At 51.4% G+C, this 142763-nt stretch overlaps 1 protein-coding gene across 1 annotated transcript; it reads right to left on the bottom strand.

The window, feature by feature from the left end:
• Positions 1 to 65747: 65747 nt before the first annotated feature.
• HS3ST4 (heparan sulfate-glucosamine 3-sulfotransferase 4) lies at positions 65748 to 122778 on the bottom strand. The gene is made up of 2 exons (XM_048321148.1): positions 122081 to 122778; positions 65748 to 69283 (listed from the first exon to the last, which is right to left on the bottom strand). Exons 1-2 carry the CDS (start codon positions 122719 to 122721, stop codon positions 68647 to 68649), a joined length of 1278 nt encoding a protein of 425 aa, XP_048177105.1. The 5' UTR covers positions 122722 to 122778; the 3' UTR covers positions 65748 to 68646.
• Positions 122779 to 142763: the final 19985 nt, after the last annotated feature.

The following is a 142763-nucleotide window of genomic DNA, read 5'->3' as shown; positions in this document are numbered from 1 at the left end:
AGGATGTGACCCTCCCTGATCCAGCGTGTGCATGCAGGGAAGCCAATCCTATGGGACGCTCCAGAAAGTGTCTGCAAATGTGATTGTCAAATGTGCTCACTGTGTTAAACCCTTATGTACCTTGGTTATGTGGACTTCAGTAATGTCAGGGAAAAACCGAGGAATTATACCGCAAAGTTGTTTGCAGGATAAATGCATCTAATAGGATAGGATTTATAAAATGCAGTGATGGAATTTGGTGTGGTGACACCTCTCCAAGAGCATTTTGACTAGTGGAGGTAATACCTCCCCAGGGACCACTGCATGCTCTACTTGTGCTCCAAAGGGATATGTTCTGGGAGTTAATCCTCTGACGAGAAGGCTGTCAATTATTGATACTACATGTATAGCTTTCCTACAAAGCTAGAAGTCCTCTGGAAGCCTTTAGATTAGCAGAATGATTGAATAATTGATATTACATGATTTATATGATTTTGAAAAATTCACAGTGCAGGTCGTCTGGGGAGGAGCCCAATTAAGGTGCAATTCAGCCAACCCACTTCCCTCCTTGTTCTCCACCCCCTCAATCTGGGAAGCAGCAGGTACAGAGGGAACACACAGCATTTGCATTGCAGAGAGAGTGAACAGAGTGACAACAATTCATTTGCATTTTTACTGAGAAGAATAGAGGTAGGGAGAAAAATAAGGCAAATATCCCAGACAGCCCAGACCACAGCATGAGGTGTCCCTACATATGGGGTAGGTGTCCCAGAGCCCACTTGCAGACTGACAAGGAGATGCCGTCCTGCTGCAGGTGGCAGGATGCTGCACTCTGGACCAGGCTGTGTGCATGCAGCGAGGTGAGGATGGGATCCCCCCTGAACTGCACTGATTCTGGACAAGAGTGCACCCTGAGAGCTGTGTCTCTGCACCCACTCTGGCAAGAGGTCTGTGGCACTGGTGCTGGACATGGCTACACTCTGCATGCTGAGGGAGCCCAGAGGTCAGCTGGCAGCCACTGGGCTGTCCGATAGTGGTGCACATCACTGTTCTGCCTTTTCCTACTTCTGAGCCTGGTATTTATTGCTTGATCCTTAAATTCAGCTCAGCAAACAAGCTAAGTCTGGTTTCCTCTTCATTATTCCTCATGGCATGCATGGTCTCCCTATGAGCACAGGTGCTGAAGGCAGTACTGTTTTGGGTGGGGGGCACTCATATAGCACCTGCCTGTCAGCACTGCTCTGAGGCAGGACTGAGGCACAAGGGCTCTGTAAAGGTGTCAGGGCTCTTCCAGTTGTTACCAAAAGCCACATGTGCCAGAGGAAATCTGCTTTGCAGGACCATGCTGGATCCCCCTGAAAGAGCCCTGCAAAAGCCTTGTGGGTGGGCAGTGTGGCCCCATCCAGTGGATTCCTGTTCCCAAGGTGCTGACAGGAATGCTTCCTCCGTGGTCAGAGAGGCTGGAGCTGCCTGGTGTCTGCAGAGCCCTTTGCCAGTGCCTGGAAAGGAGCTGCCAGGACAGGACAGACAGGATGCTCCAGAGTGACCCACAGAGCATCCTGGGACACAGCCCAGGAGGCATCGGCCTTCCCAGCCCCCGGAGCCCCCCTAGCCCCAGGCACAGCTGTGGCGCCTTTGAAGAGGGGAGCCCGGAGCATGTTACTATAGTTACTGCAGGCTCAGGGCAACAAGCAGAGAGATATTTAGAAATTGATTGTTCTAGCAACAGCTCATCCATGTTTGGCAACATCGGCACATGATGTCAGCTTGCTGCACAGGGCCGCAGCCTCTGATATCCCTGTCTGGGAATTGCTGATGTACAGGGAATGGCTGCTCCTTGGAGACCTGCACAGTGCTCTGTCAGCGGCTGTGAGCAGGGGGAGGCTGGAGGTGGTGGTGGGGCTGCACTGCTGGGAGAGCTGTGCCGCGGCACTGAGCCTGGTGCAGGCACTGTGACTGCTGCCAGTGCGTGCGTGAGGAAAAAGCTTTTTATCCTCTCTTAATATATAACCAGTACTGACTACGAATGGATACTCCAGCAGCTCTTAGGGCTTTACAAGGCAGCTGCGTCCTGCAGATGTGGCCTTGTGTCCACCTGCTCTTAGAGCCAGCAGCGCGCTCTGCCCGCCTGGCTGCCCCGTGTCCGTGTGGCCAAGGACCCAGCAGTGCCCTGTACTTGCCTGGCTGTGGCCCTTCCTGGACACTGCATTGATGTGCCGGGGCTCTGCTGACGGGGCTTGTCTGGGCCAGGAGCAGCTGTCGAGGCTGAGGAGACGAACATGTGCTGCACGGCCCCGTGGGGATGGCACCTCAGCACAGCCTGGCCAGGGCCCAGCAGGGCCCTCCGCTGAAGTGTCCCTGTGGAGGGGATGCTCCAGCAGTCAGCAGTAGTTTAGCAGCGCTGTGGATGCTGAAGAGCACTTCAGAGCTCTTTCTAGGGCAGGGAAAGACTGGCTGGAAGAACAACCAAGACTGCATTTGTTTTGTGTGTAGCAAATGACTGCCACAGTATCAGGAGTTCAATGTATAAAGTGTTTTCATTCCATGTAAATTAGCCCCAGGGCTTGTCCCTCCCAGCGCTTCCTGCAGAGCTGGGGGCTGGTTCCCTCGGCACTGGGCACTGTTGCTAGGTGCAGGGAAAAGCTCCAGTATTTGCTGTGTCTTCTTTTCCAGATGCCAGCACCGACCGCTGACAATGTGGCTGACCTCCGGGCAGGTGTCACCTGGAGACAAACAGCTCTCACCGGGCAGATCTGATTTTCTTCACATTGTGGCAGCAGTGGCACCAAGTGTGTGGGACATGCCCTTCTTACAGGAGCAGGGGACCAGCTGTTTATGATGTCTTGTGGGCTTCAGGGTTTTTTTTCCTTTTCTTCCTTCCATAAAAAGAGACAAGAGGAGTGCAGAGAGATGGGGTTGGTGCTGGTGCTTAGTGCACACTGAGAGGAGATGAATGCAGGAGGACTATGCTGCTGGAGCCAGGAGAAGCCACAGAAGCTCCCAGCAGCAGGAGTGGACCAGCACCACTCCTCTCTGATTCGTGAGTCACACAGAGCCTGGAGAAGAGAAATGTTTCAATTATTTGTGTTTTATGCGTGAGGGGGTTAATTGCTCTGATGGTAAAGACAGGCATTGGCATGACAATTTGATGAGAAAGGAGCTTTGGTTCTCAAAGAGATGTAGCCAGGGGCAGAGGTTCTCTCTGAAGCAGTAGTTTTTACCCCAAAGGCTGCATTGCCTGTTGTGAGAGGACTGGGGAGAGCTTTGGTATGATTTCATGCACCAGTTGGTCTATCTTCATCTGAGTTGCTGCCTGTGCTTATAAATCCCTGGCTCTGAGCAGGGGTGATAAGATCTCAAGTCCTTCCTGTCTGTGCAGTAAGAAGTTTGAGAAGATACATTAACAAAGCTATTTAATTGCTGTGTGTCAATGCAGGAGCTTGGCTAATACACAAGACGATTTAGAATCTCCTTTATGAGAGTCCATTTCAGCTATTGATTGTGGCTGAGACCTGCTGGGAAAGTTAACTGAAAAGTAACATTGGAAAACCTCTAGCCAGGAAGCTGTTGGAAGGGATTGGGAGGCAAAGATGGTGGAAGGTTCATCTCAGCAGAAGTGCTCTTGGCTCAGTGGTGCTGGGTGTCCTGGTGTGCGGGGTATGAGGTGGGGTGGTGGCTGATGTTTGCTATGGAAAACAATATGTGATGGAGGAGGAGGATCAGCTCCGTGTGAATCTGTCTCTGCCTAGGTTTGTGAGTGGTGACTCCTATGATGCGTTAAATGTTTGAACCCTGAAAGCACAGTTGCTCCAGAGGATAAATCAACCCCATAGCAAAGTCAAGGGACAGGATGGTTCTTCTCTGACTGACTCTCCTGCTGTGCTAGAGCAGTGACTTGTGTTGGCTGTGTCTGGGTGCCATGGTTCTGGCCTCGCTCTGCGGAGCGGGAACACAGCTCAAGCCCCAGAGTGCTGATGGGGCACATTCCTTCTCCGCATGAGCTGCTGACTTTTGACATGGGCCTGTCTAGAGACAGATCAGGAAGGATTGCTCTACATTGACAAAGTATGGTGCCCCGTGTAAATGGCTTTTTTCCAGATCAAATAAATCCTTTTGTCAGATTTTCCTGCTGTATAATCCCCCAATCTGTTCTTTGTTTGACCTGTATTATTCAAGCTCCAATTCAGTTCTACCTTTGTGTAAATCAAATCACCAGACACTCTCCTGTGCTGATTCATGGCTGGTACCACAGCACCCTCTGACAGATGTAAAATGTTCCTCTGTGCAGAAGCCCAGCTCTCGCTGACCTTCCAAGCAGCACATGTGGATCAGGATACAGACAGATGTGTCGAGTCAGACCCGTACAGTGACTCCTGTGCCATGCTGCCTTTTGCAGTGGCATTTAAGCAGCTTGTAGTATCAATTTTTATTCCCTGTACCACCATTTTCAACTTCTTATTGATGATAAATTGTGGTGCATTCACAGCTCTTTGCCTTTTCCTGGAGCTGGACAAGTGGATCTAGACAGAGTTTTCATCTGGAAAGGACAGTTACTGGACCCCTGTGGTGGTGCCTCCACTCTGGCTGCTTCACAGCCCTGCACAGGTGTCTCCTCCCAACCTGGGCTGGCAGTTCCAGTTCCCTCCTGCTTCCCTGAAAAGGAGCTGTCACTGCCTGCACTGAGCACCACCCCCCAAATGCTGAAGATGCTTTGAACGTGAATCAGCCATTTGAAATTCTTTTGGGGGAGGGAGTGGCTCTGGGTACTACAGACTGAGGAGCTGGATGGAGATCTGGGACACAGAGGGCACTGCCTATAGCAGCTTGTGTAGCCAGTTGTCCAGAGAACGTCATAGTGCCAGGCACGCCATAGTGCCAGGACCTCCCGCATTTGGAGACAGACAAGGACAACACCCCAGATGGTGTAATTGGTCTATAACTTCTACTGTGCACTGAGAAAGATGCTCGGTGCCAAGGCCCCCAGCCTAGTGGGAGAAGGACCCTCTAACAGGGAGGTGGGTGGGAGCCCACTCTGCTGGGCAAGGGGCTGGCTGCCAACCCTGTGGAGTTTGGCACTTGTGGGTGGATTGGTGGGCATCAGACAAGTGTAGCCTGACAGGTGGGAGGAAAAAGGATGTCTCATGTGCTGTGGGGGAAGGCTGCATTTCCATCACCCATGGAGACCACTGCCCATTGCCAGAGCCCTGGCAGGGGTCTGAGTAGAGCCCAGGCTTCACAGGATGGTGACATGACCCCTGGGAATGACATGGGGAGCTAACAGCAGAAATGGGGTCTGTGACCAGCCAATGGGCCACAGGTACTTCTGCAGATGGGCTCCTTGCAAGAGCTTGGGCCTGATCCTTCAGAAAGACTTTGTTTCCTCAAGGGCTGCTCTTGGACAGCTCCCTGCTGCTTAGCTGGGCAGAGGGAAGAGGAGTTTATGGAGCAGTGGATTTATTTCTTCAGCCTGTGTGAAGTGATGTTTGGATGGTTTCAGTTTGTGTTGTCATTAGGACTTATATGGAAGAAAAAACCCCCTTGTGCCTGTAACTGGGAGGTGAAAGCTAACAGCTGGTCTCAGCTATTATTATACACGCCAGAAGCAGTAATGATTAAAGGGACTGCACTGTGATGTAAAGAGATGCCATCCTGGAACCAGATGACTGGGTGATACAATTAAGATAAAGAAATCACATATTGTTGGCAATAGGGAAGCAGGAGTGATGAAATGTGTGATTGGGAAGTGTGGGAACAAGATGAAATTAAAGAAAAATCACAATACAGCGCAGAAAATGAGCAGGACTTGGAACAAGAGATGCAGTTGTTGAGAAGATAAGAGCGGAAATAAATTGAGAGCAAACATGCTAGGAGTAGAAGTGAGGACACACAAAAAATCTTTCCAAACTCTATTAAAAATAAGTTGCTTTGCTAAAATGAGAGCATTGCACTTTAAAGGAAATGACAACATTAAACTGTTGGCTTCTACAGTCAGTGCTTGGGGAAGGATAGAGGAAACCCCTCACAGGCTGAGCTGTGCTGTGGGAGACTTTCTGAAAAGACCCAAACTGTGCAGTTGTTGCACCTCTCACGAATGGAGCATGAGGGATTTGTCAGCAGGGATAATGCAGTGATGCACCCTCCAGTAAGATCTCAGTGGCTGAAAGCCTCTGCAGAAGGGCATGAAGAGGTGCCGGTGGGGTGATGGACCACTGGCACAGGGTGGCAGTGGGCTGTGCGTGGGTGGGGGCACACAGCTGCAGCTCACACGCTCACATGAGGATGGGGCCACGGAGGTTTGAGGAGGAGCTTTCAACCAGGTGGGATGGGGTGCTCCTGAACTGTCCTGGAGGGGCTGGTGAAGCAGTGCCTGGGGTGTGTGGCTGTGGCCACATGCTGTGTTACAGCCCTGAAAAAGCTGTGGAGGCCTGACCTGTCCCTGCAGCCAAATGCGTTCCTGCCTTAGCTAAAACATGCAATGGTAAGTGGTGCAGCTATGCAGTTATGTGCCATCAGGAAAGGACTTGCAGTGCTATGGAGGTCTAAGAGCAGACTGAAAACATCAGAGGGTGTGATGGCACATGGGGTGGCTGGGAGGGAAGTGTGTCCCCTCTGGTAGGGCCATTTGTCTGTGCAGCTCCTCCCTTCAGTGCTCCCAGACGCAGTGACCCCAACTTGGTGACAGCTCAGCAGGAGCAGCAGCACGACTGCAGCCTGTGGGACTCTGCTTCACACAGAGCTGGGAGAGAGGGGTCGGAGCTGTGCTTAGAAGTAGATGCAAAACATCCTCGGCACAACATTGCCCCAGCAAGCTGTACCTGTATATGTATGCACAGTCTGGAGAAGCTGTTTACAAAAGGAAGAGAAAGGACAAGGCCTTGTGATGGCTCCTTCTAAATCCTGGGGAGGCTCTGGGACATGTGGGTGATGGGGCTGAGCAAGCAGGTCGGCAGCACTGAGAGGTATGAAAGGAATTCTGTCCTACACCAAGTACAAGATACGTGTGCTGAGCTGTAGCTCTGGAACCCATCAGAGCTTGTGGGAATTTTGGCTTCTGCAGCAAGTGAAGGGAGCTGCTGCTGGAAACAGCTTCCAGGGCAACTGAGTGCAAACGCACGCCTGCTTCCCTGAGCCAGACCGGCACTCCTCACAGCTCTCTGACTTGGAGATCGTGGTTACAGAGCATGACATGATGTTTGCATAGGTAAATCCCAAGTCGTGTTGGTGTAGGGAAGTTATTGGTTGCTGCTGTTCTCCTTTTCTGATGCTTCTAGTGACTCCTCATTTGTTTTGATGAAGTTCTCTATTAATATACAGGGCCCTGTGTAGGGAGGAAATATATCTAAGTACTAAACTTTTGAGTTTGTTAATTCTCTGGGATGCATGACAAGTGAATTAAGTTCATTTACAGTTCCCAGAAACTTGAACTGCAAAATGGTGCTCTGTTCACACAGAAAACAACTGTCAGCTGGGTGCCTGGCAATACTGGGAATGCTCCTGGAGCAGCTCCCCAGCACCTCTGCCCAGGTGCTATGGAGCAGGTCCCAGTGTGGCTCCACATGGACTGTTTGTAGGGGCAGGGGATGAGCCCTGGGCTGCTGCAGGGCTGAGATTTGCCTTGGACACTACTCACTGGGATGGTCTGTTTAGCTGACAAGATGGAGCTTTCTCCATAACGTTAAAATCAGGTTTGGAAGGGAATGTTTCTACACTGGTGGCAGGATTATGCCCCTGCACCGTCCTGGTCCTGCCAGACTGGGCTCACTGCTCACCTCCTACACTGCCACTTCAGTCACCAAGCCCTGCTCCTCTCCTCTTGCCATCTGCAGAGACACACTGAAGAATGAGTCTTAAACTCCAGTTGGTGATTCCAAGAAACATTTTTCCACATGTCATTTTCTCCTTGACCTCTGTAAAAAGTTACGGGGTAGAAGTAAAATTCAAATCAGGCAACTCCTGTATCTGCTCACCCTACACTTTCTTCCTCTCCATGAGGAATGAGGAAATACAATGAGACCTGAACAGATGGATTGAGTCAAGGTGAGGATTTTAAACTTTATTCAATAAAGTGTTCGAGCTAACCAGGAAAATATTTTTTCATCTCTTTAATGCATGTGATCTGAGCTGCTCAGGGCCTCTGAGCCACAGATCTTCCCCAAGGCTTGCAGGTGTTTGCCATTGCTGTTGTGAAGGGGCAGTGCAACATCCCCGGCTCTGGTGGTAGCCATGCTGGCACAGCAACGCTGTAGCACTGGCTGAAGGACCTGGGCATCAGCCTGGCTTCAGGGCCTTTGGATTCCAATCAGCAGAGCTCTGTAAAGATGGAAGTGTCCCAGGTAGGATAGGAGTTCTTTTAAAGAGCTCCATCAGCTCCAACAGTTCCTCTCAGTGAATGGTGTTTTGTGTAGTGCACAGAAACCAAAACTGTAGGTTCGTGTAACTGAACTTCAGATTCATCAACAAGAATCATCTCTTGCATGTCTGAATCTGAGCCTACAGCTTGGCTCTGGTCAGGAAGCTGCTTTTCCTGTGATGGGCTGGGGTGAGGGCAGGGCTGTTGGAATCCAACATCGCTATCCTGTGTGTTTTAACCCCACAGAAGCTCACAGGGAGGTGACTGTGCTGTTAATTGCACAACTGCAAACACACAGGGCTTATCTAATTAATATTTTCTTAATTAGTTATGTATTACCACATTTTCTGGCACTGATTTTTGGGAATCCCCCTTGTCTCCTAGGTGACCACAATGTGATTAGTACTCATTATCAGGCACTCTGAAGCTGTTTTTAAGGACAACAGTAAATAGACTCCCATTCAAGGATGATGCATTTAAACAGGAAACTCATAGCAGTGCTGAATGAGGAAATGTAAACAGAGCAAGCACTTCCACTGCTTTGAGGAGTTTGTGGGGGGAAGAAGTTCTGAGTACAGCATGAGTCCAGCAAAGCTGTGTGTCCCAAAAAATGCTGTGGCACTACCAGTGAGGTATTGGTAGCAGGAATGATGCAGCCCTACAGAGAGCTGCTCTCCTGGGCAGAGGTGTCGGGGTGGTGGGGTGGCTTGTCACCTTCTTCTTGCCTTCCTCCCACCCTTCCCCTGCAGCGTTTCCTTTTCTAGCCTTTCTGAGCCTTTCTGCAGATTTTGTTCTGTGAAATCAGCATTGAGTTTCCCCTCCCAGAATAATGGAATTTAATGGAATTGAATTCCTGCTGGGCTAATTTCTGGGCAATAAAAATAGCTGCATTTATGATGTATGTCATCTTTGTCCACTGCCACCATTGCAAGGGGAAATATGACCTCGTGGTGGTGAAAACAACATGGTGACAATTTTTGGGTCATCTTCGTGCTTCAGCTCTGCAGAAGTCCTCAGGAGTCTGGTTTCTCCTGGGGAAAAAGTGGTGGTGTGATTGCCCAGAGTGGGGGTATTATCCCAGGCTGGAGCCTCCTCTGGGTAGGTGCGGGGCCTTCCCAGCACCATGTGGTCCCACTGCAGCCAGAGCGTGGCTGCGTTTCGGGGGTGCTGAACCCCAGAAGTGACTGGGTGGGGAGTTGCATGAGGAGGCTGATGAGTGCTGTTAACCAAGTGTGGCTGCATGGGGTATCCTCCACAACTCCCTCCCACCCTGGGATCTTCCACAGCACTCAGCCATGTGGCAGCCCAGGTAGAGCTGCGCTCCCGCAGGGAGCTGCTTCTGCTCTGCACAGAAGTAACAAGAATCAAGCACATTATTGGCAAATTGTTTTGTTTAATACAGGAAACTGGGAGGTCTACTAAACCCTGGCTGGGGATGAGGGCAGAGTCTACATGCTTATAAACCTTGTAACTCTGGCCTGAGTCATGTAATGAGAGTCTAAGCAGTCCCGGGGGCACAATTAGGATCGGAAAGTAGCCTACACTGATACAGAAAGTCCACATTCTGCACAGAAGGGAGAACTAAAAAGCAGGAATACATACTTATGTATTTATATATTCTGCTTTTGATATATGAAATAGCTGGCAAGGCAACATTTTTGCAGGAAAGGATGTGGGTGTGACAATGCCAAAAAGCATAGCGTTATTTTAGGATACATTAACATGAGTGTCGCCTGTATGGGCCCAGGTATAAACATTCCCCCTGCATGTAATGTCAGGGAATAAAAATATTTTATCTCTTAAAAATAATGAAATGTATTTTTCTTCTAAGAAAAAATACTGAGAAGTTGGTGAAGTACTGGAAAATTTTGAGAGAGATGCTGAGATCCAAAATACATGACTCATGAGGAAAGGCTGAAAGGATTGAGTGTTGTTGACCTGAAATGGGTAAATAAGAAGGGGAGAAGTGACAGTCTCCAAACAGAGGAAAGGTTATTGCACAAAGGACAGCATTCAGTTGTGTTCTGTCCTTTATAGGCTTAAATTTCCATGATTTTGAAAACCTGTGGTACTGGTTTTTTGCAAATGAGGTTATAGATGAGGACAAACAATAATCAGTTTCTCTGAGTCAGCCATGGGAAATGCCTGCTCCTTCCAAAGGCATTTGTTAAACATGAGGAAACCCAAATGCAGGGACACTGTGGCTGACCTGGCTGTGGCTGCTTGGGGCTGGGGTCCAGAGCTGGACACCATGCCAGGGATGGCACACACATGCACGGGGGCCTTGGTAGCCAAAGCTAGAATGAAGGCCTCCTGGAGAAGTTTTTGCTTCAGATGACTTTAAAGCTCTTTATGCAATATCCTCATGCTTTTTGTGGGTACAGGTATCATTATTTCATTACGCTTTCATGTGAAGTGTGAAAACTATCTTTACCAATCCTCTTAAATTAGTTAAATATAATATTCAGTGAGACAGGAGATAGTGAAATGTTAATTGAAACTGGAGAGGTGTTTATAGGGTGATAGAGTGTGGCCAGCTGTGACTGAAATTAATGTTCAGGGTCCTTGATAGTGATTCATATTCCAGAGTTTATTAAATATTTTCAACAGCAGTCAAAGCCACGTGGTGTAGTCTACTACACTTGTGAGAATCCTTGGTGCAGGTACATGGCACTGTCAGAGCAGGTCATCCAGGATTGTTTTTAACTCGACTGGTTCCCCACGGGCTGCTGTGAGGGTGCCTGTGAGTGGCTCCAGGCCTGTTGCACCCTGTGTGCCTCCTTGGGCCAGACCATGTCCTTCACATCCCATACCCTCCATGTGTGGGCTCTCCATGGGCTCTCTACATACAACTGGAGGCAGAGCTTCCCAGAAAAAGGGTCAGTGCTGCTGGGGATGCTGCACTGGACAGAGGATGCTCTCCAGCCCAGTGCCCCAAAACCTCAGTGTGGCCCCGTTGCCCCTGGCTGGGCATCCCTGAACTTGCTCAGAAGCTGCTGAGTTGGGCAAGTCACGTCATAAGAATGGGATCTGTGACTTGTTATCAGCTGCTCATTAGTAAAGAAGACCTGAGCATTCACCTCTGCTTTCCCATGCAGTCACAGAACAAGGAGCTCTGTCCTTGGCTGCAGGGCACGTCATTTCTTGGGGACATGTGAGTCTTCATGGGGAGCAGTGTCCTTCTTGTCCCCAGGCAGGCCAGGGAGGTCTGTGTGTGGGCAGGCAGCTCCCCTCACCTAGGAAGATGCCCAGCTCTTTCAGGGTAATTGGTGACTGTAGTTGAAGTACGTCTTTTACCTTGCACTCACTCAGCTCTGTTGCTTTCTGGGACTGTCCTTCTGTTACCAAGAAGCCCTGTTAGCTTAGAGCCACCATCACCTGTTCACTGCTGCAGCCATTCGGAGTCATGGGCACTCCCTGCGAAGGGAGAGAAAATGCAACTTAGCAGGGATAAGTGATGATGACATGTTACAAGTGACAGGCTCAGCACTTTTGCAAACCTTCTGCTTGCCAAAGGCACCAGAAAACATTTGAAATTATTGAATACTGCAGCCAATAAGAAGATGCAGTAATTTATTGATGTTTCTAGCTTGCCTTTATTCCTTTCATCTATCTTTGTGCGTGCCCTGGAAGGCTGAAATAATGAATGTTGCTGTTTTTTTAATGAAGTTAGGTCATCTGTTCACCTTTTGCTAGGAGGGCCTGAGCTCTTTTTATAGGGTCCTGACAGTAGTGGAGATCACAAAGAGACCATCCTTTGCTTTTCTTGGGTATGTCCATCCTCTAGGAGGGAGTGGTGCTGGACATGAGTGGGCTGGTCAGCCTTCCAGAGCTCTTGCTGCAGGAGATGTTCATTGCTGTGGTGCTCTCAGTTTCTGTTATACATGCTGTAGAAATCCCTGCCTGTCCTAGAAAACCCAGCAGCTCCCAGATGCCCACCATCTACAGGAATTGGACTTTTTGTCTCTGAAATATTGAAGATGTTCAGGCTGTGCATGTCTTTTCTTCTTTATCACAAGGCTTTGGGCTCAGATCTCATTGTCTTTGCAGTTAGGGCCGTGCAGTCTTGTGCTTCCAGCATATGCCATTTCACACAGCTCCTGAACCAGATAAAATGATTCTGCATAATCCCATTGGCAGCTTGTTAAGCCATCAACACATCCCATCACTATGGAGAGAGCCAGCGTCCACTGGAGGAGAGAGTGCTAAAGGAGAAAATCAATTTCCTATATAGCGCCTTCCCTAATGATGCTGAGTGGTCTCCTGCCTGATTGATTCCCACTGTGAACTCATCCCTGGCAGGAGCTGCCAGGGCATGGCAACTTGCTGCTTTGTGCTGGTTTTCCTCCTTTGGAGCAGATGCTGCTGTGCCACTTGCCGCGTGTGCGCCATCTGGTCTCTGTTAACACTCTGGTGTTTGCTTCCCAGGCTGTGGACTGTCCTGCTTGGGCTATGCCTGGTTCATTTTCTTAAAAACATTGAAATGAATTATCCTTGTCATACCAGTGAATCAGGAGGTCCTCAGTGGAAAGAGGGAGCATGAGCTTGGTGTGCCAGGGATTCCTGTCCTTCCAAATTTCCAGGTACAGGTTGAGTGTCTGCCTCCCTGGGCAATGTCCATAACCCTGGATCTTTGACTGGCATTGTTTTTTCTTTCATGAAGCATTTACATTATCTGAATTTGAATTATTTTGCCACTAATATTACAACAGTAAGCACAGACAAAAGGAGTCATCAGCGATCCTCAAATTCCAAAGCACTTGTCACTCACTAGAATATTTGCAGATTAGCTAACAATAGTCCTCAGAAATCAGTAACTATATTCATTGTTTCTTGTGAACTTGCAAACACTAATGCCAGCTGTGGCCTGGTCCCAAGAGTGCCAGGAACAACAGGAATGTCTCCACTACTGTCCTAGACAGAGTGAATGGGGAGTCTCCTCCAAGTTTATTGTGAAGACAACTGTCTGCAAGAAGCAGACAAGGCAGACTTCTGAAAATGTAACTTTTCAAATGTGTGCAAATGAGATCGACTGATTATTTCATTGCAGAGAATGGGAGACATTTAAACTACTTCCAGGAGAAGTCTTAGTCTGGATCTGAGTGCTGCCTCATGAATCAAGGTCAGCTGGCATTAGCTGTGCAAATGTTCCCAGCCTCTTGAGCTTAGGAAGGAATTTAGAAGGCTTTGAAGTGCTCTTGATCTTCAGAAGGACATCTGCAGCTAATGGTCTGTGCAAGCACGCCAAGAACTGCAAAGTTATACTGCTGCTGTCTTGAGCCTGCTCAGTCCCACTAGGTTTCCAGGACCCTTTAATACAAGTTCAGAGACAAGCAAGTTGTAAAAAATGCACTCTCATACCAACAGCCGATAATCTAGTGCTGGTTAAGTCAGGTGTAAAATGTCATACTGGGTCTTTAACTATGGTGTTTGACTCCCTGATGAAGTATGGCACACAGTGTTAGAAGGATTTCAATGAAAAGGTGAGTGGGCAGAAACTCCAAGCTCTTCACTGTACAACTCAAGGTTTATTTTGTAATTGTATCTAAATAGAAAAATATCTGCTTATTAGATATGCAAAGTAGCAGAATAGTTGGCCAAACTATTTTAATTCCAAACCTAATAAGCAGAAAAAAAAAAGCTTTGCTGTGAATTCAGGATTGATATTGGTTTTTAGGAACAGCTTTTTCATCTGTCTCCCTTCTCTCATTAGCTGATGGTGCTGGGAAGTTCTGTGCTAATGAATGGCTACAAAGTTCTCTGCAAGTCCTTCAGATGAAATACCCACAGGAGCACAGTGGAGGGTGCAGTCACCTCTCAAAGGATGCTGTGTGCTGCCAGCCAGGACCTGAAGGCTTTGCTGTGCTGGATTCAGCTCAGATGTGGAGCTGTGATCATCTGCTGGGGATGGGAGAAGGTTTTGCCTTCAGCCCTGGAAATTGTGGGTCTAGCACCTAATGGAGCCACACCACTGTTCTGGACACAGTATCAGGGACACAGATGCATCTACACAAACTCCATCACAGCATCAGTACAGGAGGAGAAGTCTCTGATCTGACACAATTCACCCTCCAAGTCCCTGTCTGCAGTATGCATCTGCTGCTGAATCTGTCGCTGGAGCTGATCAGTATCCCCCTGGCCTCCCTCCATCCACACAGCCCGCAGCTGCCTGTTCCTCAGGCAGGACTCAGCTGCAATCCCCTCTGTCTCTGAAGCCCAGAAGTAAAGCAGAAGGTATGAAAGCCAAGCTGGGGTCTGTCTCACTCTGGACCTTTTGCTCTGCCCTGGAGGCGGTGGAATCCATGCCCAGCTCTGTCTGATGCAAGAGCAGATGTCTTTGTGACAGCCTCAGCAGGTCTCCTGAGCAGGCTGGGAGGTGTTTTTGTGTGGCAGCCCTGTCAAGGCTGTGGCAGTTGTGTTCCTGTCTCATTGGGTTGCTCTGGTGAGATGCCACAGCATGGTGAGACATGCTGGGTGCCAAGGACAGGGATATGGTGTGACAGAGATATCTTCTCAATTCCCCCAAATTCCAAAGTGGTGCTTCATTAACTAACGAGAGCAAAAAAAATGCACAGAGTCACTGTGCTGAGCATCACATGGTCCATGACAGAAAGACAAATTGGACAACTAATAGGTTATGTGAAGGTTAGGTGCCGAGCTGACAGTGTGACACAGCAGAGTTGGAGCAAACAGATTACTGGTGGTTCCTGAAAGGCCACATTGTCAGTGTATCTGACAGTGGGACAGCAGTCATTTGCCCCTGCTGAATGGGAATGATGGGGGTTTCACTGCCTCAGGTGGTGATGATGGGCTCTCACCTGGTCCAATCACTCCTGGAAATGGCAAAGCTTCTTAGTAGCATTTCCAAAGAGCTGCTTCTGGGTCAGAGCTGTGGCAGATTCCCTGTGCTGAGTATCAGGGGGCTTCTGCTGCATCCCAGGCATGGGCTTGCCATCAGAACTGGTGGGCAAGCCCAGGCAGCTCTAGCTGTGCCGTGGTTCTCTGCATCCAGGACAGGAGAAGCCAGTTGGGTGTGCTCACAGCAGAGGTCCCATGGCAGTGGCAGAGCCCAGAGGTGGATCCTGCTCTGTGCCAGCGAGGCCCCATGGCCTGTCTTTGACTCATCACTGCTTGAGCACCATGGGAATGCTCTTGTAGGGGACTAGCACCAGGGCTCAGAGAGCCAGGTCCTCCCAGAGCCAAAACGAACCTTTGAACCATCTTTGTTCTCCCATGCAGAGCTCCCTGACTTCCTTGGGTATCACTCAACACATGTGAGTGAACACGATCTCTGTTCACAGCGCCATCAGAATGGAAGTGGTGTGTGCAGAGTGTGTGACCAAGAGTGATCTGGCTCAGTGGGACAGCTCAGAGAAATCTCTAGACTCTTAAATTTTTGTCAAATGGTCACTGGAGGGTTAAAGTAATTTTGATTTTAATTACATTGCTGGAGGGCACACTTACGCAAGGGAAAAGACATAATTACCAAGACATTTTATTAAGATATTATTTAATTTTATTGATGTGTCACAAGCAAAAGCACAGGAATGTTCAAATCAATATATACTTACATCAATGTTTAATCTACTTTCAGCATTTTTGCCTGTTCTATTTATGCAGTTACTAGTTGATAAATTAAATTCCCAGAAATATGTGGAACATTAATGAATTTCCAGCAAATTCATGCCTTGTGTATTTGCTTCAGTGGGAAGCCAGAACACGAACAGGCTTTCATCTTCTTTCAGCAAAATTTTATGACCCCTCTGCCTTGCCACTCACCATTACCAGGTCACATGTGGTCCTTTTTTCCCCTCGAGCACCTTTTGCAGTGCAGGATTCAGACATCACAGGTCAGGATCTCCTGCCTGGAGGGCAGACTCAAGTGAGGCAGGGCGTCAGCCCTGGAGCAGAGCGGGGTTATGCTGTGCAGTACAGGTGCTCTGGGCCTTCTCCCAGCAGTGCTTTGTAGTAACAGCTCTGGGGTTTCTGTGGAGCACCTGGGGCTGCTCACTGCTAATGGCAGAGAGGTATTTATGGGATGCAAGTGTGCAACTGCATTTGTCACTCTTTCCAGGAGGCAAAATCTGCTTAGATCTGATAGGAAAACCCCAGCCAGTCTAGGGGGCTGTTGCACAGGACCAGCTCCTGAGCGTCCCAAGGTGTTGTCCCCACAACAAGAGTGAGAGCAACACGAAGCCAGGCAGCCTGGCAGTGACAGAGGAGCAGGACGGGGTTCAGAAGAAAAACAGAGCTCCTGGAGAGCTCATGGACCAGGCTCCAAGATGGAATCCTGCTTGCTGTGCTCTGATGCTGAGGCTGATGCAGCACAAAGTTACTTTCAGATACAGACACAAGCAAGTTCCAGATAGATTGCAGAGCAGTGAACCATATTTTCACCCACATTTGCAGCTGGGAGAAGAGTAAATGTAACCTGAATGGTCAGAGATACATAGTCAGAGAGAAATGGATGTCTTCATCCACATGAGGTTTCTGATCTTTTTCTCTAGCTCCTTTCTTTTTCCTTTTTCTGTTTGGGAAGTCTACCTTGCCTTCTCCAGGCCTAAGGAGCAGGTTATGGATGGCCAGCCCAAAGATGGGACTCGCCATGTGCTGGTTTTGCCTTTCCTCTCCTTGCGTGGGCAATTGCCTTTTCATCTTTCCACTCTTCAGGCTCCTGGTTTTCCCAGGGCTGCACTGCTCCTGTGCATGGCACCTTACATAGTGCGCCCTTTGCACATCTCCACTCGCTGCCATTTGTATCCAGCTGCCTGTGACTGAGAAATCTGTGATGGAATCTCTGATCCAGACAGCTGCTGAACTCCCCTGACTTCAGACAATTTGTCACTGGTGGAAGGATTGATGTTGGGAAGCACTTTTTGAGATGCCTTTTATCTTCCCACATTCATGGTGCTGCAGCACAGTCCCTCAGTTGTCTTCATCTATCAGCTGCCCCAAGTTCATATATTTTCTCCTGGTTCAGCTTCTTCCAAGTCATGCAGGTGCCACTTTCAGTGACTGGTTTTGCCTTCCCCCTGTACAGGTAGGTGGGTGTGTGCTCCTGGGGCTGATTTTCATTAATGCCTCCCAGATACTGCCTCAGCTGGTCAGTTTTGCAGGAATTCTGCCATGGCCCTTCCCTGCTTCCCTGCAGAATTGAGCCATCTTTTTTCCCAGGCAGTAGCTGCCATCTGCACCAGAAGGTTAATTTGTTCCTCTTCGCTATAACTGCATTTATCACATGGAAGTGGTTGTTGTGGAAAATATTGATCAAACACTGGCTTTTCCCTGGCTGGACTGAAACAGAGCATTTCAACTACTCAATTGCTCAGGATTTTGTGTTGTGTGCAGAAGCTCTGGAGAGTGTTTGCATGGGGGTGTGTGTGCACATATGTTTTGTGGTGGGGCAGTGCACAGTGGCTGCTGCTGGTCTCTGTTTCACCCTCCAGCATTTCCAGCAGTGGCTTTTCTGGAGCTGGATGTGTGTGGCTGATGCCTTGCACAGTGCAGGTTTTCTCCTCCATGCAGCCCCCTCTGAAGGCCAAGGGGCAGCAGTAGTGGACCCCACTGCGTGGCCAGGAGGAGGGAGGGAGAGAGGGAGGGAGGCATGGCTGGGCAGACAGATGTGTGTGGAGAGGAAGGGCTGTCCCTGCCTGGGAGCAGAGAGCTGGGGTTCTGTGACTTGGCAGTCCATACCCACAGAGAGTATGTGCTGCCACTCAGAGCTGGGCATTCACACAGATGTTTGGATGTGACCTGGTCAGCGGGAATGCTCTGCCTTAATCTGCTTGAGAGCTAAACTCAACCCTTGGCACCTGCCTGGTGCCTGTGGCAGCCCTGGGCAGTTGGAGACTCTCCCAGCTCCCTCACACTGCCGCAGCACTTCCACAAACGGCTGTCCCAGTCTGAGCTCCAGTGCTTGTCTCTCTGTTAAAGAACAATACAATAGCAACAGCTCCTGGCAGCAGCTGCACAAATCTGGGCTGCTTTGACAGCACCTTATTTCAGCCCTGTGCTCTGAAAGTGTAGTGGGAATGTTTCCTGCAGCAGCTCATGGTGGCAGAGCTGTGGCACAGGGGAATGTACGAGTCACCCTGTGAACATAACGATGGGTTTAGTGCTAAGACCTGTCCCTGGTCCCCACTGGGTGCCTTTCAGGCACTTATTTGCCAAGGAAATAAGGGCTGGAGACCACAGCCCTTGGGCACCTTCAGCAGCGCGGCAGTGGTCCCAGCCCTGTGCTGGCCATGGCGTGTCGGTGTGGTGGGTTGTATCCTGGTGGGGATGGCACTGGGCTCCTTGTCCCCATCCTGTCACAAGGAATCAAGAGCATTCAGCAAGGGCTGGGGCCGTGGCAGAGGTAACAAGGGACATCCAGGAGCACTAAGCTTATCTGCTGGGCTCTCAGTCTGTGTCCTGGTGTGCACAGCAGCTGAGCAGACATCAGGAGAGTCAGGAGCAGGTTTTTTAAGAAGGGTGAGCCCAGTGTGGAGCTCTGACCCGGCATAGTGAGGACAGGCAAGGAACCATCCTGGCTCTGAGAGTCGCAGGTGCAGGGAGCCCATGTGCTGTATGGTGGGTGCTGCTGGGGCCAAAGTGGGAGCACAAGGAGTGCCTAGATCCTGGCACATGCCCGGGACGCTGCCAGCTGGTGCACGGTGTTCACCTCTGCCTGGAAGGGGGTCAGCCCTTTTGTGTGCTATCTGCCCCTTAAAAACGAGCAGAGAAGCCACCAGAGGAGTCCTGCTAGGAAGAGAAAGCCACTTGGCTTCAGACGCGGCCGCTAGCAGGCAGCGGGGAACGTCCGTGTGCGGGAGCGAGCGGCGGCTCGGAGGAGGCGGTGCCGTGACCGCTGTGCTCGGGGCTCCCGCTCCAGCCGGGAGCTGACGTCGGCAGCCCCAGGCAACTCGAGCCTGCTCTTTTTCCGCAAAATCTGGCACACTGTCCAATACAGATTCACTAGAAGAGCTGTACTCTGCCAGTATATGAAAATTTAATTAGGCAGTAAATGCTTCCTGCTTCCAAGCCCTGAGGCTGAAGAAATCCAGAATGTCTTTGGATTTCTTAATGGGACAATTGTCCCCTCCAATAGGCTGTAAATGGTGTTAGTGACATTGGACAAAGCCTGCCTTCTGCATTACATTTGTGCACTCCCTGACCCTCCGGTGCATCCCTGCATCCCCCCGAATGCTCCCGGGGGTGTGGGAGGGACTGACTGGGTGAGGCGGAGGGAGGCTGCTGAGCCTGTCCCCTCTCATGGGTCACTGGGAGACTCTGCTGGTGATGCGGAGGAGCTCACAGCAGTACCAGGTCTAGGGGCTTTTATCCCAGCTCCTCTTTGGAGGGTCTGTGAAGGCTCAGAGTCAGGATGAGGGCAGCAAACCCGTTCTCCCCATGGTGGCACCTCTCCTTGCTGGCACTATGCCACCCTGACCTGAGCTCTTGCTGCGACACCCCTGGATGAATGTTAATATTAATGTTTGCCATTACTTCACTCTCTGCACTGTGCAGGAGGTCATGGCTCCAGCAGACACAGATTTTCTGTCCTGGCCAGTGTTTACTCTCTCCACACTAAATTAGATACAGTCCCTTCCTCAAAAAGCTCAAACTCTAAAATAAATTACAATGCAAAATAAGGGGCTCCTGTGCTGTGGAGAACTGAGTTCTGATGGAGTCATGACCTCTGCCAGTGTCACAGCCTGGCTCTGCTGGAGTCAGGGCTGTGGCTGCCCTTTTCCACAGCTTGGACAGAAAGCTTCACCACTGAGCAACCTCTGAGAGCCCAGCTCTGCTGTTGAGCCTCCTCACCTGGAGAGCTGTTTGTACATTCTGAGTATTGATTCTGAAAATTCAGCTTGTCCTTGTAATTTAAAGAAAGCAAGAGATTTTTAAGCACTGAGAAAGCTCCCAGTTCTTTAAAACCTGTTCAGCTTAAACAGTATGAAAAAATGAAGCATTTTTTACATGTCCTGATGTCCCTTTGGGTGAGGAAAAGGGGGAATTGCTTAATACCTTTTCACAGCAACCCGAATGATGCATATATTGTAGGAAACTCATTAAAACACATTTCCAATATCAAAGGACCATCCTAATCCATGGTGACCTGCTGCTTCAAACTGCAGCTCCACCCTCCCAGCTGATGTGTTCACCCCTGGGATAGCTGCTGCCCACTTCCATGTTTGCTCTCCTGCCCCTCCCTAGGGCGGCATGTCATCCACATCACTCACATCTCCCTATGGAATGCAGGATATACCTCAGGAACAGACACTGAGCAAAAGGCAAATCATGAGCAACGAGGAAGCTGCTGCCGTGAGCTGCGCAGGCTCCACGGCCTGCACGTGTGTCACTGGTGTCACAGCACCTCTGTACGGCTGCCACCCCTCTGCGTGGGACACGCCTGCTGCTGCTGAGACCTGTCTGTCTGTCCGCCCACACCACTGGCACAAGTCCGAGATGGGAGCCAGCACATGCCAGATTGAGAGCTGGTAAATTGGCAGTATTTTTTTCTTTCATTGAAATGGAGAAAATAATTTCACCTTGGGGTCTGTGGCAGCTCAGGAAGTTCTGCAGCAAGCAGACGTTGGAGGCAAATACTGCTCTTCACTCTGGCACAGGCAGGAGTGGTGTGAAGCAGCTGCACTCCCTGGACAATGGCATCTGCTCAGAAACCTTCGTCCTTCTTCAAATCCGGTGCCCATGAAAAGCATCTGGAAAAGCCTATGATTGATCTCCTTGGCTCTGACTAGTCCCAGGCTCTTGAGGACGTGCAAGTTGCTGCTGGGGTCTCACTCCTCCCATCTGTTCCCAAAACTTCAAAAAGAGCCTGTCTGAGCTTTTACTCTCAATGTTTGAGACACTTGTCACTTTATGAAATGTCTTCATTATTTTAAAATGAGGGGTTTGAGAGAAACTGTTGTTATTTATAGATTTCTGTCTGCTATCAAAGCACTTATCACTGTCATACCCCAGAGCTGCCAGTAAATGCCTGTTGATGGTCACTCTGGAGATGCAGCTGGACAGGGCGGGCCATCACCTGTGCCCCCCACCATGCGGCTGCAGCCCCCACCAGGGTGGGTATGTATCACCCTTGGTTTGGAGCTGCTCACTGGGAGACAGTGACACAGCCAGCAGTGCCTCCACAGGCGCAAATTCTCCCAGACATCCCTGTCACAGTGGTGGTGGTGGTCACCTTTGGGACCACTACAGTGACATGGCCCAGGACACCCAAGCAGAGCATTGCAGTGGGTGCAGTGCAGGTGCCACAGCTGGGGTGCTGCCTACTGGGTGGGTGACTGCTGGTTGTGCTGGTGGGGACCCGTGTGCCTCTGTCCTCATCTGGTGCCCAGAGCTGAGTCCAATCACTGGCAGGATGCCAGGGCCACTGTGGGTGTAGCCTGGAGCTGAGCTGGAGCCAGGAGGGGTGCAAGGTGCTGTGCATGGGCAGTTGTTTTTCATTCAGGTAGAATCAATTCTCCTCATGAAACAGCCTGTTAGTCACTTGCAGCTCTCTGAAATCCACTGCAGGGAGGGTGGCTCAGAGGGTCTTCACAGCTGCTGGGCTTCTTTGGAGCAGCAGCCTTAGCCTGCATCTCACAACCACATCTCCCTGGGGAATCCATCTACCCATCTCAGCCCCATAAGAGGTGTTAACATATAAGGAGCAATAAATATCCACTGGCTATTATTTTTCATTTGCATGGTCAGCTCAAACAGACAGCAGTTTGCAGCAGGGTTTGATATGCTTATATTGATTTTCTTTATAGATTAGAGTGATTCAAGCAGTTATAAGGTTAATTTCAGATGATTAACTTCACCATATTGTAATATTTGATTTAGATTGGCTTTCAAACACTTTCCACCTATTGATTTTCAATATCACACTTCTAGCACTGCAGCCAAATGTCATTTAAATAAAAGGTTGACAGAGTAGAAAATACCCACATTAGTCCTGAAAATTCTGCCACATTCAGCCTGCATCAACCCTGGCCTTCCAGGGAGAGGAGTGGGGTGCAGGGTAGCACATGTGCCTCCAAACCAGGCCTTGGCCACATTAATGCTGAGCTGATGCAGCCCCTGGGTGAGGGTGGCTCTGGCCCAGCAGGGTCTCGACAGCCATGGTCCCCCCCTTCATTGCTATGGGGCCTGTCCAGCATGAGCCACTGCTGCCCAGCACAGTCACTGCTGTGTCCCCATCCCACGGGCCATGGGCACTGTGGTGTCACTGCTATTGGCAGGGTTGCTGCTGTTTTGTTTGTGACATTAAAATTCCTTAATAAAAATCAACCATGAAATTGTTGGATATCAGGAGAAGTTTGACCTGCCAATTCCTCCTCGTGGCTTCAGATAATCCCCCCATCCTGGAGGAAGTGCAAGAGTTTTAAGATGGATAACAGGTTTTATTTACATCAGCTGAAAGCAGCTGGGGATTTGGAGACTGTAGGAAAATTACATGTATGTGATTTCATAGGAAGCTTCCTCCTAAAATACGCGGATGGGATGTGAAATCCTTCCTTTTCAAGGGATCCTCACTCCTCAGAATGTGCCAGCCCAAGGGAAGGTCAGTGTTTATGATTCTGATAAAGGCATTAGAGATGTGGAATGTGAGCAGGAAGGACTTGTGTCCAGCACCCCCTTTGGCAGAGCACATGCAGGGAGCTGTTTGCTTTTTTAATGGCTTGTGTCTCCTTCTCTCTCTCACACTTTTATTTTCAGGGGCTATTTTCTTCCTCTCATTTTGATGATGTGCTGAATACAGATGAGACTTAGAATACACGGAGCTATTAGACTGACATGCACTCATTTCGTAGGTTTGGAAAAAAAGTAAACCCCTGCTCAGGTTAGCTTGGCACAGTTAGAAAATGATGTGAGCACCTGGCTGGCAACAGTCCTCTCACTGCCCAAAACCTCAGGGCCACTTGTGAGTGCCCTGTGCATGGACATATCCATGCAGGGGTCACTGTCCCCACCAGCCTGGTGGGTGCTGGAGTCCAGGGCTGTGCTCTGAGGCTGCTCTCGCCCCTGCCCCTGGGAACCTTCTGGAACCTGCCTTGTCTGGAGCACCCAAGTCCCACAATTTATGTTCAGGCCATTGCTCTCTGTGCCTGCGCCTCCTGAGGTGAAGGGATATTGCTTCCTATAAATTTCAGGGATTCTTTACAGAGCGCCTGGCTGGCCACAGTGGTTCAGACAGAGCTGATCAAATACTTACTTGTCAGATGAATTGTCTGATTAATTTTGTAATTTCAAATGATTTATTTATAAGTCATCTGCAATAACTAATATTTATATTGCTTCCTGACCAGCAATGATTTGCCTTTTCTGATGATAAATCCCCATATACCTGCAGCAGCTAATGCTCTGAACTTGGGAACAGTAATCCAAGTAAGTAAGGAGTGCTCTGTAATCCCCACGCAGGCTGCAGAACATGTGTATTATCTTCAGCTCTTTCCCACAATTCTTCCACATACACTTTTTGACAAAAGGAGACTGTACAGACCCTACAAAGGTCAAAGCTATTAAAAATCTTTTCAGCGAGCAGTGTTGCAGATCTCCAAACACTCACAGCTCTCCAGGGAAAGTCTGAACTCGCATTTTTCACCTCTAGCTTTTCTAGTCCTGTCCAGCACCCACTGAAATAAACCTGTGTGGAAAATCACCTCCTGAAGCCCCTGGGTTTGTCAAACCAGGCAGATGAAGCAGCCATTGGCTTGTCCCTGTTGAACCCAGGGAGATAAATGCATCTGTTCAAGTAATTCATGTGACTGGAAAAATACAAGACGTGAGATGCAAGGCATTTTAAAATACAAAGAAACATTTGTTCAATAGTTTTTCAGGTGTCTGTTGACTCTGTATCGCTTAAAAAAAACGTGGCTTAAACAGACCTTGCAGTGTCTGCTCCAAGACCACAAGTCTTGGCAGGATTTTGTTGCTCACTGTCTTTACCTGCTTTCACCTCATTGCGAGATGCCTCAGAAGCTCCCTCCAGGAACTTCTGGATTTGAATGATGTAAATAGTTGTGTCATCTGTGTTCCAGGCTGCACTGTCTGCCTGCTGTCCCGCTTGTATGTTAAAGGAAAGCAGTTCCTATACAGCCCAGGACAGCTCCCTGCTAATTGCCTTTGTCCTGCAGACATCCATGATTTAAATCTGCTCCCTGTCCCTGCTCCTCGGCCCCAGCTGGGAGAGTCTGTAGGTTCTGCACAACCTGCTGTGTATGGCCAATGATGTCACCCCACACTGGCAAGGTTTCTGAGAGATGATGTGAAGATGACATTGCCTGCAGCCTCTCAGTCCGCACCAATTAAACAGAGAAATTAAAAAATGTCTGAGTCATTTAAAAAGAGAAATTAAACAATGTGATAAACAGGGGACAATGGAGACAAAGCTGGCACATGTCAGGAAGGACACCCAGTACAACAGCCACGTGTACAGCAGCCTGTGTCAGTGCCCAGTGCCTTCCCCAGGTCTCTGCAATCACTGCACTGGGGAGGAGGAACTGTCTCATGGGGGGCTGGCACCTGAGACTGCTCAGAGCCCACTTCTTAGGAGATATCTCCTCCTTGGTCTGGCCTCTCCTCCTGGCACCTTCTCTCCTGTGCCAGCCACAGAGTCCCGCAAATCCCTTTCCTCTGGGCACTTGGGCAGATGTTTTCTGGCCTCAGGGGCTGGGTGCTTGGTGAGGAGTGTGGGGACTTCGAAGGACTCACAGAGCCAGCTCTGGATGGGCAGCATCCCTCCAACTCAGCCTAGTGCATCAACTCAGCCTGGAGCTCAGAGATGAGACAGACCAGCCCTGCAGTCAGAGCTGCTCTGTGCGGTCACAAACACGGCATCCAGCTTAACTTGTGCCAGGAATGAATTCTTAATTCTTCCAAGGAGCTCGTATGTTTGGGTGAGCTACAGTGTTGCTCTCTGAAAGATAACAATCTGCAGGATTCCTCACTGCTGCCCTCAGTGTGCTGGCAGAGGGGAGAGGGTGTCTATAGGCAGGACAAGTCCCTCCTGGAGGCTAGGAAGGTGCAGCTGGAATGTGTTTTCCCAGTAACTTTACAGAAAATTATAAAGCAACACCATAACTACAGCCATGCTTGGCTCAGCCAGTGTGGAGCAGCTCGCAGAGCTGGCAGGAGAGAATGGTGCTGTGGTTTAGCCCTTGTCACCTTAGGAAATGTCACTGGCACACTGAGACCTTGGGCATTGTCACCAGAGTCACTTCCACAACCTGCCTGCATGGCTCAGCCCCACAATGCTGCGGCTCCTGGTGGGCAGGTGATGGGTCACAGGCAACCCCCCTAGGGTCCTCAGCAGAGGATGTGCCAGCAGCTGGGCTCCTGTTCCTGGCTCTCCTGGGGCTCCTGGACCTGCTGGAAGGGCCTTTGGGTCCCAGAGCCACGCAGTCAGTGGGACTCCCCAGCCCAGTGCAGCACAGCCCAAGGTGTGGATGGTGTAGAGTGTAACAGGCACAGAGGGATATCCTATACCTTTGGAGAGGAGAAGCCAAAGGACAGTCCCATCACAGCTCCCCTCTGCCCAGGCTGGAAGCAATCCAATTTTCATAGGGTTTTTCCTACAGTCAATTGAGTGACTTTACTTTTCCAGAGCTGTTAAGCAACTAAGCCAGACTCTGTCTTTTCTGTATCTAATTGGCACTTCCAGCTGTAAGTAAGGTGATCTACAAATCATTTTGATCTCTGTTCAGTTCTTTGATCTCACTATTGTTCTCTGGTGCATATAGTGACAGCACAATTAATTAATTGCAGGCTGATAATTGTGCAGCTGCAGCATGCTCTAGTTCATGCTTAGAGTTTTACTAGTTGAGTTGCCAGGGTTTGTCATCAAGTCTGGCAAACAAGAGTGATCTGAAATAGCATTCGTTGACCTTTTCAACGTCGATAAGTCCACGGGCAGAGTGCACATGCTGGGGAGGAGCCCCATCCTCCTACATTGGAGGCACTTAGCACCCGGAGCTGACAGGCGTGAGGTGCCCAGCTGCAGATTGGCAGCTCCTCAGGCTGTTGGATTATTTATTGGTGAATGCTGTATGATGCTCACTATATCCAGCCTGCAGAGAGAGGAGGGAGCTGGAAAGCACTTCAGGGAAGAATCCAGAGACCTTTGCTAGTATTAACTCTTCTGTATCTTTCAGTCTGAAAAGGAATTAATTAAACCTTGTGCTATAGGGGTTTTGATCCATCCCTGCTGCAGGAAAAGGTGAGTCCTAGCAACAGAGCAGGATGTTCTGTACTGGATGCTCTGCTCTGAAATGTCTGGCAGGAAAGTAAAGCGGATGCATCAAGTCAAATGTGGTTTGTTTGTGCTGCTCCCTTGGCTTATGCTTTCCATTCCAAGGATCACACATCACTATCCTAATTCAGTGCCACAAGGCTGGCGACCTGACACTCTGGGCAGGGATCAATGCAGTACCTGTGGGTGAGATGGGTTGCCTTGTGGGAAAAGGCAGGAGAAGCCATTTGCCAATGTTGGTGATTGAAGGACCTGTGAGGGGAAGCCCCAGTCCTCTGGGCTGGGCACATGCCTTTTGGAGCCAGCTTTGCTGCCATCCATGCTCTGGCAGGGCTCGTTCAGCTTTTACAAGCTTGTGCTCCACAGGCCATCAAACCTCTGCCAGAGCAGCCAGTGGACAAAAGAGCCTCGACTCTGTATTCTGCTCCTTTAGAACAAGGCAAATATTTCAGTATCTGTTGAAGAATATTTGCATTTTTATGGATAAATTCAAGAAAAAAGGCAACACACAATCCCAATTTGCATCCCTTATTTCCATAGAAACTAAAGGAGCCTTGATTGCTTTCATGTGCTTTTGATGAAAATTGAGTGGGGTATCTTTATCCTGCCATAAGGTGGGAAGAAAAATTGGCATTCAAAATAATGTCTAATGGTTCAAAGGATACTTTCGCAAAACAACTTTCTGTGATTTATTAAATAACTTGGTGCTTTTCAAATAATTGGAAAAAAACTTCCTAGAAAACTTGTTGCAAGCGTTCACTAAACTGCTGCAGATTGACATCTGCAGTGTGGGATGAGGGCTGTGTACTGGGCTGTGGCTGGTGAAATCGAGGGCATTCAGCTCCTAATCAAAGTTCAGACCCTAGCAGGGAGCAATAAAGAACCTGGATATTGTAATTTATGCAAACTTTTTTAAACTTCAGGGGGGAAAAAATGTTAGTAAGCAGCATGCCAGCAGGAGAGACTGGGGATCAGGACCAGCCCTGGCGTGGGCTCCCGGCACAGGGCTCTGTGGGCAGGATGTGGCCCACTCTGCCTGCCCAGCCAGGACCAAGGGCTGGCAGGAGCAGGGGCTCAGTAGGGTGACTGTGTCCTGCCAGGGAGCCCCTGGGTTCGCTTCAGTGCCAACGGTGCCCATCTCAGTAAGGTGAGCAGCTGCCTGGCAGTGGCTCTCTCCGGGAGCAGCGGGATGTGCTGTGCCTGCACTGCTCAGCCTGACACGAGGCCATTTATATTTGATGGTGTTTGGATGAATTATGCACATAGCCACTAAGAGAAATTTAATGATGGGTTTCGTATTATTTTTTATAGATTTCAGCCTTTGAATTAAGCACCAGTTCACTCTCAGTGCTACAGGTGATAAAAGGGAATATTCCAGTCCCTGTGTCCATCACAGCTGCTCTGCCAAGCAGAGTTAACAAGTAAACAGTAATCACCCGCAATTATTGCCCATTACGTGCTCTCTTCACCTGAGATCACACTACAAAGCCCGAGTGTGGCGTCGCAGAAGGAGTCGGGTGGCAAAGAGCTGTCAGGATGAAATAACAGCAGAGACCTGTCAAAAGCTGGCTCCGTGAAAGACCTAAATCCTCTCTCGATGGCCCCTCCGTGCAGCGTAGAAGAGCTATTGCTGTGTAATTATAAATTGTCTGTAGGGCTTATCTCAGGTTCAGGGTTGACATTACAATAATAGGGTGGGTGAGCTTTATTTAAGGGATAATGTGTGGTTTACACACGGCAGTAAAGGCGTGTGGTGGGTGATTAACACCGGCACAGAGCCTGCGTGGTCCATGGTCAGAGGAAAAGGACCTTGTGCAGCCATGGGCTCTGCTGGGAGGGCCGGGGAGCTGCCTGCCGGTGAGCAGGGTCCCATCAGGAGAGGGGAGAGGAAGGCCTTGTATCACCCAGCTCTGGAGGTACCAGTGCCACGTCTCCAGGAGTAGTCTGCCTGGACACTTTATCACCAGCAGAGAGGGAAGGGCAGGTATGATGATGTACTTGAGATGCTTGCTTCAGGATTAATTGAATTATTCCCACAATTGCCTTTTCTCTCCTTTTGTTATAAAGGTGTGGGGAGGATCCATGCAGCAGCTCAGCCGCTTGCAAATGCAGGAGCAGCAGCAGCACAGTGGGGCTGTCTGGCTGCAGCACTGTGTGCGGAGCAACCCCCCAGAGCGGGTTGGCTTTGGAGTCAATACCTGAATCTGGCTTTTTGTATTGTGGTAAAAATAAAGAAAAAAACCCCATGTGGATCCAGAGCCTCTCTTAAGTTCAAATATGCCCACAGTTTCCGTGGGAGCTCAGCACCTGAGGCAGCCCTGATTGTTGTTAGAGCTGACCATGCTGGGAGGGCAGCTTGTCCCTGGGGCTGGTTTGGGCAGCAGCCTCTTCAATCTCCACATGAACTGTTGGGCTGCAGTAAATTACAGGGATCCATTGCTATTTAGAGGAAGGGCAGCATCCCTGCGCTCAAGTGCCTTGGCCCTGAGGGTGCGGGCAGGTACCGCAGGGTGAGATTCCTCAGGAGGAGCGAGCCTGGGAACTGCCCCACAAGCTGGGCTGGTGTAAGAATGCACTGTGCCCATTTCTGCAAGCCTTGACCCCATCTCAGTCGGTGAGATTGGTGGAGCTGGTGCCACTCGGGGGAGTTAGTAGTGGTATTAACTGGAGGAAATACTGTAGAGTAAGTATTAGCCTTGTATTATGTAGAATTTTAAAGCACTTCATTAATTTACAATTCCACTTTTTATTAAATTAATTTGCATTTTAATGAAAAAAATAAGTGGAGCCAGTTCTCTTCTTGAAGTGGCAATAACATGCCACCTGTATGTGAATGAGTGTGCCTGAGTGAGCTGAGGTGGCTTGGCATTTGCCAGCTTCCAGCCCTGTGAGGGACTGTCCCCATACAGCGTCCCCTCCCTTCCCTGTGTCCTTGAGCAGCCTTCATGCTCCAGCTGGCTCTGTGTGTGGGGGCTGCAGCTCAGGCTGGGGTTTCCATGAAGCATGGGGAAAAGGCTCCAGGAAAAGGCAGGAGCAGGATGCAATGATCCCACCTCACAACAGGAAATGCCCCTTGCTGTGGCCAACGTGCCACCTTGCCCTTCTCGACAGGGCCATCGTGTGTCCCTGCTGCCAGGCTCTTTCTTCCCCAAGAAACAGGGGCTGTGACAACAAAATGCACCAGGACAGAAGAGCCCCAGCAGCCTCCCCTCTCAGTGTGAAGGGCAAATGGAAGAGTTCAGCTAAAGGTTAAAAAAAGTAAAGATTCCCATTGCTGGGCACCCTTTGGGATGTGCAGCTTGTGTTCCCTGCTGACCCCAATGGCCCTGACAGAGGCCCACGATGCTCAGCGGCTGTTCCTGATCCGGGATTGTTGCTCTTCAGGGAGATCAACCTCATGGCCCTCCTTTGGCTGGCAGGTATCTGTTCTGGAGTGAAGCAAGGCACACTTGTATAAAGTAAATAGCAGAAATCATTCTGAAATCACTGGTGTCAAGCAGCTGTATTTAGAGTGGGGCAAAGATGGGATGTTTCTCTGCAAGTTTGTTTTGTTGTGGTTTTTTGTTGGTTGGTTGGGTTTTTGTTGCTATTTGGTTTGTTGGGGGTTTTTTTGTAGTTTGGGATCTTTTTGTTACTGTTCTTTGTTTAGAAGTTTTTTGTGTTTGGGAGGGTTTTATATTTCTTCTGGGTTTTTTGTTTCTTGTTTCAGGCTTTATTTGGAGAGGATTTCAGGTGTGGTTACAGCTAGCCAAAGTAAAAAAAAAAATTAAAAATCCACTAGCCTCTTTGCCCTCTGGCTCTGGGATCAATAGCTAACATCTCTGGTGCCTCCACAGCCTCCTAAACTCTTTACTGGGAAACAAGCATTTCTCTTCAGGGCTTTATAATATTATTATTATTATTATTATTTCATAATTGTTTTAAAAATATTATTATTATTACTGTTGTTATAATAATATTACCATTTCAGTTGACTGCAAATGAGATTCTCTCCACTAAACTTTTACTTCCAGCCTCTCTTACCGTCAGCTCTGCTGTTGACTTTGTGGCAGCAATCCCACAAAGTCCTTTGGCTTTTGAGACAGGTTAATCTAATAAGTCTTTTCATTTTTAATTTTTTTTTTCCAGTAGCATCACATGTCTGCTAAGGAAACTTTGGCTGTATTCCCTCACAGCTTAGTGTCACAATGGTGCCAGTAGCTGTGAACCTCCAGAGTGGATCTCCTGGCCTGTGCAGCCAGAGATGATGGGAGTTTCTGGACTCCAGGAGCATAACCCTGTAGTTGCTTGCCCCTTAGAAGAGAAGCGCCAGGGCATTGTGTGAGTGTAGGCTTTTCTTAGAAAGGAAAATTAAGCAATAAACATCCACAGAAATAAGACATTTAAACATTCCGAGTAATTGATACCAGGAAAAAAGATGATAGGATGAAATCTATTCCTGCAATAAACTGTCCATTAGCTGGGCCATCAGCATAACCCTAATCTAAAGTTATGAGGATCCATTACAGATATAATCAAATACAATTTTCTATATTCCATGAATCAAAAGCACCATATGTATTAAGAGCCTAGTTTGTCTTTTTGTTCCTGCCTTCTCCTAGAACTGTGTATATCTGATTTCTTGTGTTATATTGCTCTGATGTCTGCTAAGGGCACCATGCCCTAGAAATTCACATTAAATAACTGAGAGCGAGTACTAGAAATGAAAAAAGTGAAATACTATCTAGACAGCTGGAAGTAAAAATATGAAAAGTGTTGCACTTACAGAAGGAAAAAAAGCCTATTTTTATGAGTTGAATAGACAGCCTGGTATAAAGAGAAATTTCTCACCCAAGATCAGACATACAGCTGGGATGTTGGAACCGCAGCGTGCTGGGCACCGTACAGACACCAGCCCCAGAGAGCATCGGGATGTGGCTGCAGGTGCCAGGTGTGCGAAGGCACGCGTGCTCCCAGACCTGCTGGGTGAAGGGTCACTTCGGCCCAGGACATTTTTGGTTCATAAGCACATTTGCATTGGGCTTTTAATGGAGACCCTGCAGACAGGGTGATCCTGTGGCTGGATATGTCTGCAGCTGTGAACTCTCCCACTATGAGGGCTATTCCTTTCATCCTCAGTGGCCTGACTTCCAACTTGTCCTTTTTTCCTTTGTTTTGTGCATTTTTCCATTTCTCACCGTTGACTAGCATACCCCTCTCCAACAGCCCCTGCCCAGGTCCCTGCTGGCCTGTCCTTGCTCTGCTCAGCTGGGGATATCCAAGCAGGTCTGCTCCCGTCCAGCTCATGGACATACCCTAGGCCTGACAGATGTTTCTGGGAACTTGTGGCCAGGAGACACTTTAGCAGGAGAGCCTGAAGGGAGCTGTCGTGGTTTGTAAGGGTTGATGCTTCCTGCCAAGAGTTCCCCCCCTCTCTGAGCACAGTTTTCTAGAAAGGTATGTGTGACCTGCCTGTGGCCCAGCACAGGGGCTCTAATGTGTCGGTGGGAGCCTGGAGCCATCTCCTGTCCTTGCCACCTCATCAATTCTCCAGCTGTTTTCTAGTCCCATCTTAAAAAAAAAATAAACCTTTTCTGTCTCTCCAGACAAGCCCCCTGGTTTATCTGTGTTCTTTTCCATAGGTGTCTCTCCAGAAAAAGGGATGCTTTAATTTATTCATGACACATGATTTTCTTGTTGCTTTCTCCAGTATTACATGCATACCTCCATGGCTGACCTGCACTGTTTGGCTTTGCAACTTCCTGCTGGGAAGGCCCTCCTCTAAAAGAGAACTTGGACACTGTGTCACTGCTGGTGCTCTGGACCCACTGTGTATCTTGGCTCCATCGGCTGGACAGGCTCTAGGGGTACTGGTTGGTCTCTTGGTTCTTGCCCTCTGTAATGTTTCACCTTGTGCCATGGGCGGCTGTGAATTCCCAAGGGCGAGTGTCCCTGCATGGCCTTGCCCTGCTCAGGGAACCTGTCTGAGGCTGGGGAGAGGGTTTGCTGAGTGAAGCTGAAGCAGTGGTGGGTCTTCTGTGCCAGCATGGGGACCAGCTGTCAGGGCATGTTGCAGGCTTGCTGCTAAATTCTAGGGTAAGGAGCAAAAGATTGTAAAAGGATAATATTCTGTTGATAATTTGGACGAATTAGTGGCTGTGTTATCATCCTAAGTTAATCAGTGGATGTGAGATGAGAGTCCTGCCACAGGGGCTAGGAAGTGCAAGCCTGCTGAGAACACCAAGTGGGAGAGGGGTAACAGCTGAGTGGGATGCTGCCACAGTGAAGATGAGAGAAGGAGTGAAACCTGATATTGGATTTCTTTGCTAAGAGCTGGGGATCAGCCAGCTAACGAGGCAGTGAGTTCTGAGGGCAGAGGAAGAGTTTGGGACATGGTTAGTGCTCATTAGCAGCCAGAGACATGAGAGCTCTCAGCACCCTGGTGCTTTGGGCTGGCCAAGCCTTTGACTGTCCCTGGAAGGAGGGCTCGCACGCTGCTCCAGGCAGCACAGCTCCCAGCAGCCGTGACCGCTCCTCAGCCAGAACAGCTGCTCTTGAAGCTGCGAATGCTAAAGGCTTGAGAAATTAATTTTGCCTGTCAGAGATTCAAATGTACATGTGTGAACTGTGGTTCATATGAACCCACCTGGCTGCGCTCCAGCTCCAGGAGCGCCGCTCACCGCAGGGGACGGGAGGCCAGCAAGTACCTGCCAGTGTAAGCTGGTATTGTCTTCCACATAAAACATGCCCTTAATTAATAGCTAGCATGAACCTAAGCCACTATCTCTGTTATCAATTTGTGGATGTGGTTGGATTGTCTGTCTCCCAGGACAGTAATATCCCTTCATCTTACTGCAAATTGCTCACAGCATCCTTCTATTACACAGGCTTAATGCTTGAAAAATAGAGATTTAATACTCTACCGTATCCGACTAAGTGAGGTCAAAGCAATTCATATTCACGATCCCACAAAGCTCCCTGATGGTGTTCCTGTGAGGAATATGATGTGGAGGATGCAAACCAGTGAGGTCCTGCCCAGCTCACAGCTGGCCCGCACCAACAGGGACCAGGACAGCCACCCACGGTGGAAGTGTTGGCTCCTCCTTGGGAGGAGAGCAGGTGCACTGTGTGCCTGGGTGTGGTGGGTGGGGGCCTGAGGGGTCCCTGCCAGGCTGTGCCAGCCTCCTGCCCCATGTTGCTGCCACCCATTCCTGCATTCCTTCTTTTGAGGGGTTTTGCTAGAGCAGAATGGCAGCAGCCCATGTGTTTTGTGTGTGTGATATGATCAGAAACTGCTTCAGTGGTTCTTAGGGTACTGGAGGTTCCCTGATGTGTTTTTAATGAGCTGGCTGAGCATAACTTGTGTGCAAGTTTCTTCCAAACTGCTGGTTGTCATCTTGGCTCTGGGCAGAAAGCCTGGGAACAGCACATCCTGTGTTCACATGTTTATTTTTGTCCTGAAAGGTATATATTTTGAGAAACAGGGAGGAGGAGACCTGTGTATTTGCCAGCAAGACACTGAATGGGGAGCTCAACTACCCCAGCACCAGAGCAACATGTCCTGTTGGGAAGCATCAGTGCTGCCGTGCTGGAGCAGGCTGCCTTCCACACGCACAGCGCTGGGCAGCAGCACTGCCACGGAAAACACTGCTTCTCACAAGAAAGGGTTGTTCCCAAGTCTGAGGAATTCAGAGAATGAAACTGCTGGACTAAAATTAGTTGGTGCAGCTCACAGTGATGGCTTTACAAACATGCTAATTACAGCAGGAGAGGTGGCTGTGGAGCCGCTGTGGTTCCCTGCTGGGACCACCTCCTGGTGACTAGCGGGCACGCAGCGGTGACTGGAACCTCCGCCGAGAATGATTCGGGGAAGGGGACTGCCGGGCCCGCTCTCCTCTGAGGCACGGTGACACGCTGATGAGTGCTGACGGGTGGCTAATTGCCCAGGGCAGGCTGACATAATGGAGCAGTTCTGAGAGCACCTCAGCTGCGGAGGTCAGCAGTGACGCAGAAGGCTTAATTTTTCATAGCGTGCTCCTTGTATCCTACAACTCCTCCTGTAATGGACTAGCAAATTACCACACTATTTAAAAGGCAGCAATTTATAACATTTTGATAACTGCACGCTCCTGAGGGTATGTCATCCGTGCCTGCAGAGAGAACAAGTGAGAACGCTGCCATCCCTGTGGCACGGGCACACGGGAGCACACGCACACACGGACCTCTGCCATCCCAACACCTCCCCTCCAGCGCAGGTCAGAGACTCATCAGGCCTCCTGGAAAAGACCTCTGCCTCTCAGACATGGGCTGTCTCTGTCCCATTCCTGCTCATTTCAACATGTTTCTGGTTTAGGGACCCTGGTGATGTTCCAGTGCCCACCCAATGTCACTGTTCCCCAGTGTGAGTACCTGGGGTCCGTGTGTGCATTGCTCTGGGCGCACCTGGCTGTTTCCATGTTTGCACTGCCTCCTATCACAGGGAAATTACTTCAATCCCCAAGGGATGTCCAAGTGGTTGTTCCCACAGAGGAACTGCCAGTATGAGAAAGGGGCAGGTTTCATGGAACTGTACTGACCTGATTTACAAAGCCCCACAGTCAGCAGACAATTCTTTCAATGATCTCTTCTCACCTCTTTGGTGGGAATGCACCTTGGGGCTCCAGCCCAGGTGCAGCTGCCCTCGTGTCTGTGCGCTCTCTGCAGAAACACTCAGGCCACCACACACGTCTGGGTGTCCCATTCACTATATTTCAGATACATGCTGCCCTGCTGTTGCTGCTATGTTGCACAAACATCACTTTTGCAGCATGCAAGGGGTCTGCCTTCATTTCTCACCAAGGAGTTTGAAGAGCTGAGTGCCCAAAGAATTTGCAGGGAAGCATACATCCCTCCCTCTCAAGTAACTAAGCTCTCACCCCTGGGTCATGGCAGCAGGTCAGCTCTTCCTGCACAAATTGGGCCCTCTGCAATTTCCTCACAGAAGCCACTACTTTCCACAGAACTGCCACGTGCCATGTCCTGGGAGGAAGGGAACACAAGATCCAAGTGCTGGTGTGGAGACCCGGCACAGATGCATTCCCTTGTCACACCGCAGGAGTGAGCAGAGCACAGGACAATGCAGGGGCAGGGAGCCACAGAGCTGTGTTTGTGCGGACAGTTTGCAGTGAATGTGCCCGTGGGTTTGACAGCAGAGTGTTCCTGCATTAGCACCACAGCAGCGGGTGTTATTAACTGTCTGCTTTCCCTCTGGAGTGGTGTAACCGCTCCATGCAGCAGAGATGCGTCCAATTAATCGGATGGATAAAAGTGGTTAATGCACCTTGGAGAAGCGTAATTTAATTGGAAATGATTATTATGTGCTGCTCTTATGTAAAGAGTGTGAGAATCAGCACTAATGGCTCTGTATGAACATGACTTTTAATTGCTCTGTGGTTCTGTGATTTAAGCTTTTCTCTGGTTATGCTTTTGTTTCCCAGAGATCTTCGCTGGGATGCAATGACACACTGGAGTCCAATGAGGTACACTGCCATGAGTCAAGGCTGTCGCTCCTCTTTGTGGTGATTCTAGGGTGGAGCGTGAGTCCATGTTTTGCCTTTGAAACCCACAGGGATCGGCTCCTGGGAGCAGCATTCCTGGCTGGTGCTGTCAGCCCCCAGCTGCCCTGGCAAAGGCTGTTCCGTGCTGTGCTGTCCCACTCAGCATTGCCTCCTGCACCATGTCTCTGCCATTCCAGCAGGGTCTGCAGGACGCTCCTTCCCTCGCGGCGCACAGGCCGGGATGGGCAGCAGGAAGGGCACATGCAGCTGTGGCGGATCCTCGCTGCTCCCACACGGGATGTGGGTGCTGTAGGGTTACAGCTGCCCGTATCGGCAGCAGGAATGGAGTTCCAGTAAGTCCCCCTCCACAGGATGCTCACCCGTGGAGCTGATCAGCAGTGACTGTAAGAGAGATGGAGAATGGGGACTGTATAGCTGCAAAGAAGACAGCAAACCAAGGAAGGGAAACGTTCTCCCACACAAAGCTGTGAAACACCCCCGGTTCACAGACCACTTGTGGTATCTTTTACAGCCCCTCCAATTTACCAGAGTGGTGCTTATACAGGTGGGGAAAATGTGATTTTGCAACAGCATGGAAAATGTCTGTGAGGAGACAAGACATCAAGCTGCCATCAGCACAAATATATCTGTGCCTTGTTTTCCTGCTTTCCTGGCTTTGGACAAGTGCCACCACAACCAGCAATTTTCCTGTTCTTTTTTAGCTTTGCTTTCACAACTATCTTAAACCAACTCACTCCATCCCAGCAGAAACAGAATACACTGACGAGTATAGAATAAAAAAAAAAAAATCAGGATTTTTAATCTGTCACAGAGAAACAGGGAGAGCCTTCATTGGGCTTGTGGTCACAGACTTGGACACCACTGGCCTGGCTGTGCTCAACGGGCCTTGCCCATGCCCATTCTCCTGGCCCCTCCAGAGGGGGTAGCTGTGGAGAGTGGTCTGGGCATTGCGGTTCCAGTTGTTTCCCACAGCAGATCACGGTGAGTGAGAGTCTCCCGGCTACAGGCACATCGATCCACCTCCCTGGGAACCACCTGTGAACATGGACGGGAGGGAAGGAGGTGGCTGTGGAGCACACATCCATCCTGTCCTTGCGGCTGCTGTGGGAGAGGCCGGCGGGCTGGCCGGGTGCAGCCATGGGGGCTCAGGGCTGGTGGTGCCTGGAGCTTTCCCAACACAATCTCATCAACAGAGATTCCTTTTAAAACCCATCATAGGAGCGCAGGCAGTAAAGTTGTAACCCTGGGCACTGCCAGCCCAAGGGGGTGGGAGGAGTCTGGCTCAGACCCGGGGCAGGACGGGGGACAGTGGTCCAGGGGGGCCCAGCACACGGGCAGGGCAGCAGTGCTGTGCCTCGGAGTGCACTCGTAAGTGGAGCTGATTTAATAAACAGCAGGAGTGTTTTCCCAGGCCACATGCTGAGCTGTATTCAAAATACATTTGTACGAACATCAATTTTTAATGCAATTTATGCCAAATGTTGTTGCAAAAAGCAGCCGTTAACATGACATTAATTCAATCACTGGAAATACAGTACGTGCTGCTAAATGAAAACATGTTATTAGTCAATTAGATTAACTGGATGTAACACTTCCAAACACAACGTAATATGGTTTCTACATGGTTAATTACGTTGTACAAATTACATGGCAATAAGGCTTAGCACTGGACACACACATGCAATTAATGCATAAGCAGAAAAACCAGCTTTTGATTCACATTTGAACTCTGTAAAAATTATTCGAAATACAAATATCTTGCAAGCTTGAAATAAAAAGGCAGAATTATGCTGATACTATAATGGGCACAGGGTAATTCCTAAAAGAGCCAGGAAGGCTTTTGTGAGGAGATCACAGATGTTCATGGTTGCTTTCACAACGAGTTTTAATTTGCTTTGAAAAGACCATTTTAATTTTAAACAGAAACACTCCTGGCCCTGGTGGAGTCCCTCTATGTGCAGGAATCTGTCAGTGCCCACGCAAGTCTCCTCCTTTGTTTTTGTTTTAGGAAGAATTTGCGCCCACTCACGGGGAATGGTGCCAGCCCCTGGCGCCAGGAGTGGGCTCTATGCCTGGCAGCCCCCGGCGTGCCACAGGCTCCACCAACCCTCTCCACAGCGTGTGTCCCACCACATACACCACTGGGGTGGCCAGCTGAGGAGCCCCGCAGCTCTGCCACCTCTGGGACCCCCCCACGGGGGGGGTCATGAATGGCCAACCGCAGAGGGTTCTGGAAAGAAGAGGCTGCCCCTGGGAAGGACTCGGTTCTGTGCCAGAGGGCAGCTGTAGCCCAAGATGGACATCCAAGGCAGCAGCCCCACACTGTTCCCGCTCTGCAGGGACTGAACTGCATACCCAGACGTGGCTGTCTGCAGGCTCCCAGCCCCGAGGGCAGCTCTCCACTGCTGGTGTAGGGTGGCTGGCACCTTTGGGAGAGCAGAGCTCCAGGTCCTTGCTCCCTGGGGCTCAGGGAATGGGGCAGTGCTCCTCCTCCCTGGGGACTCTCGGGACCCTGTGCTGCAGAAGCACGGGACAGCTCATCACTCTGCACACGAGGCAGAAACAGGCGGTGGTAGAGCTCTGGAAGTGCAGGGGTTTTATACTTATTGCTGCAATAATTATCACAGTTCATGGAAATGTGACTTTTCCCTTCAGTTACTCCACCAGTAATCCTAACAGCATTCCAGCAGGGCTTGGAGGGTGGGGGAGCACAGAATGCCCCGCACTGGTGCCTCCATGGCACCAAAACAGTTCGGAGGGTGCAATCAGGGGTATGAATGAGGGGGAAAGGGAGATGTGCCAGTGGTTGACACCCCGGTGTCCTGTGACTCCACCAGTAGGGGTGGGTGCTGCACTGGCAGCTGCAGCCTCAACTCCTGGGTGCCCACCCCTGCCCAGGGACAGGGGCTGATGTGGGCAGTCTGCCAGTGCTGGGTTGAGGTTTAATTTTACATACCCAGGGGCATGGTCTGGCAGCCACTGGTGCAGTGGAGTATGGCTGATTGGTTTCACAGGGAGCAGGGAGCGATCTGAGCAGCCACTGTACGGCTGGCACAGACACACACCAGCGCACTGCTGCAGCCACTGACAAAGCAGTGAAAAAGCTCTTGGAGATACTCCTGTCTCATCTGTCTCAAGTAAATCAGAGCAAAGCTGGAAATATCAGAGGAGGCAAAATGCAAAAGCAAATAAAAAACTCCTGACTCCCACTGAAGGTAGAATGTGGTCCAACATGACCACTGGCAGCAGAAGGATTTCACATGATCGGGGACTGCTTACATGAGGAATTGTTCATTATTTAGTGGCTGCTTAAGGGGCTGGGGAAACAAAAATCAAAGCTCCTGCTGTTCTGTGGCTGATGAAAGTGCTCCAGCTGCCCCACTGCAGTCACATTTACCTCCAGCCTCACCTGCATCGGGAGCTGGAGAGGTGTCTGGCTGCTTGCTCAGAAATGAAAGCGCTGAGGATCAATCATTTGTTTACATTGTAGGACTTGTTGAAAATCAATTGGCTCCACATGCTGCAGATCTGATTGCATTTTGTTAGCGGTCACAGGGAATGGTTTTCCCTTGACATGTCTGTGCTCGTGCTTTCTCCAATGCATCAGTTGTACCAAGCTTTTAGGATAATTGAGACTGAGCAACAATCCCCTTTATAAATATTAACTCTGATATGCTTGGGAAACTCTGCCTCTCCTGGATGAATTTTTAACTAGCTTTTTAATCTATTCTTCCTTGTTAGAACAGCAGGAGCACTCCTTGGTGCCTGTTCCTGCCTCCCCAGCTCCAAGACAGTGGCATCCCTGCTGAACCTCGCTCCCAGGGCAGGGACCCAAAGCCCCTGGTCCTGGACAGGGGCCCAGAGTGCTTGGTCCCAGGGCAGGGCCTGCTCCTGCCCTGCCTGTGGGGGCAACCCCACAGAGTAGGGACACAGGGCTGAGAGCAGCCATACAGGGGCTGAGGAGAAGTTTGGTTTCTCCCAAAGGGACTGGTACACAGGGATGAGTTTCCATGTGGATCCTTGGAAGTTTCCCTAGGTGATGGCTGGGACAAGCGGAGCCCAGCAAAAGGGCAATCCTTGGAATGGACGCCTGTCCCTGTGCCCACCCATCACAAACAGCCCAAGTGATGCAGCCTCAGCACCCAGGGACAGGCACCCTCAGAACAGCTGGGGAGACAGCTCTGTTTGAGCCATGAGAACTACAGAGGTGGGGGAACCCCAGCCAGACCCAGGCCCCTGTAACTGAGGGGCCCAGGACACACTGATGGAGGGGTGTCCCCTGGGAGGACATGCTGGGCTCAAGGAGCTGGGAAGGCTGTGAAATGGGCTCCTCTCTCTAGCAGGGGCTGCCAGGCTCCTCTGAGCCCTCCTTTCTACTGATGTTTGGTTCAGCAGAACAGCCGGTCACAGTCCGACAGCTCTGGCCTGGCTCATCTGAGCTGTTTCTTTTCCCCCACAATCAGATGTTGCCTTCTTTAATATTATCTGAACATCTGTCAAACTGTGGATCTTTTTGTGAAACCTCTGTACAGGAAGAGACAAAAGGCAGCAGGGATGCTATTGAAATGAAAGTCCTACTTTACATTTCAAATGCTTTAACAGATTTTTCTTTTCTTTCTTTTTTTCTTGGATTTTTAATAAAAGCTTTTAAAAGACCTTTTTTTTCTCTATAGTGATTGCTTGCCAAAGGACATGTCAGTGGGGATGCGAGGAAGGTGTTGCACTCAGAGGTTGCACAAGTCACTGCCCCAACTAGGCTTGGTGTTCCAGGCTGGTGCATGCCTGTTCCAGTGGAGCAGCTGCTGATCTTCCACGGGGGCAGGATGGATGGATTGCCTGGAGAACCCAGGCATGTGCTGCCAGCATTTGCCTAATAGGCACCTCAGAAATGTGTCCTGGGAACTGAGCTTTCCTCTTGAGCAGCTGCTATTTCTCTCCAGTAAGTATGTAAAACCTAGCGCAATCCCAAGTGCAGGACGTTTCTGTTGGGGTCCAGAGGCTGCATGCTGCCACTGTGGCTGGAAGACCTCAGGGGAAACTCCAGTGCTTCATGGTAGGAGCAGTATCAGGTGAAACAACTATTCTTGGGCACCCACTCAGGCAGTACTTTCGGGTTTCTAAGCAGTCTGTATCATGCTGTGGCTATATTAAAATGCCTCTGTGGTCAGTAGCAGTGCAGCTTGCTCTGAAGAGTGCACAGAGATTTAAGTCCAAGAAATCCACTTAGTGTTCTTGCAGGCCAGGCTGGGGACAGTAGCATTTAGCCCATGTGGAGCCAGACCCTGACACAGCTCTGCCTCAGTCTGTGCTGTCTGCCCCTGACCAGGGCCACAAGAGATGGCCAAAGTGGCCAGATGGCAAAGGGCACTGGCACTGCGTCCCATTGCTGCCTTCTGCCCTCCAGTGTCGTGGTGCCTTGCCCCTGTGGCTGCTGCACAGCCACCCCTGGCATTCTGCAGGCTGGAAACAGTTCTGGCTGCCTGGGATGCTCGTGGCCCCTCTGCCCTCACTCTGGCTGGTGGCAATGCAAGGCACCTCCTTTGCAAGGAGGAAAACGAAATTCCTGATACCCGGATGACTGCTAGCTGTTGGGAGCCATTCCTCAGCCGACACTGGCCCGGCAGCTGGGGGAGCCACCGGCGGGCTGTTGTGCCAGCCAGCTGTACCCATATTTCAGTGCTTGGGGAGGGCGGGTTATTTCCTGGTTGCTTGGCATGGTTGCAAATTTTAATGGAAAAGCTAAACCAAACAGACTGTGGAGTGTCACACTGTGTTAGTTCTGTGCAGAGAAGAGTTGTCAAACCCACAAACAAGACACGGGAGAAGCCTGGAATTGACACTGGTGGTGGTGTCTGTGCAAGCGGCCGCTGAGGCAGGGGCTGGGACACCTTCCTCACTGCCAAACTCAGTGTCAAAGTCTGGAGCTCGAACCAAGGCTGATGGAAGTGGATTTATTTAAATTGCCAGGATAAATTAACTTTTAAAGTCACTGTGAAAAAATCTGTGCTGTGAATAAGGGCCATGAATATTCAGGCACATGCACTCATTGAATTAGTTTGTTGCAAACATATTTGGAGGCAGCTGTTCATTTAATAATCAGGGATAATCACAGAAATAGGCAACCGGTTACTCCATCTAAATTGCATGGTTAAAATTATAATTTTATAACTCTATCTCAGCAATTAGATTTAATAGCTATGGAAATCCAGCAAAACCCAGTTGAAGGAAAGCTGTTACTCCTTTAGTGCAGAAAAGCCAAGGTCAGGCCAGGGTCCCCCTCTGCCCACACGGCAGAGTCACTGGGGCTGGGGCTGTTTCCAATGCTGCCCAAAGCGCAGAGCCGGGACTTCTGGGCTAAACACTCTGATGCCAACACTGAACCAGGCGGGGGTTAATTTTTTTGGCATTTCCTGTCTTCATTACAATATTTGTCCCAAGAACAGATTAATTCCTCTCATTCTTTCTGCCTTTCCAGCCTTTTGTCACAGGAATGCATTTCACAGGACTGTAATGTGTGATACTTGCTCTGAGTTATGGCTCTGCCACACGCTGTAAAAGTTTGACTCTCTCAGTATTGTACATTTTGATTCTACCCCTGCAGGCTATAAACAACCCAAATTACCTCTTTCTTTAGCTTCCAAGAGGACTAATCCCCTGTCTAGTGCTTTATCAGTCAGTTGAGAAAGAGTGAGACCAACTTGCCAATCCAAACAGAATATATTTGAAAAACCGTATCTTCAGAACATGGCCCCTTGCCATAACTCACCAACCAGCTCAGCCAGTGAAACCTGGCGCTGCAGTCACCTCCGGTTCTGTCATGGACCAGCTGCAGATGCACCACCCACCCACCCATCATCTGCCCTGCCCCATCAGCCTCTCCTGCAGCCCCGTAGGAGCAGGAAGGGCTGGAATGGCGAGGGGTGGTAGGCTGCTGGCTGGGACCCTTTTTATCAGCCTAAACCCTGTGCTGATGATGAGCTCAGCAGCTCTTGCAGTCCCTCCACTGCTGGCTGGGGTCCAGCCTGCTGTGTGCTGAAGGAGCAGGGGGCTGTGGGCTGGAGTGGGCAGGGGGCTGCACTGGGGACACACCGTCTGTGGGGCAGGGGATCTCCCTGAGCTGCTCCCTTTTGCCACTGTCCTGGTCAGGCCTCGCTGGGGGTTTGTCCTGCACGCCCTCCCTTGATGCCTTCAGGGACTCTTCTCCGCTGGGTCTGGCTGCTAGGGACAGGCAGGACACGGCCTCTGCCTGGGGAGGTGCAGGGTGGCCTCTGCCTGGGGAGGCGACTCTCCCTGGAAAAGGAAGCCAGAATTCACGACAGCCACTGCGGGAAGAGATGTCCTGGCCCCTAAGGGTGCCCTCCTGCCCGCAACAGGCAGCTCATTGGCTTAGCTGGAATTCCGCTCCTCTCCGGCACCAGGCCAGTGTGAGTGCTCCAAGGTTTAACACTTTATTAGAAAATGAGAGGTTAGAGCATGTTCCAGAGGAGAAGGAAATTTATTGTTGCCCTGGCCCTGCAGCAAAGCAAAACTCAAATAACCCACGTGTGGGGAGGACGATAAATCCCTGCTGGCAATCACACTGCTAAAAGGATGGTGACAGCCACAGCAGAGTTTGGCCAGTTAATATTTCTCATATCTGAGTGAGAAAAATAGCAATATTTAAAATTATATCTCTGCTGAATTACACAAGGAAAAAAGCCCAGAAAGCTGTAAGGCCGTCTAAACACCTTGCTGCAGGAAGTGCTGGTTTGCAGAGGGCTCCTGGGAGCAGCAGAGGGTCCCAGGGGTCTCCTCCCCACTGTCTTTCTCTGCTGAAGGATCCCTCTGAGTAGGGGACTCTCTGCCCAGCCAGCCCTGGCGCCGCATCCTGCCCTGAGCCAGGCAAGGGTGTCTCATTTTGTGAAGGGGAGAGCAAGACGAGGAGAGGGAAAGGGTAAGGAGTGAGGCTCCAACAGGCATCAGGTGGTTAAAGCACTCGAGGGGTGCGAGAAGCGGGGTCCCACCAGTGTGACTGGGACGGTGACTGCTTGGGTCAGTGATCTCTGGCAGCCACTGCAGCCAGCTCAGTGTGGGACAGGCATGGAGCAAGGTGCGTGTCCCTGCTGGTGCTTCTGCAGAGGGATGGGGAGGGTACTCATCACCCTAAGAGCTCTAACTCCTTTCCCCATTTAAAGACTTAATTATGAGAAACTTCCGCTTCTCAATTTTTATTCCCAGGTGGTCACTGTTGTGAAGCCAGACTTGTCCACTGAGTAAAGGTACTTGGCTGGGGGTCCTGGGAACAGCAGGGAACATGAAGGAAAGGAAGCATTTCAGCTCAATGGGTGCTATAAATTTTCAATGTGTTTTTGTTTTATGCTTCAAGTGAAGGCTACAGAAGCCATCAATCCTCTTCCTGGCTGATCCTGAGCTTCTGGTGCACAGGCAGGCTGTGCAGCATCTGCCTGGGACAGCCCTGATAGGGTGAAGGCGAGCGAGTGTCTTGGACCGTTTTGGTTTGCCTTTAAAAAATTATTTTCCATGAACAGAAAATACAAGCCACCAGGGATATTTGGATCTTCCTGATCTGACGCCTGAAATACCTTGCTCCGGCACAGGAGCCTGCATGATGCCAGCGTGGCTTCCCCCAGCACAGCTGCCCTGCCCTCCCGCTGCCACATGATTCATGAGCTTTCACATCTCTGCCATTAGCCTGTTAATCCAGCACCTTGCTCCAGCCACACCACAGGGGAGGATTTATGGTTCTTACAGATCAATTTCATTATCCCAGGAGGAAAATCAGCATCTTGTTATGGATAAAATGACAATAAATGAAACGACCATTAATTTACGATCTTGCCACACAGTGGCACTCAAACAGATTCCCATTAATGGCTTGTTATTATCACCTCCCATACTGAGCTAATAACAGTTCCTGGGAGAAACTGTACTGAGCACTGGGAAGGGGCTGCTGCTGGATATGAGGGATCCCAGCCCTGTCCCACAGTGGTAGGGCAGCCCCAGTCCTGCTGCCCTGTCCTGCCAGGCCAAAGAGGGAGGCAGCAGCCAACCCTGGCATTCTGAAGGGAGAGGGTAGTACTGTCCCTCACCATGGGATTTGGGATTCAGAGCCTTTTGCAAAGGCACAAAGCAAGGCTGGGCTGGCTGCATCCTCTGGGGACACGGGACTGGGGTACGTCTCTACAGAGATGTGCTGGGTGTTGGGCACCCTCATCCCATGCTCCTCTTCATCCCCTTGCACTGAGGATGGCCCCAGGAGCATCACCTGCTGACAGTGGAGCTCCACTAGGCATAGTTCAATTTTTGATGCAGGTTGATCCTGTTGATGACAAATGAGTTTGTGGACTGTTGCAGACCAAGGCCAGTGGGATCCTTGCCTGGCTGAAGGTCATGGGGTCCCCACTATCCCCCAGGGCCATGGCCCTGTGTCAGGTAGCAGGGGCAAGCTGCAGTGCAGCTGTGCTGGTGGAGGTTGATAGGTGGGAGAGATGGAGGGTGCCAAGCAGAGAGGGGAGAAGGAGCTGCCAGCCGGGAGAGAACTGCCTGGGGAGTGGGGTAAAAACTTGATTTTTCTATTTGCCTTCAGCTCAAAAAGCCCAGAAACATTGGCTTGACATTAAATGACTTTTCAAAATCTTCTACAAAGCAGAGAGTACCATAAAACACAGAACAAAGGGCAGCCTTTCTGTGTGGGGAAGTGCTTAATTTGGTCCAAAATGAAGAACTTAACATTCTTACTGAACTTGTTCTTTTTAGGAACATTAAAGGCCTCAGGTGGAAAAGCACAGAAACTTCTCCTTAAAACACTGTCCTTTTGAAAGCCAAATAAATTTACAAGGCAAACTCACTGTCAGCAAATTTGCTTCTTTGCCACAAAATGTTTCATTTTAGTGACTGTTCCTGGCAGCTCTCCCATACCTGCATGGTGCCTGTCCTGAGCGCTTGCTGGGACTGCACTGTCCTGAGCCTGGATGCAATGCCGTGCCCACCTGGGCAGGGTGAGCATCCCCGGGTGCTGCCCAGCACCCTCCGAGCTGCCCCAGCTCCCAGGGACACAGCAGCCCTGTGTTGGCAGAGCTCAGTGGCCGCAGCGAGGGCAGCCGGCAGCAGGGCTCGGCACCACCGCACACGAACAGCCACATCTGCTGGGCAGGAACCTGTGTCCTGTGCATTTCACTAAACACATGTTTTACATGACAAGTAAACATGTGAGGAGCTGCTCTCCATAAACACAGTTTTACAGTAATACAACAGTACAAATAAATACTCCTGCATATCTCCCGGTGTCACTTTTATTCACAGTTAAGTGACCTGTTATTACTGACCCCTCTGCCACAAAGGCCTAATTGAGAGGAGGCCACAGAGCAAGCAGGGCTGGTGTGAGAGTGCATCATGCTAAATAATTCATAACGAGCACTGTGGTTGTTTCAGTGATATATGTAAATAGGAGCTCCACAGTTTGTAACTTACAGTCTGGGCTGTTTTATGAATTTTAAAAGGAGAATGTCTTCACTCTCTGGTGCAGAACTGAGTGGAGTTTCTGTTCCCTGAAGTCCCGTCCCCGAGAGCCAGCTTCACAGGGCTGGCTGAGGCAGGAACAGTCTGCTCATGGCCTCTTCCTGCATTAGCACTTCTTAAATCTGTTTGCTCCCGTGTTTTACCTGTGGCTTTATGGCAGTCCCTGCAGGAGCAGCTGCAGATCCAGAGGATGGAAGCTGGCACCCCGGGGTGGGAACGCAGCATCAGCATGTAACAGCATTGGCAGAGCATCCTTCCCACACATCATCCAGCTGCAGGGTCCTCAGCCCCAAAACCCCAACTCTGAGTTTCTCATCAGCTCAGGGAGATGCTTCTGCTGCAGGAGGGAGCCAGTTTGCCACCTGGACCAAAGCCACCAGCAGATCCCAGGCTCTTGCTCTGCAGCCCAGGGCCAAAGTTTGTGAGGCAGAGCTGAGCTCCCTGGGGAGTGTCTGTGCTCATGTCATGCTGAGCCCCATGCATTTTTTACAGCTCACATGAGGAAAGTGTTTACCTTTTATTCCACCTTTTAATTCAACATCATATTTCCTCTGTTTTATGAGAGTGGGATAAGAGGAGTTCCCAGACTGTCTCTTGAAGACCATTTATTATTTATTCATTCTGTTTCTACCTTGTTTTTCTGTCTCTCCTTATTTGAGAATTGTTTTAGTCCTTGATATTATTCCTGTCCCTCTCTAGTTCTTACCTATTCCTACAATACCCTCCAGAGATAGGGTAATGACTCCAAGAAAATTGACTTACATTCAGTGGCAAAAAGCTTCATTAAAACCCAGGTAAGGCTCCCAAAGGTACCTCAGAAATATTCAGCAAAGCTCATCCTTCCAACCACACATGCTGAGGAGTTTCAGTGCTGCCCAGGCAGGGCTGTTTGTGGGCTCCTCTCTGCTCTCACACAGCACACGGGTGAAGGGGAGCTTGGCAGTCCAGCGCTGCTTGGGGAGCTCTCCCTCCCTCACACGGGTTTTGCTTCCCCAGAGTTCAGGGTGCTGGCACCTTTCCTCTCGGCACCTTTCCTCTGGGCACCCCCTGGGATCACTTGGGACCTTCCAGCTGCCTTCCAGACCATCCAGAGGGGCACGTAGCAATCCCACCTTCTCCCAGAAAAGCTTTGCTGACTTGGGCACACCTGCTGAGGCACACCTTGTAGTCCTGCAGGCGGGGCTCACCCAGCCCTGTCCTGTCACCTGCTCCTGTCCCAGCGGGACACACAGCCCTGAACCAACCCACCCCCAGGAGCCAGGGCAGCTTCTCCAGAGGATGTGAGGGGCGGTCAGGCCACCCTCCCCTCTTTGTGGCTTTGCATTTGTGGTGCCCATGTGTGTCCTGCTCAGTGGCTGCTGCCCCGTGGCTCTTCCTGAGGCGCTGCTCTGCTCCTGCATGCCTAAACTGGTGTCAGTGGCATGTTTTGTAAATCACTGCTTACCCTCCCTGCCCTCCCTAGCCCATCATGTGCTTGTGAGAGAGACATGGATGCTGCCCCTGCCACAGCCTGGTCTGTTGCCTTCCCTGGGAGCTCCTGCGTGCACAGGATCTGTCCCAGCCCAGGGGCAATTTGTTGCTGCTGGTGGGGGGAGGGAGGGGGAGGAAGGGAAAACGGGGGACAAAGAACTTCCCTTCTGCTTTAGCTTTTCTTAATGGCACATGAAGGTTTTCCTGGACTTCAAGTAATACCAAATCAGGTCTCTGTGTCCTCTGCAAGCACAGCATGGAGCTGTGGTGACAGTCAGGGCATGCATCACTTAGACACAGCAGAAGGCTTAGAACTGTCATTACCGGGATGACAAAGGAGCAGGGGCAGCCCCAGCCAGGGGCTGCAGCTTTGGCCCATCGCATCTGATGGGAGCAGCTCGGGGCTGCGAGGGGTGCTGGGCTCAGCTGATGAAGGGGGAGGTAAAGGGAGAGCCCCTGTCCACGTGCTGCTGGGCTGCTCCTGGCCCGTGCTGGGCACCCACTCACCAGGGAGAGTGCTGCTGGGGGGTGGGGGGTGCTCAGAGGGAGCAGCGGGGCTGCTGGCTGCTCCTGGTGTCACAAAACAAAGCCAAAGCTGGTGGCGTGGGCTTTGCAGCTAAGGAATGCCACACCTTGACAGGGGATCCTTCAGGAAGAATAAATGATGCCTGTGTAGTATTGTCTGGGAACGGTGAGGCTGGAAAACTTGCCTAAAAATAACTTAGAAAGTCAATCTCTCCTCCTCCTGCAGCAGAGGAGTAATTACCGCTTTGTAAAGCTTTTAATTTTTTTAATGTTGCATATAAATACTGCTGCTTCAGAGTTCAGAGGCACGGATTTTAAATCTAATCCACATTTAACAAGGCTATTAAAGAAAATGTTTAAGCTGCCAGAATTTAACTGATTAAAATATTTAATAAATCTTACCCAAAAAAGGGGGGGAAAAAAAGGAAAAAAAGCAGCAAGGAGCCAAGATCACATGGCTTTTATATGTGCACAACTGAGAGTGCTTTAATGGGAAATGGAAACCCAAAAGATTGCAATAATCCTGCCAAAAAGGCCCAAATGTATTATAAAAATGTTTAAAGCTCCATTTGAGTTTTTCTAATTAACTTGGTAATGACACTGGCATTCTCTCACTCACTCCTGGAAAATCAGCTGCCTCTCAATTGCTGGAGCAACCTGAGAGTGGTGGGAAAAGCAAGGAGCTTCTCTCCTCCCCAGGGAACCAGGGCATTGAGTGTAAGGCTCCCCTGCCTGGGTGGGGGGCTCAGGGGTCTGTCTTGGCTCTTCTCTCCCCCTGGGTGGTGGGAGGATGACAGTTTGCTGGCACAGAGGAGCATCCCGGTGGGATGCAGTTTGCTTTCCAGCTGAAAGTGCCCTGGGAGCTTTGTGCCAGCCCTCCTGAGCCCAGTCCTTGCACACGACTGTGGGTCCTCTCTGCCTCCTGCTCTGTGGCACACCAAGTTAGGGATTTTTTTTAGTTTTGAGATGAATCTCTCTTAAACCCTCTGGAAGAAGGTGGGGAAATAGAAGTGTTTGGATCCTTGTAGGTGGTGCCTGTTTCTGCAGGCGCAGTGAGAGAAAGAGACACATATATAGCTGGAGGGATACTGGTGTGAACTGGGAGCAAGTGCAGTGGAGCTTTGGGATCAGCCTTTACTGGAGCCATCTGGGGCCTAGTGCATGGTCAGCATGATGTCTGCAGCATTCCCTGTGGCCTGAGGTGCTGAGGGCAGGACAGGGCCCTTGCTGGAGCCCTTGCTGCAGTAAACCAGCTCCTTGCCTTGCACTGAGGCTGCTCTGGAAAGGGGGGAGGCATCCTAGCAAATTAGCAGAGATCCACATTTTGAGCCTGTATTTTTTGTTGGCTGACTCAGAGAAATGCTCCCAAGCTGAGGTGTGTATTCTGCAGGAGATGGTCACTGTGGAAATCCTAAGGTCAAGGTAGAGCCATATAATTTCACGGTTGAAGGCTCTGGCAGACACCTGGTGATGAGGTGTTCAGTGTTGCAGGGGAAATGACGCAGGAGTGCAGAATGCATTTGAGCAGAGGCTCAGCCCCAAACACCAAGCATGTGTCCTGAGCTCTGGTAATGAGCTGGTGCATGTGGGGTGCCCGCCTCTGACACTGACACCCACGGGTTCTGCTCTTGCTCCCAGCCTGGGCACAAAAGAACAGACCTGAAGCAGCACTGAGTCTCCAAATGCCCACCAGAACCGACCCGAGATCATGATTTTGTCTGAGAGTTCCTGGCTCAGCACAGACAGCTATTGCTTTCCTCCCATCTGCACAGGCACCTGCATTTCCAGTTGCTTCCTCTGCTTCGCCTGGAGACAGCAGAAACCTTGCATCCAAAGCTGTGGTCTTCTTCCTTGCCAGCAGGCAGAGCATAGCTGGAGCAGGGCTGTGGAGGTGCAGGGCTGCACACAGGGCGCTGAGACCAGGTGTCCTCGCTGTGGAGGTGGCAGCAGCGTGTCGCTTGGGTCCTCAGTGAATTCCATACGGTGCCTGTGGAAGGTGATGGATGCACCTGTAACAGATGCAGGGCATGCCCAGTGTGTAGCCACAGCTCCTGGTACAAGTCTGCAGCGACAAGTGTTCAGACACATTCTTGTGCTGTACAAATTGTCTAATACTTGAAGCTGTCAGACATGAATCCTTTAGCCAGGTATATTTTGAAGATATAATCTCCACAACCCAGCAGTGCTGCCTGCAGTCTGACAGTGGTGACAGCAGCTCCCTGGGACTCCACTGTGCCATCACCCTATACCTGCTCCCTCTCCTCGGGGCTCCCTGCAGCCACAGCTGGGCGCTGTGCCTAGTGATGGGGTTTGATTTCTTTATGTTCTCCTCCAGCCCAGTGAAATTTTATTTTCTTAGCCACATATCTTGGCAGTGTTAATCTGCATTATTAAAAATAAGGTTTAGAACTACTTAAAGTTTTCATTTGGAAGCTTTTTCTCAGGCTGTAGGTCTGTTTCCTTGCCGTGTTTCAGCGTTTCAGCTCTACAGCATGGTGTGCCTGGCTCAGGTCTGCTGGCAGGAGACTGCAGGGCCATGCACTCACATCTGAGGCAGACTTGGTCCTAATCCAACTCTCCTTGCTCAGCTCTTGCTTCCCTGAAGAGCAGCTGTGGTGCTCATGCTGGCTCAGCTGGTGCAGTCAGGGGCTGGCGGCTGGGCGCTGGGTGTTCAGATTAGGAGGTTCCTTTGCAGCATGTCTGCACATGTTTGAAAGGTGCCCTGGAAGAGAGTCCAGGAAAGGGGCTCTGGGCCTGCAGGACGTGCTGCTGTGGGCTCTGGGGCAGATGTACAGGGCTAGTACTAAAATCTGTGGAGGATGTGCAGTCTACTGATGAGCACCTGCTGTCCCTGGCCTGGGCAATGTAGAGCAGCTCTGACAGCGAGGGGCTGACTTGACAATCATCAAGGTGTTTGCCTAATGCAGCAGTTCCACAGCTTCAGTGGAATTCATAAAATCTGCCTCAGCAGATTCCCTGAATCATCATAGCAGGCAGCTGAACCCCCTTGGAGACCAGGAGCACAGCCCTTCCCCTCACAATAATAATTGTGTTTCCAGAGCATCTCTCCTGCCACACTGCACGAGGCCTGGCTGAGGTGGTGGTGAAGGTAAAAGTGTTGGGGAGCATCTGCACTCCTGCCATGCCCCCAGCACTGCCGAGCCCAGCACGTCATGGCAGGAAGAGTCCAGGGTTTTTTGCTGGGGGTCAGCATGTGATAGTGTTCCCTTCCCAGGGATATGCTGTCACTGGCTCTGCTGTCACTGCTGGGGTTAAACACTCAGCAGAAGCACCATGTGGCTCCCAGACAAGGATTTGACTTGTGCTGAAACACATGGAAAGCCCAAAGGAGGAAAGCTTGGTGGGAAAACTGGGTAAAGAGGGATGTGGGTGATTTTGCATTTTAAAACACAAACTCTTTGAAACTGAATTCTGGTACCTCTCTGTGGAAATGGCTGTGGGAGCTGTTTTCTTGGTCTGAATTTTGCCTTGAATAATATCAAACAAATAGTGCAAGAAGTTTGAAAAAAACGTCTTCCAAAAAGCAGCGTTTTTTCAACCATGCTGTTCCCTCCCGTGCCGCCTCCTGTGCAGGGTGGCCATGGCCCATGACTGGCAGGAGCTCTGCTCCCTGTGCAGGGAGTGGGTGGCTGGATTCAGGTCCCAGTCTCTGCTCCAACACACCCGCACCAGGGGCACAGCCGTGTCTCGGTGGGGTGGCTGCTCCCCTGGGCTGAGCCCCAGTGCCTGTGGCTGGGGAGTGGGAGCTCCCCTCGGTGTGAGCAGCACCCAGGCCTGGCAGTGATCTGCTGCCACCTGCACCTCATCCTTGGCATTCCCTGCCTCAGCATTACCTCTCTAGGGGTTTCACACCTCCCTTGCGTGTGTTAAAGAGGTTTCACTATCAAACAGGGGTAGATACTCTGAAAAACAAGACACTGATGCAAGTGTTGAGCCACTTTATTGGCTTGTTCACATATTAGCAGCTGTGGCTCCCTTCCTGCTGCTTGTACTCTGAATGGATTTTTATTGCTTAATTCTCTGTAAGTGAAGTGCTAGCAAATTGTAAAATCCTATTGCTTAACATGTAGCATTAAGTATTGAACTAGCAAAAGAATCAATTACAGGTTTGGTCACTGATTAGCTTGACTTTTTATGGAATTTAACGTCAACTCTCATTATAATTCTGCTCTTTAATTCAGGAAATAAAGCACATGTGGGGAGCTAATAGATTAGACCAGCTCTGTTCCAGCTCTCCTGCTGGGGGGATGCTCAGTGCTGTGCTGCAGGGAGGTTTCATCTGCTCCCCACCTCTCCATCAGGGCAGGGCCAGTCCTGAGGTTCCATCAGGGCCCCCAAGTCCTGCAGCAGATACAGCTGAGCCAGAGTCTGTTTCTCTGCCCTCCTTTCCTCACCCATGGGAGTTCCAGGGGCTAGCTGGTGGGCTGGGGACAGGTGGCCCTGATGCATCTTCACACATCTCCTTTCCACTCGCTTCCCCTGCGATTCCCGGCAGGCTGGTGGGCTGCTGAGCTAACAGTGTCCTTGATGAGGGGCCTCATGGCCCACTCCCCACTATGGGCAGCACCCCAGCACAGGGAGCAGCTGCTTGCTGGGCTTTGCAATCAGACTTGGACTATGTCCTTACTGCCAAGCCCTGTGTGCACAGTAATGGACATTTGGCATCTGAAATGCTGACAAGCCCTCTGAGCCTCCTGTCTAGGGGGGAAGCAGGATGGGCAGCTGGGAGCTGCAGGTGGTTTGTAGGAGCCTTTAGCCAAGGGCCATATGGCAGAGCACTCTGGCCTCATTTGGGTCACTGGGTCCATACAGGAGCTTAAAAAACTGTCTGGCTTCTGGTAAAATATCAGTGTAATGACCACCCAGGGCAAATGAACTATGAGGAGGTATCTGAGCCCAAGTTAAACTCTAGCAGAAGGTGTTAAATCAATTGTAATCGGTGTCTGGTCTCTCCTGAAACACCTCCAGGGAAGGGAGGTGCAGGGGAAGCCATGCTGTTCCTGGGGGATGAGATGTCAGTGTGGTATGGGATGAGCCATGCTGGGTGTGGGGGCAGCCAGCGTTCCCCTTCCTCCATCTCCCACGGCAGAGAGTGAAGGTGGGGAGAGCTTGTGCGGAGCTGCTTCCCCCCCACTTCTCCTTTCCAACTCACAGCCGTGTGTCCTGGCTCCCATGGCACTGCCAGGCTGTGTAAAAGCCCCTGTAAAGGGCTGTGGGCTGTGACAGGTGGCAGAAGCTTTGTACTATCCTGGGGCTCTCCAGGGGCTCCTGGTGGTCCTGTGGGGCTAAGCCCTCCCTGCTCTGGTGCTGGGGGCTCTGGTCCTCCACAGCCTACTGGCTCCCCTCACCAGTGGCTGCCTTTGCTGATGGACAACTGCAATTGGATTTCCAAATTACACCGTCTCAGATTAGATTCAATATCCCTCTTCTCAGGCCAGACAACCCTTAATTCCTTTTCTTTCGATTGCGTGGGGACCCTCTGTGCAGCTCAGACCCTTCGGCAGAAAATCTTTGCTGCACCGAGGCCGTCATGTGCTGTTGCAATAAACTGGAGACACAGAGCTCCAGCACGAACAGCAGGAGAGCAGCAAGTTTTCCCTTCCAGCACTGAGATTTCTGGAGGCTCCTTCTTGTCTGGCTGAGCTTATCCTCCTTCCAGGAGCAGCTCTGCTGGCATACTAATTTATAGCGTGCTTGAGCAGTCCCCCTGCATCCTGAGCGAGGAGGGTTTGGGAAATTAAAGTTTGTAGAAAATGCATCAAAAATCTGATGTCCTCAAGCAAGACAGCTGTTTTTCCAGCCACCAAAAAAGAGGCTGTGCCTTACTGCAGCAGATGGGGGCCAGTGGGGGGAGAGGAGGACAGGCTGGGGCAGGGGACGTGGCGCTGGTGTCCTGGCGAGGAACAGGAGGCTGGGTGGGTGCCCGGGGTGTGCGGGCACTGGGAGCACAGTGCTGCCCAGCAGCCGTGTTCCATCTGGCCAGTGCTGGGCTGGGCACATTCCTGGTGCTGGCAAATAATAAATAACAATAATGATTATGGAAGCGCTATGCATGTGCCCCATGGGCTCTGCAAAACAACCTTCTACATCAAAATCCAACTGCAACGTTTTCCCCCTCGTCTAATTCACAATATATGCCCATAAAAACAATAATTTATTTGTACAAGGGCAATTCCCAAGGTATTTAACAAAGACTGGTAGCTGCTGACTGTATCCTATCCTAGCAGAGTAGACCCAGTGGGATTCCTGGGATTTTGTGCAAGTGAAGAAGTGTCTTGGGGGTGTATATTAAAAAATCATTAAATGACATTATATTGTCTACTTGGGATTAAGCTCTGGGCTAGGTCTGGTCCCACCCCCAGTCATGTCTCCTAACTTGCTCTTGATGTCCCCAGGCTCTGAGCCTGGCTCAGCTCCTGTTGTTCAGGACAGAAGCTGAAAGCAAATGCTGCTCTCCATCTCCAGTTTTGACTTTCATATCATGGCTCTTCAGTGCACTGAAATCTGTGTGGTGTTTAAAATTCAGCTATGTTTGTCAGAATTCAATTACCCCTGAAGATTACACAAAGATTATCAAAGTTGTAAACAGCAGAATATGCTCAGAGATCAATGAAGCGCAACAAAGACCATATTTAACAGGAGAAATAAAAGTAGGAGCATGCTGGCAAACCCTGACAGTAGAGCATAATGTCGCATCATCACACTGAAGGTTGGGAAGTAATTGAAATCTATGTTAAAGCACAATATATCCCTGTGCAGATTTGCAGGCACAGCACCCAGTTCCAGCTCTAATGTCTGAGCAATTCATCTGGTTTAAGCAGACCCAGGCACAGGGGGTTCTCAATAGGTGCCAGTGCAGAGCACTCTGCCCACGGCGTCCCTGCTGCCCCGCCTGCTGTGCCCCCTCTCTGGGCAGCCTGTAGGCAGCAGAAGCCCTTCACTGAGGGAATGGGAGGATTAGGGGTCAGGATGACTGTCCTTAATACAAATGAACGGCCTTGTTAATTTTTGTTTGGGTGAGTTTGGCAGGAAGCTGTTCTCAGCTCTGTAGCTGTGCCCATGGGCAGCACTGTGCTCAGTGCTCAGTGCTCAGGGACTGCCTCTGCTTGCGGGCACAGCTGCTCCTGGTGCCAGTGGAGTGCCCTGCTCAGGGTAGTGCCCCGTCCTGGGGGTCATGCCCCGCCCTGGGATGGTACTCTGCCCTGGCAGAGGAGCTGTTGCCTGAAGAGCCTGAGATGGCTGAGAAGCAGCAGGAGTGACTAAGGGTGCAGTCCCTGCCTGCCCCGTCCCAGAGCGTGGCTGTCCCTGCTGTACAGGAGGTGTCCGTTTGGGGACTCCTTCCCCATAAGCACCCCCATAAGCACCCTTCCTGGTGCCCCAGTGCCCGCAGAGCCCTGGCAGATCCCCTCTGGGCAGCTGCAGCTCCATCGTGTTTGTGGTTTCCATTGTCATTCTGGAGGCAGCAGCCAGCTGATTTTTCTTCTCTGTAATACATTGCCACTATAATACCAAGTCTAGCAGAACAATGAACTCTAGAGGATGGAGATACCTTCCTCCTGTTTTGCAAACTAAACATAATTTTTATTTGTGCTCAGCTTTCTGGATGGTGCAGGGAGAGAGAGGAGGGGGAGACGGTGCTGGGCAGGAAGAACTCCATCCCCGGTCCTGCCCTGGCGCTCAGTGCTCCCACGGTCCCTGTGGCCCCCGCAGCATTGGGATGCAAGGGAGGAAATCTCCTTTTGTCAAGTACTGTGAGGTTTCAGAAGAAACCCTTAAACCCAGATTAATTACTGCTATCTGGCCCCACCGGGGCTGATCCACCTGCTGCAGCCAAAATGGGCTGAAATTCTCATTCCCTTTCTGCCTTGCTTTCTCTCTCTCTCTCTTTTTTTTCCCTATTTACTTCGGGTTTAATCTGCATATTATCATCAGTGCAAAGACCTCTGAAATAACATCTGACAAATGATGCCTATTAAAAAAACCCTCTGCACTGTCCTCTTTCACCGCCTTCCAATTTGGGCTAGCACTATAACTATGCATCAATAGACAAGCAATATTATGTTAAGAACATGATAAAATACCAGCAGCTTCATAATGGCAGCAGCCAAATGGTAATTTCTGCTTCAGAAATTGGTCATTTATTTTGCTGGTCTGTTCTTACGTTCAAATTAGATGAAGTTTAATATACTGTAAAATTGAATGTATTCTATCCTTTTCAACAAATATGGCATGTATGAAATGATTTATGGGTCTTACAAACCTTAAAATGTTAAATAATCTCCTTTTTCCTGTGCCTTAACTCAGTGGTGCCAAATAGTTTAAGTATAGAGAAGCAAAACTTTATTAGCTCCTATCCTGATCATCACTTTATTTTGCTGCATTTACAGAGATAGGAACAGTATTTAACATATTAGACCAAGTTTAGAAGCAGCCCTATTAATTGGTACATTAATTTTACCCTATTAACTGTAATTGGTAGGAAAGCGATTCTTCGCAATAAATGTTGTACTCTGTGTTTTAAATGTTTAATAAAGTCACGCTGCCTAAATGAGGGTGCTCCTCTCGGCTTGAGGGTCAGCCCCGCTGGGCTCCCTCCCCCAGCCTGGTGCCTTGTGGGACTGCCCCACAGCATCCAGGGGCACCAGCCCACGGCTTCGCCTTTGCCAGTTCCCTCCCTGCCTCTGTCTCTGCCCCCGATGCCCCTGGCACAGCCTTCGTATCAGCTCAGCCGTGTCCGAATCCAGCCGTGTCCGAATCCAAACGTGTCCCTGTGTGCTTCCCCCCGGGAGTGCCAGCGCCGGGCGGGCGCCGGGATGCCGCGGGTGCGCGGCCCTTGCGCTGCTGCTCGGGGCTGCTCCGAGGCGCACACCGCCGCGACGCTGAGGGTGCTGAGGCTGTGGCGGTCCCGGGCAAAGCCAGCTGGAAGGGCAGGTGTCTGCTCTGTCTCTGCTCCGTCTCGGAGCCGGCAGCACACTGTCCCTCCATCCCCGTGGGGCCAAACCTCACCGGGCTGTGACCCTTACACCAGTGCGTGCGCTGCTCTTCTTGGGAGATGCAGAGCCAGGATCAGCATTCTGGATGGTTTTGCTGAAGATTACTAACAACGAGCAAGCCCCACCTTGATTTGAAAATAGGTATTTAATCTGTTCAATTAAAGATCTTTTGTGTCTGGCAGCAGTAGCTTGGGGTATATTCAGCTCCCCACAAGGCTGCAGGGGCAGCTCCTCTAAGCAGGGGGAGGTAGGTTCGGTAGGAGCTGCCCTGCCTCCCAGGGTGTCTCCCTTCCCCACGCCGATCACACATCAAACCCTCTCCGAAGGTCTGGCCCTAGGTCCTGGGAAATCCCTGGGGGGACTGCCTTGGCTGTGAGGCGAGGTGATGGGTGACAGAGAACCAGCCAAGAAGCAGAACAGGGGTGACTTCCTCCTGGCTTGCAGTTATTTAAAACAAATTGACTCCTTGCCCTTCGCCTTTCCTCTGTCTCCCCATCAGCAACTTGTCCCTGAGGATAAGCCTCAGAGCAGCACAATCTCCTGCAGTCCCCTGGAGCTGCAACCCTCTGCACCAGGATAAGTGAGAAGCCTTTTATTCTGTTTATTTGCTCTATATAATTTTTTCTGCTCTTGCTGACCCTTCTGGGAAGCGTTCCACCCTTCAGGCTCTCTGCTGGGTGCCAGAATTACTAAGCTTAGGCTGTATTTGCATTTCATATCCTAGTTAAACCAACATCATCAAGGTCAGGACACTCCGCTGAGCCGGAGTAGGAGACAAGGCAGCAGCCCCTGCTCAGCAGAGGAGCAGTGCGGAGCCCAGCCCCTGCTCCGGGGAGCGCCCGTGCTCCTCCCAGCTCCCTCCTGGCCGAGGGAAGGGGCTTCTGCTGCGGGCTCTGCCCGGCGGTCCCGCACGGGAGGGGCCGAGCAGGGGCTGCTCCCTGGGGAGATTATTCCGTGTCTGTGTCCTCACTGTGAAAAATTTTCCTGTTGTGTCCAGACGGACCCACCCCGGGAGAAACTGGTGCCTATTTCCCCTCGGTTTTCCGTGTGACTCCTTGTACAAAGGTGTCCTTTTGGTTACACCCCACTTGAGGGGTACAGCCTTGCTACCCCCAGTGCAGGGATACTGATGTGCATCTCCGTGTACCCCTGTGTCCTACAAACAGGCTGGAACAGGCAGCAGCTGCAGAGAGCACATAGCTGTGCTATAATGATTTTTACATCCGTGAACACTGTCTGGTTTTCCTTTCGTTAAGGAACATTTCTTATGAAAAAGTAGCTGGATTTCTGATGTGAAAAAAACAATTCTGTTCAAGACTGAGAGCTGTTTAGAATAAACGCCAGACACTGTGTGATGGAGACATTGCATGGAGACTTAATGCTGGTCACATCCTTTCTCTGCCAGTAAGTCAAGGATGTGTCTTTGCTATTGTATTTGGTGACTCATCTTTCAAATAATCATCTCTGGAGGAATTCTGTGCCAAGATGAAAAAATGCCTGGGTGCCAGAAGCATGTGTGTGTCTTTCCATGAGCACAGCCCAGGAGGGAGCTGTGGGGCAACTCTGCTCATCCTCCTCACGGGGGCCAGGGTGGTGACATGGGCTGGCATGGTCTCCTTGCTGAGGCAGCAGGTGCCCTGGGCAGAGGACAGGAGGTGAAGGTGAGAGTTTTGGCAGGAGGTAGCACTACCTCATGCAGGTCCCATTTACTGTGGTTTGGCTGGAGAACACGGTCAGTCAGGCACCCCGTGGTGACTGTCAGACCCACAGCATGGCGCAGCCACAGCACTCTGCCCCACACCTGCCCATGCCCACCTGCCTCAGGGCCTGAGCCACAGGCACCTGAGCTTCTTACCAGCACCTGGAGGTTTTCCTCATCCTTGGAGAAAAATATGCAGATTAGGTGAGTAAGTGAAGTGCTGTATGCTAATACATTCAACAGAGCCACTGTTCCATAACATCCAACCTACACACAGAGGATGTGCTGGAAGTGGCTTCCCTGGAAAACATTTCCTCGCTGCTTAACAAAAAGTTACATGAACTCATTAAACATAAAACAAGATGGTGAATAGCAGAGAAACTGTAGGTGCTGTGTGGACTGAGTCCCAGCAGCTGTGCCCACGGAGAGAGCCAGATTCCTTGGTGGCAGCGGGAAGGCTCCAGCAGCAGGTGGGCGCCTGGTGATGGTGAAGTGTGGCAACAATTTTATTGGTAGTGATGCCATGAAGATTTTTGCCTTTTCTTTGATACCCCTGTTATACCCCTGTTATACCTTTTTACAGCTTCTGTATTCCTAGTGCTTTTTGCCTACATTCTTGGACTTGTTTGTTAAGCTAAGAGACTAAACATTTTAGAAGCTTCGTAGCTAGGGATCACTGTGCCCCAGACCCCAAGGTCCTCTCCAGAACATATTCTGTAAACCAAGATAGAACCATCCAGGGGGAGGTTCCTTGGGGAGGGGGGGCTCACTTGAACCTCTCACTGGGGAATCTTTGATAGATATGCTAATTAGTAAAGCCTATAATGTTATACCCAATGTTGGGGGGATTAGGATAGACACGGGAGGAGAGAGACACAGAGACACAGGGAAAGACTCGGTGGGGTACACCTTGATGCATATGACCTGGACGTGTACACCTAAGGATCCTTAAGAATAAATACCAAGGTAAAATCCCTTTTCCCCTTCTAACCGTGTATGCCTCTTGATTTTAAGACCAAGAAAAGGCATCAGTAGCCCATGGTGTCAGTGGCCCCAAGCCTGGCCTAACCAGGCCATCAAGTCAGGAGCACCGTCTCCAATCAGGCTGCACTGCATTGGACCAGCAGCCACATGGCCAGTGCTGTCAGTGATCTGTCTCCACAGGTGACCTCCCACAAGAAGGTGCAGGTCAGCTTGTTCGCTCCATGCTGCAGGTGCAAGAGTCTCCTCTGGCGCAGGGTTTGGGGCACAATGGTCGCCTGCCTGTTGCAGAGCGCTGGTGTATGCATCCCTCAGGAATTCCTAACTGGGGTGTGCATGGTCAGGGCTGCATCTGACGTTCCTGTGAGCTCTTGTTTTCTGTGTTTAAAATAATAAGTGGATGCTGCAGTTTTGACAGGACCAAGAGCTGACTGGCTGGTCTGAGAGCTCTGCTACTGCAAAGAGAGCAAAACAGATGGACAAGCCAATGGCACATGCCATTCCCTCTGAGTTACATGGAAAGACATTTTCCATATTAGAATGGGTTTAAAACTCGCAGTTCTCAGGGCATTACAAGATTTTTAACATACATCTCTGGGACCACTGCCTTGGGTTTGTTTGTTTTTTTCCTTTCTGAGAGTAATTCTTAAACAGTAAATCTTACAAATCAACTTTTCCACAAGTTGTCATATCTGGAAGGAAAACACCAGACTTATGATTTTATTATTAAATCTTGCTGGAAGAAAATGTGAGTTGAACTGTTTTTCTGTATTACAGAGATGCAGGGATGGCCCTGGACCAAATGGATGAGCCAAGTGCTTGCTCTGTGCCTGCTCTCCAGCTTGGGAGCTGCAGCTGTGAAGCCCCTCTCAGCAGGACTCTCCTCTGCTGTCAACTCTGGCAGATTGTGTGAACTGGAAAATGGTCCAATGTCAGCCTCTTTGCACAGTCACTAACGAAGAGTCTGGGCAGCCTGGTCTCATGTAAGGCGGGGCCATGCTGGTGTCAGTGCTTAGGACTAAGAAATGGCACAATTGGTTCAGGGTCTTTTAAGACAAAGCAAACTTCTGAGCAGTAAACCTTTGCTAGGCAGTAATTATCTGCTGGACAAACAGGTCAGTCCACAGGGCAGTCAAAACCATCACTGCTTGGGCAAAGCACCGTAAATCTCTTGCCCTGCTCCAGGGAGATCTTCTGCTGTGAGCAGCTCGTGTCATCGGCCAGGCCCGGAGTCTTGTTGCTCCAGCAGCACCCACTGTGCCTCCAAAACCATGGGACAGGGGGGAGCAGCCAGTCATAGTGTTGAGAAATTAGATTAAATTAGCATGAATTAACCATGATGAGACACTTCTTCACAGGTAAATTTGGAACATTGAGGAAATGAAGCACTTCTCCATCCTCTACCACAGCACTGGACAGGGAGAGGTTTCTGATGCATGCACAGCATCCAGTCCTCCAGCTTCACATGTCATGTGAATATAAAGATTCCCTGGAAAAAGCTGAATTTGTCAAAGGACTTGCTCTCGGCTGCTTATTCTGCTCAGAAAAAAATCCTTCAAGAGGTGAGTGAGGTAACCCCGATGACCTGCCTATTCCTCACTCTTTTCATTAACTGCAATTTATCCTGCAGCAGCTTTCTTAGATCAAGGCAAAACCCTGCCATTAGCTTTCCCTTGTTGAACTAGGGCTGAAACCCAGCCAGGTCTACCTGCTCATCACTGCTGCGTGCTGCAGAGGGTCCCCTGGGAGAGGGATGGGTGTCAGTCCCTGGGATGGGACACTTGGGCACCTGCTGACCTGCCAGGGCTGAGCTGGCAGTGACCACAGTGGCTGGGAGAGCACAGCTCAGCTGGCATCCAACAGGATGATGCTGCTGCCCTGGCCGTGCTGCCAGGCGCCCTTACGGTTTCCCAGCTTCTTCTGTTCCTGGGAAGTGTCTCCCTTTGCCACTGCCAGCCTTCGTTTTGTCTCTGCTTGTGAGGGGCTTCAGGCATGATGGCTCTGCCACACCTGCTGCTCAGGTCCCTAGCTGCAGCACCAGCCCTTGCCACACGCTGGCCCCACAGCCTCTCCACAAAAGCTTTGAAGGATGCTTACACTATTAATGGGGTATATTTACAACTGTTTATCTCTGTCAGTTGGGTGGAAAATTGCCAGATGTAGCGTTTGCCTTCTTTACACAGACATCTCCTGCATCATCTGGATGAGTGCGCTAAGCGGTGTCACTGCCAGGGAAAACCTCATTGCTCCTTCGTGGTGTGGGTGTTCGTGGGATCTGCCTGGGTGACTACAGAGAGCAACACCCTGGAGGCAGATCTCTGTACGAGACAGATCTCTGTCCCGCGCTGCTCTGGATTTAGCCTTGTGGGAGGTAAAAAGAGCAGTGGAGCTCCTCACTGAGGTCTAAACACGGTCAGGCACTGCGGTCGTGGAGAGCAGTGTCCTGCCCCTCCGACGGCTCTCACTCCTGGAGCTGACACCACGTGCCAGCCCCGCTGCTTTGGAGGCATCAGGAAAATCCCCAGATGGCCGCTTGCCTGCTGCAAGGGGTGCTCAAGAGCAGCGAGGGCATCCCTGCTGGGGGATGCCCTGCAAACAGGAGAGGCAGCTCAGAGCCAGCAAATATCCTTTCCAACAGAGAACAAGGCAGAAAGATAAGAATGGCTTAAAAAGAAAGAAATTGCCTCCAAATAAAATGTTTTTCCTCATTTCCCATGATACAGTGAAATTTCTTCATGGGCAGATAGTCAGAGTAGAGTCCATTACACTCCACACTTTTTGCCTTAAAACATAAATAGCTGCATCTCCTGTAAGTGTTTGTTATGAGGAAAAGCATGTGCCTAGAAAAGTTAGACATTAAACCATTATTTCATGCAGAAAGATATGCTAAAGGGAGAGGATTACCTACTATATTAATTCTGTCTTTCAGCTACCCATACGTCTCTCTGCACATAATGACTTCAGTCACAAATGAGGTGCTGTAAAACCCAGTTCCCTCCATTCCCATTTCCTGGGAGACTGTGCACACAGTCACCCTTCCTATGGGCCCTGTGGGGGCAATAGGACAGCAGAGGGGACAGCAGAAATCTGTAAATCTGTAGGTACATCTGTCAGCTTCTATTCTTGCACAGGGTACATACGGGCAAGTGCTGATATCTGGTATTAGTCCTTATATTGCAACTAAAAATTTCAAAATATCCCTGTTGGTGGCATAAAGTAATACTGATGTGACCCTCAAACATTTCTTCCTGTACCAGAAGTTAGAAGAGCATCTTAAAAGGCACCAAAATTTTTCTAATCATGTATTTTTCTCAGCAAGTGACTGAGAGATGGAGTTTCTGAGGTTAGCAAAACCAAAAAACTCCAAGCACAGGGCCTCAGGAAATCTGGGATGTGAAAGATTGTTTATCTGTTTCTGCCTAGGATGTCACAGGCTGTTGGCACAGGGTGCCAATGCCACGGCACTGCAGGGTGCAGGGTCATGGGCACTGGCATTGTGCCAGGGAGGCAGTGGCCGAGGTCAGGGTTATTCCTGCTGACCAAGCTGTGACAGTTCACTGCAGGGTTGCAACCTGCCCAGGTAAATAATCCCCACACTGCCATCCTCCTGGGCTTGGGTGTAAAGACAAACCCCTGGTCCCACAGTATGAAAGCTGGTGGTGGAGCTCTCACCTGACATCCTAGGTCCTGTGTTTGCTGACGCTGGTGCAGAATGCTCCGAGCTGCGTGCAGGAATGGAAACAGCAGCGAGCAGCAGGGCCTGATATCACCATCTGGAGACATTGCTTAGTGGTGGCCTCGGCAGTGCTGGGGGAATGGTTGGACTTAGTGGTCCTGGAGACCTTTTCCAATCTAAACAATTCCATGATTCTACAACGCTATGTAGTAAGTCATCCTTATTCAAAGGGCTCTGTTTGAAATCTGGCATCAGCAATACAGAACATGTTGCATCTTTGCTGGTACCTCTTCAATCTGGTTTGCAAGACATCCTGGAGGACATGACCTTGGAGGCAGGCAGCATATCGAACCTGCATAATCTGAGCATGTCTGCACCAGTGGCAGCCTGTTGGGTACCGGGCAGTTAATAAATAATGACGATGTCAAAGATGACAGCAGGAAAGTGGGAGCAGGTAGCAGCTTTGCAGCCAGCTCTCTGACAGCCGCTTGGCAACCTCCAATTACGAGGTGTGTGCCGGAGTTCATCCCGGCACGGTGTCCGGCACCGGGGAGTCGCGATGCGGCACCAGAGCAGCCTGTGGCACCGCACTGGCTGGGCAGCCCGAGGGCACGGGCAACAGGCTCTTTGAAGAGCAATGTGTATCTGCGGGAGCAAATCCCAAAACGCAGTGGGAGGCACCCGGCTACAGCAGCGCAGAGACACAGGGCAGCAGCTGCCGCAGGAGCCGCGCTCGCTGGTCTGTGGCGGGGTGTGCCAAGGGGGTTAACCCTGCTCGGAGCAGCGATGGACGCGTTTCAAGAGGCAGCTGGATCAGCTGAATACGAGAGTGGTTTCCTCGGGGTTTGCGGAACAGGAGCACACCGGCCCCGGTCCTGTACCGAGGCACGGGCGCTGCCGGGGCAGCTCCTCAGGGTATCAGCTGCTGTTCACAGGTGTGTCCTTCAAGGGTTGAATTACATCACACCACAACTCAAAGATTAAGAACCTGAGGTGTAATTGATCTTCTGATGGCTTTTTAAATATCTGGTGAGAGGGGGCTGCTTTCCAAACAGCAGAATCTACACCAAAATGATCTTGATTTGAATAAGTATTCCATCCTTGTTTGGTAAATACACCCAGTGTTAATGGTGCTTAATGGTGCCTGTAATTTGGTGTCTAAAGTTATTTCAAAGTAAATTTACTAGAAAATAATTAGCAATTTTATAGTTCAGTACTTCCTAATTTTGTCGATAAAAGTTTTTCTGTGGTTTTTATCAGATGACACAATAGGACCATGCTGTGAAATAACCTTTTTTCAAACAAGCAGGAAATTGTGCACACAAAATAAGATAAAAGAATTTTCCTCCTAATTTTTTTGCCTGGCAGCCAGCCCTCTCTCAGCCCTCTCTTTTTATTAGCCACTGATTTATCCTTAATCAGCAGCAAGTGAAATCTCCCAGGCATTGCTTGGGGATTTGTTCTTTGTGACCTTGGGAGGTGCACCCCAAACTGAGAGGTCAGTGAGGAAAGCTCTCCCCCACACCAGGACCTGCAGGCTGGCCCAGGTGGTCCTGGTCCTGGTCTTCATTCTGGTCCTGGCCTGCAGCATGTGCCTTCCCCAGCCCTTTTGGCTGTGGGGGCCACGGCCTGTGGGGCAAGTCACAGCAGCCAGCAGGGCTGGCAGGAGGCAGGTCACGGCCAGCGTTGTCCTGTTTTGGCTCCCACTCATGGGGTGTTGGTGCTGCTGGGGGGGGCAAGAGAAATGGAGCCAAGAAGTGCAGCTGCTACAATGATTTATTGTTTAGTGCTGTGGGTTGCAGGGTTCAGCTCAGGACAGTCACATCGTTCAGGTACAGAGACACTGATGGACAGAGACGCATTTGGGAGGCAGTGACAGCACAGCAAATAAGGTTCAGAACAGACCAACTCTCCATTACCAGTCTCTGAACCAGAAAGTACCAGCTTTTCCAGAATAATGAATCACTCAGTCTGTGTAAAAAATTAAATATAATTTATGCTTTGCTAATTGAAACCAAATACAAAATTCAATTTCCTGTGTATTCTAATGCTGACATTTGAATAGTTTTTAAAAAAAGTGTTATTAACCTGACTCTCATTTGGCAGGCCACTTTCTGGCCAGATAGAAAATAATCCCCCCCATCCAGCCCCAGCTGCAGTGGGGCATCCACAGGGCGCATTTCCAAAGAACAAAACAAAATAACACCACCCATGTCCCCAGCCCATCCCAGGGTGACTGGCATGTCCCTGCTCCCTTCCAGCACTGCAGTGCTGGTAGCTGCACCTGGGAGAGAAGGGTTGGGGGGCTGGAGGGTCCTGTCCCACCATGCTGAAGTGGATGGTGTCCATGGAGCAGGCACTCAGGGCAGAGGAGCAGGGTCTCACCTCCCAGTGGGCACCCATCAGCTCCTGCCGAGCTGGAGATGGCATCTGGTATAAAAAATAAACCTCTGAATATATGGCAGAAGTAACAGAAGTGAGCGTGGGGGGCAGGCGGGAAAGGCACAGCGAGCGCGCCCAGGAACCATCATCCCCCAGAGCTGAGCCCCTCCCAGAGCCACCAGCCCCAGCACCTCTGCTCAGCACCAGCAGGGCCAGCCCGACACCACACTGGGCATGCGCCACTCTGGAGACAGGCAGAGATTCCTAGATATCCCTCTGGTGAGGAGGACACTGGGCCTAGAGCCCCCTGTACTCCATTGAGCATCTTGCACCAAATCCAAATTATGCAACAGGTTTCATTTAGGACCTGTTCTGGTATTTTAATAATGTGTGAAACACGGTAAGATTATTCCTATTATATACTTCCAATTTTCCTGTGGTAATTTGGGAGTTTGTGGGTTTGTGAAAACTGTGAAATGGCAGGAGCTGTTTTTAAATCTGACCAGGCTGATGGGAACTGATGTGACATCAGCACGGATCTCGCAGCGCCCCTCCAGCATGGGCCACGCAGTAAATGGTCCAAATGGCTTCAGCTCTTCTCATCCAATCCAAGGCACTGGCACCATTTCACGGCGTAATGAGCCGCACAACAGGCCCTGGAACCCCGAGCAGGGTCAGCGTGTCACCCAGTGAATGCAACGGTGATTTCATCTGGTTAGCTGGAGCTGCAGGGAGTTCTTTCACCTTAATCAGAACCAAGTCCTGGTCCTTCCGCAGCAATCCCATTCTGCACCTCTGCTGGGGACCTGCCCAATGGGAGGGACCCTCATGTGGCTTCACCCCAAGCTGGAGGTAATGTCAGCCCTCATCAGAGCAAATAGAGCTGCCAGCAGTATCCGAGTGCCCTCAGGAATCCCCGTGCGAGGGACCATTTCAGCAGCTCTGCGTTTCACCTTTGCTCCCTCTTCTGCCTGGTTTCCCCCAGCAGTGGTGGTGGAACTGTGCAGTTGTGTGAAAGCGCTGCTCCTGTTCTCTGCTGGGCCCAGCAAACAGCTCTCATGACACTGGGGGATCGAGTGGGGATACAGGTTTATTCTACAGTTTCTACCAGGATTTGCAAATTTGGGTGACTGGGCCGTTTCCACTAGAAAGCACAGGTTTTGTGTGCTGAGCAGTGCTCGCCCTGGGAGTTGCTTTTTTGTAATTCTGAAGTAAGATGAAGGGGGCTTCCCTGTTCTGCGACCCCAGCTGTCCACAGCAAGCAGCAGGGATTGCGTTTTCAAGGTGCAAATGAATGGCAGTGCCAGGGGTCCTGACTGTCAGACCCTGTGCTGGGGCTGTCTGCAGGCCTCCACCCTGCAGCCACCCCTTCCGTCCCCACTGGCAACACCTGGCTCCAAACCATGGAGCAGGGCATGGCACAGCCTGGCCAGGAGATGCTGTGTGGACGTGTGGTACCAGACTGTGCCTTGGCAGCCTGGCAGGGTAGTGGGAGCCTGGCTCACTCCTGGGGAGCCTGGGAATGTTCTTTCAGCTTCCAGGAGGGTGGGGACCTGGGGACCCAGTTCTGATCTCACTGAGCATCTCAGCAAAGAAGGAACAACTCTCTTCCAACAGGTGAGGTGCACCCATCAGTTGGAGGAGAATTCAGGCCAGGTGTCTGTGGCACTTGGTAAATTCTAGTTTTAGTGCAACAAGTAATTGAAACGTCTGGTGCAAATGAAGTTCCTGTACATAGATCCTTTGCAGCATTAACTGGCTTTATTCCTTCCACACACAAAGTCCAGTGTGCACGTGACTGCACATGGCCTGAATTTACCAGACCTGATGCTGCTGTTTGGGCAAAACTAAAGTGCAGGGCAGGAGAAATCAAATCTATGGGTTTGTCCCAGTGCTGGGTTTTGGGAACCACCCTCTCGCCCAGCTTGCCATGGCAGGAGGTCTGGTCCTGCCTGCCTGGCTTCAAGGGGGACACCAGCAGCAAAACGTTGACACAAAGCGCTCCATCACCCTGAGGAGCCCTGCTCCCTCTGCCTCCCCCTCCTCCCACCTGCCCCTGACCCCCAGCGTCGTGGCAGGGAGAACCAAGTGCAGCCCGAGGTGACAGGCCACTACAGTTCCAGAACTGGACATGTGGGGTGACTTCTGCTGCAGCCCTGACAAGACAAGAGCCTGTTACACACAGGGCTGAGCCTCTGGCCCCAAAAGAGTTTTGGGTCTCAAATGATGATTCACATCCCAAAAACAAAAAAGATTTTTTCCTGATTTTGTGGTTCTACTTATCACTTTCTTCCTGCTCCCACTGGAAATCTTGGCCTGTCATTTGGTAAAACATGACATTGAAGGGTTTGTAGAACTTCCGCAGTCTGTGGATGACGTCTGGGTCTATTTTGGGGTGAGTTCGACCTTTGGACTTGCCCAAACACCGGGGAGCACTGCTGTCCTCTGGCTTCTTTAGACAGGGAAACCCCTTTGTTTTATTAAAATAAAAATGCTTCTCTGTCACAATCCTCTTGAGGCCTAAGAAGTCCTGGACCTTGGCCATTTCCCCAGCTGGGTCAGTGATGAGCCTCTCACCACTGACAAACAGGATCTGGGAGAGGGGGAAGTACTGGAGCCAGTTTTCCAAGTGCAGGGCATAAATCCCAATGCGGATTGCACTCCAGGAGGCATCAATCAGCCCCAGAGTCCGGTTCTTGAAGGCCAGCACCTCAAAGGTGGGGATCTCTGGCTTCTTGGACAGAGTCTGTGTGTAGTCCGAGATGGCGCGGGTGACGGGGTTGCGCACCACCACGATCAGCTTCGTGTCCTTGGCCATGGAGTGAATGCGCCTGGGGGCCTCATTGGTCACAAAGTAGCTGGGGGTCTTCTCCATGGTGATCTGGCCATCCAGCGTCTTGGGCATCACATTCCTGCGCAGAAGCAGAGGAGGTGGTTAGCGAGGGGCCAGGCAGGGGTGGGCACCTTGTGCAGGTGTTGGTGGGACATGCAGGAGGAGGGACGCTGTCACTCCTGTGTGACCCCCAGACCCAAGTCTTTCTGGCTTTGTTTCTTCTCAGCCCCTGGCCATGGTGGGCACCTAAAATGTAAAGTCAGCCTTGGTGACACATTATGCAGACAGTTTGCCATAGGCATATGTAGACCAAAGCTAATTGACACTAAACCTGCACAATACCTGCCTGTTCAGAAGCCATCTGCTCCCATTTGCTCAATTAAGCCTATTCACTCCAGAGCCGTGTACGGAGCAGTGCAGTTCGGATTACACAGGACCTTTTTGTTATGATGACATGCTTTTAAATGTCTCAGCTAATAAAACTTAATACAGAATAAGATCCCTTGCTTCTAGTACAATAATTAAATTTATTTACTATCTTGTGTGTGAGAAAGAATGACTTTTCTTTTATCTCTAATTCACATGCTCTGTCAATAATTAATTGCTGCTGGGTTTTGAGCTTCCTGTGCAAGCACTTTATTAGCCAAAAGGAATTTGCCTGCTGGATAAATTAGCATGTAGCAAGATTTTCCTGGATAGCACATTACCATACTATAAAATGAAACTGCAGTGAGATAGCAGTTATGTCTAAGAAAATGAAGAGGTAAATTCTTGTCCCAGTGCCACCAGTTAAGGATTATCATAGCCAGCCAGAGGGTTTTAAGTGACCACAGAATCACAGAATAAGCTGAGTTGGAAGGGACCCACAAGACGTCCCCTGCAAAAGCATCACAGCCTCACTCACACCTGTTGTGCTGCCAGGTGGCACTGGGGCTGGAGGCTGTGCCACAGCCAGGGACCTGCCTGCTGCCCGCACCCACCCGCACCACGGCCCTGCCTGTGGGCAGCCCCAGCCCTGCCACAGTGCCAAGGAGGAGGAAACGGGGTCGCTGCTCCGGGGAAGCACTCACGGCACTGGGCAGGTCTCCTGTGTCAGACATAGAGCACGGTGATGCCCATGGTCTTGCAGGATTATCCCTTTGTATTGCAAATATTTTTAGTACAAACATATGGCGAGGAAATAACGTGAATAGGCTGGAAATGGCTCTGTGAAAGCACCTTGGGCAGCGACAGCCACAGTAACACTGACGTCAAACTGCTGGGCCCCAGGAAGGCCCATTTCAGGAATCACACAGCTGAAGCCTGGAGCAGAATCAGCTGATAGGCATAGCCCACTAGATGTGCCTGTCAATGTCACCTCCTATTTGTGACTGCTAAAGGCATCAACTGGCTTTAATGCCCCTGTAATTTGTGTATTCACTGCTGGTGCCACCAAGCCCACCAGGCTTGTTCTGCTGAGGTGCTTTTTGGGGTGGTGAGGGGCCTCCTGCCAAGGCAAGAGTGAGGGTGGGTTGGTGCTGCCACAGGGCTGCCAGTGTCCTCAGCATTTTAGGTGAAGAGGCTGGTGGTTCCTGTGGCTGCCCCTCTCCTGCTGCAGAACCTTTCCTGTTGAACAGTCTGTCTGAGTACCAGCAATGCAGCCTGCAGGGCTGCAGGACTCCAGCTCCCTGTCCATGCTGGTGGCCAGGCTCTATAGGGAAGCCCATCCCTCTGACATCAGGTCCCACTGGAGCTGCCTTCCCATAAGCAAGGCACCTGCAATCCCATCTTCTGCCCAGAGCACTCTGGCGCTTTATCCATGCCCTGCATCAGCCACTTGAGTAGCAGTGACATGAAGGGAGCAAGGATTAGTCAGAATGATGCATCTCGAGCTATTTTTTCCTTTAAGAAAACCCTGAACAAATTAAGAGGGATAGGAACACTTGGGGGCTTCAGATGCTGCAGAATTACAGACCAGCTTCCCTGGGGAATCCAGCACCCAGATTTAACAGCCCTGTGGGAAGGAAGCAGCTTTTATGGCTATGTACATCACAGCAAGCCCCACAGTATGATCAGAGATGAACCCCTGGGTGCCCACTGCTGTATTATGGGGGGGGGTGGGCTGCCACCAGCAGCGCTGCTCCGTGCCCACTCTCACAGCCCATGGCCATCAGCTGGTAGTGGAGGATGGGGAGCAACCCACCTGCAGCAAGGACAAGAGCCATGATGGTGTCTGTTCCCCACAGCAGCACCAGATGCCCCAGGGCATTTGGTTTATATAAAACAAACACACTGGGGGTTTATAAAAGAAGCATGAACATGTTAATTACAACTGCCCCTTCAGATGATGTTACCACAATAAACAGGAGCCAAGAAATTGCAGAGCTAATAATCTGGATGTGTTGCCACATTTAAGGACTGTGTTTTTAACTCCGTGCACATTAAAGACAAAGAGATGGATGGGCTGGCCCTGAGGAGAGAAAATGGGGAAGCAGTGATCAAGGAAAAGAGGAGGAGAAGCAGATTCAGCTTTTTCTGTACAGTTTTAGGGATAAAGCTGGAAGCCACAGTGTGTCCTCAAGACACCCTGGCCCTGCAGAGCCCCGAACAACTGTGGCTCTGGGACGTACATACAGAAAGGCTTTACCCCAAACTCTGCTGTGTTTCAGAGTCTCTCCCCATGTGCTGCCCTACCAGGGCAGGAGCCAAGCTACGTTGTGCAGGTGAAGGAGGCTCGAGCCTGCAGCCCTAGGGCCAGGTGCCCTGCATGCAGCCAGTGGCACGCGATAACTGCTGCCAAACAGAGAGTGGCACACGGCACTGCTGGCTCCTGCTGCTGGGAATAACAAGGGTGTTAAAGCTGGAGCAACTGAGCCTCTGGCACGGCAGGAATGCTCCTCAGAGCAGTTAACCTTCACAGAGCTGCTGCCATGTGCTCTGCCCTAATTGTGCGTGTGCCGACGGAATTCTAACCAGCTCTGTGTGTGCAGGCAGAGCGACGCTCCGCATCGCTCTCCTGCAGTGGCTGATGCAGAGCAGTTTGCAGCATGGGGCTTTGCTCCTGGAGGGAGCACACAGGCTTTGCAACACATTTTGGCTTTCCTTGCAGTGTTTGTGTCCCTTTTGAGGGCAGGCTGGCTGCTGAAGAGGCATGGCCACACAGTGACTGCACCTGATGTGGCTCCACAGGGCAGTGCAGGAGGTGAAGTGTTGGAACGGGATGTGTCTACTCCTGTCTCTGCCACTGGTGTCTCCCCACCTGCATCTCTTCTCTCTCCATCACTGCTCACCCGAAAAAGAGGAGCAATGACAACAAGCCACTGGCAGGAGCTCCACTGACACAGGCATGAACAAAGCTTCTGCTCCCTTACGGGACGGGCATCATCCCCTTGTGCTTGTGGGTGCAGCATCACTACCCTGTGCAATGCCAAAACTAAACTGTCATGCTGGGCTTGGACCCAGGAATTACCTCGTCCTCCAAGCAGATGATCCAATATATATTACTGAGTACTTGCTTTGGCTTTTGATATTTCTCTCCTTTCCTGTTCATTCTCCAGTGCTGTGCCCAGAGGCTGGGGAGAGCCAGACTGCTCCGTGCACCCCCAGCACCCCCGAGCTGCACAGGGGCTTGGTGCTGTCACTCCTTCAGGTTTCTGTTCTGCGCATGGAAGGCCCCCAGCCACTGTGAGCGGCAGGCAGGACAGCTGGCTCCTGCCTGCCCTGGCTTGGAGCAGAGGCCAGCTCTAAGCCCTCATTGGGAAAATGTGCTGTAGTAATTGTTCTTAACTGCTGGCTTCAAACAAGCTCTTTATTTTCAAAGGATACATTTTATAAATTTGTGAATTTGCATGTTGCCAAAATCCCCTTGTGGTTTATTTAAATCCAGATTATCTTGTTTATTCCTTCAGTCACAGCTGTCATTTATCTCTGTGTAGGCAGCTTTTTCACGATGTTGCAGGTTTCCTGCAATCCTACTCAAAAGGAGTCTTTGTTAACTGTATTTTCATGTTCTCAACAAGAGAAAAAAGTTCATAGCAACTCCCAGGGCTTGGGGAATGGCAGAGGAAGACACGGATTTGCACGGCTGCCATGGAAAGAGGAAATGGCCAGGTGCTGCAAGTGTCACCTGCCCACAGAGCTCCTCTCTCCTGCTCCTCGGGGCGGAGCAAACAGCTGCTTTTGTCTTCTGGAAAGACAAACATGAATCCTTTTTCTTTTTATTATTAACACATTCTGGTATAATTGCTTGAGCTGTCAGCTGTGACCTGCCAGTAATTCAGCAGGCGTGGGACTTTCAAGGGGAGAGCGGCATTGCAACTGAGCCCACAGTACGAATTAAAAGCAGAACCCATTTGCTGTAAGCCCCCGAGTCAAATCTCTTGTTGAATTTGTTCAAACATAAATTTACAGCTGAATTTACATAGGTTTAATGTTTTATAATCTTTTCAGTCTGTGAATCTATATTCAAGAGTGAGTGCATTAGCTCAGAAATATTGTGCTTAACGCTGAAAATAATTTTAATCTCTCCAAAGTCCAATCCTTTGCACATCACTAAACCTCAGAAGCCAATCCCTTCTAATAAGAGACACAAAACTTGCATCTGTCGCTGCCTAATAGATTCACATTGCTCTAATTCAAGCGGCTCACATATGTCTGTTAAAAAACACTAAACGCAAATTATAAAGCCCTTTCAGAAAAGTGGGTGCCAGTTCAGACTGGAGGCCAAAGGAACAAAAACCATCCCCAGGAGACTCACTGGAAGAGTTTAATGGTTAAGAATCTGGTGGCTGGGAGAAGGGGGTGAACCACCCCTCTCTGTGACTTGTCTTCTGCTTTTGCAGGGCTTTTAACTCTGAATTAGTGGCTGTCTGTACCGCTGGTCTCCCTCTCCAAGACAAGGAGCTTTCCCTCTTCCCAGAGTTTCCAAAGCCATTCACTGTCCATACAGAACACTCTCGTGAGGGGCAGTCTGGGATTGCAAGGAGACCTCCTTGCTCTGTGCCAGCCATGTCCCTGCTGAGTTTCTCCCCAGTGTCCCCCAGGCCGTGCAGGCTGTGGGAGCCCAGGACGCTATAGCTGGAGTGGAGGCAGCCCCGGACCGCAGTGCAGCCGGGGAATAAGAAGCAGCTGGGGCTTGGGATTGTCTCAGTGCCCCTCAGCAGGGCCAGCCATTCTCCCAGTGCTGCCAGGGTTGCCTGGAGCTGTCCATCCAGCTGTCCGCAACATTGGCCGGATGGAGCGCGGTCCTGGGTTGCCATACCAACGCAGGTGCTAACGCGTGTTGACTAACTGAGAGCTGATCTGATCAAAGAATGGCAGCTTGGAGTTGCCATGGCAACCGAGATGCCAAATTGGAAATGGCGTCAATAGCAAAGGTATCCGAGAGGTGGCAAGTGCGTGCAGATGCAGTGCCTGGCAGGGGCTGCGGGCACCCCAGTGGGTACCTACCTACACAGGCTGCCCGTGGCTCCTGCTCCTGGGCTGGTGGGACTACTCAGGGCACCCCACGGGACTCGGCTGCATCTCAGGTGCCACCCCCAGGACCTCCATTTCAAGGGGCACAGCTCCGCTGCTCCCTCCTTCCCTGTCCCCATCTGCTGTCACGGCAGCCGTGCCGAGGGGTCGGTGCTGCTCACTGCAGCAATCCTCAAAGGACTTGGCTCTGCAGCCCAGGGGCTCAGGGCACATGCCTGGAGGGAGGATGCCACTCAGGAGCACCATTTGAGCCACGCTTCCAGACTCTGAGGAAAATGCCTCTGGAGCACAATCTATTTCTAATGTGATTTTTCATATTATCGCCTAGTCTAGAGTCCAACAATCACAATGAAAGAGCTTCTGTGTCTCCACAAAATGCAAAATCTTTATCGGCTCATTGGCATGTGCTTAAGTTGGCCTGGATAAGAAGTTACTCCTGAGAACCTGCTATTGATTCTGTCAAGGATTCAAAGGTTTTATAGGCATCGCTCAAGATCTCTTTAGTACTTGTACCTTCTTAATGGCTCTCATCACCGATAGAACTGGAAACAACCCCCAGCACCCCGGGAAGCAGCTGTCTCTGTGCCAGGAGTCAGAGCCACGCTGCTGTCCAGGAGTGTGGCTGCCCTCCAGACGGCCGGGCAAGCCTCCTGGGCACCCTGAGGGGACAGCCCTTCCGTGGCTCCCTCGGTGTCTTTTAGGAGGTGGGGCACATACCGGGGCTAGAGAAAGGTGTGGGGGGGGGGGGGACTGCACCCAGGAAGTCTCCTCTCCTCCTACCACTATGCAACAAAATCAGTGGGCAGGTGGCTGAGTAGCAGACAAAAATACAAATATGCTCTGATTTCACTGGGACCATCTGGCTCAGGCATGATAGGTGGGTAGGAATGCTATAATCATGGAGCAGAGTACTAAGCTGATCCATTAAAGTCTTTTAGCAGAAGCAACCATGGAACCTGTATTAATTCAGCAATGCTTTGTGAACAGACATCACAAGGTTAGATCCATTCAGCTGCAATTAAAACCAGCCCTCACTGATCAGGCTAGCTGGGAGAGCTGCTGCAGCATCGTGCTCCCCAAGGCTCTCATGAGTATAGACTGTTGATACTGGCACAATGTAATCTGAAATTACGATCCTAATGCTAAATCTTGCTTTCTTCTGTTCTTTCCTCAAGTGGATCTCCTCTGGGACATGGCTGCTGCCTTGTGCCAAAATCCCTTGCCTGTCTGAGCACACAGCTCTCACAGAAATTGGACAGGCTCAGGTTAGCGCTGTGGGGTTCCTAATGGGGAAGTGCATGATGCACTTCCTGATGGGGACTGCCCTTCCCCACCACCCTCCTTGCCAGCAGCTGCAGGATGTACAGGGGTATGCTGGCTCCTGCACTTGGGGAGCTCCTGGCAAGGCTGCGAGCACTCGGCACATCTGTGTCAGCACACAGCACCTCAGGTGTCACAAACAGCCCCAGCACCATTTGGCTTTGGCTGTGCAAAGGAACCTCAGCTCTGTGGATGGAGATGTGTATTCAGTGTGACATTGTTTGACCAGGGATAAATATGGTGCGATCTCTCCAATTTTAGTGCAAGATTTATTGTTGGTCAGCAGATAGCCATGAGACAGGTTGTGAAAAAGGCTGGAAATGCATATTTCTAACCCCTCTGCTGTCAAAATTATTTTGACTAAGTCTCACTACCATTCTCTACAGAAGCACGATGATCCTATTTGCTGGGAATCTCTTAGTATCGTCTACCAGATTTAATTACTATATTAGTCACAGTTATAGCAAAGCAGCCCCAGTCTGAGCCTCTCGCACAGCACTGGAATGAGGACTCCTGGGCAGGCAGGGGTGAGTCCTGCCTCCTCTTACTGAGGATGTTCAAGACAAGGTAGTCTGCTCCCAGTCCAGATTTCCCTTCAACACAGGAGTTCAAGTCCCCGGAGTGCCAGTTCACTCACTTTCCACTGGTTTTTGCCTACTTCATGCCAGTCCTCATGCCACCTATAGGGCAGAGCTGCATGAAATGCTGATGCATATGCAACCTCTGCTTGCAGGACAGAAACCCTCTCTGAAACGTGCAATCCAGTGCCCCTTGCTGGCAGCAGTCATCGCACACCTTCCCCTCCCACCCCCTTGGGACTCCTGATCTGAGTTCAATCCTAACACGCAGCAGGACAAGCCCCCAGCACCAGCCGTGTTCCTCCTGCCCCAAGCAGAGCAACAGGAGCCCACATGGACACCCGTGCAGGAATGTTCCCACCCAGGAGTACTCCCACCCAGCTCAGCCTTGACGGTTGCTAAGTGATGCCTGTGGAAGCTTCAAGTCTGTCAATAATAGATGCTGTTGGTATTGCAGGCTGCGGTTCCTGGAACAGCCAGTTGGATGTGGGAAAGCTACAGCTGCTGGGGAGAGCTCTGTGCACACCATGCAGCTGACACCTAACACTTATCAGACCCAACTGGGTGGTTCAAACCACTCCAGTTTCCCAAAGATGGGAGGGGCCCTTCCCAAAGAAGGCCAGGAAAATAAAATATTCAAATATAGTGGTTTGGAGCTGCATATCCTGAGGAGTCCTTTTTCATCTTCTGGAAAATTTAATTCTATCAGGAAAAACACCCCTGCAATAATGGCTGCCTAAGTGAAAGCACCACGGCTGTATCATACTAAAAGCTTTTCAGGGAAAAGAGTAAATAAATTCCATTCTTCAGATGTATCTGGATGTTATCCTAACATAGTGCCAGAGTAATAGGTAAGCCATCAACAGCTAAAAGGCTGGGAATTGTTATGGAGGAGCAATACTGCCAAATAGGCTGAAAACAGCAGTAATCGTTCACATCCTGCGCTGAGCTCCAGCACTGCTGGCAGCCGGGGATGGGAGAGGGACTCCTGCCCTCCTGCCAGAGGGACCAGCATAAAAAGGCTGAACACAAAACCACCATCAAAGCTGCCACAGGAGCCCCAGGCTGGTCAGTGGTAGCCAGGAGCATGACCCTTTGTGTCTTCACACCTGCAGTTACCTGTTCCTTTTCTAGTTGTCAATGAGATGGATCCATGCAAGCCATCAGTGCTGCGGGCAGAGCAGCTGAAGGGGCAGGTGGGGAGGTGACAGGTTCTCAGCAGTTGCTGGAGGTAGCAAAGCCAGTTCCAAATCCCTCCACAGAGACACTGAGTGGCGAGATCTTCCCAGCTGCACTAGCCTCGCAGATGTCCAAAGCACAGTATCCCACTGTTTAATCTACAGTGGACCAGTGTTTGCATCGAGCCTCTGGAGCCCAGCAGACGCCCTGGGCAGAGCCCCAGTGCTCCCCTTGCTATTGCAGGCAGCCATGAACACCACTGCCCCAGCCCCTTCTCTGCCTCCTCCCAATGCAAGTGGGAACCACCTCAGTCCCAGTATCAGACAAGTCCTGCGGTGGCCAAAACATCTCCCAAAGCAACTGTCAAGGACTACACAGATCCAAGACTCCTCCATTCCCACCCCAGAGCTGCTCCTCTGCCCCTGGAAGGAGTGATGCCAGCCAGGCTGCTGCTGAGGGCACAGCTATTTATTATTTGCTTCTGTTGGTTATTTTGGGGTTTAAGTTCATTTATTATGTATGCGAGAATGGTAATACACTGGCATCTGAATGTCTTTTAGGCATACAATATCCTTATTATTCAAAGTGGTTTTTCCTCCATAATTGAATGGTTTACCTTATTATTACACTATGTTAATGACCCAGCATTTCCATTTTTCTATAGGATGCTTAATTGTAAGCAAAGTGCAATCAGAATCAGAGATGCCATCTGTAATTGACAGCATCATAATAACAGCGAGAATTGCAGGAACGAAGTACCAAAATAAGTAACAGTGGGGAGAAAGCCCGCTCTGAAAACCCCAGGAAGCTGCTCTGGGCTGGGACAGAGCCCGCCCACACAGGATCCTCTCCCCAAACTCTTGACAGTTTGGGCATTAAGAGAGATAGAGTGCTATTGATATCAGTTTGTACATTTAATCAGTTTTTTTGCAGTTTTCAGCGAGATGTGAACTATATCCCTGTCCAAGGCATTTGGTTCAAATCAGCTGAGACAGAGAATAATCAAGATTTATGATTCTCATTCTCACTCAGATCACACAGTCAGTGCAAACGGTACAGCAGAGCTTCCTCCCTGAGCCCCAGTGACATCCCTCTGCTTGCCCTCACACAGTGATTTAATGTCCATCCCAGGGACTGTCACGATGCTGCTGCAGCTCCAGATAATGGTGACTCCGGGTCCCCTCCACTATCCCCAGGGGTGGCACTGGAGGGGCACTGCAACCCAGCTTGGGGCTGGTTGGCAGAGATCAGTAAAACAGCACTTTGCAAAATAAAAGGGAATTCATCTTCCTGTGCCTCCCAGCACAGCTTAGAGCAGCCTGGAGCAGGAGCAGCCTGTGGCATGACCTCTCTTACCCAGAGCATCCCTGCTGGGGAAGCACACCATGGGTTCTCACAGGTGAATCGCACCTATCCCAGCAAGAGTCTAGGGCCCAGGAGGAAAGTGAGCACTGGGACTGCACAGGGAAGGGCCAGGGATGGCTCAGGAGGCAGCTCCCAGCAGCAGCAAGGGCCATCAGCACATCCTGCAGGCAGTTCCATTTCCAGGGGCTCGTCACCAGCCCAGGGAGCCAGAGGTCTCCAAGAGCTCAGCTGGGAAGTGAATGTTTAGATAAAAATTAAATGATCCAAAACCAACTCTAATAAAACCAGCCAGATGATGGGAACAGAGCAATGGTGAGGCTATTTTCGAGCCATTTTGAAGGCAGCCATGCTGTGTGTTGTGGGCTGGCCAGGGTGTGCTGTTACTGGTTCCTGGGATGCTCTGGTGGGCTCCTGCCCAGACATCTGCTCCCATCAGTACAAGATGGATGTGAGCCCAGGCAGTCCAGCCACAACTACGGAGGCGGGTCCTGGCACATCCACATGCTACATCCACACTGCCTGGCAAATCTGGGAGTTCCCCTCTCTCTGGGCAGTACAGCCCCGGCAGCTAAGCCCATAAACCCCGTATCATGTGTGGTTCATGGAAAGAGAGTGCTGTGATCCTGGTGCCGAGAGCTCAGCAGTGGATCCATCCAGGAATGGGGTGATGGGAGCTCCATCTTGATAGAGGGCTGGGACAAGGAGCGTGGGCTCTTCTTGCTTCCTGCCCTGCTCGTAATGAAGGCAGACGCACGCCAGCCACGGAGGGCTGCGGCGCTGGTACTCGCAGTGCTGAAGCGATGCTGCCCGTACAGGGGGCCTGTCATGTTCTGTTTCATCAGGGTTTGCTGAGCCACCTCTCCCCACACCCTGTGTGCAGCACCATGCAGGGTTAGCCAGGGCTCTCTGCTAATTCACACATGCAGCGTAACATCCAAGTGAGTGAAAAAACAGACCGATGCCACTCCAGTCAATAGAGTAAACAATTCCTGGTTTGGATAAACAGAATTACTAGTGCTGAAGAGCTCTGGGCAGCACTGCTCAGTCTGATTAGTGTAAATGCTAAACACAAACCAATTAACACTCTCTAAGTCTGCTTATCTCATGTCACTTAGTGCTAAAATAAAGGCTAACACTAAATACACACATTGATTTAGCCATTAAATCTAACATCACTCAAAACAGTTCATTATATCACCAAGAAACAAACAAAGGCACCTGAATTTTCAGAAGGTGCTGCATTATGAGCAATGACTCAATTGCTCCATCCAGCACTAGGGTGTCACTGCTCATACTGAGAACAGACTGATAACAGCTTCACCCAAAAATCAAACCTGGGCCGCAGGTAGAGGTGACAGGTGACATCCCTGCAACACCTCAGGCAGTGCTGCTGTGGAAGCACTTGGGGCTGGCCTGGTGCTGTGCCACCAGCTTACAGTGCCTGCGTACAAACGTCACCATCACTAAGAACACAATTGCTTGGCTGGTGCCAGCCACAAGTCCCAGTCATCCATCAGCCCTGCTAAGGAAGAGGAAATGCTCACCACAGTCCCAGCAAACCCCAGCAGCTACCAGTGCACTTTTTGAGAGCACAACCAGCACTTCAGAGACCCACCTTAGTCCCTGAAGAACCAAAGCTATTTTGGGTTTGATTTGGGCTTTATATACCTCTTCTACTAGAAATTATTGAAAGCTGGTGTGTGGGAAGCTGATGATAGGATAGCCTGTCTGGGGGTATCCTGCCCTAACAAGCACCGGGAGCATACAGGGAAGGATGTGGGGATGTTAGTAGGCAATGTGAGATGTTTACATTCCTAATTACAAGGGCTAATTCTTTGCTTTGGCCAGGTATCCCTTCTGCAGACAAGGTTAATGGGATGTGAGAGGCCACAGCTGCCACAGCACCAAGTGAGGAGAACAGGCAAGAGACAGCAGCATTAATCAGCAAGGAGCCATGCAAAAATGGTTATCTCAAGCTGTTTGGAGGCACAGAGTAAAAATAAATCTCCCTGAGTTTAATATTCTGCCAGTCAGCTCCTTTTTGTAGGTGGAATCTATTAAAAATTATCTTTCTGTTAAAATGCTAAAGTATTTCTGACATTTAACAGCTTGCTTCGAGCAAAAAGGTGCAATAAATACATAGGAGAGCTAATTGGCACCAGAACACCCAACATCCACCCAGCACGAGCAAGCACTGCTGTGTCAGTTCCTGATGCCTTCAGCAGACCCCAGCATCTCCCCTGAGTATGGTGCCCCTGCTCCCATGTGCCCTGCTCAGCTGGGGGAACTGGGAGGTTCCCACCATCATCCAGCAACTGCAGATGGAGTGGTCGGAGCCGACGGTCTGGGGCACATGTGCTGCAATCTGGTCCTACCCAAGTCTCCACTTTGAGGTACTTGGTTGCTGCAAGATGCGGAAGGAGCTGCTTGGCAATGTGGTCTCAATAAAAATTAATGCTTTAACAAGAAGCCAAACAGCTACAGCTAATGTTCTTCTGAATGAGATCTAAATTTTATTCATAAGCATCAGTGTCAGGACTAAAATAACAGTTTTATGGACACCATGAGCATAAACAGCTCTGCTGATTCAAAAACAGAAACTGCACTTCTGAATGAATCGTGTTCATTTGGAACAAAAGCACTGTTCCAAATACATGCCTCAAATAAAAGAGGAAGCCAGAGAGTGTTCTCCTGGTGAGCCTGCTTCCAAGGAATGCACTGCAGAGGGGAAGGGAGACGAGGGGGACAGTGATTGGGAATGTGCTAGGGTGAAGGAGCAGGGCTCATTCAGGGACTGCCTGGGACGTAGCTGGAGATTGGGTGGGACGGTGTTTCCACCTCATCTGCATGTGGAGAAGTTACAGGTGAGAAAGAAGAGTGCTACACTCCTGCAGAAATCCCTGCTGAGCTCCAGCATTCAGGACTAGATGGCTCTGGCAAATGGTTGAAATGGCCTTTGTTTATTTGAGGTCAATGCCTTGGAAAAGGGGGAGAACTGTATGGCTAACAAGTGATTGACAAGAGATTTTTAGAAAAATATCTCTTGGAGCGTAACGGCTGGGTCACCGTAACAGGAGCGTGGGCTCAGACAGACAGAGTCAGGTAGTCCACAGTGTGGCACGCATGTGTGGGCAGTGCCATGACCACACTGGCCAGAGAGAGAGTCCAGAGCATGGCTGAAATGGGGTTGGAAAACACACTGTGTATTCAGTGAGGAGTTTGTTGTAGTGAAGTAGTTGTAGTCTATTGTTTGCTACTGGAGCCTCTGGACAATTTGTTTACCTTACAAGGCCAATTAAGGGTCATGCAAGAGGGAAGCACCAGCTCCAGCATCCCCATTCCCACACCCCTTCTGCAAATGGGAACAGAACCAACAGGACTGAGCACTTCCAGTCGGCACTGAAACACCCCAGATATCATGATCCTTGTCCAGCCCTGAGAGCCCAGGCTCCTGGGATGAGGCAAGCCCAGTCCCCTGCACTGGGCAGCCCCCAGTCTCTCAACAGTCCTGTGAGCTCGGGGCATCTCTCTCTGGGAGAGCCCGGCTTTGCTGCTGCCGCACTTCCCAATAACTGGGGCAATATATCTGTGGCCACAAATGAAAGATCAATATTTATTTAACAGACACACTACCCTTTAGAGGCCCTTAATTGTAAATTAATCATCATTAACTGGCAGTAATTGAACACGCTGAAAGCTGTGATTGCAGCTATCCCCCATAGCAGGGCCCTGGCGCAGGTGCCAGCAGAGGGGAGTGGGATGGAGATGAGAAGCGGGACAGGGACCCACAGTAGGCCGTGCAGGGATGCAGAGGGACTTCTGCAGCCAGAGGTTTGCTCAGCCCATAGCAACCTAGCACTGGCAGGACAGAGCTCTGTGGGCTGGGGACCCTCACAGAATGAGGGATGAACCCCAGAGCAGGCAAGAGCCTCTCTCCCTGCAGCAGCCCCACAGCCCTCAGCAGAACACACACTGGTGCTTTGGCCCCAGTCTCAGCTCCAGGCAGAAAGGCAGTGTGCTCCAGGCCAGACAAACTCCCCTGGCCTGTGTGTCCAGCACAGGGGGCTGAGAAGGGAAATGAGAGGGGTGACAGGCTCATCAAAGAGAAGGAAGACATGGCTCTGCTCTGCCTGCCCAGGGAAGCACCTGTCCAGTGCCCATCACATCCGCACAGAATTCTGATGCTGTTCATCTGCTCACTGCATGCTGCCTGCTGGAGGCACAGCTGGTGGCAGACTCTAAGCCCAGGGGATGCCTTCCCTTTGGGAGGGAGAAGCTACAGTTTGTGTCTTTCCAGATTTTACAGGAACACAGACCAGCAGTGCAAGCACCAGCCCTTCCTCCCTGGCTCTCAGATCCGTGGGGTATGAGCCTGCCCACAGGCCGCTGCCAGAGGGATCCAGCGGGACACAAGGAAATGCACAGCCACCCACACAAGTGTTTTGGAGAGCACTGCTTTTCAGACACCCTTGCACATTGGAGGGCTCTGGAGATATTGGTGTGCTCTCTAGTCTGGGGCTTTGGGCAGCTCTACCCTGTGTTTCTGGTGTCACAGTAATTAAGAAACAAAATCTAACGTTGTCCTTGGTGGGAATACAGGTGAGTATTCACTGAGGCACAGGCCTCAGTGCCAGCAGGCTGTGTGGGGCGAGCTGGCAGAAGGAAATGCAAATTCTTTTTCTGTAAGGACGACAGTGGCACGAACGCTGACTTTATTAAAATGCAAAATTATTTCAGGGCCCTTTGTTTAGCTCAGAGCCTGGAGGTAATTTATGCACAAGGATGGAGCAGCGAGGGCTGTGCTAGCCTGCCTGGCGTTGCCAGCAGTTCTTGGCTGGTGCTCCTGGTGTGAAGGCTTTCCAACTCTGGAGGGAAGGTCTGAGAACCCACAGTCTCACTGCTTGTTCTTGCTGAAGAATTTTTCCTGTCCCCACAGCTCCTGTGTACAGCTGCTATGGATGGAGGCTTTAACACAGAGCCTAATTAAGTGCTCACTGATCAAGTCAGCTGGTCTTCTGTCCAGAGACATTCCCTCTCTGTCCGCCCTTCTCCTGCTGTCCTGACTGGACTGGGGCCCGGGGTCTGCTGCACCGAGATGCCGTCCCTGAAAGCTGGTGAGGGCATCCCCCTGTGCTTCCCCACGGCTCCTTTGGAAACAAGGCAGGACCACTGACACACTGAAGCCTGAGCAAGGAACCTCCTGAGCCATGGGCAGTGAGGAGGGGCCCCACTCTCTGCCCCACCATGGCTGTGAGCCGCTCATGTGAACTGTGGCCACCAAACACGTCATCGCTGCTTCTCTGCCCCAGGTACCTTCAGGATGGGCAGTTCACTGACTTTGCAGTTCATGAATTCTCTTTAGATTTGGAGACTCACAAGGCAATCTGAGCTTCTGCAAATTCTGATCAAAACTTGGGGCTTAGCTGGCACTTCCACAGCTTTGGCCTCTGTATCAAAGGGATGCATGCAGGATTTGGCAGAAAAAATTCCAGAACCTGGCACAGACATGACAATTAGTTTCTTATGAATAAATACTGGAACTTGAAGGGATGAGTTTCAGAACTCCAGCATGGCTGGAGCTGTCCTGGTCCCATGGACAGCTGTGTGGGTCCTGCAAAGGTACAGGGAGAGCATGAAGCAGGGCTTTTCCACAACCAGCAAAAGGTTGGCAGAAGAGAGTCTCAAGGTCCCTGAACAGCAGCAACAAGCATAATTGCTCATCACCACAGTCCTGGGAGAGGGTCCAGCCACCACCGGTGGCTTGGTTGGAGTTGGCTGAAGGCTCAGACCACTGCATTTCAGAGGAACAGATTCAGCCAGGTGCTGGAGTGAAGCAGCACAGCCATGGGGCATGGAGGGATGCCAGGATCTGTCCTGGCAGCAGCTGGGGGCTGCTGCAGCAGCACAGGGTGCAGGGACCAATGCCAGGCACTTCACCTCTGCCAAGCATCACTGCAAAGGCAGAGGCTGCTGGAGCTTGTTGACAGGGAGGTTTGTTGAAATGAAACCTTTGCAGCAGGTTATGTGCTCTTGTTTTGAGGAGTTTAAACCATGTCCAAGATCAGGCTAGATTAAATCCTTGACTTCAACTACTGCCCAGGAAGCCTCATCTAGGCCAATTCATGTTTTCATCTGCATACTAATGCTGGGCTTTAATCAGGAAGGAAACCTTTCAGCACACTGCTTCAAAGGTAAATGTCTGCAGTGGAAGGCGAACAGGGAGGAAGCCCCTGCCAGCTTCTCTCCCCCTCTCCCGTGCTGCATACACCAGATTTGCTATATCTCAACTGACAGGACACGGGGGCTCTGCCGCCTAACCCCGTGAGCTGCATGGCTGGCATTAGGCTGTGCACTGCTGGGGCTGCGCTTGGGGAATATTACTGCGTTTGACACAAAGTCTGGCTTCATTGAGCCAGGTTTATCACCTGGTAAAGCTGCTGTGCCCAGACATCACAGGCAGAGCAGAGGGCCTGCTATTAACAGGGGAAGGAGCTGGGGAATAAATCCGGGACTTCTGCTTTTGTGCAGGTGGAGTGCAGATTTAGGTTGCAGAAGAAGATCTGTGCTGTCTGTGTGACTCCTAAATCCCACCCTGCCCCTCACACATCGATCCCGGCAGCTGGTCACAGCCCGCAGGTTGACAGGAGGAGGGATGGAGTGCTAGGAACGCAGGGAGACGAGAGCCAGGAGCCAGCCACCCTTCTGGAGGGAGAAACTATTCTTAGGTGGGTATTTGGAGGCAGTTCAGAGGAACCTGCCTTGTCACACTTTTAAATTCCTCTCTCTGCAGTGGCACAGTGACAGAAGCCTTCCCGTATGGTATCGTGGGAGGGAAAGCTTCCGCCTGCCACTGCCTGTGGCGGATGCCAACCGGCGCGCTGGGCACCTGCCATCACGCGGGCTGGCACCCCCAAACTGCACTGGCTGCTCAGGGCAGTCACAACCCCCAACCGGGGCAGCACTAGAAGCAGGTTCCCCACACTGTGTGGGTTCCTGGCCACAGAGCACTGACTCATGGCACTCAAACACCCTGTCTCAACCCCCAAGTATCCCACTTCCCTAAACCTCTTCACTTCTCACTCCTTACATGGTGACCTCCTCGCTACACATGCCACCAATTCCGATGCAAAATAATCATGGTAATCCCCAATTCCTTTAGCGAACAGACAATGAAATCTCTGGCACTCACCAGCAGCAGGGCCCTGGCACCGGGACCACGAACATGACCTGCAGAGAGACTGGGCCGACGGCACTGGGAGAGCATGGCTGGGAAGGAGCTGTACAAGCCCCAGGTTACAGGGAAGGAAAAGGGGCACACCCTCCGCAGTAAAGGGTTCTGTACCGCGACTCCGTTCCAGCTGACAGTGGCACGATGTGCCACCAGCCTGCCGGCCTGTACCCTGCCCTGTCCCTGGCAGCTGCTGTGGCACGCTGCATCCTAGCACCGCTCTCACACTGCCATGCAGGGCAGCATCACACCTGCCCCGGCCCGAGCTCCTGCCTGCGCTGGTTCCCGGCTGCCAGGGAAACATCGACAGGTCTGGTTCCAAAAGCAAGCACTGCATTTCCACAGATTTTCCTAGAGGAAATGTTTCTCCTCTGTACTTGAAAGTTTCCTGAAAGTTCCCAGCAAATACGTGTTGGAGGTAAGCAGAGCCGGGGTCAGCCCATGCTGCACCAGAGGCAGCCGTGCAGCCCCACTGCGGCACACAGAGGTGTGAGGACATTAATCACCGTTGCTGAGCTCCTTTCCTGCCATTGTGTCACAGCCCTAATTGCGCTTGTTAAGTGGAATGTCTTCCTGGCACTTGCTCGGGGCCACAGCTCGTTCAGATAAGACAGACCTAGATCAATGCTGCTTGACAGGTGATGCACTCCGGTGCACTCCCAGCCCGCCTGTCCTCGGGCTCGCAGCAGCAAACGCTGCACGGCCTGTGCCCCTCAGAATGCTCCTACTCAACAAGGAGGGCATCTTCCCGGAGCCCAGCGGCCCCAATGTCCCCAGTGCACTGCGAGGAGGGATGTCTCTGCCATGGGTGCGTAACTGCACCGCTCTCCCTGCGCAGCTTCTACCAGGAGGGCACCAGCCTCCCAGGAAACCTGTTCACACTGCCAGGAACAATAACCTCAGCCTAGGCCCAGCTGCTGCTCCTGTGTGACCCCTTGCCCTCGAGGGGCTCTGCCACACGGGACACTTGGCAGCTCTGCCTTTCATGGTTGTGCTGAGCACAGGACAAAGCTGAAGGACACCCAACACGCTCGGCATCACAAGTAATCCCATTAGATGTTTCTGTGTTATCTGCCCAGTCACAAACACGTCTCTTTAAGGCAGACCCAGCTCCTCTGGCTCCAGCTGGTGATGCTCAGTCTGAATCTATCACCACTGTCCACATGCAGATGCTCACAATGCATCCCAGCTGCATGGGCTCGAGAGCAGGGAGAGGGCCGAGAGCTGCAGCAAGTCTGGGCACACATGCTGGCTGGAGCCAAGTCACTTTTCCCACTGTTGCCTGGGGCTTTTCCAGACTCTACATATTTGCTGTGCCTTTTGCAGCTTGAAGGGACAGGTCATGCTTCTTTGGAGGCAGCAGGACAACTTTGCTGCCTGAGACAGAGCTCCAGGCAGCATGGTCTCCATCAGCTCTGATCGCCTTAAAAGCCTCAGCCCACGTGGAGGCCTTTTAGACCAAATGCATCTCTGGCTGAGGAGTGCTTGGAGACCAGCAGTGATGGATGAAGGTGGTAGCTGCCCTGAGCAACCTCAGGCTTGTATGGAGACATCTCCTTCCTGTCAGAGGAGAAAAAAGCTGTAATCCGCTCTAACTGACACTGTGATTTTCTTATCCATCACAGTGGCAGCTTGTTTATACCCACCCAGGGCCCAGTGCTGCACAGGCAGCAGAGGAGAAGTGGGGCAGCTGCAGTAGAGCAGCGTGAGCGCCTGATGGGCTGGAGCTGCAGGACCAGCGGGATGAGTCTTGCTGACCAAAAGCCAAAGGTAGGTGCCCAGGGAGAGGGGGTGCAGCACTAGCCCTGTGCACTCCTAGGGCAGCTGGAGACCCAGGTGGGTCCTGAGAGTGAAAGAGAAGATTTGGGGAGTTGTCACGGCAACAGCATCACTTACTGTCAGAGTACGCCAGAGCAGCATTGTCTCTGAATCCAAACCCTTCCTTCAAATTAGCTCCAGAGCATACCATACTGCCTTTGGAAACATGTAATGTGCTCCTATAAATCTATAAAGCCCTGTTTGTCAAGTGGTTGGTGGCTCTTCCCTGCCTGAACAGCATCCTTCAGTGCAGCCCCTGCATGCCAGCCCCTGTGTGCCACAGATCCTGCTCCACACTGAGACCCTCAGCTGGGCAGCAGCATCCATCCCTGCAGCGGAAGCGCAGCTGCTGTGAGGAGCGAACCTTCTGCCTGCAGAGGGTCTGCCCTGCATGGCCCTGCTACTCGTCACGCCTCCTACGCATCCCCTCAATATTTACAGACAAAATCCTCAGCATATCACAAGGAAAGGTTCAGCTTTGCCAGTCAGACTTGTAAACAACCTTGCAGTAGCCCACAACTCTGACACAGACATTTTAATGTGGCACTGTCTTGCACCCAGCTATGTCTGAGTCAGCAGCTGCCAGGTGAACCTGCTGTTCAAGGGTTGTGGCACGACCACCAGCCCTGCGGGGTGGGGGGGTGTAGCTCCCAACTCCTCATCCTGCTGGCCAGACCCCCGAAGAACTGGGAGGTTTCAACCGCGTGGCTTTGGGACTCCCGGCCAAGCCTCAGCTCAGGCAATCTCAGCAGGAGCAAGTGAGAGAAATTCACTGGGCTCTTGCCCAACCCGGGCAGAACAAACAGTAACTTTTTAACAGTCAATTAGCTCACTGTCAATCAGCTTATGCTGAAGTAAGGTGATTACCTTATCGCTTACAGAACTCCCACTCTCCTGGAGAAAGCAAACCTTCCTCCTCCCTGCCTGGCACCAGCAATCCCCACATTGATCACCCAGTGCCTGTGGGGACAGTGGCCAGTGCTGCTGATTCCACTGCTCGGGCCACTGGCTGCCCAGGCACAGCACCAGCACTGGGACAGGCTGAGCACAGCCTGTGTTGAGCCCCTAGCTTACACACCCCGCTCCACACTGAGCCTGTGCTCCATTCTCTCCTGCTTCTCTCCAGATGCTTCTCCAGGCTCTCCCAAGGAATGCTGGGTCAGGAGGAGGAGGGATGTCTTGGATGCTCTCAGGTGCCAGCAGGATGCAGCACCTTATCCTAGTCAGCAGCACCTGGTGAGATCTCCTTTGGTGTTTGGCGAATGCTGCTGCTTCCAGGCTGTTCCCTGCAGCCACGGCTTGGCAGAGCCACCACAGTAACATTCCAAGTTCAGGAGCTACATCTCCAGAGACAGATGCCCTCCTCATGGTATGCTGCCTTGCCTTGCCTTTGACTCACCATGTCTGTGGCCAAGCAGCATCTCGCAGGTGTGTCAGGATAGGAAATCTCCATAAAAAATAAAGCAAAATAAAAAGGTTCCATTGTAATCCTATTAATGCATCTCCACACAGGTCGGTATCTCCTGAAGAACACTTCCCATTAAAGAAATCAATTTAGTATTCGGCTTTCCTCCTGTGGTGCATATTGAAGTGGGATTTGACAATGATGGAAAACAGATTTGTGTTAAATACTGCCAATAATGTCTCATAGCTCAAGGTTACAGCTTCTGGTGAGCGACAGACGCTCGTAATCCAACGCATGGAAAATACTGCACTCCACTATCAATTATCTGGAGTTATTAGGTTTTAAAATAAACTGCACATCCGGACTTCAGGCCACACGTTTATTTTAAATTTCCCTTGCAGCTGCTTCAGCCTGTTTGGGGTTTCTGGTCTGTCTGAGGACTGTGCACAACTGGCTCTGTCTCCAGCTCCAGCCTCAGCCCAGCCTGGAGCCCCTAATCCCCACAGGGTGCGGTGCCGGCATCCTTGTTGCCCAGGATTTCAGACCTGGATGGAGCTCCAGAGAGGCTTACAGCAGACAGGGAATTTCTTGATCCTCTTCTTTTCACAAACTGGGGTCTTCAGATTCACCAGTTTCATGGGGAATTTCAAACAAGTGTTTTCCTTCCTCAGGTTTCTCAAGAGACCACAGCAAAGCAGTTGCTTTGTGTCCTGAATCCCCACTTTGATGCTTGACAAAAGCTTTTTTCTTTTTGATAAACAGAAATGAAGCCAAACATTAATGGATCTTCTCCTTCCACTCAAGAAGGCTGGGGAGCCTTGCAGGGGGGTGAGAAGACCTTTTGGAGCCTCTTTTTACTTTGAGGCTGCTGAAATCTCAGCCGAGGGGAACTGAGCTCCTGCAAGCTGCTCCATGGAGGAGGTGCCTGGGCAGCAGCAGGAAGCCACACTGATCTCCAGGCTCAGGTGCCAGCATTGCCCAGCTGGCACCCTCGGCCGCACAGGGAGTGTGACTTCAGCAGTGCCACAGGAAAACTGGGATAACTGGGAAATGTACATCGGGCTGGATTTCAGCTCCTGCTTGGGGATGCGCAGCGTTACATGTCTGCGGAGGAGGAACTGCCACGTGCTGGGGAGCAAAAACAACAGCCAGAGCTGGGGAAACAGAGAGAGAACTGACGGATTCAACGACAGGTAGGGAGTGCCAAATGCACACACACCTGGGCAGTGGGGCCAAGGAACCTGGACCCCCTAGGCACTCACTGTTGCGCATCTTCCCTGTGGGTTTTAACCCTAATTTACAAGTCAGTAAAAAGCCATACAGAAACCCTGTCCCATTTTTGGATTGCATTGCGGAAGCAGCATTCCCTGGGACAAGGAGTCTGCAGAAGGAGACACAAGGGTGAGCAGAAAGCTGGAGCCAGCCCAGGGGATCATCAACGGGGACACAGTCAGACCACAGAAATATTTGCTGGTCCTACAGAATCCAGAGGAGCAGAGAACGTTCTTCATCCCTTCATTAAGCAATTAGACCTACAGACATTTCTATTAAGTGTCCCCACATCAATGGCAATGGCCTGCAAATATTCTAGTGGCATAAACAGAGTAATTAATCAGGTGCTGTAAAGGCAAGAAATTAACATATGGAAAACACAGAGAGTATATTGGAGAAAGTTTTCTGGAAGCAAACCATGTTAATCAGGGAATTGCCATCCTAGGGAAAGGGGGAAAACTCCACTGCATGAGATGGATCAGAGATCCCTGGCAAATATCCCAGAGGGAATGCACAAATGCTGGCTAGTGAGATGGGCAGGATGACCCAATATGTGACTTGCTCTTCCTGACACAAATCATTGAGTGATTTCTAATGATGATTCACTGCTCTGGGTAAAGGTGCCTTCATTCACACAGTCTGCTGCCCTGCCACAGGCTGGGCTTTGCACCAGGGGAGTTATTTCTTTGCAGCAGGTTATCCTCTTGCAGCAGAATAACCACGGAGGCTCTGCTGTCCTGTGCTGCGTTGCCTGTACCCTGGGGAGCCAGAGTCCCCTACTCCAAGGTGTGCTCTGCAATTGTGGCCACAAGAAAAGCTCTCTCTAGCTGTGGTAAAGAAATTAATCCAAAGGATTGGGATGTATTCAGCTGCTGCCAGCTGCTCCCTCCAAACTTCCGGAAGGCCATGCCCTACCTGGCTTTACACTGGAGGTCGAACACAGCAAAAACACTGGCTGGTTTCACAGCACATGCCAGGAACTTGGTGTAGTAACAAGTGTCACGAGTGCAACTTGTGCAGCTGCACGGATGGCAAGGTTACCTGTACCTGCCAGAAGGGGAGCAGCCACTCGTAGGACGCGCCCCTTGAACGCTGACAGATCATTTGCTCTGCGCGTCCTGGTGCAAACAGATGTCTCCGTGCAGCAAAGCAGCCACCCGAATGCTAAAGCAGCTTGTTCTGGCTCTCCATAAAGATGTCATATTTGTTCCCAGAAGTTAATCTTTAAAGATTTTTAGAGTGATCAATAACCAGTGGATGTGTGCAGAGCAGGCTAGAGCAGCAGCGGGGGACAGCACCAGCGGAACAAGCACCCCTGCTGAGCCCCATGCCCAGTGGTGGTGACTGTCCCAGCTCGGGACTGTGGGGCACCGTGGCACTCAAGGGCTCCAGGGACGGGGATGCAGAGCCCCATGGCACTGGGGGCTCTTGACACTGAGCCCTGGAACCATCAGAGAACCTGGGCAGAACTAAACCAGGCCAGCACCGGTGGGGGTTCCCAGGGCACAGCAAGTCATGCTGCCACGGACTGTGGCTGGGGGCACATGGAGCCCCACCATCAACAGGGCTCCTGCATGTCTATTCTGAGCCATAGGCTCTTGGCTGTGTGTGGATGGCTGTGAGGAGCGAGGGGAAGTTTAGCTTCAAACTGGCAGGCAGATTAGCAGGGAGAGAAGCGCTCAAAGCCAAGAAACTGGAAAACCATTTTCACTGGGCAAACAGCATGATGCTAGGCTGTGCTGCCGGTGGGGACAGTGCGTGCTGAATGGAATGAGCCTGTTTCTGCAGAGGATGGCGTGCATCCCAGTCCCCCAGTGGCTGCTGGAAAACTGGGTGTCTGTACATAGGCACAGGTAATGTCTTGTTATCCTCATAAAAGCTCTCCCACACCCTTCCCTGGGCCCCTGGTCCAGCACTGTGCTGGCTCCCAGAGCCAGGGTGGGTGTGAGCACCTGGGGCTGCTTCAGACATCACTTCTTGGAGCACATGGTGCTCCAAGAAAGGCAGCATAGGAGCGCGCTTCAGGAAAGCACCCCAGGTCCCAGCAAACCCCCTTCCCCCATCTGAGAAAAATTTCCATATTCATGAGCCTTATCACTCCCCTCAAGCTGCTGTGTGAATGAAGGAATTCAAAAAGCAGCACCAGACAAAGACAGATTTTGAGGCCGTTGGGGAATCAGGAACAGTTTCTCAGACTCCCTTGCTCTGCGCCTGTCCTGCCGGATTTGAGCTGTGTTTCAGCATCGCTGGTACCCAGGCAGTGACTCAGCCCCAGCAAGGCCTCCACAGATCAGAAGTCCCTCCCAACACTGTCCATCACACGGCAGCAGCAGGGTCAGTCCTGGCACTGCCCGTGGAGTGGGGTGCTGCTTCCAGCTGCTGGACGGTGGGAGTGGGCTCTGGTGAGGTGTTGGAGTCAGTGGGTGCTGCTGGCTGAGGTGTAGCTGGGCTGCCAGATCAATGTTATGGCCAGCTACAGGCCCCTGCCACCAGCCAGCCTGTGGCTGGCTCCTGGACTGGGGTGGCCATGCTCAGGATGGCCATGAAGCCTCCGCTGCTGCTGCTCTCAACCCTGCCCAGTGTTGTGTTTGGCATTTTATTAAGGAGAGCCATTATCATTTGAAAAAACGTTCCAGACTTTGTCAGTGCTTATCCTTGTCTGACTCCACAAAGCTCGTTGAGCTTTTATCTCCTGCAGACTAGATTACAGTAATGCCTTGCTGCTTGCCAGGAGGGCTGATTACCAGCCCTCAGCCCCACAGGCAGCACAGATCGTGCCCACTGTGCCCACCATCAACCCAGCACCTTGCCTGGGGCTGCTCCTGGTGGGTCTCCCTCCTGGACAGGTCTGGAAAGCAGAGTGCTCCAGGCTACCAGCATGACTGAGTGCTCAGCCCAGTCTGTGCTCCTCATGCCCCCACTGTCCCAGCTGCAAGGGGCTCAGCAGCCCAGCATCACTTTCACCCAGGCTTTGCCCCTGGCAGAGGAGCCCCAGGTGTTCCATTGCTGCCTTCCCAACAGCCTCAGCAGGATGACTTCTCCAACAGTCTCCTGTCCCTGCTTGCCACTCTCTGCAGGCTGCCATCACACCTGGCTGCGTGGAACCGTTTTGGCATTCGTGGGGCCCAACACGCTCCCTGCATGGGGTAAAGCTGCCAGAAACCTCCTCCTCCCAGGAAAGGTCCAAAACACCAGTTGTATGTTCAGGGAGTGACCACAGCCTGGAACAATGCTCCCAGATCATCCTGTGGGACTGAGCCATGGGTGGCAGCAGCAAGGGAGAGGGGAGCAGCGGTGCGGGGCTGCCAATGAGATTGGCACTCCTGGCTCCTCAGCACAGCTGCCACCAGCTCCCCTTCCTACCCCATGCCAGCTCCTGCTGTTCTCCCTGCACTGTTCTGCTGCAGGCTAAATTAATTATTTCTAATAAACCCATGTTTAAATTACCAACCCAGGCAGGGGCCAGCTGATCTGGGGGCTTCTCACTCTGTTAGCCATACTGCAGTCAGCACTGGGCCAGACAAAACCCTCACCTGCACCCCCACAATCAGCTGGGATGGGGCCCTGCAGCCCCCCTTTCTCTACTGGGTGAGATATCAGCTATGTCCCCTGGGCCCGAGTGTTGGGGTCCCTCCCCTGCCGTGTAGCCCTGGGAGAGGGGCCCTGAGGGCACAGACACGGGGCTTCCCTGTCCCTGCTCAGCCTCGTTCCCATTGGTTGGTTTGTGTTCCCTGCGCGGGCAGAAGGACCCTTGGTCCCGTGACTGGAACAGTTCCCCGGCAGAGCTCCGGCCATGCGGCTGGAGAAATAAACATCTCTCTGAAACAGCTAGCAAGAATCTGTCTGTCTGTATATATTTCCTTTCCACGGGACTCCTGGTTTGATATATGCGTGTTGCAGTATCCCCACTGCAACAAATGGTGGAGAATGCGGGCAGAACGATCCCCGATCCCTAAGCGACTGATTTGTGTGAGTAAACCCTGGAAACTTTGGATTCCTCTTCTTGGTTTTGCTTTGCTATTCCATATCTAAACTATGGAGGAACCGTGGGAAGACTCTTGGCTCTCAGAGCCGCATATGGACATTTATCTTAAACTTAAAATGATTCTTGAACAACGATTTGTAAATTTTAGCTTGATTCAAGCTCAAAAAGAACTGAAACACTTCCTGGCATGGTTGTTTAAGAACTTTTTCTATGTTTCTTGGGATTTAATTCTTACCAAGGGCTTTTGGAAAACCGTTTGGACACAGTTAATATTGGAGTCAAAATATATGCCGATGGAAGAATATTTTCGTGAATATTATTTAGTTACTGAGACTGTTGAGCAATGTCAGCTGTGTCCTGGCGAAGGGAAGCGTGGCGCAGGGACCGTGCGGCCCAGGCCACGTGCACCGAGCGCTCTGCGAGCAGCAGCGAGGCAGTTCCCGCGCGCGGGCGGAGCCACGCGAGCCGCAGTGTCGGTGGCGGAGCGAGGAGCGGCGGGACCCGGCGGTGCCCGAATGGCCCCGTGCAGCGCGTGGTGGAGCGAGCCCCGGGAACGCCCGACCGAGAGAGGCGGCACGCGGGCAGCGGCTGGCGGCGATGGCGGTGGAACGGAGCCGCGCCCAGCCGAGACGCGCGCTGGAGCGGGGCGCGGGGGAGTCGTCGCTCGGGGGCCCGGCCGAGACGTGGGTGCAGCGCCCGGCAGCGGCAGCGAAGCTGCGACCAGAGGAGGCGACGCACGGAGAACTGAGCGGCGCGGCCCGGCCCGGCCCGCACGGCCCCGAACGCGACCCCGGGAAGAGCGCGCAGGCACCAGCAGCCCCGAGAATTCCAACACGGGAGCGACCGAAGGAGAGAGCAAAGACGCAGCGAGACAGAAAACAGCAGCCACTCGGAAAAAGGAAAAGATCATAGCAACTAAGACCTTAGGGATAGTAAAATGGTATAATGTTAAGCAAAATTATGGTTTTATAACAAGGTGTGACAACCAGCAAGACATATTCGTGCATAGAACTGCTATTAAAAAGAATAACCCTGAAAAATGCATCCCAAGCTTGGGAGATGGAGAGGTGGTGGAATTTAATATTGTACTAGGGAGAAAAGGGTTACAAGCATCGCAGGTCACTGGGCCTGATGGTGTTCCTGTAAAAGGCAGTATATATGCAAAAAATCGTAGTCATGTTAGACAGTATCTCCATTGTAAGTCCCCCCTACAGTTTCCCTTTCCTAATCCCACCTTTCCCTTTTACCCTATATCCTATTACCCCCAGTGTATTCCCAATCCGTTTTTTCATCCATGGTTTCCCTCACAAAACCATGCTTTTGCCAATTGTTTCCCCAAAAATCCCTTTCCAATGCCGAGTGGGGGATGAAAAGGGGGAGGGAAGAAGTTAAACCCTCTCCTGCCTCAGTTTCCCCACAAAGCATGCTCAGAGAATTCTGTCTCCCTTCTCTCAGCCCTAAGATGTTCCAGAGAATCTGTTTGGACATTTAAAGACTCAGGAGGGTGGCTTGTTTTGTTTTGAAACTGTTCTTGTTATGTTTATCCAGTTGTTTTCATTCTCCTTTTATTAAAATAAAACGGGTGAGGTGTTGGGGTCCCTCCCCTGCCGTGTAGCCCTGGGAGAGGGGCCCTGAGGGCACAGACACGGGGCTTCCCTGTCCCTGCTCAGCCTCGTTCCCATTGGTTGGTTTGTGTTCCCTGCGCGGGCAGAAGGACCCTTGGTCCCGTGACTGGAACAGTTCCCCGGCAGAGCTCCGGCCATGCGGCTGGAGAAATAAACATCTCTCTGAAACAGCTAGCAAGAATCTGTCTGTCCGTATATATTTCCTTTCCACGGGACTCCTGGTTTGATATATGCGTGTTGCAGTATCCCCACTGCAACACCCGAGGACAGCCAAAGAGACTCACCACATGCCCAGCCACACGCCTCAGTGCTGGGAGAGAAGGAGCAAACACCTCGTCTGGTCTGTGCCAATGATGGAGAAGATGTCATAGGCAAAAGGGACATGGGGACAAGCCAGCAGCCCCAGCTCAGGGCTTGCAGCTTCTGTTTTGGGGAAAGAGCAGTGATAATATGCACCAAGGACAGCAAGCGAATTTATAGCCAGTGCTGCTTCACGAGCAGGTGTCTGCAACAGGCAGGTGCAGCCAGCAGGATCTGCAGAGGCAGCTGTGGGGGAAGCACCCAGGTAGGATTTACCCTGCTTCCCTGGGTGTTCCAGCTTTATCGTCCTGAGCCCAGGGAGGTGAAGCACAAACCCTTGTAGGCAGCAGGTTCGTTCCAGCACGCTGCAGTCAGTGTCTGAGCTCTGAGCTCAGCTGGCTCCCCCCACAACTTATCTCAACTCTTCCCAGATGGCTTTTATCTTTAAACTACTGTACAGCAATACAAAAAGACAACAATAATTTAAGATCCTCTTTGACTGCAGGCTAATACCAATTCACTCCGCTTGCCGAGGGATGGCACTTTCCCTTTTTTATATAGCCTCTGTGATTTTTCTAGCGTATGCAGATAATCTCAAGCTCCTCATAAATGCAGCCATAAACTTTCCTCCCTCTGCCCCCTCGGAAGTGCATAAAACCAGCGGGATAACCAGCATCATCCTGGGAGGCCTCTGAGGAGGCAACAGCTGAAAGAGGGCTCAGTAGACGGGTAGATCTCATGGGGAGCTCCCAGAGCTGGCACCATCACTCACCCTGTGCCAGCCTGGGCAGAGAGGAAAGGACAAGCACAGAGCAAGGGAGTTGGATCTCTGCACATTAAGAGTCTCTCCACATCCACAGTGGCTGCCTGGGAAGGTGTCCCTGGGCAAGGCTCCGGCCAGGGTGCACTGGGGTGTGGGACCTCTGGGCATGAAGGGCTGCCAGCCTGAAATCAGCTCCTGGTTCCTCTCAGAGCCTGCCCGGCTCACACAAACACCTCTTGGGGCTTGGCTGGAAGGAATTCCTGCTTACAGACAAGCCAGAAATGGTTCTCTTCCCCTGAAAAGATTTTAAAATATAAAATGCTTTCCCTGTCTGGATGGAAGACCAACATCTTATGATCTCTCAGTAAATTATTTGGCGTCTATGGAAATGCAGCCATCCCAGATTTCAGCCCTATTAGTTTTGGGTTTTTTTACATGCTAGGCCTGAAGTAATTAAGCCTTCACATTCTGACTCATTTTCCAGCCTGTTCACCAGCGCAGCTGAGAGAAGGTGTTCTGTCAACAATGGAACTTCTTCCCCCAAACACTGTAAAAACTGAAGGTTCATCAAAATCAACTTTAGTTTGCAAACTGTTTAGGTTTTGATTTAGCAGCTTTTTTTGTGGCAAAAAGAACGGTTAAGAAACGCTCCCAGGCATCTCTGCTGCAGATTCTGGGAGAGCAAAGGGGGCTGGCACAGAGCGCTGATTCTCAGCCAATTTCTCCAGCACCGGATTATAAGCATCCTTCTTCCTCTTGCTGGAGTGCAGACAAAAACTGCATGTTCTCATGAAAGCCTCCAGCCATAAAGACAACAAAATGGTGTGTTGTTTAACAGAGCACGGCTGTGACTCTGTGTCCCTGGGGTTTTGCATCAGCAGCTTGGGCCCTTACTGGCCCCCACTGCACTCAGATACCCCTCGTGTGGGGTATGTCCCTGGCTGAGCAGTGAGAAGGTGCCACCATGGACATCAGGGTGCATCATCCCCAGACAGGAGTAAACCTTTCCAAGGGGGCAAATCACTGAAAGCCCCTTTCCTGGCAGCAGAAACCTCCTGCCTCTCCGCTGGCTGCTCTTTCTCAGCTCCTCGCTGAGAGTGAGAATGAGAACGAGCACTTGCATTTCCCCTTGGCCTCTGACTGTGAAACCACCTGGAGAAACATCTCACACTGCTGGAAAGGTGCTGACACACCTGGCTCCAAGGTGCCCGGTCAGGTTTCACAAGGAGACTTCAGGCTTTGTAGGTTCTCTTGCTAAGGCCACCCCTGCCCATCCTTGCCCTGGGGCTGCTGGTGCGGTGCTGCGTGTGCAGCTCCTTCAGCAAACCTTTCCCAGTCTGTTCCCCACCAAGAAGCAGCATCGAGTTTTTCCAGGAGTCATCTCATTCCAGGTGCCTCCATCCTGCAGATGACAAATCACTGCCTGAATCGACGGGCTGCCCAGCATGTCTCTGGTAAAGTTTTCACCCAGAACCACATCCCCAGGAGTTATTACCGGTTTCATTAGATTAATGATTGCGGAACCACCAGCAGCATCGCAGATGAGGCGCTAACGTTTGCATTCCCATACAGTAACACCAGTTGCATGGTTTTGCTTAAATCAGGACAAGAGACCAACTGGAGACTGACACAGTGAGGCATGATTTCTTGCTGGCTCCAGCAGCAAGAAGACAGATTTATGATGCTTAAAAAGCACCAACTGGACTGGGAGACAGAAACCTTGGTCTGTGCATAACGACACACAGGACTTTAACACCAATGACACACAGGACTTTAACCCCCTGCATGCTGTAAAATTCCTGGTCTACTCTCACATTAGGCTGGTGGTAGAACCCCCACTAATACAGTGGGGTAAGGAAAAGAAACTAGAAAACATCAATTCACTGCCTAAACTGTCATCTGTGCTACCAATAGTCACAGGCAGAGCACACAGTGGGCCTGCTGAGATAAAAGGAAGCTAAGAGATTGTTTGTACCATTAATACATCTCGTGATAAATGATGTGTAAAGTTTTACTGCAAGGTCTTAAAGAGGCTGTGAGCCTGGAACACCAGCTGAGGGAATGCCAGCTTGGGGGAAGGACTGAGAAGCAAATCTGGGGAGGCTGGGGAAGGGTTAGGAGCAGCCTGAGCCTGAGCAATCTCTTCCAGGTCCATGTGATATCCCGAAGTCAGATACAGGGCACTGACATTCCAGATCTGATAGAGGCTGGATGAGGGAGACTGGGGCATCATATCCACACTGAGAAGGTGGAATTGAAGATGCCTGTGACAGCTGAAATACTGAGGCAGCCATGTCCAATCCTGGTGGCTAAATATGCTCCAAGGGGGATTTCTTGCTTTACCTCTTTTAATATTTTTCCTATGCTGTGACCCAGTGCTACATGCAATAAAACAATTTTTCATCCTGAAAATGGTGCTTTGTTCTTCAGCCTGAGGCTGCTGAGGAGCAAATGGCAGGTCACTGTGCCCTGGTGCCCAGCGAGCTGGAGTGAGCGAGGCTCTGTGCCTCTGGCCACAGTCCATGTTTGAGCATCGCAGCACCACTCATGGAACTAATCCCCAGGCCCCTGGGAAGCTGTCACCCACCCACATGTGTTCTCTATGCTCCATCCACCAGTACCAAACCCTGCTACGTGGATACTGATGCCAGGGGCAGATCTGTGACTGGGGGCACTCTGAGCCCCTCTTCCCTGCCAGGACTTTTGAGATTCCCGAAGCAGAGGATTGATGCCATGACTATCTCAGAAATGCCACATGAACACGAAAATTGAGCAAATGATAAAATGGAGATGAATTTTCAGGAGCAGAGAGACTGAATAAAAAAAAAAACAAGGCATCAAACTATGCAGTTTATGCACAGGAAAGATATATCTTGACAAGAACTAATGTTTTATGTGGAGCAAATAACTCAGTAGTAACAGATTTGCACATTTAAAAATGTGGTATTAGGAAGAAGTCCTGATTTCCCCTACTTCTCATTTGAGTCCCTGACATACACAATCTCCTCACCCTGCCCTCAGTGCTGCCTTGTATTCCAACACCCTCCTCTTCCCTGACCTTCTCCTTCCTCCCCATGGGAGCTGCCATGTTGGAATGGGCCTGAGGCTCCAGCTCTTCAGTGTGGAGAGGGAGCACCTTCTCCCAAAGTCTGACGGACAATGCCATGTGTGGACTTTGGATGCAGAAGAGCCCACCCCACAGGCCCCAATCCCCACATCACACCAGGGGCTGCCCCAAGCCCCACTCCCTGTGCCAGGGGCTGTTCTCTCAGCACAGGATGCTCTTCAGCTCCGCAGCCTTAGTGATTTACACTTCTGTGGTTACTGTTCATGGACACAGTTTGAGACCACTCCAGGGGAAGATGATGTGCTGAGGGAGTGTGAAAACAGTGGCCACAGTGGTGGGACTAGCCACAGAGAGATGGGGACTTGGGACCTCCAGGTCATCCCAGACTGTGCCACAAGGCCACCAGGATGTCTTTTACCCAGGGTGCCTTAGCAGCTCCCCACGCTGCCTACGCCAGACCATCTGTCAGTGCTCCCCATCTCTCCCTGCCACAGCCAGAGATTTGCACAATCGAGCCCATTTAACTGGCTCTGGAATCTTCCTACCTGGTGTGAGGCTCTAAGCCTTATCTGCATTTAGGAATTGTGCTAAGCCAGCAGATCTCCTGTGTATTTGCTCTTTGAAAGCCCACTCTGAGGAGCTCTGGCAGGAGGGCCACATAAAGGGAAAGCCCCACAGCTCCAGCCCACAGATAAAGCTCTGCACCATACAAGACATTTTGATATTTTATGCCAGCATTTGGCATTGCTCCAGAAGAGCTCTGAGTTATCTTAAGCTTCAGAAATGCAGAGCTAAAGCATTAGCAAGGGGAATTGCTCCTAAGCCAAGGGTTAGAGGCGCACAGCAATAAGGGTTCTTAGGGGGTGCTCTCCCACTGGCTTTGGGGGATAAGTCTGTATTTACCCCTCTCCCCCCCCCAGGCAAACTCTGACGCTTACCAATGCTAAGCTGGAGGGCTTTACTAAAACACTCCAGCAAACCGATTCCTCCTGGCTCCTAAGTACATAAAAGCATCAAAAAGTAAAAATGTATTCTAAACTATGGTGATTAATTAGGATGATGGATGAGGACAAAAATCTGATTCCATTGCCTTCTTTACACAGATGCAGGAACTGTTCTAAGTGGAGGAACCCAGGGAGGTCAGAACACAGGGGTCACACTTGTGCACTGCGAAGAATGGCAGGACACGACTGTGGCCACCAAAAACGTGCCAGAGGCTCTTTGCCCACATTGGCATCGGCAAGGCAATTGTATCTACATCCGTGCCCACCCTGGGCTGCCCATTTTGCAGGAGCGGATGGTGGGTGTTGAGGAGCTAAAATAGATGGTCTTGAAATAATCTTGAAGGAGAGAATCAAGGCAGCTGCTCAAAGGCTTGTGCCAGCCTGGAGCTGAATCTCGCTCCAGGAAAGGTGCTGCAGCAAAGGGGACCCTGCGTCTGATCAGGGAGCTCAGTCAAGAGCTGGAACATTGAAGCAGCGACAGCAAAGGAACTGGGAAACAGAAAACAGGAAAGAGCAAATGGCTTCTAAACAGTGGAAATGTTCTGCTATGGAGGAGGATGGGGCCTGGAGAGGGAGGATTAGCTAGCTATAAATACAAGCAGTGCTGAGTTAAAAGGCTAATTAGAATAGCAAAAAGAAATACAGCAGTACATTTCAGAGATGATTCTGACTAACAAAGAGTTTTTCAAATCTGTTTGCAGAAGTGAATATGAAAGAGAAAATTGGATTCCTATGAAATGATTTCAAAAATTGGAGGAGGAAAAAGGTAATGGCAGATTTCTTCAACAGCCAGTCAGGCTCCTGACATCTTCATCTGCTGCAAAGGCAAAGAGAAAGGCGACAGGTCTCAGTTTTCATGTCTCAGGAGGAAAAAAGAGCTGGTGATAAAGAATGGTTTGTGCAGAGATGGGGCACAAAAGTAGAGGCCAGACGTTCTCCCTGAGGCAGCCTGGAAAGAAGTGACCAGTCTAACTGCTTCAGGCTGAGCTCAAGGGGCTGCAGCTCTGCTCGCCCTGAGGGCTGGGGACTGTGTGGCCCTGTGATGCAACACATGGAGGGGACAGTACCACCCACCACAGGCCTTACTGCCCACGCTCAGGGAGGGTGATGGGGCCCAAGGTCACCCTGGCTTCAGATCATGGGATGGTGGAGCCAGCCTCTGGGGTTTGCTGTGCAAACCCCACTCTGGCAGCAAACCACCGAGCCCTTGGTGATTAATCACCTACAGCCTCAGCATATGCCAGAAATGGCTTTAGCTTCCCCCAAAAGCTGGAACAGATGGTCCTCAAGTTCTTAACCCAATAAATGTATACAGACACACAGAGACACACGTACATACATATAGATATATATAAATACACCCGCCAGTTTGACACCCTCTACCCCCCCATCCTGCAGACATGCAAGGCTGGGCTGAGCCACGCGTTCCCCAGCCATGCTCACCCTGTTCTCCTCCCGTGACAGACGGATTTAATGCTCCACTTCCACATCTCTGGGATACAGGAACATTCCACCACTAAAAGAGCTTGAACCTAGCCTGAGAGAGAGCTTGTCCCACATATCTGCTGACCAGAAGCAGTATGAAAAAAGGAGACTGTCACCAGAGCAAAGGCTAGTTTGGATTCACATCCTTCATCTGGGCTCCCAGTAGTTCAGGCTGTAGTGTAGGGGTGTCATCAGAGAGCTTCATAGCTGGAGGAGAGGGACTGGCATCACCAGAGCTCATGTTGAGGTAAACAGCTGAGGATAAATGGGATGACTTTTATTCTTCATCTGTTCATGACAGCACTGGTGGCTGCTGTGACCAGAGCCACAGGTCACAATGACATCAGGCCATTAATAGGACAAAGGGTGACAACTGGGATGATTCAAGAAGCAGGGATGGGGCAGGGGGGAAGAGGTGCTCAGGAGGAGCAGACACAGAGTGCTGCTGTCTCCTCCCTAGCAGACAGCACGAGCTGGCTCTCTGTGAACCTGTCTGTGGCAGTGGGCAAACAGGGACAGCACAGGGACTGTGGAAAGGGCTGGCTGACTGATAACTCTCTGAAATTAAACTAATTGCATTGCCCAGTAAATTATAACAGCACCTACAATACCTTTGCTCTTCTCCAAAGATGCCGAGTGGCTTTATGAGCATTAATTAACTCCAACTCACACAACAAGCCTGGGAGGCAGGTACAATTAGATCCATGGAGAGGGACGTCCATAGCCCCAGGTCCCACAGCCTGGCTGTATGCAGGGGGTCCCCACAGGACTGGCTCCCTCCCCAGGGTGAGATTACAGCCCAGGAGATCCCACTCCCAGCCCTCCACTCTAATTAACCATCCCATCTCCCTGTGCACTCACATCCATATTTATCATGACTTCCTGGAACAGACAAAAGGCAAAAACATGAGAAGTTTTGCTAATAAACAGCCATCAACAGCAGCCTTTCATCCTGGCCAGGCCCAGAAAAGTCCATCTGTCCTCATCCCATGACCTTCCATTTCTCTGCTCCCACCCAGGACACCAACCCCACGCAGCCCATGGGGCTCTGCAGCTCCATGTCAATCTGCTCCCACACCTGGGTGTGCTGGGCATGAGGCAGCCCTGGAGGCATGGGAGATGGCATGGGGGTTCTGGACACTCTATGGGCTTGGCTCTGTGTCCTTATCCTCTCCCCTCTGAGAACTACGAGACCCCATTCAGCACAGTGCCTGCACTCCAAAGCGTGCTCCCTGAGGTGTGGAGCAAGGGGAGGAGAAGCAGAAAAATCCACAGATACACACCTAAATAAAATATTTTAAAGTGAATTTCCCATGAGGTGTCAGCAGCTCTTTAATATTGTGCTGCCTTTCCTGGCCAATCATGTTGTCACTCCAGCTAGTGGGAGAGTGGTTGCCAGCTGCCTATGGGAAAAGGAAGACAGCAATGTCTCCTCTTGCCTGGGAGACCGGCACTGGCTCATCCTCCTGCACCACTCTTGACCCCACAAACAAATGGCTTCTTGCAGCATGAGCAGGAAGGCAGCAAGAGGGTCAGCAGACACATGTGCTGCCATGGATCCCTGCCCTATCCCCAACGGGGAATGGAGCGGCAGGTCCCAGCCACGAGGTACACAGGGTTTTGCTCAGGAATGAGAAGCTTTGCTGGTCTCAGGGGTGTGGAACAGAATGGAGCCTTTTGCATCCACTCAGCCCTGACCCACTGGCCACCTGGGACACTGCCCTAGCCCTGGAGGTCTCGCTCTCCCTCCAGCAGCCAGTGGGATGCAAAGCCACACAGCTTTATCCTTTGCCAGTCCCCACTGGGTGCCTGGCTGGCCTCTGTCCTGGTCCTCAGGCTTAGGGCATTTGAGATTGGAGAAATACTGTAGGAACTAGGGAGCAATACTGTCCTGTGTCCCTGACCCGTGGTCCCTGTGGGATGGCGTGACCCTGGGCTAGGTGCCCTGCCCTCTCCACTGCTCCAGTCACTGCCGCCACCCCAGAGGCAGAGGCTGTGTTACGGAGTGGGGACAGCTGCTGTGAATGTCCCTGTAACAGCAGGCATCACCTACACTGGACACAAGAATTCTGTGCCCCGTGGCAAAGCCAATGCAGCTGAGCTGCCCAAACTCACTGGGTCAAAGCTGGCCAGCTGCAACCTGCAACTTCTGTGAACGGGGAAGAAATAGTTATTTCCCCTAATTGCAACTTAAATGCCAAATAAATGCCCTGTCTGCTATGGTAATTGCAATGTCACTGGGTGATTAATGCCTGCTCTGCCTCCAAGAACCTGCACCACATCTGCAAACCACAATAACCTGCACCCTGAGTGCCCCAGCTCCAGGCAGCCATTGTGTCCCTGGCTCATGCTGGGCCAGAGCATGGCTGCAGAGAGCACTGGCTGACAAAGCTGCTCTGCACCCTTGTCAGGAGCTCATTGCCCAGCCCCAGAGGCAGTTCTGTGTCCCCAGGGTGTGCAGGGCCCAGACCTGTCCCATCCCAGAGGCTCCCAGAAGCTGCTCTTGCCCCAGCCAAGCGACCCATCACAGCGCTGATCAATGACAGGCTGAACAGCAACATCGATCCTCCAACTGTTCTCAGGTCCCCGAGGCAGAACTGCCCTCCTCCCCGGGGGTTCCTGGCCCCCTCCCACCCACCAGGCAGCCCCAGGGCCAGCTGCAGGCAGCCAGGGCTGTGCTGCACATCCTTGGCTGAGGGAAAGGCTTTTAGGTATAGCTTCATATGTACAGGAGGGTCTCAAACAGTGACACTTACTAACTACAGTTTAGAAAACAACACAAGGAAATTCTAGAGAAAAGCTCAGCATTTAGTCTCACCCCCACCCCCATTTTTTTCCTTATTCAAAAGAAATAATCTTTTAAGCATTAAAAAACTCCCCAGTGCTGCTAATACAAATGCAGTGTAACCTTGAATTATATGTAGCAGGGCTGGCTTTCATTATTTATTAGCAAGATCAATTAGAATATTCTGTTTGCAGAAGAATATAATCCAATATGTACTTCAAGCACTAACAGCTAAATATATGCTTATTTAAAAATCAATCTAAAAGTCAAGGTTTCCTTTGTAAATCCTTAATACAGACTTAAAAAAAAGCTTTGAGTGTTACCACCTGCTGAATGCTGTAGTCTCAAAGAGACAGTTATACATTTTAAAACATCTCACATGGGAATTGATTGTAACAGGCAAACAATTGCTGAAGCCCCAGCATGGAGGGCTCACAGCATCCGCAAAGGCTGAGAAGCTCCCACGGTGGGCACCACAGCCCAGCCACTCCACAGGGCAGTGGGAACAGGCCCCCGACCCAGGCAGTGACAGCCACCACCCCCCTGCGTGCCGGGAAGGGCACCGAGAGTGTGCCAGCCGCGCTGAGTGACTCACACCGACTCACAGCAACCCAGCACAGACTTGTTTTTCACTGACTTCCCCGGGCTGACATGGAGCCAAGGCATCTGCCTGCCAGCCCAGCTCAGGATCCGCAGTGTCCTCGCCTTTCTCCCCCGAATCACAGGTTTCTAAGATTAATTGTCATGTATAATTTATTGACCTCAGCCACGACCTTGGCCCAGCGCGGTTTCCTTCCTCTGCGCTGTGGCGATGGCAGCAGCAGGCTCTGGCAGGGCAAGGGAGCAGCAGCAGCAGAGGGTGATCAGTGCTCCTGGTGCCACACGCGCCGAGGGGCTGCCCCACAGCCCTGGAGATGCCCTGGCCCCTCTGTTTCTACCCTGTCCCCACCGTGCAGAGCCATTTTCCCAGCTGTGCCAGCGCCCGCTTTCATCTCCCCCCCGCTGCCAGTGAGGCGCAGGCTGCTCAGCCAGCTTCCCGCTTCTCCTTCTTCCTTAAGCCCTTTCTCTTTCGTCTTTCATTTTTAAATCTTATCTCCAGGTAAAGAGGGTATTTGATGGGATCAAAAAGTGACCTTTAACAAGGGTAGCAGAGCTTCAAACGATATCCCTGCAAGTTCATGCACACTCAAGTGTTAAAGGGAACAGTACTCTGATCTCCTGTTCCTCAGTGGAAAAGTCGTTTCGCAAAGATTTCTGCCAAAAGCCGATACAGCAGACTGAAGAAACTTTCTTAAAACCCAGCACCTAGAACTTGGCACAGGCTGTCCTTAGCTTCTGATGAACCAATCCTTTAAAATTTTTTTGCCTCAGTCTTTGCCAGCAAGCGCTCCAGCCACACCACCCTGCACCTGGGTGGAAGGAGGGTTGGAACTGGATGATCTTTAACGTCCTTTTCAACCCACATCATTCTGTGAATCTCTGGAGAGTTTGTTTCTCTGCTCAAGTTCCCCATCTCTTGCCAGCTTCCTGGGTCTGACAGATTCCTGCCTATCTCCCATCTTTCACTCAGCTGAATAAAATCCCTGAAATGCCTCTTAGGTAACACATTTCAGCCTTAGAGGGAGGTCAGATAGAAGCAATCAGAGGGATCAGACAGTGATTAGTGGGCTGAAAATACAGCCAAACAGAGCACTGTGGACAGACACCCCAAGGCTTCCCAAGGCTCCTCAACAGCACCGTGTCCTGCTCCAGCCTGAGGTCTTCCCAGCCATGCTGGAAGAGATGCAGGGAGGGACCAGCAGCATGAGCTGGCACGTGGCACATCCCTTCCTGAGAAAACAGGCGTATTTGATCTACGAGCCAGGGGTCACTCCAGTCTTGGTTGAGACCAAGACCTGCAGACCTCCCCTAAGCACCTTGCAAGACAAATTCCAAGTGCGAGAAGAACAGCCAGAGCTAAGGGATGATGTGGGCACATAACAGTTTGGCTCCTGAGCTTCCATTGTGCCATGGGGTCAATGGGTCGCAGCACTGCATCCCTCTGGGACATTGGCAGATCAGAAGGGAGATGGGGGGCCAGAGGCCATGTTATGCCAGATCAGGACAGTCCCACGCTCTCCAGTGGCAGCCCAGAGCCAGCACTGGCAGTGACATGACCCCCACACCACCAGGAGGGCAAGCAGACACACATGGGGTCCCCCATCTGTAGTGGAGCTTGCTGGTGCCTCCACACGTGGCAGGGTGCCCGGAGCACAGTGGGCAGACGGGAATGGTGGGTGGGTGGCAATGATAGCAGCGTTAATCATTTCCGTGGCACCACGCACAAAGGCGGCAGCGCACAGCCTGCGCTGCCCCGCTGCCAAGCGCTGCACACGGGAACGAGGGCACCAGTGACCCACTCCTGCCTGCTCAGCACAGCCAACACCAACAGCTCTGCTGGCCGAGAGCGGGTCCCCTCCCTGTCCCCTGTGTCCCACCATGCCTCTGGGGAGAGGGGCGAGAGGCACCAGGTCCAGGGGCCCCTGGATGGGACACACAGAGCTGCACTCCCACCTCCAGCTGCCCACACACACATCCCTACAGCACCTCGCCAGGGGGATGGTGACCCACCCCCGCAGGCCAGCAGCCAAGGGGTTAAAGTGCCTTGTTATTGCTTCTGTAGCCAGGCTTCACTTATTTGCAGCCGGAATTCCCCAGGAGCCAGGGCTTTTACTAGTGGCTCCGCTGTAGAACCATGTCATTATAGATTGCAAGTTCCTTAAAGGTCAGATAACACAACACAATTGAATCATATTAGTGAGCATAGCGAGCTGATATTTTCCTAGGAAAACCCATAAAGCAGATTGTTTGCTACAGAGAAACACACTGTTGTATAGCAAAGCCAGTGTAATTGTCTGCACAAACAAACAAGTGGCTTATGAGAAAACCCTCCTGTGCTGCAGATCCTTGGGGTGGGAGCCTGCAGGACCAAGCACGGGGCACCTCAGGCAAGTTGGGTTTCAGCTTGGGTTACAGCACTGAAACACATTGCAAAAGACAAGGAGGGAAATAAACAATTTCCAAGTGTATTGTTGAGAGACAAATACTCGATACTTCATTTAATGTCTGGATGCGGGCAGCGGTTAATCCAAGACAGCGCTATTAAAGAAACGCAGAATTGATTGTGAGAATGATTGAAGATTTTTGAAGAGCACAATTTCCAAGGCTGTGATGACCCCACCTTTCTTTTTTTTTTTCTAATTTGCCTGTAATCTATTTGGACAAATCCTTTTATCACATTTATTTCCCTTCCAAGTTCCAACAGTGTGATTAATTACGGAACTTTGCAGTCCTACTTACCCTAGTGCACACTCTAATTTTGCTTCCTTTTAAAATGGTTTTCCATCCCTATTAGACACCTTTCCTTTTTCAGCTCCTTCACTTTGTCCCTCTGAAACCTGCTGTCGCTAACCCATCATACTGGCAACCACCCATCCTGCCTGATTCCGCAGTTCCATCTGGAGGCAGCCAGCACCAGTGGTCGCTCGCTTTCCGCTGCAGAGCGGCTTAGGCCTTTCTGTGGGGAGAGGAAAGGCACAAACCTCTTTTTCCAAAAATCTGGGTGCTTGTCAGACTCTAGGGTCTGCAGCCCCTCCACCAGCCTGGAAATTCTCATTTGATTTTAGATTTAACTTCAGAATGAAAAAGGAACTGGAATCAGCACAACTAGTTTAACCTTCCCCAGTCACAGAAAGGGGAGGAAAACTAATTCAAAAAATAATTTTGAATACACAAAGCCACATCTCCTCTCACTGACCTTCAACACCTGCATCAGCTGTCCGGGGCAGAGGAGCAGGAACACCACTGGCTCCCACTCCCACCTGTGTCAGCTCTCCTCCACTGCATTTCATCATGTCCCAGCTAAACAGTGGTGAAACACAGGCAGAAAAGCAATTAGATTTAAATCTCGTTTCCTCTATCTTCCCTTTTTCTTTTCTCTACTTAGATGCTCCTCAGTGCACTAATAGTATTTGCGTTCAGCACTGTGTGAAAGGAATGATTTATGGGTCTGTCCGCACTACACACTCCCAATGCCATTGCAGCCCCCTGAAAGGGCACTCCAAGAGTAGCCAGATGAGAGTGTTCTGGCACTGTGTGTAATTCTTTGTACACCCTGCCCACACAGTCACTGCTATCCTGGCTCTCTCAGTGCCTCTGTGCTTTCCTCACACTGCACTTGGCTCTGCTTCTGGAGGAAATGGGACCAAGACCCTCGACCAGCTTCAGCCCCTGCCGCTACGCACCAGCCACGCTGCTTCCACAGACCGATCTGCTGGTTTAATTGATGTTTCAGCTCAGATTGACTTGTGCCTCATCTAAGCCAAATAGGGGAGCAGTCCCTGCATTTCATTACCAACAGGTAATGCAAAGGCCGTGCAAAAACTGACCAGACCCAACAAGTCAAGCATGGTCAGGAGCACAGCACATCGAAAGCTGCGGTGACTCAGGTGCCAAAGTCCTACTGAAAGTCTCTGGGACCGGTCACATTTTCCTGGTGGCTCCGAATGTGGCTCTGTCAGTGCAGCTCCTGCGGCTCTGCGCCAGCAATGCCCTTCATTAATTCCTAATGCTGCCCCAAGTACATCTCATGTCCTCCAGGGCTTGGCAGCCCCTGTGAGCTGGGGCACAGAGCACAGCTCCCTACCTTCCTTCCACATATAACAAGAAGCCAAATGAAATAACGAAAGAAACTCATTTTAATGCCACAGAGGGAATTGTTTTATTGCTAAAGCAGCAAATAGAACTAATTGAATCCACTGGAAAAAAAAAAAAGGAGCAAAGGAATGAAAAGGGTAGGTGTGGAGCACAGACAAAAAGGGCGAGCTGGAGCCTGAATATTCATGGACCTAGAAACTGCAAATCCTTGAATGCAAAATATCTTCATAACTGATCATACTGCCAATGGCAATGCATGCACAGCTCGGAGACAGGCTTGGAATGTTTGCATTTGCAAGATTTTTTTTTTTTTTTTTAAGTAATATTATGGAACAAATTCTCTGGTTCATTAAGTTGCTTTGCACTGCCCTGGTAAAACAGACCATCCTGGGAGTGAGCACCAGGACTGGCACAGGTTCCCACAGGTGCTGAGCACAGGGCAGGTAGCAGCACATAGCCCTGGGATAGTTCTGGTGCCCCCAGGCAGTTGGGCAGGCGGCTGGCGGGGCTATGAAGGCGGCTCTGACCTCAGACCCTGCCATGGGCTGAGCGTGGTCCTGCATGGCTGGGCTGCTGAGCTGGGGCACTTCACCCCAAATCACCTCACCTTTCACATGCCGCCAGCTACACCTGCTACAAGCTTTTAAACTCAGTTTTCAGTGAATTTTAATTTTCAGTGGCAACATATATATTAATGTTGGGGGTTACCTTTTTATTAAGGCAGCACTCATGTTCTTCATTACAATACTAAGTCATCCAGCAAGGAACACCAAGGATATAAATCCTGTTAATGAAGAAGGAGATATGTATCCTGCACTCTATGCTCCAGCACAGAGGCACCAGTACAAGATGACTCTCATATGAAGTGCAAGGTGAGAAAGCTGGATTAGAAATGCAGTTTATACTCCCAAGGGCCATACAACGTTCACCTGGCACCACAGGTGCCAAAGGCACCCCAAAGGCACCCAAAACACCAGTCCTGCCTCAATCTACTTTCCCCACCCCGGGAAAGAGCCCAAGGCACAACACAGCTGCCTGGGTGTGCTGGTGAGGCCATACAGTGCCCGGGTCCCTCCTGGATGCTGACAGCCACACGTGGGAGGGGAAGGGCTGCAGCTGAGACCCTCCCCAACAGCAGCAGCAGCGCTGCAGGATGAGGGTGTCTCCCCAGCCTCGGGGTAATTGGGGGCTCAGCTCTCCCCAGGCTCACTGGAAGACAGAGGCACAGGTGAACTCCACCTCTCTGTAGAGCCCCCCCTTCCTCCCTACACCAGCATCTCAAATCCTTACCCTCTGGGCACAGCAAAGAGCTTCAGGCTCACCTCTGCCTGCAACATACTCCAAGCCTTAGAAAAAGTTAATAGGGGTCATGGGGGGAGCTGCACTGGGCAATGCCACACCAGAGCACCCCGGGGAAGGACCCTGAACCGGGCAGCAGGAGACGGACCTGCCACGGTGCCATGGGGCCCTCCCCCACTCCCGCATCCATCACCCCGCTGACAGCCAGCAGCTCTGAACTTACACACTAATAAACAAGCTCCTTACACAGCCTGGCCATGGGAAAGCACTTCTTCACCACTGCCTACTGCAAAAAAATGGCTGAGGAGTTCCTGATCAGGTTTTCCAAAGGAACCCATCTGCAGCAGAGATGTGGATCGCCTCCCACTGAGACAACCATATCCCAAGACAAGAGTGCTTCAGAGTATTATGTGGGAACAGAGCAATAATAAAACACCTTGCTGTAACTTTAGCAGCAGTGGCTCTAGCAGAAAAGCCTGTAATGATCTAATAACACATTTCCCTTGCTGCAACTCCAGCCTTGTGAAATCCAGGGTAGTTTGAGCCATAAATTCATCCCAGCTCTTCCTTTGTCATTAATTGTTAGGCTATTTGTACTACACATTTCACATACCAAACAGACTCCAATTTCATGGTGGGCTAGACTGCAGAAATGCTTCTTTTAATCTTTTTTGATTTTAAAGTGGTACCAAACTTAAATATTTTCTAATGGAGTGTATATTTTACTCACATCTAACAGTATCACTACAATTTAGGAGCAATAAAAGTCAAGCTCCCGTCTGTACAATAAGCTTGCAGCTCTATTTCCAAAGTTCAGTCAGTTAACCTAGGAGAGCAATAATTTCCCTATGATGAGTAACGATGCAGAATAATATTTAGTTAGAGGTAAACCCTTTTTGCATAGGAAATTGCATTATGATTTGCTGGGTCTATGAAGTTCTCAGCAAGATGCTTTAGTTTACCAATGAAATTGTAGCCTCAGGCATTTTTTCACAGTGCTTTGATTTTTTAGGGGGGGGTTCTAGATGATTTTGAGCTGAGTAAGGAGCCATTATCATTCCAGATCCCGGCATGTGCGGCAGACCCAGCAACAGAGCTCCTGCACCCTGTTCCCCACGTTGGCAGTGGAGGATGAGCAGCCCAAACAACAGCTGTCCCACCTCAGGGGCTGTGCAGCCCTGGAGTCTGTGCCCCTCCACAGTGCGCCAGCCCCTTTGGGGTTTGCCCTGCCAGACCCAGCTCCTGGGGGGTCATGCACACAGGTACTTCAGCGATTGCAGCAGGTGCCAGGATGCCCTGGATTGTGCTCATTTGGCCAGATACCCATTTCTCTGGGGGACCCATTAACAAAGATCAAGAGCAGGAACACTGCTGAGTGCCCTCCCTTCACTGCTGGGTCCCAGGCATGTGTAACACCCTCTTTTCTGAGGTGCAGCTCAGCACCAGCACCACCCATGGCCCCAACATCCTCCCTCACGCTGCGAAATCACCATCCCAAACACATGGCCCAGCGCCCAGGAGCTCCTCTAGTTCATGCCTGACTGTGGATTTGCCTTTCTGTGCAAGGTGATCAGCTCACGTAGAGAAGGCAGAGCCCTTTTCTAGGGTACCCAGAGTCCTTTCCTGAGGTACCAGTGTCCCTCAGTGCACCCTTCTGCTCTGCGGGCCCCAGTGCCAGAGAGCATGGAGCAGAGGTGGTGATTGGTAATTTGGGAATTAAAAAGGTACAAATGAAGAGCCCCAAAATGAGCCTGAAGGTGCAAGCACTGACAGTGCAGGGGAGCAGCACTGTGGGATCGATTCTGGCGCTCCTGGGGGAACAGACCAAGGAGGGATGAACCAATAGCCAGTTAAAGACCTCCAGCAGCAATGACTTCAGGATCCATGCTCTGCCACCAGCATTTCTTGAGTCAGCACTTTGGATGGAAAACGCTCAGTTTGTTGTTGAACAAGCAGGACCAGAGCCAAGTAATTGACAGTTTGTCACACAGCACCTTCCACCCAGGACTGAGCTGGGAGGTGACCCCTTCCCACATCTCTGGGGCTCAGTGGTGGGCCCTGAATGGCAGGGGAGGGGAGGGGGGGGGAAGCAGCTGAGCCTCCTGGGGCACAGAAGCACCTGGAAGAGCCTGAAAGCCTCTGGGGCTGGTGCACCCCCCATGTTGGTATCACACAGTTTGGGTGGGTTTGTCTCCCCCTTGGCTGGGTGGCAGCAGCTCCTGCTGCCAGCTGCGGAATCCAAGCATGGTTCAACACCCAGTCCTGATGCTAACGTTGGCTTCCCACGGGCGTGCTCACGGGCTCAGCTTAATTATATGAGTGCCCATCAAGAACAAATACAGAAAGGGCAGAGCTGAGGCTGAAATAAAGTTATTTGCAGATGTGGATGAACACTAATACTAAATACATCACTGTACCCATCTCAATGCAAAATGAAAGGAAATACACTAAAACAAAGGAGAACTGTGGATCTGGGCAACCACAGCAGTGCTGCTCTGCTCGAATCCAAAATCATTACTGCTAATAAAGGAGGGGGCCAAGTCCAGTCCAGCCTGGCTCTGAAGGGAATGGAAATCAGATTTTGGCTTGAAATGTGTTACAGCAATCTCTGTAATACAAAATAAAGTCTGGCAGATGGAGTTATTTTTATCCAAAGCTAGTTCTGTTTTGTAGGTCGGTGGCTATAACTGATGTCCCTTTGCTACTTCCTCTTCCCGCAGGTCCCCCTGCCTCAGTTTCTCCAGGCACTGACAAGATTGGAGCAGACAACTCCAGTGTATTTTGGGAGGATCCTACCTAGCTGTAAAAATCAATTGTGAATTTTGTATCCACCCCCAGCATTTGGCCTGTTTATACTGCCAAATATATTCTGTAAAGAAGTACTGTACTTCACAGGAGAGCTTGTCAAGGTAAATACCTTCATTTACATAAAATGTGACTAGCAATTGAAATGTTAAAGCCATAAAGAGCAAGTTTATGATCCATCCTTGATGCCTGGATGTATAATACGACAAGGGGGGAAATACTATGCCTTGCAACATTTACTAAATTGGTGTGTTGACACTGGGGAGGGAAATGGAAGACTTTGAAAAAAGAAGCTTGGAGGTTTTTTTTGAGGGGTGTTTTTTGGCTTTTTTCTTCTTCCTTTTCATAAATATGAATCTGTTCCCCAGCCTTCTACAGTCAGCTTTCAACACTCTCCTTCAGCTTGGAAACTGCAGCTACCTAACTAACAAACGGGGTGAGCAGTGTCCACGTGCCATCATGCGTGGAGCAGGGTCTGGGCAACAGCTTGGCCATGCCCAGGGAGAGGAGCTGCTCTTGGCAGGGTCAGGGCCCAATCCTGCCCAGCCACTCCCCCCATACCCCTGACAGGCACTTTTGATCTAAACAGGAATTTCTCACTGTGATTGAAAAGCCTCTTACAGTCTGGAGTTTCCTTTAAAGTTTTTGAAATATAGGGGAAACCAATTTAAACCTTTTACAACCCGAAATAATACTTTTTAATAAGTGGATAAAAAGGCTAAAATGAACTGCTGCTCACATGCACAGGACAGTGAAATTACAATATCCACACTGGATGCTCTGGAAAGCTTGATTGTGCAGGTTCCTCACCTGGACTCCACACAAATGTTTCAGCCATTCATTCATGCCCATACCTTCACACCCTTTGCAATTCATCGAAACCACTTCAAGCAAAGATCATCTGAAAGAAATTACCTCTGTGTATCACATTCCGAGCAGTGAGAAATGTCCCACATGAACTGGCCCAGCCCCCAAAGCAATAAAATTTCTGCTGAAGTGCATGAAATAATGACTCAGAGAAAAGGAGTCCTCATGACAAGAAGAGGTAAAAGAAACCCATGAAAAGAAAAAGACTCTGACCTTTGTCGATACAAGGTGTCACAAATTCGTGTTGGAATTTTGACTTTGAAAATCTAAAGCCTTTGCCCATAACTTTCTTTGAGAAGCTGTTGGTCCTTCTCTGCCAGTCTGGGCTCTGCACAGAGCAGAGTGAGCCTTGTTGAGCCAGGGAGCAAGCACAGGTCAGGTGCCTCATTTAAACCAGAGAATGTGACCACCCAACACTTCCCCTTTTGCTTCTCCAAGGGGCTGTTTTTTCCCCAGGCCTATTCTCGAGTTTTCTGTAACTCTACGTGCATGAGCAGTACTGCACTCACAAAGAGAGCGAAGCTCACAAACTTTGACATCACAGATAACACTTAAACTGTTAGCAGCAAAGCACCAGAGTGTTTACAGAGTGGGTTATTGAGCAAAATCCTAGAGAAAGGATGTTGTTGAGACTACAGTGCAACAGTTCAATGATTTCAGGGCTGGTGACATATGCCAGTTTCCTACATGCTCCAAGGGATGTTCCAACAGTCACTGTAAGAGGCATCCCCAGCACTTGTGGCTGGTTGTGCTGAGCCCTGTGTCCGTAACCCTCCCAAGGGAGCTGTGTCACTGCTTCTGTTCACAGGCTCCCCACACACACCGTGATCAGAGTGGGAGCAGGGCAGAACCCCAGTCAGGCATGGTGGTGGGACGTGGCCCTGGTCACTCCCCTCCACTCTTCTGAGGGAATGGGGTCAGTCACTGCCCTGCCAAGGCGGAGTGGGGCCGGTGCCTGGGGGCTGCCAAGGGGCACAGAGAGCACCCTGCTGCCTCCCCCTCCTGCTCCCACCCTTCTCTCAGCACTTTGTGCCCACAGTCTACTACAAATACATTTCACATGGAGGCAGAAGCAGTGACAAGCCCTGTGGGAGGGAGCGGGTGCTCCGGAACCATCCTGCCAGTGTGTTGGCCCTGGCACTTCTCTCACCCTCTTTGCAGGAAGAGCCAGCGCAGCACATAGGGGCTGCCGGTGCTGAGAGCAGCTGCCATTCCCATGGCTACAACTGAGCAGCCTGTGGATAACCATCATCAGGTGATAAAACACCACAAATAGACACAATTCATTCCTTCATCCCATTCCTTGAGCTAAAACAGAGCAGAAAGGAAGGAGACAACTGCTGCCCAGGAAGGGTACAGGGTGGGTTCCCCTGGCCCAGCACACAAGGCAGGGGCAGAGCCAGGAGACTCCCAGCTCTGGCACACAGCAGACTCACTGCAGTAGCTCTGGGTGCAGAAGAAAATCCATGCCTACTGCTGGAGTGGCCTCTCATCAATCCCCAGATGGGTGAAACATGGGGGCCAACCAGAACAGAGCCTGACCCCTGCTTGCAGTCCCCAGCCCAGACCCAACCCAGGTGTCAGCAAAGTCCAATACACTGGATCCACAGAGGAGAGAGGCAGCTGAGTCACTACATTTCAGCAAAAGCCAACTCACAGGAGTGCCCAGAAACAAAATCAATACACTTTCCCTAAGTTACCAAAAGTGCAGTGGGTACAACACTCTAGGAAGGCCTTTTGCAGAGAAACACAGCAGTTCCCAGGCTCTGCAGCAGTGCCTGTGGGGAGCAGCAGACCCCAATCCATCTGCCCATTGTAGGTGTTCCCACAGTGCTGTCAGCACAGGCTCTCAGTGCTGATGGAAAGGGTTTGATTTCCTGAATGCCCTGAGCCGATCAGAACAGCACAGGCATTACCCAACAACACAATTACAGCTCACAGCAAGGTACAGCTCACAGCGAGGTGACACTGTGTGGGATGAGGCTGAAACGGCCCCAAGCTATTGTTGCCCAACAGCTGTTAGGGGATGTTGAAGAAGAGTCCCCCCACACATCCCTGGACACAATTCCTGCCAGCAGCCATGGCAGCAAAAGCCAGGTACTCCAAGGTTGGGTCATCCCTGGGCATACAGGGATGGCCCCACTGCCCCAGCCTCCAGGTCAGCACAGGAAGGAAGGTGAGATGGCCCCATGGGGAGCAGAGCCCCCGGCAGCAATAACAACACACAACAGCTGCCTCCCCCATACAGACAAATTGAGGGTCCACAGGGATGCGACTGGGTGCGCCAGCTCCAGAGCCACAGCCAGCAGCCCCACGGAACCGCTGACTCGTGAGCGCATGTTTATCACTGAGAGAAGAGCTCCCTGTCATGACATTATTCATTACTTGTATGAGGGCAGCAGCTCACCAAATAACACGCAGGCCTGACTGCTTGGGAGAGCACTCCAAAAAACCCAGACAGGTGGTGCAAATAGCATTAGACGTGCAAGCCATTCCACTGCCTGTCATGGTGACTGTTCCTGCAGCGGGACCACTCCACGCACACAGCTACACCCTGTCCAAGTGCTCAGCACTGCAGGCCCAGGGCAGAGAGGGGAATGTGATCTACTCACAGATACAGCTGCAGCCTCTCCATGAGGGTTCCACTGAGGAGGAAGCAAGGAGTAAAGCAATGTGCATGTACACACAGAATGTAACTCTTCCAATCAGTGAACCTTAAAACTCAATTTCAACTCACCACTATCAGGTGTTCTCTTTGTGTTATGGAAATCATATTCGTGTTAGAACTGCAAGTTTGTTTTCAAAATACTGTTACAAAACCCCAGTTTTTCTGCTAAAGGCAGGATGTCAAGACAGCCTTGAAAACGTAATGTGACAGAACTGAACCCCCTCACCATGCTGAGCCTGCAGGCAGTTGGGGATGGTGGCTGGGAGCACTGGGCTCTTCCACTCAGCTCAGAGAACCTCAAGGGTGCCCAGCTGATGAGGTCTCCTGTGCTGGTCATTTGCACCAGCAGAAAGACACAAGCAAAGCCCCCCCATGCTGGTGCTCAGAGCTCCCACTCCCTTCACACAGCCACCTGTCCCCAGACCAGTCACCAGCAGCATCTGAGCATCCTGAGGCTTCTGCCCACCACCAACAGTGCTGGTGCATGGCAGCATGGCCACTGCGCAGTACCAAACAGGATCACCCCCCCCTTCTCCAGTCACACAAAGCCACTGGGACCACACCGACTCCAGGGCTCCCCTGCAGACCCCTGCCCAGCTCCCTGGGTTCTCTCCTCTCTGAGGCCAAACCACGGCCCCCAGCACCACAAGGGGACAAACCTGTCCAGGTGTTGGATATTGTGGGCAGTTTGCAGTTCCCATTATCCACAACATCCCTACACACTTGCGTGCCCTTGATCCACACCCGGGCAGGGAACTCAGGCATAACCCAAATGATGCGCCTGTCTGTGCTTATAATGAGCATTTGTGAATGTAATCTCCATTCCCTGGCCTCAGAGGCCTCTCTGTCATTCTGCCATCCTTTTTGTGCTCTCAGTGCTTTTCCAAATGCAAGATAGCTCAGGGCAGAGCTCACGGCATGGGACATGCCCACTGAGGCATGAGCATCACACTGGAGAGAGCAAATGCCTGCAGTCCCACCTGGCCACGGGGGACATGCAGAGATCACTCTGTGCCTGGGCACGTCAGAGAGCAGGGGGACACTTGGACACTGGATAAAAATCAGCGGCAGCTCCTGCAGGAAAGATGCCATATCCTGGGGAAGGAAGGAGCAAGTTAAAGACAACGACTTACAAAGGAACGGCAGAGGGAGATTGGATGCCGTTTAAGGAAAGCTGTACCATGGAACTTGTCCTTCAGACAGCCCAGCATTAGGATGGACAGAATCATAAACTGCAACCACACAAACAATTCTGGCAGCATAACAGAAACTAACCAAAACTAATCTCAGCCCAGTTTGCACCAGTACATGTATGGGAAGACCTCTGTTTGCAACTGCCACATGAACTGAGCTAGTCAGACACAGCATACAAACCTTCGGCTTTCCCTACAGGTTACCAGGAAAAAACAGAGCAGACGGTGTGGAACTGCCATCCCGACATGACATCCTGCCCCCAGCAGCACAAAGCTGGCATCCCCTGGCCCAGTGTTTGCAGCATCTCCAGTGGCTGGGAGAGATCCTGGACAGAGACCCAGAGCGTTCAAGGCTTTTCAATCTCAAGGCAGCACAGACACAGGCAATGCAGCATGGGGTACACACAGAGAAATGGCAATGCCCTGGTGCCATCTCCATTTCACAGGTGGAGAAGGTATTTCCCTTCCCTCCAGCTCTTCGAGGCTGGGAGATAATCTTGGGACTGAACAAGGAACCCTGAAGGTCTGCCATTCCCTTATTTCACTATGTAAGAAAAAACTTGACAACGTAAAAGCTCACAGTGTATAATGCAGAAGTCACCATAAGGAGAGGCTGGTAAAAACTTCAATAGTTGCTTCTTTGCTAAAAGAACATTGACATTTCTGTGGATAGGAAAAATCTCCAATTATTCTACCTGGGACACAGCTGTGAGCTGTCAGCCTCCCTGGTGCACTCAATCAGGTAATTTCAGAGAAGGTCAGGAAGAAACAGCTGCTGGGATGGACAGCGATCTTTCCCCATTCTGCTTTTGGTTTGTGTTTGCACGGCACTAAATGCCAGTCCATGACAATAGCCTGGCACCAGAACAGCACCAGGGAAGTTGTGGCTGCTGCTGAGGCCAACAGCAGCGTCCTGCCCCTGCAAGGCTGAACACTCTTGGAAGGAGAGGGGGAGAAGCACGTGTTGGGGTTGGGCAGGTGTGAAGGTAACTGTAGGTCAGGCAGCCAGGGCTGCAATAGCAACAGAGCAGCAGAGTCATTTCTTTGTCCTGTGTCCAGAGCATGCATCCCACAGCCTGCTCTGCCCAGACCCTCACACACCAAGGGTGCCCCAACCTGTTCTTCTCCCACCTCTCCCCCCCGAGCAGCAGAGCTCCAGGGCTTGAAATGAGCTGCACACACCAGAAAGCTGCTGCAGGGATGAAAAATATCAAACTGCAATTCTGCAAATGAAAACCTGTGTGTGCCTCTTATTCCACGAGAGGAGTTACACCCACTCACTAGCCCTTTTCTAGTAGCTTGACTTTAAAGATGAAAAAGCAGCTACTCATCATACTCAGTGCTTGATCTTCTTCTGCCTGTTTTGAATAAAACCAAACTTTTTTTATATGCCACTTTCTACCATCTTCTAGCAAGTTTTCTAAACTTATTTTTCAAGGTAAGCCTTTCCTCCAGGAAAATTCAATACAACAAAATACTGTGTCTGAAATTATATCTATAAACACAATAACCATAGCCAGTCCTTTATTTCTTCCTCCCATCAGAGCAGCACACTGAAAACACTCTCAGGGACCACCTCACTTTCTCAGTGCTGAGATCCACTTTCTTGAAATCCCTCCAGAAAATCCCACAGCATTTCACCAGAGCCAAGTGGATGCCACACCAAGTGTTACGAAGACTTTGCTTCCACAATCCCCACAGAAGACTGCCTGGAGTTTCTCACATTTAAATACCCCTGACACGAAGACCTTGTACTTTCTTTTAATAAAGAGTGACCAGATAATCCAGGCAGTAACTAACCTGCTGCTTCTTATTTTTAGCTTCATTTTCAGAGCAACTAAGCAGCTGCCATATTAACCACAACAAGAACTTCACCAGCTCAGCCACAGATCACTTCTTATCAAGAACCAGTACGGTTTGTCTTGAACAGTGAACTACAGAACTACTGAGAATTTTAAAGTTCTACTGATGTGCTGCATTCTGCTCAGAAATTTTTAAAGAGAAACACTGAGCCATCACAATCCATTGATTTGCTAAACCTGCCAAGACACTTAACACTTCCTTACTGCAGTCCAGTGTTTTCTAATAACCAGGACTTTTAACATAAAACTCCTTTAAAATGTTACCCACCATCAGACAACAGTATTTAGAGACTTCTTCACGAACAGAATTAGATCTTGTCAATGGAGAAAACTTCCTGACGAGGAACTTGTTGAATAAAGAGTAAACCTTATTTGTGAAGCAAAGCCTGTGCTCGCAGGAAGGTAGCATCCTTCAGCCCCAGCAGCACCTGGAATAACTTGCGATCTTGTTTATTTCAGTAATTATTAATTACCGACCTATTTAGGCGTATTTTACACCAAGTACAGCTGAACTGCTACGGTCTGCTCACACACTCTGACCAACCGAGAGGGATGTTATTACAGATTTCCTACTTTCCCACCAGAACACCGCGTTTTCAATCGCCACCGCTGCCAGGCGCGGCCCCCGGCGACCTCCCGCCTGCCCCGGCATCGCGGCTCGGCTCTCCGGCTCCGCACCCGCCGCGTCCCCGCGGAAGCACGCGGGGATCCCGGAGCCCGCGCCTTCGCCCCGGGTCCCGCCGGGGGGAACAGAGGACCCCCGGGACCACACAGGAGCTTCCCCCGCCCCGCACGGAAGCGCATTCCTCCTCCCCCCCCCGCCGCGGATCGCGCCCGCAGTCCCCCGCCCTCACCTGTACCACTCCAGCCCCTTCTCGTAGTTCCTGTCGAAGAAGTGGGGCTCGGTGCCCACGGCCCGCACGTCGGGGTGTGCCCGGATGGCCTCCAGCAGCGCCCGCGTCCCCCCCTTCTTCACCCCGATGATGAGGGCTTGCGGCAGCCGCTTCTCCCCGTAGTCCGGCGTGGTGCTGCCGCTGCCGCCGCGGCTGCCCGGGCTGCCGGCCCGGCTCAGCTCCTCGTCCGTGGTGCTCGACTCCTGCGGGTCCCTCTCGAAGGCTCCGCTCTGCGCCGTGATCACCTCCCCGGGGGCCAGCTGCGTCCGCAGCCAGGTGCCCGCCGCGCCTTCCCGGCTGCCGTTGGAGGCCCGCGGCGGAGCGGCTGAGGGGGCCGGGGCGCCGGAGCTGCCCGGGGCGCTGGCGGGGGAGCGCGGGGCCACCGTGACGGGGGAGGCGGTGGGGGAACGCGGGGCCCCGGGAGCCGCCGAGCCAGGGAGCGCGGCGGGGGAGCGCAGGGCGGCCGGACCGGTGCCCCCCATCAGGCTGTAGCACAGGTAGGTGAGGCACAGGGAGAGGCTGCACATGCAGAGGAGCTTCCGCGCCGGGGGCCCCTTAGAGCCGCGCCCGCCCGGCACCCCCGGCTGGGCGGGGGGGGACATGGCTGCTCCCCGCTCCTCGCCCCGGGCACCGGGCGCACATGGTGTCAGCCGCCGCCCGGCCGCCCCAGCCGCATGGGGCGCCGCTGCCCGCCCGCCCCGCCGCCGCCGGTGGGGGGGGGGCCCGCATGGCACGGTCGCCGCCGGCCTCCGCCGGGTACCGGGGCGCTTGGGCTCCGCGCGGCCGCGCTCCGGTGCCGCCGGCTCCGCACTGTTGCCGCCCGAGTTCCTGCCGCGAAACTTTGTGCCGGGTGGGAGGCGGGAGCGCGTTCCCGGCGCGGGGAGGGCCCGGCCCGCCCCCGCCCCCGCCGCCGAGAGCGCGGGGAGCGCGCCGGGCCGGGCGGCGGCGGCGGCACCGAGGGGCAGCGGCCGGGCAGCACCGCGGACAGCGGCGGGAGGCGGCGCGGGAGCCCGGAGACCCCCGGCCCGGGCAGGCCCAGCTGCCGCAGTCCCGCTGGCCAACCCGGCTCGCCGGGGACAGCCCTCCGCTGCCCCACACCCCGCCTGCCCCACCTGCTGCCCAGACCCACCCTCCGTGCCACATCCACCCGTGTCAGCACCCACGGCACAGGGAGGACGCAGGGCCTCAGAAACAGGGGCAGTGCCAGCTGTAGGCTACAAATCCTCCTCCTTTTCCCCTGCAAAAATCACTGCGCCACAGCTCCTTGGCCCCTTGTTCTGGCCTTCTCCCCTCCACCTCCCCCAAGGTCTATTCTGTCCCCAGCCCATGGCTCCTGTCCAGAGCCTCCAGCTGCTAAGAGACAGGTCCTCTGGGACAGCCCCATGCAGCAGGGCCCAGGTCCCTTGGTTCTGGCCCTACAGGGATCTGGAACAGAGAGGACAGTTTCTTAGGGTAGCCTGCCTTCTTCCTGGGATCCTGAGGAGAGGTGGCAGACCGTGGGCAGGGGCAGGCAGGAACTTAATTTGGAGTGTAGAGGGTTCATGGTTTAGGTGCCAGGAGCTGCACTAGTAGATGAGGCCAATTACACCCTCGCATGATGCTCTTCCAGGAACTCTGTCCCTAGCCTTGGTGGAGCAGGCTGAGGCTGACAGCTTCCCTCCTCACAGTATTCTGGAGCAGCCATCACCTCTTTCCAGCTCCACGTTTTGTCACTTCCCACCTCCAGTTCTCAGCTTTGGCTTTAGGATGGATTTTGTGAGGGGAAGAAATGCATTATTGTCTCTCAGCTTTCTCCTATACCTCGTCTGGGGTCTCCAGGAGTCTCTCCATCATGGGTGTTGCCCTAGGATATCGGGGCATGTTACAGCTCTTGGCATCCTGCCCCACAGCAGAACAGTGCGGGCAGTGCCATGTACAGTGATGAGTGGAGGAACATGGCTATTTGCTAAAACCCTCACAGGTGAATGAGCAGCAATCTAACCTTGTGCACCTGCACTACCAGCACTACCTGAGGGCTGCAGATCACAGAAAGAGCCAGCAAAAAAGCTGGCAAAAAGTGGCAAAAGCTGCAGAGCAGCTACGTGTTCATACATGCGAGGGCCACAGCTGCACTTCTGAGCCAGCACTTGGAAAATGCAGACTGTCTCCAGCCTTGTGCATCTGTGAATGCTGTGTACCTCATCCTGCTTGTGAGCAGGACAAGTATTTGGAGGCAGTGACACTTCTCCACTCACCACTCTGGGAAACTGCTGGATTGTGCATTCCATCACACAGAGGTGTTCTGGCTGAGGCTGGATGGGAGAGAGCTGGCGGAGCTTCCTCGTGCTCCGCCAGCTGATGAGCCGTGGCCTAGGTTTTACAGGGGAAGCCCAGGGATTGCCCACGTTTTACAGGGGAAGCCCATTCCAAACCTTGCTCTTGCATAGGGAACATGGAATCATGGAATGTTTTGAATTGTAAGAGATTCTTCAAGGTCACAGAGTCCAGCCCTTGCCATGGGCTTCCACCATCCCAGGTTGCTCCAAGCCCCGTCCAGCCTGGCCTTGGACGCTTCAGGGATGGGGCAGCCACAGCTTCTCTGGGCAACCTGTGCCAGGGCCTCACCACCCTCACAGGGAAAAATTTCTTCCCAATATCCAATCTAACCTTGTCCTCTGTAAGTGCAAAGCCATTCCCCCTTATCCAGTCACTGCTTTCTTTGACCTCCCTTTTCAACTGACATACCTGTAGAAGCCCTTCTTGTTATTCTATATGTCCCTTGCCAAGCTCAGCTCCAGCATTGGCCTTCCTGCTTCCACCTCTACACAACCGGGCAGTTTCCCTATACTTTTCCCATTATACCTCTCCCTGTTTCCACTGCCTGTGCATTTCCATCCTCCCCTTGATTTTGACCAGCAGGTCCCACCTCAGCCATGTCAGACTTCTGCCTTCCTTGCCCGATTTCTTGTCTCTGGAGATCATGAGCTCTTGTGCTCTATGGAAAGTGTCCTTAAAGACCTGCCAGCTCTGCTCTGCTCCTTCTCCCTGAGGGCAGTTTCCCAGGGGTCACACTGACTAATTCCTTGAAGAGTTGGCAGTTTGCTTTCCTAAAATTCAGAGCCCTGACTTTACTCTTCGCCTGACCTAAATCCCTCAGGACTGCCAGCTCCACCAGAGCAACGTGCCTTTGGAGTCCCAGCTACACTTGGTCTCATTGCAAAAGCAACATTTGGAAACAAAAATTAAGTGCCAATATTAGGTAGTTACCCATCGCTGAGAAATGTATTCATAAAAAAAAGAGGAAAAGCACCAACGTTTCCCATAATGAACAAAAGCTCAATGCTGCTCTCAGCTGGACATGTGTTCTCCCTGTGCAGTTCCAGTTCCAATGGAGATTATTCCTTCATAATATATTTTTTATGGCACACATGAGACCTCTGAAATGCAGTGTCTTGTGTCCTGTAAATCATTTCCTGTAACTTGTAGATTCCTTTTCAACTGCATTACAGTAATGTGAATGTTTGGGGACTAACTCGAGCTGACAGAAGCAAAGCCTCACGTCCCCCCCTGCTCACAGTGCTGCCTCTCACAGTGTCCCACCCCAGCGCTGGAGAAGAAGCACAGCTGCACCCCCGGGCAGCAGCACTTGGCCTTGGGCGTCCCCTCAGGTGCTGAAGAGCTCACCGGGAGGAGCATAGTTCCTATCCTGGACAGCCCTAGCCCCCAGGAAGTCTGCTGCAAATTTGGAAATTAGGCTTGAACCTTAAATGAGAATCCCAGTAGGTGCAGTGTGGATCACACTGCAGGACTGGGGACAGACAGACACTCTCAGGAAGACCTGGGCAGAGCAGGTTTGCTTGGCTGCTCTGCTTAGCATATAGACATGGCCTCTCATATAATTGTTCTGGTATGTATGGATTTACCTTGAGAGAGGTGAATCCTTCTCATACATGGAGATACATTTATTCCAAACTGGAGAACCCACTGAGAGCCTGTTGGCAGCCACAAGCCTGCTCTCGAGTTTCCTGGTATCAAAAAACCCCAATCCAACCCAAGCCAAAACCCAAATAGTTTTCAGTTCTAAAAATATAAGATAAACCTCAAACTAGACTCTATTTAATGAAGTCACAGTGCTTTGGTCTTTCTGACACTGAGCACACACCCAAACTGCAGCACTTAGCAGAATGCCCCAGCTTGACATCCCTGTGGCTCCGGCTCCCGTGACGTGCTGCACAGGAGACTAACAGGATTTACAGCAAGCCATACCGAACAGAGAGACAATTTCTTCTTGGGCACCAGCTTCCAGCCCAGAGGAAATTTTATAACCGGAATGTAAAGCCCTCTAAAACAAATGGTTCAGCATTAAATGCCTGCTGCTGGGCTCCGGCTCCTGATTCATCACAGAGTGTGTATTTCTCCTGCACGGATGTCAAACGCATCCATGAGCAGATCTCAGTGTTATCCAGTGCTGGCTAGTGCTGTTCAGCCATGGATGCAATAGGAGCTGATGGAGTGTAACACTTTATTTGACAGTTCTGTTCTTAAAGGCTTCTGTATTTACCCTGCATACTTGCCCCTCCAAGGCACATCAATTAGCAATGGGAGCACTTCCAAGGCAGGCAGCAGTGACCAGTCTAGCAAGGCCAGCTGGGAATTTCCTGGGTAGGTTGGTCGGTGCATCACCTAGTTCATGCCCTACATTTTGGCAGGGATCAAGATCAGTTGGTTTTGACAAAGGGGAAGGAACTCTGTTGTGGGCAACATGGAGCAGCCACCCCTTGCATGCAGTTTTTTCTAAGTTCCCATCACTTGGAGTGACTTGTGGCTGCCCCACCTGGGTGATATGCCTGTGATGCTCTCATCTCCACAGGGAGAGCAGTGCTGAGATTTGTCCCAGAATCTTGGTTATGGAGACATGTGACATTAAGTCATGGTAGGCAGCTGAGAGCCCTTCCCTGCACCAGCTGCCAGGGTCTGACTGCACATGCTAATGACCAGGCTCCAGTTAGAGCCATGTTTCACACATAATAGACTGGGAAGCCCCTTCAGAGGTGTTGCTGCCCCAGCTGGTGCTGTGCAAAGGCTGGTGGCCTGGCTCATGAGGGGAAACAGAACTCCACTCCAAGGCAGAGATGACTGAGTGCCAGTGCATTCGCTGCTTAGACATGGGGTCATCTACTCCAGTATTCTCACACCTGTTGCAGTGGGGATCCTGCAACACGCATATATCAAACCAGGAGTCCCGTGGAAAGGAAATATATATGGACAGACAGATTCTTGCTAGCTGTTTCAGAGAGATGTTTATTTCTCCAGCCGCATGGCTGGAGCTCTGCCCAGGAACTGTTCCAGTCACGGGACCAAGGGTCCTTCTCCCGCGCAGGGAACACAAACCAACCAATGGGAACGAGGCTGAGCAGGGGCAGGAAACCCCGTGTCTGTGCCCTCAGGGCCCCTCTCCCAGGGCTACACGGCGGGGGAGGGACCCCAACACACACCTTTGCTCCAGGAACAGAAACTGAGAGAGGAGCAGGGACAGAATAGGACTCTGAGGAGTCCTCAGACTGCAGAGCCCATCTGAGGGGACCTGGGCATATTTGGCCAAGTGAGAGGGGAGCTGGAGAGCATGTCTCTGCTCTCTAAACACATGAGCAGATGAGCACCAAGAAAGGAGGAAAATGGCCTCAGATAATAGTCTGTGCTGGCACAAAAACAAAGAGGTATGAGTTGGCACAAATAACTTTTGGCTGGAAATCAGGTGGTTTCTAACAGTGGGAGAAATGTTGTTCTGGAACAGATTCCTGAGAGGAGCGTAGGGGCAAGGCATGCAATTAGTTTTAAGATTGAGTTTGAAATGGACTTTATAACATCGTTGCCAGCAATTGCAGGGAAATGGGATTTGATGGCCCAAGCTGTCCCTTCTAGTTCCATGCTCCTGTTGTCATTCACAAGCACCGAACAGAGCAGGAGCCCTCTAACAGGAAAGGGCTCTCTAATCTATCAAAGGCTTAATAAGATCTGTTGAAGAGAAGCTGGAATTAGACTCATTTGAGTGCAATGAAATGGGTGTATTTTAACAAGGACAGTAATTTCCTTTTGTAATAATTTGTGAAGGAATATTGCAGGACACTTCTCTTGGAAACACTGCAACTGGAATTCTTTGTAAAGAACTGGTCCTGCTGGGCCCAGCTGTGAGGCGGGATGTGGTCCCTACAGGAGAGTCTCTGGCCTGAGAATCTCTGCATGCCAATATCCCAATTATTGCTTCTGCTAAGAACTAATTTTTAGAGATTATCACCTCAGTTTCCTGACGTTTACAAACACTAGGAATATATTTTTCAGGAAACTTCAGAGGTTAACCTCCCATAATTCCTCCTCATTATTTACTTGTCAACAGAAGCAATGAAACACCTTGAAAAGAAGTGGATTAATGCACACAGTGCTCTACTTCCTTCAGGGAATGAATAAAGTTTGTAAATATATACTGAATAGCAAAAAGACAGTAAAACTGCAATGACATTTAAACTCCAGTCAAAGAAGACACTCAAGATGTTTTGCAGTGGCGTTCCACTCTGTCAAAGCATTTTCCTATTCATGGAAGCAGCTTCAGGTTTAGAATCATTGGTAATTCTGATGGTTGTTAGTAGTAGCTCCTGTGATCCAAACTGCACAGTCTGGGAACCTACATTCATTTCCTTGACCTACAATTACCAACGGTGGAAGAAGACATCACTGGGCAAGCTGCTCAGGCACCAAACCCACTGTTTCACTGATACGCTGTTCACAGTTGCTATAAAAAAAGGAACAGCTCTTGGACTTAGAAAAATGCATGTGCCACAAATACACTGTAGAACATGATTTATGCAGTGTAGAGTCCTGAAAGTGGAGCCAGAGGGAAAGCCAGTCAGCCTGAGAGGTGTGTGCTAGCAGAGGCAAGAGAGGAAAAAAGGGGCACTCACAGGTGGCACAGATGGTCTCTCAAGGTCCCACCAGCTCCTGAAGTCTGCCTTAGAACACTCAAAGGTGCTAAAGGCCCCTGGCTCCCATTACCAGCAATCACAGTAGCTATGGCAAACAGGGGGGATGCAGGAGCTTCAGGATCTTTAGTTTCTGCTGTCACTGTTGGGACAAACAAGCCCTTAGGAAAGCCAAGAAAAGATTGAAACCAGGAATTTTCCTTCCATTGTTGAACACCTGAATTACAGATCTGTTCCCTCTAAACCTCCCCTTGCAGTTCTGGGGCTCTCCCTCCTCCCCCTGACTTTTCCTACAATCAACCCACTGCCCGCCCAGATCCCTCCCTTGTCTCTCCTTGGGGAGATGCAGATGGAAAAACACAGGCTGTGTCACCCTGCTCACACTGAGCCCAGCCTGGGGCAGCCAGCACCGCCAGGGACTCGGCCCTGGCAGCAGGGTTGCACAGGGCTCAGCCCGAGCAGTGTCCTGCTCAGGGGGGCTGCAGCTCAAGGTCAGACCTCCCGAGCAGCCTCCTCCCTCTCTGCAAGCTCAGGTCCAAGCCCCCAGTTCCCTCCCACATGCCCTCGATCTTAGTAAGCATGGGACTGGCTGCTCTCCCCTTAGGAAGGGCATTGCAGGGCCCGCCCCATCTGTCATGTACTCATCGGTGTAAATGGGTGAGTGGCTCTATCTGCACAGGATCAGGAGCTAATCTCCCACTCTAATCTCGGTTCTTACAGAATGAGGACCAGGGCTTGCACAGGCAGCCCTTCACTGATTGCACAACAGGATGACATGACAAAGCCGTGCTGAACACAGTGTTAGTTGGCTGTCTCCACCCTGGGCTAAGCAGTGATGATGGTCAGAAAGGGGAAGACAGCAGCCACAGAGAAGCTGCCTCAGATTTGCAAGTATCGGACTATATCATCACTTGGCTGCAGAGAGGGAAACTGAGGCAGAGAGGGAGGCAGAGGTCACCTATGGTCACGGAGTTACTTTGATCCCAGTTTCAGAAGTCACACTATCTGATCCCAGCCCTGATGAGGGCATGACACCCAGGGCTGGAGGCTGGTGGAGGCTGGCATAGGCTGCAGAGGCTGATGGAAGCTGGCAGAGGTAGCAGAGGCTGACAAAGACTGACTGATGGGAGTAGAGGCTGGCAGAGACTGGCAGAGGCTGGCAAAGGCTGACAAAGGCTGGCAGAGGGTGGCAGAGGCTGCAGAGGCTGCATCATGCAGAGACCAGCCCCAACTGTGTGGCTTCAGCTTCACAGCCAGGGCTGCCTCCAGGGCAGCTCTAACTTGAGCAGGGCCATGTCCTGCTGCTGCCATGGACTGCACAATGCTGGCTGCAGAGACATCAGGACACCATGTAGCCAGTCAGCCAAGGACAAATGTGTAACAGGACAGCCAGGAGACCACCTGGCCTCCCTACTGTGCCACCTGATCCCTGTGACTCCCACTGTTAGTGCCCTGCTCACTCTGTGCTGGAAGATTCCCTGCAGCACTGGGGGAAATCCTGAAATGGGAAGAAGTGGGACATACTTAACAAACAGTGCAGAGCCCAGGGCCTTGGACACAGCTCATCTGCTGCATGGCCTGCTGCCACATTTGTATCAGGAGGCTGGATTAGAAATGTTTCACCAACATATTCTGTGCTTTCTAAAATGCCCTTCACCATCTGCATGGGCCACGCCAGGAGGGCTCCCCGGCTGGGCAGCGTGGCTGCCTAAGGAGCTGGGGCACATGCTGCAACCCTGCACAGTCCATCCCCTGATGCAGGACACCCCCTGTGCTTCCTCACAGGCCAGCGATGACTGTCTATGGCCAGATGCCATTGCAGGCGTGCAGCCTCCCAGCTCCACCTCGGGCAGCTGGCTCACACCATGCTCTGAGGTGCTCGTCATGCACTGTCGTAGCTTTCAGAGAGGGAATGGGCAGTCCATTCTCTGCAGCCATGTATTGAAGGGGATTCAGCTCCCCCTGAGCACCAGCCAAGGTGATTTTCTTCTCCCTTTCCTTCTCCCTCACATGGCCTTCTTGGGCCATGGAGCCAAGACAGTCACTGCTGCCCTTTGCTGGAAGCAGCAACGCCCAGCGTGAGTCCCTGTCAATCATCTATTCTCTCTCATCCCTCCCCTTCTCTCTATGGTTCCTCCTCCCTCCTCACCTGCCACTCAGCCAAGCCCTGCCGATTTCAGTAATGTAATCCCTACTTATTAGATAGATCCTCCACCTACCTCATAATTTCTGTAGCTCTTCCGTGAGCTGCCTAATTTATCACTCTGCCTGGTAACAAGGTACCCAGTGTGCTACCACTAAGATTTATTCTTCAGAAACACCCATGCCACCTCCTTGGCAGGACTCTGCTCTCTTGGCTCCTGAGGGACTCTTTCTTTCAGGATTTTGAATTATTTCACTTGGGATTGAGTCTGGAAGCATTCCCTGGAGATGATATTTCCCATCCCTTAGCTGCCAGAGATGGAGCAGTCCTGCTCTGGAAGGCAGAACATTGAGGGATGATGAGAAGGACCAGGAAACAAAATGGGTGTTTGCCACATGTAGTCCTCTCTGATGAATCCTGCAACCTGAGCTTATCCCCTGCTGTGAGAATACAGCAAACGTATTCAGGTTGTGATCCAGTCCAGCTGCAGGAGTGAGTTCCAGATAGAACTGACTAATGTAAAAAACATTTGGCTTCATTTGGGAGCAGAAAACCCTTGCTGTATGCCAAGGGACTGACTGGGCAAGCTGGTGTCAGTGCATGTCAGGCCAGGGTCTTACTTGCAGTTCCAGCCCACAGATCCCAGGGAATAGCCCCCGTGTCCTCATACCACCTCCTCTCAGGCCTGTCAGGGCCACAGCCAGGCTGCATTTGCCCCTCCTGCCATGCTATGCTTCTCTGTACCTTCCTCTTCCTCGGTATCCACTGGCTGGGAACACCAGGGCTTGGCCTCGCTGGCAGCTGGCCACCCCCAGGGCTGTGGTAGCAGGTCCAGATAGCAGCCCCGCCAGCCCTCATCACCCCTCCATGCCTCTGGTCCCTCTTCCAACAACTCTAGCAGGTTGGCCAGCATGGGCCAGGTTTGTCCTTGCTGTGGCACTCAGCTCCCAGGACTTCTCCAGCCCTCTGCATGGATTTTGGGGAGCTCCTGGACTGGCTTCAAACTGGAGCAGTGATCCAGAAGGAAAGGCAGCAGTGTCCTGCCCAGAGTTCAGGACATGGCAGGGGAAGTACGCTGTGATGGAGGTGGAAATACCTGTGCAGGGATCATTGGGCCCTTTCCCACCTGCTCTCCTTGTCCCTGCCCCATGAATGGCCGGCACTGTGCTGGGCACATCCCCTGCTGCTTCCTTGTTTGCCCCTTTCCAGCTGTGCCACTTTCTGTGGCAGCTGAGCAATGCAACCTTTCCTGGCCAGGTGCCAGTTTTCTTCCACGATGTGAGAAGTGATAGCCCATGAACTTGAGAGAGTTTGGGGAATGTTTAAGGAAAGGAGAAGGTAAAAGCCTCATGACGACAAAACAAGAGGGCTGGGGCTTGCAGTCAGGCCCTGTGAGACTCAGAACCCACCGTGCAGGGGGCTGGAAGCAGAGTGGATGCCTGATACTGCTGAAACAAACTTCAGCTTCACCTGAGCGGAGTTTCTAAAGGCTCCACCATAAAGGTCAAGTAGTCCTTCCCAGACCATGAGCCTTTCTTAGAGAAGAATCAGCTGCAGCTCTCGTTATGGAAAACAGTCAAAATAATACAGAGATGCTCCCTCTGAGGGAAAACAGATAGTGCGAGTTATTCCATCTTCCCATTCAGTGATATCAGTTTAGAAAAGCGAGGCTATTTACAGAGAGCATTTTGCTTCCAGTACTTCTGAAGTAAGTGAATTCTGAATTAGTTTAAGTGCAGGATAAATCAGCGAAATAGGAACATCTTTACACTCCAATAAGATGCTATTACTCATAAGCATATTGCACTCCAGCTTGTGGGCTAAAACTACCAGTGCATGACAGGACACCAAGGGCATGAAATACAGGGGATCCATGAAAATTAGCACAGCACCTTTGGTGTGAAGAGGTAATTTGGGATATTGATTGGCGATGATAGCAGCCCAGTGCTGAGATGCTCTGGCCTGATCCTGTAAACCCAGGTGCTCCAGACAGCCATGAAAACCCCAAAACCCCTTCCAAAAACAATCTGTATTTCTTCAAATTTCAAATCAGAGGCTGAAGCAGGAACATGGAATTAAATGTTGTGCAGCTGCTCAGGACACCGAGGCCCCATGACTTGTTTGCCACATCCATCACAGCAGCAAGGAAGGACCCCAGGCAGGAGCAGAACCCAGCCAGGCACACAGCACACATGGCAGTGACAGGGTCTCTGCAGTGAGTGTGACCCAGGCTGGAGCACGGTGTGGAGGGTGCCGACTGCCCAGAGGTGGAAAGAAAATGAGGAGCTAAGGCCACTGCAGAGGAAGATGGAGCATCACCACAGGATGTTTGAAGAAATAATTTTTTTTCTTTTTTACCTCTGTGACCTCCCTGGTTGGGGGACACCTGCCCTGGGCACAAGGAAATGGCACAGGTAACCCCATGCCCTGTTCCCCACTGCACAGGCTGTTTGGCCTGTGGAACAACACTGGGCAAGCTCCGCTCCTGGCAGCACACATGGAGCTCCAGTGTTTCCAGTGTCATTCTGTAGGATACAAATAGGATATGCCCTCAGAAAGACAAACCTGGAGGGCTCCAGGGATGACTGGACATGATGGATTGGACTTCATGGATGTGATCAGCTGTTGAGCAAGACCTTCAGCACAGGCAGTCACTTCCAGCCCTTCGGATATCTCTCCAGGGAAAGAACCTCCTTGGGCTGCAAGTTCAGGCAGAAGATGGTCAGAGAGGAATGACGCTGAGCCTTCATCATCCATAGTCCCAGCTGGCTTCAAACATGACAAATAAGAGGATGAAGAGCATAAAGGGCTTTGCAATTTCCACCATTTCTCTCCCCTCTCTCCTTGCAATGGGGAAGGAGACTGAAGTTCCTGAGGCAGTTCCAAGCATTCGGTCAGTGACCCAGCAAGGTCATTATAGCACCACGTGCTGAGGTACATTGTGCTGAGATTTCCCATGGGCTCCCAGCTGCTTTCCCACTGCCAGGTGACCTTCCCATGGGTTGGTGTCTGGGTCCTGGACTTCCAGCTCTGCAGTAGAGGTGTCAGAATCCTTTCTGGGAAATGGAACACAGCCATGCACTGGATGCAGAGAGGCACCAGAGAGTCTCTCCCTGATCCCTTGACATCTTTCACCCTACTTCTCACAAGCTGCTTGGATTTTGTGTCAAGAGGGTGATTCTGCAAATTACATCGGTTCTTGTCTCCTCTTCGTTGGCATGGCAACCTGGGAGGATGGATGGCACAGCCTTGCTATAGCTCTCAGTGATGCAGACACATCCCAGCTCCTCCGTGCCTGTGCTCCCGCTGATCAAGGCAGACAGTGCCACAATCCCAAACAGAGCAGCTCTGTGGGAAATGTGGGGCCCAGCTCCCAGGATGCTGCTGGGCTCTGATTCCTAGTGGTGAAAGGGCTGAGCTTGGCTCAGGGTGAGGCAGGAGCAAACTCAAGTGCAGGACATGGGCGCCCAGGCCAGCATCACTCCAGACCCACTTGCCAGCATGACCACATCCCAGCTCTTGGACCTCCTAGTCCTGGGCAGGGATCCACTATTCCTGCTGTCTCAATAAATGAATTTAAGCATTTTCCAGCTCACCGACCAGAGCCTTTTCTGGGCTTGCATTTGTGTCTGATTAATGAGACAGTTGGTCATTTACACGTCTCTTGAGGTCTCTTGTCTTTCCTGAGTAATTCTGAAGTTATGGCTGTTTACACAGAAGAAAATCACATCACCTTGCCAAGAGCACAGCTGGAGTAATCCACGTGGAAATTGATCCTCAAGGACCTGAGGCAATGGTATGGCCATGGAGTTTCAGTGAGTGCTCATAGTTTCCTGGAAAACCTCCTGCAAGTTGAAAGTTGCCCACCTAAATCCTGGGGAGACCAGTGCTATTCCTGCCCCAAGGATCCGAATTGCCTGAGACTGTTTGACTTCTCCTTCTTTGGGAGAGGTGCTAGCAAGCCAAGGGGACTGGGACTGGCCATCACAAAAGCCCTGTATTGTGGATTCCTCCCAGCTGGGGATGGGAGGATTGATTTGCAGGAGCAGACTGGCTGTCAGACCCATTTGTGATAAATCTGTTTGCAAAATTATTATGTTAAAAGGTTTTAATTATTAGGGACATGTTAGGAAGACAGCTGGGATTTGCCTTCTGTTGTTCCCATCAGGCCTGATCAGTCCTTGGTTTTCTCACATCCCAGCATAAATCTGGAATAATCCTCCAGGTCAGAGGAATCAGGCTGCTGTCACGGCAAAACCCAGCCTGGGAAGAGTGCGCTGACAGGGATGATTTGGGGAACGCTTTTACAAAACCAGGACTTGTTCCTGAGTCTCAGACCTGGGATTTGTGCCCGCGCTAAGTCCTGAAGATTCTGTGTGTGTGACCTTGGAGCTGCTCTGCCTTTGAGGAGCAAATGCTGCAGCCCAGCATCGCTGGCAGCACCCCACTCCAGCTGGGTTTCCAGGAGGAACTTGGAGCCAGTTCAGATCCTCAGTCCTGGCTGTCGAGAGCTGCTGTCCCACCTTGCTGCCATCAGTCCGGGCTTTTCCTGGAGCTGCAGAACTGCGCTGGGTGATCCTGAGCAGGCGATTACCTGAGGCATCCTCACTGTGCTTAGGCAGCCCACTCTGCCACTGGAACGGGAGGAGCCTGGCACCAGGCTGAGCACAGCAGCACAGGGTCTGATAACACAGGGTCCAGTGGCACAGCATTCCTGTGTGCAGGGATGGATAGGAGGTGCCCCGCAGGTAATTTACCACAAGGTTCTACTGGAGTACCCCACTCTGAGACTACTGTTATCCCCCAAAAGCCCCCAGGAGAGTGGCTGAGCAAGGGCTGGGCAGACAACTTCCCTCTTGCTTTCCCTGCTTGGGTGGACCTGACACCCAACTTTGCCAGCAATGCAGGTTTGACACCTCCCTGCTCTCTAGCCGAGCTCTCATGTGGCCCTCTGAAAAATAATTTCAATTTAGTAAGTTCGGTTAACTGCAAATTAATCCAAAAACAATTTTGCACAGGTTCCTTTTTCATTATAAAAACATTCTGATCTGTCTTTTCAATTCTCAGAGTTGTCTTTCTGTGGTAATTTTCCTTCTCTACCCTCTCCCCTCTCCTCTTCTGCTGCCAATACAATCATCTTTCCCTACCCAGGCTGTCTGGGAGAGCAAAAGCCTCAGAAACTCCTTAACCCCTGCACCTTCCCAGGGGAAAGGCACAGGGTACTCATCCCTGTGCACATGGCACATGGTGTGTCCTCAGGAGAGACTCTTAAAATTCCTGCCAAGGCACCAAGGTAGTGTTTGTCACAAAGCAGCATCTTGCTGGCACGGAGAGCCCTGTGTGGGACCACAGCTGGCAGCAGCTGGCAGTGCCCTGGGCTGGGCTCATGCCCTGATGCCCACAGACCCTTTGGGTCTGCCCTCCCGTGCCAGCAGGCTCGGAGCTCACTGTCTCACTGCGCTCACTGCCTGGTTTCTGCCCCAGACAGGCTGTCGCTGAGCTCGAGGTGAGGCTGTGGCTGGGCAACCCCACCTTGACACCGTGGCCAGCTGGGGAGCCAGTGTGTGGCACCGTGTGTCCCCTAGGGCCAGCAGACTGTGTGCCCACAGCGCTGCCAACACAGCCAGGACTGTCCCCTTGGCCCGCCCGGCGCCCAGCCGCGCTCCTGCCCGGGGCAGAAGGCAATCCATCTCACTGCTTATCACTGTGCCGCTCAGGCCTGATTTACTGTTATTGGCAGTCAGCAACCTTTGCCATTTATATTCGGTGCCAAGCCTCAATTTACAGTATACTTTCTGCTTCAGCTCACCCCAGCCTCTATCTCTACCTTCCACATTAATGAAGGATATGTGTGGAATTCATCTTGGAATTTATTTAAAAACCATCAGCCATTCTGGCTTTAATACATTCCCTCATCAAGGCAGCACAAAGCTCGATTTAAATGAAAATTAGGGAATTATGGATTGTCACCCAAGCCAGAACCCCATTTGGTCCTGCTGTACTGGCAGTGTCCCCTTTGGCACAACCACAGCCAGGCACACAGGGAGCCACAGCCACTGATTGGGATAAAAGTAACATGCCTGAGAAAGTAAAATCTGTTACATGAGCTGCCCCAAGTTTCATCAAGGCTTCAGGAAGTCTGTGCTGTCACAGTCGGCAAAGCCAGCACCTCCTGGTGCCAGGGCCCCTGCACAGCTCCGGCCCTGGAGATGAGAAGACGCTGCCCTGCCTTTGGCCTCAATCCAGTAGCAGCAATCGGTGGTGGCTGCTGCTTTCCTTGAAAGAGTGTGGAAAATGGGTTTATAGCTAAAAAAGGAATTAAAATACTGAAGCAATAGGCCAGCAGTGAGTAGCACATAATCCCTGCAGAATAAGCAGAGCTAAAGAGCTGAAAGCAAAAAAGAGCACAAATAGAAAATCTGCAATTGTTGTGTAGCTTTGCTTGCTGGGAGCTGCTCCAGCACCTGCACAGAGACCCTGGCTGGGGGCCAGGTCCTGCACCCAGAACCCCGGGCACAGGGGCCAGCACAGGGGCCAGGGGCCCTGCTCATGCCTGTCAGGGTGATGGGGTAGCCCTGGGTGGCCTCAGAAGATGCCACATGGGAGTTGTGTGTGCAGAGAAATGATCCATGTGGCCAGGCTGACAGAAGGGGGTCCTGCAGAGGCCTCCAGGACAGCTGGGGGGCACTCATGCACCAACATGGGCGGAGGCAGGGCTGAGCAGGGGACAGCGTGTGGGTGGCAGAGTGGCTCTTAGCCCAATTGCACAGATCTATCAGTTTTCCTGCAGTTAAACTAACAGGCTTGGTGGTGCAATGTGTGCCCAGTGCTGGAGCCAGCAGGGTGGCTGTGGCACTGACATCCACTGCTCCACTGGAGGGGCCTGGGCATGAGACCCCCACGTGACCGGGCCAGCAAGTGATGAGCTCTGGGCCTGGGGGCAGCTCAGTGAGGGGCTCTGGCTCGAAACTGAACTTGTTGGGTATGTGAAGGTTCCAGAAGGCAGCTCCAGATGCTGCCCACCAGCCAGGGAAGGGCTGGGCCACGTGTGCTCGCTGCTGCAGGGAGAGGGCTTCTGCACAAATTCAGGAAAAAATAACAGATATTGCCGAAAAACCCTGTTTCCCACATTTGGCACCAATTTATATTCTTTTGGAGAGCCAAGTATTGCTCCTTTGAGGAAGGGACAAAAGAAATATCATTGACAAGTTTTTCAGCCTCATTACAATATTCTATAAAACAAATGTGCCAGTGTACCAGAAAATACAGATGTTGCAGCTGTCATTTGGGATAACCTGATTATCCTTTTATTTCTAGCTTAGTTCAAAATAAATTAGCTGTGGTAGTCTGTTCAGAGAGATAATGAAGGTCAGGCTAAACACCGGAACGTAGGAAGCATTCTCCAGGTCAGAGCCACACCAGGCTGCAGAGCCAGCCTTGTGCACAAGCCTGCTCATCACACTGTGCCCAGGACCTTCTGCTCCCTTCCTAGAGCCACTGAGAATGATGGTGAAATGCTGGTGGGAGATGAAGCTGGTGCAGGCTGATGCATGCTGCTGCTCCAGCACTGCTGGAAGGCTGCCAGGAATGGGCTCCTTCCACCGCTGGAAAACGGGAGTCCTGCCTGCGGGCAGGGGTGTGGGCAGAGCACTGCGCAGAGCCAAAGCCTTTGTGGGATGCTCCCTGGCCAGCCTTGCATTGCTGCAGAGGAGGTCTCCGAGGGAAGGTTTTCCCAGCACTGGGGCTGCCTCGGGAGTGAGACGTGGGCGCTGTGCTGCAGGGCTGCCCCGCAGACGAGCCAGGTCTGGCCAGGGCTCCCCGCAGGGCTCCAACCTGCACCCCACTCCGGCTGAACTTTCAGACTGAGAACTGCTTTGCTTCTGGGGTCTGATCTTAGTCTAATTACAACTGGATCCAGCACAGTCTGTGCGCAGATTCAATGCCCCATTCACATTATTAACTCCACTCACTTTTTAACAATAAAAAGTGAAGACATTTTCTTTGCAAGTCTGATGTTATTTTGGCAGCTGTTGAACATGCCAGTCTTTGCAGAAGCTAATTCTTCTGAATCAGGCCATAGTCAAATCTCTTTTTTCTAACTGTAGAAATTTAAAGCCCAAATAATTAGATAATCCCAAATACAAATTAATAAAGCCTGAAGAAGAGGAAAAGGAAAAGGGAAACAAGCCACTTTAGTGAGGTCCCATCCCATATGTTCTGACAAAAATAATGCAAATAAACACAGGTGTAGGTGTGCGGCAGGACTGGAGCGTGACTCTGCAGACTCGGTTCACATCCTTGGTTTGCCTGTGCTCTGTGCGATGTTTTCGGAGGGTACCCTGACTCCTCCAGAGAGGCTTCCGGGCTGTGGCACTTGCTTCAGGCTGGCTCCACTACCAGCTGTGAGTGGCGGATGGAGTGAGCAGCGTGGAGCCGCTGCCGGTAGTTATCCTCTCGCCTTGCTTTGAGCCCCAGTGCGGGTTATTAACGGGCCGGTGGCTGCCGGCGCTGCCAGAGCTCCCGCCCGGCTGACAGGGACCGGTCCCGGCCATCCTGGAACCCCGCCCCGCTCCTGATGGAATTACATTACAAGTTTGCCGTCTTACAAATCGGTAGTAAATACAGTCCCAAGGAGTGCAGCTGAGTGGCCGGGCGAGCAGAGTTGGGGCTCTGCCACCAGCACAGCAAACGCACGTTGGGCTCAGCCCCGCAGCACCTGGGGATGCCAGGCTGCCCCCGGACCTGCCCTCTCTCCTGTGGGGCTCTGCAGGGAGGCTCCCAGCCAGGAAAGATGAAGCACTGTCTCTGGACCAGCGTGTGAAAGGAGCTCGAGTGTCCCGGGGGTTTATTGGCACCGTGGGCAATTAGAGGGGGCAGGAGCAGCGTACCAGCGCCACAGAGTAGGTGCTGAGCAATGCTGGAGCTGGACACTCCTCACCGAGCAGGGCTGGCTGCCCACACGCTCATAAATATTCTCGATGCAGGCAAGACTGGCTGGGTTTTGATGGTGGTTTTGCTAGAGAGCTTTTGCAGGGATCTTTATCATTCAGTGTCTGTGTAAAACACTTTCCAGAGTCTAAATTCTGCTATAGAAAAACTATTTATCAAGTGCCCCCCTCTGCTGATGCACTGGGAAGGAGTTGCCAGCCCGCGCTGACAGCCAGCTCCAGGCAATATGATAGATATGTGGCTAATAATCAATCGATACTTTTGTTTAGGCCTCTGTCTATCAGTCTGGCATTGTGTGAACTAATTAGATGATAAAATGTGATGAATGTGTATTAAAGTCAGCTTCCTCCTGTTAGCACTCCAGGGACCCTTTCCATTTTCTAGCTGACCTTTTAGATCTCAGCTTTATTGTACGTGAACGCAATTAAATCAATTTGTCAGATATTTGCATTGCTCCTGCTAGTTCAGAATTCAATTAGTCAGTGTCACTTTACTGTCCTTGTCAGCCTCTGCACCAGCTCAGGGGGAAAAAAACAACCAAAAAAACCCACCCAAAAAAGCCTGTTCAAACCAAACCAAATATACCAAAACTCGGCCCCTCTCTCTGTGGCTCATTCATCCACGGCTCACACTATTTCCTGCTGCTGCCCCATGCTGGGGCTGCATCCCAGCTGGTGCATGGGGCTGTGACACCCGAGGTTCCCCTGCACCAGGGTGGAGGGGACCTGGCTAGAGAAGGCAGACCACTTGGGGCTGCTGGGGCAATTAGCAGGCACCCCTTGTTACCACTGCTCTGTGCCGAGTGAAATCTTGTCTGGAAAAATTATTCCCAGAAGCAGAATGAACCCACAGCAGCCATCGCCACGCTACAAGGGTTTTAACAATATTCAAATGAGAGCCAACCTTGGCAATTATTTTTCTTCCTGCTGCTCTGAAGTGATGGCTCCTTTATCCATATTTTATCAGCCAGCAAGGAGCTCTGATAGTTAAGATTCTGCTGCTTGCTTAGATCCATGAGAGCACATCCTGCAAGTCTGTTTGAAATTAGCACACAGGAATGGGGCTGTGAGCCAGGGCTCGGTCTTTGCCCTCCCCATTGGAATGTGGAGTTACTCTTAATGGTAGAGCTGGCAGGGGTGGGAGTTGGACCAATGGCCCCCAAGCAGCATCCCTCATGCTTGGCTCCTTGGCACTGTCTCCAGCCCCTTCCCCCAGCGCTGCCTCCACCCTCACCCACAGCTGGTGTGTGGCAAGATGGCCACATCCATCCTCCATCTCCTTGCAGCTAAAAACTCACATGGGGGAGTGCCAGCTCCAGGCACTGCCAGAGCACTGTGTAATGCCCGTGCTCGGTCTGAGCCGGGCTCAGCCTCATCAGTCCCCACTACCAGCCCAAGGTCTGACCCAGACCCCCTGCTGCAGCACAGCTCTGTTCAAAGCCACCGTGGATAGGCTTTGAGGGAAGTTGTCTCTGGAAAATGCTTGCAAAGGGCTCTGCAGGTATTTCCAGTCAGAAGGTATTGCTGGGGCCTCCCAAAGTGGAGAAATGCCACTAGGGAGAGCCCCAGTGAGGGCTGGAGCAGCAGATGGGAGCTGCTGCCCTCCTGCTTTGAGCAACACCCAAGAGAGGGGAGATAAGGCTCATGGGATCTAATGTTTGGATGAGAGGAGCTTTGCTTGCACAAGCTCACCTTCCTCCTTTGAGTTCTGGCTGGGATATGAATATCTGAGCCATGGCAGGTATAATTAACAGATGGAACAGGCTAATTATGTCCTTTGCATGTACGCAGAAGACGCAACTGTTAATTGCTGTTTGCACATTTATTATTCCGAGCACTAGGGCCACTGGCATTTCCTGTGACATGTGCCCTGTTCAAAAACAAACACACTGTGCTCCTGTTTGCGCTCCAGTACGATTTAAGGCCTAATGAATCTCAGCTGCTCTGCTGCCCTGTGCTTTGAGAGGGTGCTTGGAGGGAGGGTGCCAGTGGCAGCCCCCAGGCCCCACAGCCGGCAGTGATGGAGCTGGAGCTTGGCTGCACAGTGGGGACAGTACTCCAGGCTCTGCAGGGGAATGGGTTCATAGGGAACCAGCCATTGCCTCACTGCCAGCATCACAGGCTGCGAGTGCTCCACACTGAGCTCCAGAGGCCAAACTTCACATGGTTCTTCTGTGGATGGTTCAGGAGCTAACACAGAAACCCTGGACATTTATGGGACTATCCTCAGGTGCCACTCAGTGTCTGCCAGCTGGAAGAGCTGAGACCAACTGCAGGTCAGAAGATGCTTCCAAAATCCCCACTATGAGTTGGAGCATCCACCATGCTGAAGCCTCTTCACTTCTGAGCAGGTCCCAGTCCCCACCTCATTCCCACCTCTGCTCTGAAATCAGCATCAGGAGCAAAATTTCCCATCAGAGCAAGACTCCTCTGGACACTCTCTTGGCTTTGGGCAAGGGCTGGCCTGCCTGATGAGAAGCGATCCTCCATGCTGGGGTGGATCAGGGGGCCGCAGGGACTGAGGAGGGGTACATCAGCACAGCCCTGGTCCCGGCTGGGCACATGATGAGCCCTGTTGGAGCACAACCCACAGTGACAAC

This window comes from Corvus hawaiiensis, chromosome 16, assembly GCF_020740725.1.
Source record: "Corvus hawaiiensis isolate bCorHaw1 chromosome 16, bCorHaw1.pri.cur, whole genome shotgun sequence".
NCBI lineage: Eukaryota > Metazoa > Chordata > Aves > Passeriformes > Corvidae > Corvus > Corvus hawaiiensis.
Note: the sequence above shows the minus strand (reverse complement) of the source record. Positions and strands in the feature narration are given on the sequence as shown.

Bases quoted from the DNA above. Each gene is read 5' to 3' on its own strand.
- HS3ST4 (XM_048321148.1), bottom strand. From the start codon at position 122,721: ATGTCCCCCCCCGCCCAGCCGGGGGTGCCGGGCGGGCGCGGCTCTAAG. The intron at 69,284-122,080 runs GTGAGGGCGGGG...GCTTCTGCGCAG, and splicing joins AAGGGGCTGGAGTGGTACAG to GAATGTGATGCCCAAGACGC.